The sequence below is a fragment of the Vulpes vulpes genome, chromosome 12 (genome assembly GCF_048418805.1).
Source record: "Vulpes vulpes isolate BD-2025 chromosome 12, VulVul3, whole genome shotgun sequence".
NCBI classification, from domain to species: Eukaryota; Metazoa; Chordata; class Mammalia; order Carnivora; family Canidae; genus Vulpes; species Vulpes vulpes.
Window position 1 is genome coordinate 295,763 of NC_132791.1, and position 144,179 is coordinate 439,941.

A 144,179-nucleotide genomic window follows, 5' to 3' on the forward strand; every position below is an offset into this window, starting at 1 on the left:
CAACAGCTCTTTGGTGAAAGTTGGTCTCTAGTCTTTTACAAGCAGCGCTGCACTCGCTATTTCGTCTATACGTCTCTTTTCACATAAGCAGCAGCCTTAAAAAAAAAATTAACTAGGGGATTCCTGGGTGGCTCAGCGGTTTATTGCCGCCTACAGCCCAGAGCATGACCCCAGGGTCCTGGGATCGAGTCCCGCGTCAGGCTCCCTGCAGGGATCCTGCTTCTCCATCTGCCTGTGTCTCTGCCTCTCTCTGTGTCTCTCATGAATAAATAAATAAAATCGTAAAAAAAAATTAACTAGAAACCCTGATGGGCATTCAATGTACAGTTCTAATTATGTTGCAACTGGTCACACACAATTCCTCCTTTGAAAATTCTGTGACTTATTACAAGCATCCACCATTTCTACAGTCCTCAACACTTGCTGAGCGTGGACTCGGCACACTGCATTCACGGCAACGCTTGTCGATGCTGCATCCGGTGCAGTGTCTTCGCATAGGCTGAAGCGACAATCAGGGATCGACGCCTAAGCTGCTACAAGAGGAAATAAGGGATGAAGAATACAACGGTGCTTCGGGGATGGGGGCTCTGGAGTCACATGTGCCTGAATTCCCAGCACTGCCAAGTTTTATGTATTTTACAAAGTCTTTGACTTACAGGACACCCAGTTTTCTCATTCTTAAAAAGAGGTGAATATAGTACTGACTGTGCGGGGATGTTGTAGAGATTAAATAAGAAAATATACATGATTCTTAGGTCAGTTCCTCTTTCACACTGAGTGTGCAAGGAGCATTAGCTAGTCACGAAGGTCTTCAGCTCAAGGGGACAATTGGATATAGTGAAATGTTCTGGCCAGACCTAAGCTCACAGCCGGACAAGTGATGCCAAATGGTTCACAGCTTCCTTCTTTCCTTGGCAAATTTCTTGATTTGAGAGATGTTGAATCATGAGCACAAAGTATGCTTATTGGAATTAAAGAATACAGGAAGGGCAGCTCTGGTGGCGCAGCGGTTTAGCGCCGCCTTCAGCCCAGGGCGTGATCCTGGAGACCTGGGATCGAGTCCCACGTTGGGCTCCCTGTGTGGAGCCTACTTCTCCCTCTGCCTGTGTCTCTCTCTGTGTCTCTCATGAATAAATAAATAAAATCTTTAAAAAAAATAAAAATAAAGAATACAGGAATAGAAGCATAGACCTCCAAGGCCAGAAAGGATTTCAACATAACCTTATATCGGATTATCACGTAATAGCCATTCCCACGTATTAAAAACGCGTTTGTCGGGATCCCTGGGTGGCGCAGCGGTTGGGCGCCTGCCTTTGGCCCAGGGCGCGATCCTGGAGACCCGGGATCGAATCCCGCGTCGGGCTCCCGGTGCATGGAGCCTGCTTCTCCCTCTGCCTGTGTCTCTGCCTCTCTCTCTCTCTGTGTGACTATCATAAATAAATAAAAAATAAATAAAAACGCGTATGTCAAGCGCTTTGTGTATATCACCTCATTTAATGCTCACAAGGACCCACGGGCGATAGGTATCATCATCCTCATTTTGCAGAAACGACTGCGGATCTGGGAAATCAAGGGCGTGCCCAGCCGTGGGTCATCAGTAAGTGGAAGATCGGGGATTCGCACCCGGGTCTTTCTGAAAATGAGACGTGTGAACTGCCATGCGGTCTTCCAAGGAAGTGTCACGTACGGGCAAAGCCAGCTTCTGGAAGCTCCTCCCGCCGAGAGCGCGCCTGAGCTTCCTTTGGGTAAACTGAGGCAGGGCCGGCTTACCTGAGCCACCGGAAGCACCGAGCCTGGGGCCCACGATGCCTTGGTGGGGACCCGCAGAAATGTCTTCGGTGCTTTGGAAGTCAGGAAGGAAAGACGAATTTCCAGGTCAAGGAAAGCGTCGTGCGCTGTGACATCAAAACGTCCGTCTCCGCGCCGCTTCAGCTGTAAGACGAGAACAACGTGAACACAGACACAGGGACGGGCGATCCACGCAGCCGGCTCCGCAGGCACAGGCGGGCCTTGGGGTCCCCGAGGGCCTTCCGGGAAGGGGGCCGGAGGCGCCGGGGTGCTGCGGTGCTCGGAGCCCCCTCCAGGGGCCCCTCAGAGCGCAGAGGCGACCCACGACGGGAAGCGCCACGGTCCGGCTGCTGGATCCTGGGCCCCCGGCTCGATCGACGCGAGCCTCAGTTTCGCCGTCGGTACAATGGGGCCAAGTGCCCCCTGCGGCTGCGGGACGCGGACGTCGCGCCCTCGGGCCCCGCTGCGGGCGGGCGCAGCAGACTGTGGCCGGCGTGGGGCGCGCGGCGCGGGCGTGTCCGGCAGGCGGGGGCCGGGGCGCCGGGAGCCGCGGGGTCCACGGAGCGCCGAGCCCGGCCCTCCCCGGCCCGCCCCCGGCAGGTGCCGCGCGCGCCTGCGCAGGAGCGCCCCTGGGAAGCGGGCGCCGGCCGCTGCGCCTGCGCACAAGCGCACCCTCCGCCCCTCCAGGCGCCGCCGCCCGCGGGGCGGGTCTCGGCGGCCGCGCGGCGAGTCCCGAGGGCCGCGGCGGGGAGGGGGCGTGGCCAGCAGGCCGGGCCGGCCGCCGTCTTCCGGGCCCCGCCGGCTGCGCGCGCAGCCTCCTCCCCCCGCTTCTTTTGTGGTCCGGCCCATTGCGAGGGTGACAGGAAACCCTGTGCAGGGAGCGCCGCCATCTTGGACCTGCCCGAGGAGATCCTGAGGGAGCCGCGGAGCCGTCGCCGCCGCCGCCGCCGCCGCCGCCGCCGCCGCCCCCGCCGCTGCCGCCGGCGCGCCTGCACCTCGTCGGCCCGCCCGCCGCCTCCGGGGCCCCGGCCGCCCGCCCGCCCGCCCGCTTCCTCGTCCTGACGCCCCCCGCCCGCCCGGAAAGCTGCCCAGCCACCAGCAACCCCCCAGGTGAGCCGGGCCTTCCGCAGCGGCCGTCGGGCCGCGGCTGCCGGGCGCGGGGGCGGGGGCGGGGGCGGGGGCGCCGCGGGCAGGCAGGCGGGGGGCGGCGGGGGCGAGGGCGAGGGCGTGTGCGGCCGGCCGCCGCCGCCCCCGCGAGCCCGGACGTGGAGCCCCGGCCCGGCGCCGGCCCGCGTGGGCCCCGGGCACAAAGGCGGCGGCTGGCGGCCTCGCCGGCGCGGCGGGGCTCGGTGTCCTTGTCGGCGGGGCCGCGGCGGAGGGCCCTGAGGGCCGGGAAGGCTGAGGGCCGGGAAGGCTGAGGGCCGCGGCTGCTGAGGGCCGGGAAGGCTGAGGGCCGGGAAGGCTGAGGGCCGGGGCGGTGAGGGCCGCGGCTGCTGAGGGCCCTGAGGGCCGGGGCGGTGAGGGCCGCGGCTGCTGAGGGCCCTGAGGGCCGGGGCGGCCCGGACGGCGCCGAGCTCGGGTGGCGTCGGCCCGTCGTGAAGGCGACAAAAAGTTGTGGGTTTTGAGCGTTTCTGGGACTGGAGGGGGGACGGCGGAGCAGGGAGCCCGTCGCCGGTGCCCTGGCTGCCGACTGCGCCGACTCCGCTTGGCCCGGTCGGGCCCGGGCTGGGGGCTGCGACGTCCGCGTCCCCGTCCCCGTCCCCGTCCGCCCGGGACGGCCGCGGCGGCGCCTCGGTGGTCCTGGCCGTGCGGGCCTCCCCCGCCCCGGCGCCCCCCGCCGCGAGGCCCGCGGCCTCCCGCGTCGCCGCCTCACCCGGGGCGGGTGTCAGGTCAGACGGTGCCTGCAGAGGAGGGAAGGCGGTCGCGGGCGGCCGCGGAGGCTCCTTCAAGGCCGAGCGGCCCCGCATTCCTTGAGGTTCCAGCTACGTCCTTAAAGTCCCTGCATTGACGACCCGGCTCGGAGCCCGTCCCCCGCGAGCGCCCTTACGTCACCGCAGTGGGAGAGGGGTCCGCGGAGCGGGCTCGGCCCAGGCAGGACGCCGGAGCCCGGGACGCCTCGGCGCGGCCGACACACGCCTGCGCGCACGGGCCGCGCCTCGGAACTTCAGGGCGTAGCTTCCAGCGGGTGCGGGTGGGTCCCGGGGCTGTCGGGCCGCCCCCCGCCCCGCTGTTTTGGGACCGTCGCCTTCAGACATCACGTTTCATCAGTGAAACTTTTGCCGTTTCCGGTCCTTTTGGTGCTTGTAGTAAAGCGGGTGCGGGCCCGGTGCTGCGTTCTTGCCCCGAAGCTCAGCGGCGGCGCTCGGGCACTTTCTTCCCGGGCTGCGGCCATGACGGCAGAACTGGCCTGTTCCTGGCACCGTAGAAATGCGGCTCTGTTTCTTGCATTGGTTTATGCAAAGATGTGACATTGACCGTCCTGCCAAGAGAGTTTTTTAAAGCGGAGGCCACAGTGGGTGGGCTCTGCTGAGGCCGCGCCCTCGGATTCCCGGCCGACACCTGTCCACACCGTCCCGCCACAGCCTGTTAGCGAGTCTCCGGGAGACGACGTCTCCGCGACGCTCCTGTCGGTGGCTCCTGCCTTGTCAGAGCCTCTCGCAGGTCTGTGCCTCGGAGGTGCTCACAAGGGTTTCCGCGTTGGGACCACAGGGCTTGTGGGCGCTCAGCCCAGTCCTGTTCCGTAACGGGATGTCTTAGGTGCAACAAACCCCAAACCAAGCTTAGTGATGTTAGTAATGAGGATCGGAATGTAAATCACCTGGAATCTGTGGGTTGTTTTTGTCCTGTGTTGTCTGGAAGTTATGTAAAAATCACATCGTAGCATCGTTCGTCCTAAGAAGTAGGATAAAATAGCTGTACAGTGGTTGTGAGGGGAGTAGTCGCAGTAGTGCCTGAGTGAACACAGTAAAAGCCGAGGTATTAAAAAAAGAAAAGATGCTGTCAGTGTCCGGAGTGTGTTTTTTGAGGCCGATCATATGATTGACTTTCCCCATATTATTATGAATTTCTCCTTATTATTGTAAATGTGTAAGTAATGTTGGAAGTATTATGAATGGGAGTTGTTTTATTTTTAGAAAATATTTATCCTAGAGAGATTGAAGGCATGTGAGTAGGGGTGGGGCTGGGGCTGGGGCTGGGGCAGAGGGAGAGAGAATCTTCAAGCCGACTCCTGAGATGATGACCTGGGCCAAAGTCCAGAGTTGACCACTTAACTGAATGGGCCACCCTGGCGCCGCTTGTTTTTGTTGATTCTTGTTTGTTTTGTATTAGAATAGTTGTTTATCTACTTTGAATACTTTAGAATATCACCAGTGAATATAGCACATGCTTACACTGTTAATAGAGTTATATAAAGTTAGTAATTTCTCCCTATCCTTTTTTTTGCTCAGTCCACATACTCATTTTTCACAATTTGGTGTGTATCCTTCCATATTCTCTGTATACAGGATTGAGGAAGAGTGTGTATATGTGTATGTGTTTAAAAATGGGATATGCCACTGCATAAAATTTCTATCAACTTTTTTTTTTCACTTAAAAATCATGGATATATTTTTAAGTTTATTATCCATCTCTGAATGGTTTTTAAACTAGAAGCATGTTATTTCATGATTCTTTAGTCATTTCTTTGTTGATAGAAGTACAGATTGTTTCCAGTTTTTTTGGTTTTGGGTTTTGTTTTGTTTGCTGTATAAATACTGCATTAGATGCAGTTGGACCTATAACCTTATGGATTGAAGATCTTGTATCTGTAGGCTACTTCTTGGTCACAGTTGATTGGGATTATCTTTAAGATTTTAAAATTTATTGTTTACTTCCCCAAAAATGTGGCAATTCAGACTCTTGTAAGCAGAGTGTATGAAAGGTCCTTAACCTTCTTGTCTACATGCACATTTCAAATCCAGTCATTTATATATCTGTTTAATTTCATTTGGAGATGTATCTAACTATATGGAGACCATGCGACTTTGTTTTGGGGGCAACAATGATTTGTCTTTAATGTGTATTTTAGTAACCATGTAGATCTCTGTGTATTGGCCTGGAAATGGATCCATGATTTTGTTAAGTGAAAAACATGCAGTTTGATGCAGTAGCATACCCCATTTTTTTTTTTAATTTTTTTTTATTATTATTTATTTATGATAGTCATACAGAGAGAGAGAGGCAGAGATACAGGCAGAGGGAGAAGCAGACTCCATGCACCGGGAGCCGGACGTGGGACTCGATCCCGGGTCCCCAGGATCGCGCCCTGGGCCAAAGGCAGGCGCCAAACCACTGCGCCACCCAGGGATCCCAGCATACCCCATTTTAAAATATATTCCTTACCTTAAGGGTGATGTGTTTCTTGTGTTGAAGATTTAATGTTAATCTCAAAAAATCCATTGTTAAAGGAGTATTAGGCATAGTTAATTTTTAAAGGGACTACACCACAATCATCAGTGTTTGGTATGCATGTAGTAATCATTAGTCTTGACAAGAAGTTTAGTGCTAAGTTTTACATGCAGTGATAGTAAGGCCTGACCCTAAATATTTCGTGTAATTATCCTCCATTTTTCTTTGATTTTTTTTTTTTTTAAGTTTTATTTGTTCATGAGACACACTGAAAGAGGCAGAGACACAGGCAGAGGGACAAGCAGGCTCTCAGTGGGGAGCCCGATATGGGACTCGATCCCAGGACCCCGGGATCGTGTCCTGAGCGGAAGGCAGACGCTCAACTGCTGAGCCACCCAGGCGCCCTGTTTTGGTTTTATCAGTTTACATATGTATGTGTATCAGTCCACATACATACATGCTTTTAATAACCTGCCTTAGAGAAAATCATGTTCTTTGGAGTCAGGCCTGGGTTCAGATTCCAGCTCTGCCATTTACTATTTTTGTAACACAGGCCAAATTAATGAATTTCTCTAAACTTCAATTTCTTCAGTTTTTGCATGGACATAATGACTGCAGAGTTGTGAGAATTAGGTAAGAATTATATGAAGGGAAAAGTACTGATGATCATCACACGGTTTACTCTAAGCAAATGTTGTTACCTTCAGAAACTTTAAGTGGATATAACTTGAATTAGTGTTACCATTCATATCTACAAATCCTGATTATATCCTCTAAATATAATTTTTTAAGACTGAAGTATTATATTAGTACCAAGTGAGAAAGATCTGTGTCCCAGAGTACCACTAAAGGGTTTCATGGTGCATCCCTTAACTATGAAGGAGGCCAGATGGTGTAGTGAGTAAGAGGGGGTTCTCTGCAGTTAAAAACAGTCTTAGGTACAGTATAAGCTTGACCACTTAGCTGTGTGACCTGGGCATGTTACTTACCTGTTGAGTCTTCATCTGTAAAATGAGGATTATAGTCACTGTTTTATAAGGCCGTAGTAAGGATTAATTGAGATTGCATGGAAAATGTTTAGCACATTGCCCTGGTGTATATTAAGTACTCAATAAATGGTAACTAACAATTGTTTACTAGTTTGCAGGTTGTTCATCTGTATTTAATGGTGCTTATTGTCTGAAAGGAGTACTTTTTACTTAAGGAAACCAGAGGCATTGAAGATCTTATCTGCATTATGAATTTTATTTTCATACTTTTCTAACACATGGAAAACACATTTTAATTTCACCAGTAACTGTGCACAAGTTATGAAATATTATCAAGGTTTTTTAATTAGTGGAGATTGTAGTGTTGAATGAACTCATGTTTTCAGAGATTTGAACTAGACCGACAGTTTTTACCCCCTTTCTCCCTTTTTTTTTTTGACTTTTGAGTAAAGCAAAAAGCATCCTTAGATAATAGAAAACTTTTTTCCTCTTTCAATCCTGGTTAAAAAGTACATTCCTCACCTTAGCAGTGGTATGTTTCATTCATGTTCAAGAAATGATGTTGAGAAATCCTTTTTTAGGACAATACTAATTAAGCATTGGTTAATATTTAAAAGGGGCCACTCCAATATAGTTATAATGTAAATACATAATTTTGAGTGAATGTTACCAATAAGCTATGGGGGTATATTTAAACCTAGCTAGTTTAATAAGAGAGGGAGGACCTGTTGTGTCAGTGGCTACAGTGCTAGATATTTTCTGCCTTTCATTGTCTACTGAAATTATTAAACTTGAGTAGCTTTCCCTTTTAACTTTGCCTTTAGGGTTCATTTTTAAGAAACTTGAACCAGAAAGTTGTGTGTTTAGGTGAAGACAGGGTACTAGTATTTACTCCGAAAAAGTGATCATTGTCTTTTATTTGGGAATAGTTTATGCTAATTAATGCTTGGCAGTTTTAAAATTAGTCATCTTATAGATATTTAATAAATGCTTCTGTGGTAATTAGCAAGTACACAAATTAATACAACTAGAATTGGCTTATAATTTTATGATTAGCCTTTAGAGCATTTCAAGGAGAAATTAGAATTGTTAGAGGCTTTGGTTTTAACATAATAAAATGGAAGGAAGCAAAAAGTGTGTATGGCTACAGCTTTGGGTAAGAAGAGAGAAAGGAAATGGGAAAATCAGAAGAGGAAGAAGAGCATAAAAGAAACTAATTTTAAGGTGACTAATTCCTTTTCCTCAAGTTTGAATGGGAAAAGAGGAGCTTAAAAAAGAAGTTAAAAATTAATTATAGGGTTCTGGGAAGAATGCAGGTGAAGAACATAATAATCTTTAAATAACATTTTATTGTGAAAGATTTTTTTTTTTTCCTTGTGTTTGGGATCTGGTTTGGATATCTGGTGAATAATCCACACCAATTTTAGCCTCAGGACCAAGTTCATTCTTAAAAGTTTTGCATACCTAGTGTCTGGGAAAAGAGAAAAAAATTTATGATGGTGTTCAGAATCAGTTAATCTAACTAGAGAAACTCCCTTCCTGAACGAACTGGTTAAGGGAGTTTTCAGTGATGTTGAAGACTGATTATGAAAGTGCTACATGTCAAGCAGGAATGGGTAGCAGGGCATCCGCTTTTGTTAAATGTAATCCTTATAGTTAAGTGAGAAGATTATATTGTGTGAAGTGATTGTCTAATACTTAACTGTAATTAACAACTTTCTCTTTCCTGTTAACAATAATTCACTTGTTTTAAATAATACTTTTTTATAGGTTAAATTTTATTACATAGTAATTTTGTTAGCCTTAATAAATGAATTTCTGCAATCATATCAAATGTTTGGCTTGTATAGTGTGACAACTGGCCATAATAGAAAAAATCAGATTAAAATATTGGAAATCAAATTTTTAAAAATGGGGTCAAATCTTTATATATGTGTGAGCATGTGAGTAATTTTTATCTTAAGCTGAGAACTGGTTTGAGAATAAACGTTACTGGAAGTTATTACCAGTATTAGAATTTACCTCTTGTTTTTCTAGCACTTAGCACAGTGTCTGACACATTTAAGGCATTCATTTGGATAAATTGGAGAGTTTTTTTTTTAAGTCATTAAAAGTAGAAATTGGAATTATTTAGGTTAAGTCTATCTGAGGGCAAAGATAGGCTATGATCTTTCTAAATATCTTCTAATACATAAACCTGAAAATTTTACAATCCTTAATTAAATTTTAGGCCATTATTTTAGCTTCTAGAGTAGTATATAGTAGGCACTTGATACATTGTTAATCTTCATATCCTTTATTGGGTTGAGCCGTATGAAAGGGCAAATTACTGACTTTTTAAAAATGTATAAAAACAGTAATTTCATGTGGTTTTATCTAATTCTGGCAGTAATTTGGTTTGGAAATAGTTGGTCTTTTTGGATGCTATGCTGTGATTTAAAGTAGTAAAAAAAGTTATTTTGTGTTTTTAAGTTAGTGGTTACTTTTTATAACACACTGTTGTAAAATCAAAGAGTTCTGAACAAGTTGGCCATCAGTAATTCACTTCATCAGTTGACAAGGGTGGGGACTCCAAAGGGAAGAGCTGTTTATAATGATGTTTAATTCAAAGTTACAAAGATTTCCTTGTTTGAAATTTTCCAGAGTAACTTTTTTTTACTGGATATTCCCTAAAGTGAAATTATGGAATTGTTCTGATATGATGGTTTCTTAGTATTTCTGTGGATAACACATGAGAATATTAATGTGCATCCACGAGAATTTTTGCATTTTATCAATTTGGAAAGTGTAATTCTGATATAACTATAAACAACATTTTGTTTATAATCAGTATGCTGTGTTTTATGTCTTTAAAGTCTAATAGTGATCAGCTGGAAAACATGCATATATCCTTCTGAAGTAACACAGTTTTCTTTGTTTTTAGTGCCACCATGGCAACTGCACCATACAACTACTCTTACATCTTTAAATATATTATTATTGGTAAGTCTATTTAACTTATGCTCTTGTTCTACAAAGTTACTACACGAAATACTTACATACTAATAGTTAACATAGCATTCCAGAAGTGAGTGTTGTTTGTTTTTTTTTTAACTGCAAAATTTAAGTTCCTTTAATAAGATTTATTTTTGCGGTAACGATGTACTTGCATTGTGGCCCTGGATACTTCTGTAGTACAATGGTGGGGACTTTTTGAAGTGATACAGATTGTTCTTGAGGGCTATCTGAAAGCTCTGTTAATCCTGGAAATGGGGCTAATTTCCTAGGAGCACGGATAACATTCCAAAAAATATTGTGAAAGCCATCAGAGCCCTGTGGATTCCAAAAATTGATAGAGTTAACATTGACTCAGAGTAGTTGTGTAATATACACAAAATATAATATCGGTGGTTTTCTACGTTTCAAGATACTGCTCATATTAAAAGACTGTTGTTTACCCAGGTCTGGTTGTAAGAGTTCAGTTGAAAGTACACGTAATCTTTTTAGTTAATTCTTCATATTTAGAATGGTGTGGTGTAATGGTGAGTTCATGTGACTATATGATAATACTTCCTTCACCAGGGGTTAAATTGCTGTAGTATAGTCAGAGAGGACATCTGTTCTCTTGTGGTTTTCATATAGTGCACATGCTTTTCTTTTGTGGAATCGTATAAGAAATATAAGGAATATGAGAAGAGATGGGATCTAGTCAAATTTCCCAAACTTAACTGTTTTTTTGCTTGTTATATGCTGCCCTGTGTGTGTTATTCCCAGAATTCTTTTGCTTTTATGCATGGATTAAGGGAAAAAACAATACAAAATTTTTCAACAGCTCATAGTAAGGAGTGCTCCTCTTAAAAGTTTCTTTGTTAAAAAGCACTTCCTAGCTGATATGTTATTTACTAACATAATTTATAACTTAATTGTCCCTGCTAGGTTGGCAATAGTCCATTTGTACATCACCCTGAAAAGTGACCTATAGCATCGTTCAGACTCATTATATATATATAAGGGAAATAAAACTTTTCAAGTGTCCCAGAAATTTGTGATGTGATATGGTAGGGGGTATAGCAATCTTTGCATATAATTATGAGTATAAAATTGAGAAATGTAATTGCTGCTTGAAACTTTTTCTTTTTTTAACAGGGGACATGGGAGTAGGAAAATCTTGCTTACTTCATCAATTTACAGAAAAAAAATGTAAGTTTAATATATAGGTAAAATAATATATAAATTAAACTTACATTCACTTTCCTACTTTTTATTTTTTTTCTAGTATACAGACTTTCCTACCTTTTAAAAAGTAACATTTTCAGTATAAACAAATGGGTGTATTGGTAGAATGAAATATTTAAATATAAGTTTTGTTTTTAGTGAGTGAAATTTTTTTAAATAGGTGCATATAAAATGAAATACACTTGTATGTATAGAGTATTAATTTATATACCGTATATAATTTGAGTTGTTTAGGTTTTTTTTTTTATAGTGGTAGAAAATTTTTAGAAATGTATATTGTAATGTTAAATTTAAATAATCTTTTAAGTCTCCATTATAGAAATTATTAATTTGTTGCATGTATCATTTATTTATTAACTAAATAATAATAGATTAGAAAATATTTAAATGAAATTCTTTCTGTATCCAGTACTGGTTGATTAATGTTTGAAGTACAACTTTGTTTTAGATGGTAAGGGAAGAGACCATCTCATCTTATTTTTTGTAACTGATAGGCTAAATATAGTTGAAATTGTTTCCATATAGTTGAAGTTATTTTTATGGCTTTTTTTTTTTCTTCTTAATGTAAATTTTATGAAGTCTCTAGCAGTCTTTGCATACTTGTACCAGAGAATAGTGGGTTTAAGGTTTTCAGTGGCTGAATTATAAGGAAAGGACCAATAAACTTGTCCTATTGGATTGGACATACGTAACTTTTTTTTTGGACATATGTAACTATTGAATGGTTTGTTATATGTAATAATTGTCAGAAGTCTAAATAGCATAATGTTGGTGTTAGGAAGAGCTTACCAAAATATTTTTAATTAGCAGATTATTTTAGGCCAGGGGTCAGCAAACAATAGCACGTGGGTCAAATCCAGTTACTGCCTGTTTTTGAAAATACAGTTTTATTAGAACACAACCATGTTTATTTTACTTATTGTCTTTGGCTGCTTTTGTGCTTCAGTAGCACTGTTGAGTAGTTGGGCAGACCTCTGGCCTACAAAACTTAAATATTTATTATTTGGTCCCTTACAGAAGGTTGCTGACCCCTGTTCTAATCCAGTCAAATTTCTTGGATTTCTGAGTTTTTGCTAACTTTTTTCAGTGCTAGTTTTAGTTTATGTATAGCCTACAAGCATTAATAAGTCATTTAATTATCCAGTGGATCTTATTTCTTTTTTCTCTAACAGTTATGGCTGATTGTCCTCACACGATTGGTGTTGAATTTGGTACAAGAATAATTGAAGTTAGTGGCCAAAAAATCAAACTGCAGATTTGGGATACAGCAGGACAGGAGAGGTTTAGGGCTGTTACACGAAGCTACTACAGAGGAGCTGCAGGAGCGCTTATGGTGTATGATATCACTAGGTAAGAGATTAATAGTTTTTCAAACTTCATACTTGAGAAAAGAAATCTACTTTAGGCAGTGTGGGGTTTTTTGTGTTTTTTTTTTTTTTTTTTTAATTAGGCATTCTTTAGTTTGTGATCATGTGATTATAAATGAGCTTATTTGGGGTTTATGGTTTCTTCTCTGCATTGTTGTGTAAGACTCAATGTAACATGTTGATTTCCTTTTCTGAAAGTGGATATGGCTGAAGAAAAACTTTAGGAGGTGCTGGTGGAGCTAATAGAAGAATACTATTCTGAAAAGCAGCATCAGTTCAATTATTTGAGGTGAAATAATATTTTATACCAAACTTTGCTCTTTTCACGTCAGTAGAAAGCACGCAAGCCTTGAGGAGTCACTCTATTCAGGCTCTGGTGTTAAAGTTGACGTCTTTTCAAAATAAGGTCAGGGAAGGAATTAAGTAGTTTTGCTAATCCAGCGATGGTAGATTATAAAAAGTTCTTATGTGTGCATCCAAAGGTGTTTAAGGTATTCATTTACTTAAATTCTTTTTCTAAAATGGATTGATATGGTTTATATACTTCATGTAGTAAGATTAAATTTATTTCAGCTTGGCTATTTCTGGAAACTAAAAGCACTTGATACAAAGTAACAAAACTGGACCATAAATATTTGGCTTCAGAACACAGGGAAAATGGTGCCACTTCATTAAATGGTGCTAAGCTAGAAAATGAACTGGATCACCTTTCGTGCTAATGCAGAGTGCCAGTTTATAGTGGTGTGACTCTTGTCTTTTGTTTGTTTTTTTTTTTTTTTCCTAAAGATTTTATTTATGTATTCATGAGAGACACACAGAGAGAGGAGAGGCAGAGACACAGGCAGAGGGAGAAGCAGGGTCCATGCAGGGAGCCCGATGCGGGACTCGATCCCAGGACTCCAGGATCACGCCCTGAGCCGAAGGCAGATACTCAACCGCTGAGCCACCCAGGAGTCCCTCTTGTCTTACTTTTTGGGGGGAGGTAGGAATAGGTGAGTGGGACCAAATGATAATTAGACTTTCAAGCGTATTACCTTTTGGGAAATGCTTTATACTGTTTCCTCTTCAGGAGTCACGATACAGTGTACTCATTAACATATTAGTTCTGAGTAGTTCTTCCTGAGATGTTCTGCAGTAGAAATTTTCTTTTTTTAATATTTTAATTTATTTATCCATGAGAGAGACAGGGAGAGAAAGAGAGAGAGGCAGAGACACAGGCAGAGGGGAGAAGCAGGCTCCATGCCGGGAGCACGACGTGGGACTCCATCCCAGGTATCTCCAGGATCAGGCCCTGGGCTGAAAGGTGGCGCTAAACCACAGAGCCACTCAGGCTGCCCAGTAGAAAAATTCTTTAACTTAGTTTAGTTTGGTGTTTCCTAAGCTTATTTTATTGGAGAACACCTTGGGAAATGTGGACTTAGAATAACAATAGTGGCTGATTGTAATTATACTGCTTTTGAAGTTCATTGAGTTCCAGAATTGGGCGATCTCAGGGCAAAACAGACTGAAATAGCCTTAATCCTCTTCTCTCTAGCCTGGCAACTGGTAACATGATAAGTAAATAGTTTGTGGGAAGAATATTAAAGAACCTGGCCGTCTCTATAGGACATACTAATGAGGGATGCATTCCCGAAGACTTCGCATAATTAAAAACCCTGTTATTATTAAATATAAATGTGGTGGTATGTACTTAAGAATGTATCAAAATGTACTTTGTATTGCCAAGTGTGCTTGTGTTCTTCCCCACCCCTATCTTTACTAATAATATAATTGGTATGTAACAGTGTGGAACTTTAAGGTCTACAGTGTGAGGATTTGATATATGTATATAGTTTGCTTTTAAACATAGCTTTTAAGCATAGTAAATACTTTTGGTAAAATTTGTGTCTGTTTGGGTCATCGGAAGTACTTCTGGTGGAAACAACACAAATGTCTATCAACTAAGGAATAAACAAATGGGTGTATTGGTAGAATGAAATATAATTTGACCGTTAAAAGGAAAGAAACCGATAAATGCTATAAAGTGGATGAATCTTGAAAACATTTTGCTAAGTGAAAGAAGCCAGATATAAAAGGCCACATGTTGTATGATTCCATTCACATGGAGTATCCAGAATAGGCCAATTCATGGAGACAAAAAGTGGATTGCCAGGGGGTGAAGAGTGAGTGCTAATGGGTACAGAGTTTCTTTTGGGGTTGATAAAAATGTTCTAGAATTAGAAACTGGTGATCATTGCACAGCTTTAGGATATATACCAAAAATAGCTACATTGTATACTTTAAAAGGATGAGCTTTTATTGTATGTTTATTATATCCCAGTAAAAATATTACTGAAAAAAAAAGTACTTCAGGCTTTAGACATGCTTTATTGATATATTTCATAGTGACATTGATGTTGCATCCATGACACGGATTTTTTGCTTTTTTCTCTATTCCTTGACATTTTGCAAAGTTGAAAGTTCTGCTTTAATAATACTTTTTATTTTTAACATTACACATAATTGTTACAGGATACTTCCTAAATTGACAGCATAGTTTATCATGGCAGTTTGGCAATAGCAGTTGTTTGGTGTGTCATTTAACATCCTTGGAAAGTCAGGGATGTTTTTGCACCTTTTTTTTTTTTTTTTTTAGCACTATTACCACTAATTAATGAATATTGGGATGCCACTGTATTTATAGATTTGACATAATGGTGAATTTTAGGTTAATAGCAGAACAATTACTAGAAGTATTAGCAGAGGTTATGGACACGTGTAAATAATATAGTTTATGTGATCTTGATACTTAAAAGGATGTGTAGATTTTTGTTTACCAAAGTGGTGACAGTTTGTAAATCACTCTTGATGCCAGCTTTGACATTTTAAAACGTATCAAAATCAGTATATTTTTGGATTTGTGCTATTTAAGTTTTTGTGCACAGAGTAGGGTAAATATATTATGTAAAAGCAAGGTAGGCCAGTACTACAAATATTGAACAGTAAAGTGATACGGCTTGTGCTTTTTAAAAATATTTGACCATTAGATTTTACTTAGAAAATTTTAAAACATTGGGGAAATGTTACTTTTATTTATTTGACCTTTTTTTTTTTTTTTTTTACAGTTAGGTGGTGATTTGTGTGTAACATAGTTTAGCACAGTAAAAAGAGAATCTTACAACTTCTTTTCGGTTCCCCTTGGGAAAGGATTGTTTGGAATATCCAGCTTTATATGGGTACTGGCAGCTGGAGTTCATGGAGTATATTCACAAGGCTAAATTTGAAACACTTTGAGGACACTATGTGCGTAAAGGGTTCAGGGCCTGGCTCTGAAATTATTCAAGTCTTTGTGGGCTTCTGTTTCCTCACCTGTTAAGTGAGTAAGATGGATTAGTGTTCTGTGATTGTATATAAATCAGACATTTTTAACTTTCAAAAATTTTATTTGACCCCTTTGGTGAAGTCTTACAAATATTAATATTCTGCTATATATAAGATTGTAAAATACTTGGATTTGCTTGCTCTCTTTGGGCCTATTTGCTGCAAATGAGCCTGTGAGTTTCTAAACTCTTGCTTGGAGAAAGTGGAGAAATACGGTAGTCTGAATCCCAGAATGATTTAGTTGCTGGTAAATAAGAGTACAAAGTTAGAATAAACTCACTCTAATATCTGGGGGCTTGAATTTCCAGTCAGATAAAGTGCCTTTTTCAAGCCAGTTTTTGTTGTCATAGTTAACTTTCTCTTGGAAGAAAGGTCTGTAGTCAGGTGATCGTCTTAGTTTCTAGGATAGAAACTTGAAGAAACTTGAAGAAAACAGATGCAAACATGTTTGCCATTGAACATATCATTTGTTAGACATTTTGGTGTTTTTTCTCCCATTTTGTGATTGAAAATATAAATGATTTACACATAATCTTAGTTTTTACTTCAGATGGGAAATTCTGAGTTCAGAATTGTTTCTGTTAATTTTTTGTTGTTGTTCCTCGCCTCCTTATTGGTCTGTTCAGGAACGTGCTTTTAAATGTAAACAGTTTACTTCTGATACGTGATTAGCAAAGCTGTTGGATGTTGATTTATTTATTTAAAACAAATAATAGATTTGGCTAGATTTTTAGAAAGTTATGTATTTTTACATTCCACAGGTTTTGATGAAAAGTGACTATTACATATATTTATTTGAAGTTTCTTTTTTAAAAAATTGAAATGGTAGTTGTATGTAGTAGTCACAAATGTAAACTTTAATTTTTGCAGAAGAAGTACGTATAACCACTTAAGCAGTTGGTTGACAGACGCAAGAAATCTCACCAATCCAAATACGGTAAGTTGAATAAAATCTATTTATACAGAACATTTTAAGATCTATGCTAATCCCAAACGGAGTCAATTGCTAGTAGGATTTTTGTATATGAGTACTGAGAATGGGAGAATATTTAATTTTTAAAGTAATTGAAGAGAAGTTAACTTTTTTTTTCAATATAATTACCCCAGGTTTTGAATCTTATCTTCGGTTTTTGTCCGTGTTTGTGGTTTAAAAAAAAAAAAAATGTTTTGAATGAGGTGGTGATTTTATGTCAGGTGGAGACCATGAAATCTGAAATAATCAGTTTAAAATGGATCTGCATTTGTTTCATAAAAAATTAACCATTAGAAGAAAAACTGGGCAAAGTATAGAGATCTCTATTTCATGACAGCTGCTTGTGAATCTACAATTATCTCAATAAAATTTCAGTGAAAAATAGAGTTCTGCCTGCTTAAAAAAATTAGTTTTTTAATTAACATTTTTTTCTTTTTAACAAAAAAAATCTCAACTATACTTCAGTAAATAATTAAAAATAGATTTGGAAAGTAATCATTGTGCTATATTTTCAAATTGCAAATTTTAAAAGTTTTTTTTTAATGAAAAGAAAAATTAGCTTCTTAGCCAGACTGAGAAGATACTGAGGTTTTAAAAGCCAGCTACCATGGTGGAGTCTCAGTGTCCAAAGATAATGTGGGTCCTTGGCCCACAGCATGTTAATGGCCTAGTAAGGAGGTAGCTGTGTGTATACAAATAACTGTGCTGAGAAGCAGAGTGAAATAGGAGTTAGAAATAGAGCAACCGGTGTGTGTGCGGCTGGAAGTGCCCAGGATAAGCAGCGCCGTCTGGAGAAACCAGCTTTGCAGGAAAAGTGGTGTTTGAGCTGGGACTGTGGAGGTGAGCACGATTTTAGTAGATGCTAAAGGGGGCATTCCGGGAATAAGTGAGGAAAGTCACTGAGCTGTGACTGACCAAGGCCTGTGGCTCACTTAGCTTTTGTACTTCACCATCTAGCAGAGGTCAGATTGAATAAATAGGTAACCAGTGGCAAGATTGGCTTTTATCAGGGAACAGCAATAAATTGTACTAAAAGTTAACATGATTTGCCCCCCCCCCTTTTTTTTTTAAAGATTTTATTTATTCATGAGAGACACACACACACACAGAGCGGCAGAGACACAGGCAGAGGGAGAAGCAGGCTCCATGCAAGGAGCCCGATGTGGGACTTGATCCCGGGACTCCAGGATCACGCTCTGGGCTGAAGGTGGCGCTAAACCACTGAGCCACCCAGGCTGCCCTGATTTGCCCTTTTTTGGCGGGTAAAGGTTTATTTTAAAGAGCTTGTGAGTGGGAGAGAGGGAGAGGGAGAGAGGATCCTTAAGCAGGCTCCCTGCTGAGTGTGGAGTTGACTCCGACTCAGTCCCATGACCCCTAAGATCATGACCTGAGTCAAAATCCAGAATCGAAAAACAAAAACAAAAACAAAAACAAAACAAAACAAAAAAGACAAAATCCAGAATCGGCCACTTAACCGACCCAGACACCCAGGTGTGCCCCAACATGATTTATAAAGCCAGGGACTGTGCCTGCAACCTATCCTGGCTTCATACCCATTATCCCCTTAAACCCACTGTAGGTGTACGTTCAACTATAGATAAATGTTCATAGCAGCTTTATTTACAATAGCCAAAAATTGGAAACAACCTAGATGGTCAGCAGTAGGTGAATGATTAAACAGTCTGATACATTCATAATATAAAACACTCCTCAGCTTTATAAAGAAATGAAATGATACATACGGCAATTTAGATGGGTCTCAGGGGCATTGTGCTGAGTGAAAAAGTTATACTTACGAGATGACTTACTGTAGGATTCCATTTATAAAACATTCTCAAAAAGACAAAACTGTAGAGGAGTTAGCATTGTTGCCAGGGGTTAGCAAGTGGGGGTGAAGGGTATGAGTGGTGTACCCTGAGCACAGCACAGAGCATTCTTTCTAGTGATGGAACAGTTCTGTATCCTGATTGTGGGGACCCAAACTTGTACCTGAAATAAAATTGCATAGAACTGTACACACACACACACGGGTGTACAGCTGGTGAGATCTGAGTAAGGACATAGATTGCACCCCTCAGTTTGCAGGGTTTGAGCCTGTGATACGCTATCAGGAGGCTCGGTAACGGGTGTACAGAAGCTGTCCTCTTGTCTGTGATTCTGTAGTTATCTCAAGAAATCTGTTAAACAAAACTCACTGTAGAGGGTGCTCAGAGGAATATGACAACAAATCATCCGTATCCTTCCTGCCTCACTTATGCCTCTTTGAATTTTACCAGATCTTCAGAAGAAACTGTTAGGGCGGGAGAACCTTGCCCTTCAGGATTCTTCTGGCTTGTCTAAGAAATAAATTGACAGTTGATACAAGTTTCTGGAGATGGGAGTCCACCCCCTCTTCTGGTACTGAGAGGGAAACGCCCTTACAGTTGGGGATTTTTCTTGTAAATGTAGATGTCTCTTGAAGCATAACTTTTGGGTTTCCAGAGCTTCACTTGTGTCTGCTGCTGCTTAAAAACAAGCCAGCTTAAAATAATCAGTAATTCCAAAGAGGTATATCTGGGGATGGCAAAATTTGCTCCCCTACAGAAGAAAATCTCTTCAAGTCTGGCTCAAGTATTATATTTCCTGTAACATAGCCTACAGTTTCTGTGTAGAAGTTACGTACTTCCCCATGTTGGTGGTGGTATATTTTGTACCTCCGTCTGGTTAGCGCACGCACCACTTTTATGTCTGCTTTCAGAATGATGGGAAGCACCACTTGGAAATTCTTAAGGAATTTGGAGAGGAGGCAGTGTTTCCATTCAGCAGATTTTTAAACTTCTTTTAAAAAAAAATGCCTTTTACGAACAGCTTTGTTGAGATCTGATTAACATAATTTGCTCATTTAAAGTGTGCAGTTCAGGGGTGCTTGGGTGGCTCAGTCAGTTAAGCGTCGGCCTTCGGGCTCAGGATCCTGGGATGAGGCCCCACATCTGGGGGGTCTGCTTCTCCCTCACACTCTCTCTGTGCTCTCCCTCTCTCTCAAAGCTTTAAAAAAATGTGCAGTTCAATGTTATTTTTTTAAAATTTATTATGAAGTATAGTTGACATACAAAACATTTCTTGTTTTGAGTACTTGTCTTATGGTGGCCCTGTACTAGGCCGTTGTGACTTTTTCAGTGTTGATTTAAGAAACAAACTGATTTCCTTTTTAAAGTTTTTTTTGTTTTGTTTTGTTTTTTTTTTTTTACCTTCTTCTTTAAAAGACTAGCAGACTCCATGTAAAAGCCTCTTCCCCTCCACAGTGGGCCCTTGTCCACATTGAGGAATGCTCACGTTCGTTACACTGCGTAGGTGTTCTTGCTCAGGGTTTTTACATTCAGATACAATGGACATTGGACATCATTTTTGGAAACAGGTGGGCTCAGGGGCTGTAGTTTCAACATGAGAAAAATTAATGGTGGAAATCACTTTTGGTTGAAACCATCTTGGATTACCACATCTGTTTGGAAGGGAAAGGAGTCAAATAAGTTTATATATAGACAGAGACAGTTTATCCCTAAATCGCTCCCCCGCTCCGGCCCCTGAAATCACCATAAAGATCAAAAAGCTGTTTCTTCAAGGCTGTGAACTTTTTTCTTCGAACTTTGCAGAGCTGCCTTTAACTTTGGCCTAACTTCACTTACATAAATGATTCCCAAGTGAGTGTCGTTGTGTGTGATATTTTGCTTTGGATCTGAACCCCCTGCATATGTGCCCCCCTACCCCGTCCTCCCACCACCACTTCCCCACGGAACAGACGCTTGTTTTCAGTTGCTACAAGCTTAGTGCTGCGAGGGCTAGTGGAGAGGAGGACAGAATTTGAAGGTCACAGTTGGGGGTTTCTGCCTGGGTTCTGATGTCCTCCTACCACCCGCTCACTGACCTTCGACAAGGCCCTTTGTCTTATTTGAGCACTACTTGCCTTACCTGGAGGAGCTGAACTGGTAGTTTGACTTTTTGAGGGTCCTAGAGACTGGGGAAAACCATGGGCCTCCTGTTCTTGGTTACAGCATCCTCTGCTTAATTTCATGGATCCTCCGATCCCCTGGAGCTAGTCCACGGACCCTCTGTGATCTTACTCAAATCAGAACCTTTGGCCTGGACCAGGGGTTCCTTATGGGCTGTATTGTTTTTGGATGGCTTGCGAACTAAGAATGGATTTTACATTTTTAAAAAGTCATTTAAAAAAAAAAGTATATGCAGAGACCCCATTTGGGCCCACAGACCTGAAATACACACTTTTGGCCTTTTACAGAGTTTGTCAAACCCATGGCCTACATAATTGCTGACCTCTCTCCTAATAGGACGGACTTCATGATTCTCATCTCTCTCTGCTGGGTGATTGCTGATACTTGGTTTCCTTTTAGGCCCATGGGGCTGGGTTTTTTTTTTGTTTGTTTGTTTGTCAAAAATTTTGGGGTTTCAGAATTTTCATGGTTGATTTTAAATGGTTGCTTTTATTTTAAGATGTCTTTCTTTTGGTCACAAATTAGGTAATAATTCTCATAGGAAATAAAGCAGATTTGGAGGCACAGAGAGATGTCACATATGAAGAAGCCAAACAGTTTGCTGAAGAAAATGGTGGGTTTAAGACTTTTAATGGCTTTTTTGGGGTCACACCTAGAATGTCTAAGGAAAGGTGGGATTTTGGTACTGTAGATTATTTGACACTTTTAATGCCAACTACTTTAATCTCAAGAATGAGGAAACAAAATGTGTGTCTATTTGACGTTCCTTCGTGTTGGGGGGTAGCGCACGTATTTAATGACCAACATAAGGGCCCCTCCTTGCCTCCCACCCTCCTCTCAAACTAACGTAATGTTCTGTAAAATACTGTGATAGGAGTACTGATAGGTGATGGGAAATTCTTACTCAAATGTCATTGAAGAAAATGCCCTTGTGAATTAATGTGAAATGTCTTAATCATAGTCTGAATTTTAATTTTTAGGCTTATTGTTCCTTGAAGCAAGTGCGAAAACGTAAGTATGGCTAAAATTAATCATTTTCGGTTACATTCAAACTTCTCAAAGTAGAACCAGACATGTGGAAAATGAATAATAATGTGTACATGTGTAATGTGTATGGTGGGAAAAACAGTAAGCAGGCATCCCTTTGCTTCCTGTTTAAAAGTAGTATTTTTTGCTACTTCACCTAAAAGATTGTACCCTGATTGTGCGCGCGCCCCCCCACCCCTCCACCCCGTAAATGAAATTGTGTTAGCATTTCAAAAGTGTTTGACTTTCACAACTGTGGTTGAGTTTGGCATCCTGGACTCCAGCTTGGTCAATCTGTTTATTTAATACTTCTGATTAAAAAGTGTGGCTTAAGGAAACAATGTCTAAGAAAAATCAGAAGCATAATTAATGTTTTCTAATCGTTATTCCATGTCCATTGTTGAACCCAGGACTCCCATCAGAGTTCACTTATTAAGCCAAGAATTCCTTGCCATGGTGAGAAGCTAGCCCCTTTCTGTTTAGCTTCATCCCTGTTGTTAGTACTCAGAGACCCGAAGTGGGAACGTGGCCGAGCACGACTGTATCGGCATCACGTGATAAGAACAGCATAGTCGATGCCTGGCTCGTCAAACCATACGAATCTGGAACCTCGCTCCTGTTTGGAGTCCCTTCCTGTTATTAGTTAATGTAAAACATTGTAATGATTAGAACACATCCAGTTATCCAAATGGGGTTTGTAGAAACGGCTCTTAGCACCGCGTTTATGTGCTCTCCACAGAAAATATTTCCCTGCGTTGTTCTCTTAGCTCGGCCTTGGTAATCTCTTATTAGATGACAGTGGCTAAGTTGAAGACATCATGGCAGTTGGCGAAAGGTTAGCAAAAGGCCAGTGTACAATGTCTTACCGTTTGTGCGAAGCTGTGATCCTCGAATAAAGTTGTCCATTGCCTCGTAGGGGGGAGAATGTAGAAGATGCCTTCCTGGAGGCTGCCAAGAAAATCTATCAGAACATTCAGGACGGAAGCCTGGATCTGAATGCCGCCGAGTCTGGCGTACAACACAAACCTTCAGCCCCCCAGGGAGGCCGGCTAACCAGCGAACCCCAACCCCAGAGAGAAGGCTGTGGCTGCTAGTGACCTCTTTGCCGTCGCTCCCATTTGACCTTTCACCTCTGTCTGTTGGAAGCAGTTCTTTTTACTGCCTCATTGTCTTCTGTACATCTTACTGGGTTTAATTAAAAAAGAAAAAAAGAAAAAAACAACTCTGTTGTAAAAACAGTTTAACACAATACTAAACTGCTAAACAACTAGATGTAATCAGGTTATCAAAGGCAAGTAGAGTAATAAATCTCTCCTGCATGGTAAATCTAGACTTTTTCTCCCCTTGATTGTCCTCGTGATAGGTATGTCACCAGTACATGATTCACACTGAGCACTGATGCTGGACTTCAATGATTTTTATCCTTCCCTCTTTTTGGCAAGGCTTCGTCTTACCGTATGGTTTAAGTTGAGGGTATCTTGAGCCTTTCTCCCCATCTTTACTGTTCGAGTATGTCTGTTGTAACCGATACGTTTATTGCTGTGAAACGACTCCCGATAGAGAATGGTTCTATTACTGCTTTCGTTGTTTCCGTTGGATACGTTCTCCTGTTGTGTGGGTGGCATTTTTCTCGTGGAGGTTTGCTTCTGTCTCAGCCTTGCGCAGGGAAAATATCCACTTCTCTTTTCTCTTGTGCTTAATTAATAGCTTTATCCCTTTTTTTTTTACACCGTTTTATCCTTTTCTCTTTAGCAGAAAGTAAATATGTATAAAATTTGAAGGAACCGAACTAACAATACATTCTGTGTATATTATTTTAATGAAGAAAATAAATTGATTACTGGCATTGGAACAGTATAAAATACCAGTTTGTACAGTATGACCTGTATGTGACCATGTTACTCCCTCCGTTTCACACAAGGAAATAGACGCGACTGCAGTTCGCAAGTCCTCCCGGCCCCGCGCCTGGGGACGGGTGCTGGGGAGAGCTCCTAGCGCGAGAGGATTGACACTAGCAGATTCTGTTCCACCCTTGCACTGTGGCTTACCTGCTGATTTTCTTAACTGTTCTTGTGCAATCGACAATGTGCTAACCTGCTTTTCTCTTTGTAAACATTTTGCATTACAGGCTGCATTTCTTGCCTTACTGTATAGAAAAAGAAAAAAGGCTGGGTTTCTTATTGCACATTTTAAGCTAATTTTATACCTTTATCTTCTTGGAATGGTGAGATTGTGTACTGGACAGTCAGAACCGCAGGTCTGCTGTTAAGGGATTTTAAATTGTGCATTTTTAACACTACAGTGAAATGACTGGGGACCTCCCTTGCGTTGTTCGTATGAGGGGCTGTTTTGTGTCCTGTTGGCATAAATCGTTTTGTAAAAGGGAAAGTGCTTCTGCCGGTGTTTCGGTGCACACGGCGGAAAGGATCCTGTATCTCAAGGGAAACGGGACAGCCGACCTGTTTACTAAGTTTTTTGCATCTTTGGGTTGATTCCTGATCGAGCTTACGGTTCAGGTGGAGAACTGAGCTTGTCTGAAGTAGGAGGTAAACCCCGGTACGTTCTACGGACTCACTCAGCTCCGCTGCTGTGTTTAAAATACACATTTTAAATCCCTATTTACAGACACTAAAGTAAAATAAAAAATACGGCTTTCTGGGTTGTAAACATGTGGTAGTACTGGAGTGTTGTATAGTCCATGTTAAATAAAAGCCAAAACTGGAATGTGCAGAAAATAGGATCTGGTTAATTTGTGGACTCATCTTTATTTTTGTCTTTGTTTAACTTTTTTAAAAACGAGATTCCTGGAGTAGGTCGGTATATTCTGTTAAAGAGTCACAGTGACCCATTTTGCTTCTTACCCTGTTGCTTCACAAGGGACTTGCCCGGGGACCACGACCTGCTGCTGTGTTCACGGCCGCCGCCCCACCGGGACGCCAGGTAGCAATCACAGCCCAGGACGGCGCTCGTTGAGGTGCAATACCCGACTCCCAAAGTTAGTCACGGTGGGTCTTCGTTGTTCTTGTGACAGGATCTATCCAGACTGCTGTACTCTTCATTTGATGTAACAAGATGCTATTAATCTAAATATTTGTAAATAAAGTACCTGTATCTAGATTAAGGTAAAACGGTTTGTGTGATTTCCTGAACGCCCGGGCGCTCCTCCCGCTTCAGGCCCACGGTGTGGCAGGAGCGCCCGGTCCGGGTCTTGTCCTATGCGGAGGGGTCTGCGCACCGGGCCGTGGCCGCGGCCTCCGCGAGGAGTGTCGTCCCCGCCCCCATGTTCGCTCGCGCCGGCGACCGCGGCGGTGCCCGAGGCTGACCTCCCCGACTGCCTGGGCCGGTTCTGCTACTCGCGCGTGGAACCCCCGGAACCCCCGGCGGGGAGGGGCGGTCTCCTGCCCTGTGCCCCGGGGCGCCGCGGCTGCCTGTTCACCCCGTTGGCGCGTCTCAGCGTGGGCGGTAACGCGCCCTGGGGGCCTTCCCTGGGGCTGGTGATGCTCCCGTTGCACTGGCGGGAGGTGGGTCACGGCCCCTCATCCAGGCCGGCCCCGTGGCACGAGAGGGTCCTGCACGCTCGCTCCGCACCGGGCCGGCGGCTGCGAAGTGTGCGGAGCGCAAGACCCCGGGGCGGGTTTTATTTCCGAAACAGACGCCTCCCAGGACCTCCTGTGTGCGCGTGGGTCCCGTTCACCCCGGATCTGACGGCCCAGGCCTGGGGAGCCCGGCGGGAGCAGGAGCCCCCCCGGGGGGGGTAGTAGGAAGGGGGGAGAAGACGAGAATGGGGGAGGGGGCCGCGCGGACCGCCCGTGGCAGCCACGGCCGGGGAGGACCCCAAAGCTCGGTGTCGGCCGCGGACCGGGAGCGGCTCTTCCCCGACAGCTGCTATTCTTGTTTTTAGGGAAATTGCGTATTTGCAGAGCCTGGTGCTGAGCCATTAATGACAGTGGCTCAAAAATTTAAAAGTCCAACGGTTTGAACTTCCACCAGGTCAGACTCTGCTGATTTCCCACCAAGGAGTGTTTCTGGTTGAGGACAAGCCCCGATCCCGGCCTGACAGCGGCGCCCTCCAGCGCGGGGTCCGAGGCCTTTGTGCACATCCAAGAAACGTAACTGCACGTGACAGGCGCTTTTATCTTTTATTTTCCTATGAAAATAGATTTCCAAAAATAAAACGTGACGGTCTCCGTGAGAAAAGTCCTGAGTACACTGGCCCCGCAGCCGCCGAGTTTACCAGTTCGGGGCTTCACGTCCGCAGCCGCGGGCGCTGCTTTTACGGCAACACGTTTTCCAGGCCCAGAGACCAGCCCGGGCATCCGGGTTCCGCTCGCGGCTCTTCCCGCATGGACGCGGCTCTTCCCGCATGGACGCGCCTTCCCGTGAGCCTGGTGTCCGCGGACGCGGAGGAAGCGTCCCTGCCACAGCAAGAGCCACCGTGTTGGCGGGGCTGAGGGTGCCGGGGGTCGCGGGGGGGGGGGGGGGGGGGGGGAGGGGGGGGAGGGGCGTCCCGGCGCCTCGTCATCCAGGAGAAGCTTAGGTGACGGCAGGACGCGCTCAGCGGGGCTCCGGGAGGCAGCACGTACCGCGGGGACGCCGGGCCTCGGGGTCCTCAGGGTCCTCAGGGTCGGTGCGCGTCCAGCCGCGGCGACGGGCCTCGGGGGAGCCGCCGGGAGCTCTGCAGGGCGGGAGACAAGGCTCGGGAGGCCTCCCCTCGCTGCGCCCCGCCCCGCCCCCTCCCGTCGGGGCCTCCGCTTCTCTGTGGTTCCGGTGGTGTCGGTGTCGGGAAAGGCCCTTCCTGCCTCCGCTGCGGCCCCCGCCCCCCGCCCCGTCCGGCCCCCGCCCCCCGCCCCGTCCTCCACCTCGGCCGCTGCCGCCCGACCCCCGGCACGTGCAGCTCCCACACGCCGCCCGCAGGCGCCGCACACACCAAGCCCTGGAGCCCCGGGCGAGGGCCCCGCCGCCACCCACACACCCGCCCCCGGGGACCCGCAGGGCGACGGGGAGCTCGCGCTCACCTGGCTGGGCCGCGGCGGGCCGTCCTCGGCGAGGGAGCCCTCCGTGCGCGACAGGCTGCGGGTGGACGCCGAGTCCCCCGAGGTGCTGGTGACCAGCTCGCCCAGGGCGTCCACCTGCCGCCGCAGGCTGTGCAGGGAGCCCTCCGTGCGCCGCCGGCCCTCGCTCAGCACCTCGGCCTGCTTGGACATGCAGCGGCGGAGCTGGGCCTGGAGGCGGGACGGCGTGAGGCGGGCGGTTCCGCTCCCCTCCGGGCTCCCCGGGGCTGTGCGTCACCTGCGCCTCCAAGGGACACCCAGGGGCGGCCCCAGAGCCACCTCCCAGGCCCCCGGAGCCAACCCCATGACCAACTCCCATCTGAGGAGCCCTCGGCCTCACGCCGAACACGTCGCTGCCCCCCCCCCCGCCCCCCCCCCACCGCATGTCACCTACAGCCTTAACCCCAGATCTTGGGGCACCACTGAGGCTGCACCCTACACCCCAAAGGCTGCCCACAGGGGAGCGGCCCCGTGGGCCTCACGGGCTCCCGGGCGCCACGTGTTCCGGCCCAGCGGCCTCCCGGAGACGCCCAAGCCGCCCTCTAGGTCCGCAGCCTCTCGACCACCGGGCCCTCTGATACCACCGCGGCGCTTTGCTTTCCTGTCCCAAGGCCTCAGGTGTGAGCGAGGCAAAGCAGCGTCGCCCCGCTTCGAACGGACCCCTGGGACCCCTGCCACTCACCGGGCGGTGCCCAGCTCTGAGCCCAAGCCCCCCCCCCCAGCACCTCCTACTGTTCTAGGGCAACCTTGAGCCGGTCCTCGCGGTGGCGCAGCCTCTCCCGGAGTGCCTCTCCCCGCCACTGTTCATCCTTTTCCAGGGGGGAGGGACACATCAGAGTCCCCGCAGGCCCCCCCCACCCCCCCACCCCCCAAGCCCAGGGGGCCGCGGGCGCAGCCTTACCGCCACGTGAGCCTGACCAAAATTCAGTTTCTCTTCGCAAGATGATGGTCTGTCGCTCACGGTAAACGGGAAATTCTCTTTCAAGCTCTCCAAGCCTCCGCCAAGGTTCTCATTCCTTTCCAGAAGGGCCTCCAGGTCCGCTGGCAGTTCTGGAAGAAACTGGTTGAGATTCTTCAGGCTGGCTCGGATTTCATCTTTCACCTCAGATTTAAGTGTCTGCATCGCATCACTGATTTCCATCTGTCTTCTTTCCAAATCCTTTTGGTTTGTCATCTGAGGAGTAAGTCAAATACCATCAGGTGAAGTCGGGGACCCCTGGGAAGTGAACGGTCTCCTGTGTCACGTGCTTGTGGAACTTTCCACCCAGGACCAGACTCCCCCAGTCTAAGCGTCACCTGCCCTCAGCCTGGCTCCATGACGGGAACGGGGCTTTCTCCCGGGGTCAGCTCTTCCTTCCTGGGGACTTGGGCCACAATGACTTGTTTCTGGCATAAAATCTAACATTTCAACACAGTTCTCTTGGACGTGGTAAAATTTCATGAAGAACTGCCGTTTTTCTTCTGAAAACTAACATACGGAGGGAACTTGCTGAACTTAGGGGGATTTTAAAAGTACAAATGCTGTTTCCTTGTGGAGGTGCATTTCTAAATTTCAAGTCTACAAACACATTTCACTTAAAGGACATTGTCATCCTCGGCTTTGACAATCTCCATGAAGAAATATTCCTGTGAAAAGAACTATCCAAGAAGGGCAACCTGTCCGACGGAGCCCAGCGGGGAGGACACCGGGGGAGGGGGGAGGGGGGAGCGTGGCCCCGGGCGCACCTGTTTCCTGAGCTCCACGTACTCGCGCTGCATCTGGTTGAGCTCCCTCATCAGGCGCCGGGCCCGCTCGTGGTTGTCCTGGGCCACCTGTTCGATGGTTGCCATCTCCCTCTGCATGCAGCTGTTCTCCTGCTTTTGCTCCTAGCGAAGGGGGAGGGGGAGGGCAACGATGGACAAAAAGGTCTCTGGAGCCTTCTCTCCCAACCGCACGCCCCGCCCCCCCCCCAGCCCGGGGCGGGGGAGGTGCTCTCGCCTTTGTGCCCACGTGGCCTGCTCACGTGGCCCCCGCTCCTGCCAGCTGGGCTGCCCCAAACGCGGGCAAACCTACCACCAGCTCCAAGACGGAGTTGTGCACGCAAATACACCAGAACCGACCTTTGCGTAGGGACTGGGTGGACAGGTGATTTGTTTTCTCGACGCTCAGAAGCAGCGAGCTTTAGTTTAAAAATCTAAATGCATTATTTCCTCGGAGGCTGCAGGGCAGCAGGCACTCACCAGAAGGTTCTTCTCCAGCTGGCTCCGCTGGATCTTAAGGGCTTCCTTCAGGCTGGCCACCTGCTTCTCGGCTTTCTTTCTTTCCGTCAGGAACTGGTTCCGCAAGAGGCTGAAGTCCGCCCTCATGGAGTCCGTCTCCTTCTGCAGGGCCAGCAGCTCGTCTGACTTGGCCAGTAACTGCTGCTCCCGTTCTGAAAGCTGCCGCTCTGAAATGAGCATTTTCAGTTTAGCCAGAGGCCCTGGGTGGGCTGCGGGCGGGCTGCGTCATGGCGTGCCACCCACGCCGGCTCCCCGGGTCTTCTACGTGCCCCGCCCCACATCACCCCAGAAAGAGGCCCACAGGAAGGGGCCTCCTGGCACAGCTGGGTCCTGCAGGGCCGGTTCCGGAGCGACACACAGCTCCTGCCTTCCCTCTGAGCGTGAGACCAGGGAGAACGATCCCAGGGGCAGGGCACATGCGCACACGACTGAAAGGCTTTCTGTGCGCCTGACCGCTAACCCAGGGAGGTGCGCCGACACCCCTCCTTCACGGGAGGCAGCTCGGTGGAAAGATCACGGGCACGAGCCCGGTCTTCTACAGGAGGCGCCTACTTCCCAGTGTTCAATGGGAATCTTGTAGGCAAACGTGTAGGAAGCACACGGTGAGGACTCGGTAAGTTGTGCTTAAAAAGAACCGTGACGTAAAATCCATGTTTCTAATCACGCTCTTTGGAGCAACAACCCCGTGCAGACTTCACTTCCACATGTCTGCTGTGGACAGACTCAGCACATCTGGCGAGTTTCACTTTCACCACGAAATGGTTGGGTCTGAATGGACCAAGAGTTGCGGGGGAAAAATTAGGAGTCCTAACCCTTTCACTGAGGCCACCGCAGGGAAAAGAACATTTTCTGAGCATTATTAAACCCCGAAGTAAGAAAGAGAAAAGATCATTTACTGACGTGGGAACAATCATTTACCCTGGATTCCCACGTCAGTGTCACGGATACACGGCTCAAGAGGGAGCCAACCGACACGACAGCAAGTACCTAGTATTTTGGTACCATTCACGACGTCCAATTGGGACCCAGACAGAATTGGTAATATTGTTTTCTGATTGGCTGAGATGAAATGGATCATTGTTTCCTAATCTCAAAACAGTGTGCTTCAGCGAAAGCCTTCAAAGTGCCTTCTGGAATTCCTTTGCCTTAACGTCTCTCCCTGTGGCAACATTCTCGAAGGTGGCAATATGGTGAAGTCAAAGACCTCACAGTCTCAGAATCAGATCCCATTTCCACAAAAGACAAATGCCCTGTGCCTCTGCGCCTGTTGTCACCTCTCACGGGCTAGCAGGATCCACCAACTGGGCATCTCCTCCCGGCGCACCTCTGGGCCATGGCCAGGCTCTGGGTCTCCTCGATACACCTGACAAGACAACCAGCGTGCCCCACCGCCCCGCAGCGCCATGTTCGGGAACACGTACTGGTCTGGGAGAGCGTCTTCTCCAGGGTCTCGCTCCACCTTCCCTCCTCCTGCAAGGTCCTGACACGCTCCTCAGCCGCCAAGAGCTTAGCGAGCACCTGGTCCAGCTTGCCTTTCTGCTCCATCAATTCCTTTTCCAGCTGTTGCTGCTGCTCCTTCAGAGTCACTTTACTAGCTTCTAACTTTTTTTCTTCACATTCTCGCTCTTTCTGGAGTCTCTGAAACATCTTAATAGAGAACCACCTTAGTCATAAAAGAACAAACACAGCATGTCCCAATGAGGGAACCGTCATGGACACTAGCCAGGTTCCAGCTCAAGAGAAAGCAGGAGAGGCGCACCGGGACAGACCGGGAGTTCCCTTTACCGAGGCAACTGTGCCGACAGCTCCCCGCCGGCTCGAGATGGGGTTCGTGCAGCGGGTGGCCTGGCGCCATCCAGATTCTCTACGGGACCGGCGTTCTGTGGTCTTAATGGTCCACAGACACTACTCCCCAGAGAGTCAGAGCGCGGGGTAAGATCCCTCCCGGCTAAGCGGGTAGCCCAGGGAGCTAGCCCCACGGGGGGATCCTCTGCACAGCCTCTGCCCGGGAAAAGCTCACCCGAGTGACACTGGGATCCTTGCTGTAAAGTCATAAACGTGTAGTACCATTTCTTGTTGGGCGAGCTTCGCCTCGTTTCCTTCAATCTCCTTCTGAAGCCCTTGAAGCTGTTGCTGCTTTGTCTCCCCTTCTTTCTGGCAGTCTTCAAACTTCTTCGTCCATTCACCCACGTCCTTCTCGAGCCTGGTCTGTTCGCTGAGCAGTGCGTCCTTGCGCTTGGTGGTGCGGAGCACCTCCTGTATGTGAAAGAACAAATGGAAACTACCCACAAAGCCTTCTGTTCTGGGGCTGCCAGTGCCCCTCCTGGTATCAGCCAAGTCTGACACAACAGGCACCAAAGTCCCACATCCTTTATCATCCCAACAAACTTATTTTAAGGCACCCAGACTACAATTTAATCATCAGCTTTTCCTCTTTTTAGTATCTGAAAAGTAAGATGACAGAAGATGTCACAACCTAAGAGGCCCAGTTCTTCTGAACTTTAGTTGCTTCGTCACTGAGGTGGGAATAAACAACACCCACCTCCAAGAGTGCTAGGAAGATTACGGAGAGCTGTGAATAAGGCTTAATTCTAATGGAAAATGAACCTAAAAGTCATGGTGTTGTTACTATTTGGGACATTTTTGTGGGCTGAAAAAATGACAAAATAAATTCTTTTTTCTGCAAGGAACCCAAATTAAACATTTTTGAAAACATTACTGTATTTCTAACAACACAGAAAATATTCATTAGAGCTCATGTAAGAAGCTTTTAAAGATGGAATACTTTGTTCTAGACATCTCAGAAACACTGAGTCCTAAAGGCAGCTGGAAGGATTCAGAGGTCTAATCCAACCTCTAATTTACATGGTGTGGAAACCGAGGCCCAGAACTTGCTTGAGGTCCTTTGAAACTCAAATTATATAGCACTATTCTCACTGGACAACACTCGGTTATCTTCAAGGAGACTATAAGAAGTGGAAGGGTCGAGAATCAGCTCCACCGAACATCTGACAAGATGCAGGCCGGTTACTCTGAAGTTGGCCGTTCCTCTGCTGCTCAATAAGCGACCAAGTCTAAGCCCGGCCTCTGGAGGCCTGGTCTGTGCCACGGATAAGACATGGTCCGTCTGGTGCCTGGAGCCCCCACAGGGGGCTGGCCGAGGTTTTAGGCTCTGGTCTAGCCACCATCTTCCTTATTACCTTTGAGTAGAACTTTGAATCAAGAGTTCTGGGGCTAAAATAAATGAGAACATCACTGCTCTGCACCCAAAGTTTTGTGGACAGATGACTGTGTTACATCAACGGCCCTATGACACCTGCAGGTATGAAAAGGAACCAACCTACCTGATTTGTTATTTTAACCAATTGTCTGCAGGCCTTCAAGATACAACCAGAAGATTACATTTATTAAGTTTACCTGTTCTGCTAGGTCCAAATGCTCCTGGACATCAGCTAGTTCCTTCTGTAATGAGTTTACTGCTTCTTGTTTTTCTACAGAAATAACATTTACATTACATAAATACTTGTATGCATTTTCTAAATTCCCATCAGCCCTCAAAAAAAGTAGGAACTGAATGTAAACTTCTGTTAAAGGTATGGCTACGCTGTACCATCTTATTAAAAGATCAAAAGAAAGAGTTAACATGTATAACCTGGGCTTGGAGCTCAGGTTTTTAGATTTACATGTTCAAAACCTTCATAATAAAAAAAAATTATAGATAATACCCAGGGTTGATGATGTGCATGGTTTAAAAATGAAAACCTTCTACACTGCTGCTAGAAATATAAAGGGAGACAATCTGGGAAAAGATCTTATGTGCATGCTGGCTTTGTCACTAACCAGCTCTAGGTCCTTGAGGAAGTCATTTCTCACTTAATTCACAAGGAAACTAAGCTTAAGTTTCCTCATCTGTAAATGGGTGAAACAGTTTCTATCTCATAAAAATATGGCAAGGATTAATAAAAAAATGCATATAAAATCCTTGCATCTTGTCTAAGACACAGAAAGTGTTCAAAAGAACATTGTTAGAATTATTTAGTTAACTTCTAATCATGAATAATTACCAAGATTTGGTAATAAAGGTATTATCTGCATCTTTGTTTTTTGTTTTAGAACTATACACACACACACACCCTGAAGGAAAACTCTGGAAGGATAATCACCACACTGTCAACAGGAATTAGCTCTGAGGGGTGAGGTCAATAGTAACTTTTATTTCTTCTTTTTGCTTATGTTTTTAAATTGTTCTTTAAGGAACATGAACTAATTTTTTAAACAGCATTACTGAGATATAATTCACATACGATGCATTTCACCCATTTTAAAGTATGCAATTCACTGGCTTTAAGTATATTCACAGAGCTGTGCAAACATCACTACAATCTAATTTTAGAACATTTCTGTCACTTCTAAAATAAATCCCATACCCATTAGCATGAATTATTTGGATAATAAGAAAAGCCAACAATTAAAAGAACCCAGGAGGCAGGGACCAAGGGGCAAAGACGGTTTCCATCGGAATGGACAGCAGTCCCCGTGGGGATGATCTTTGATTAACATTTCTTCTGGGAACAGCTGAGTTCTGGTTTTGTTTTTCAAGACTCTGCCTCAGCAAGACGTGAAAAAGAGAAGAGGCTGCAGAAACTCCTGATTCCAGGTATGATGATGGAGGAGGGCCACTGGGAAACCCTCCCTGAACAAGGGCCTGTGTCCTTCCCCAACAGCTGGTGGATGAGGAAGGTAAACGTCTGCTCCAAAAAGCAGGTAAGTGGACAGGCATCCGTCCTGAGTGTGCACGCCTAGGCACGGCCCCTGTGCACTCGCATACAAATGCGGTTGTGCCTGGAGCCCCCTCCCCAGGGATCTGGCATGACTGTCCTGCAGTTCTACAAATGCGCACGTCTGTCTCACTAACTTTCTGTATAGTTTATGAAAGTGTTAATATAGTTTTGATAAGGGAATATTTTTAGCCTATAAAATCTGACTTCTCATCCTTGTATAATAGACTCCAAATATGGAAAAAAACAAAAGGCTGTATACTCAGTAAAAAATAACGGGACGGGAAGGGGAAGGGGAAGCAAAGGACAGAAGGAAAGAGCCCCCCACCCCCACCCCCACACCTTGTAGCTGCTGCTGCACCACTGTCAGGTCTTGATGCAGGGAGAGCTTCTCCCTGTTTCGTTGGTCCAACTCCTGCTGCAGCTTCCTGGCGTCCAGTTCCAACTTTTCTAAGCGTGCCCGCTCCATCTCGCTGTCCTCTTCCGCAGCTGCTAGAACCCTACCAGGCCAGAAGAGTAAGTCACACCACCAAACACGAAATGTTCAAGCACACACAAGACACACGTGTGACACTTTCACAGTGTAGTTACGGACCACGAGTGATTATGAATCTTGACAAAATTTAAGGTTCTTCAACTCATTTTCAAAAGATATCTTACTTTCAGCTTTCTCAACAGGAGAGTTTTTTGAAAAACGACTCACTAAAGTTTTATAAAAATCAGGGATAAAAATGTGGAGAGTGGCGTGCCTGGGTGGCTCAGTCGGTTAAGTGCTGCCTTCAGCTCAGGTCATGATCCTGAGGTCTTGGGATCGAGCCCCACATCAGGCTCCCTGCTCAGTGTGGAGTCTGCTTCTCCCTCTGCTCCTGCTCCTGTGCTCTCTCTTACTCACTCTGTCTCTTGAATAAATAAAACCCTTAATATAGATAGCACGCAGAATTCTAAAAATCTGGTGATTAAAATAAATCGCTACCTTCTGATTAGTGAAAAGCAGGAAATACAATTGTCCAAAAAACAGGCGTGCGTGAGCTGTCTCTTACATGATCGGAGTCATACAGTATGGGCTTGTTTTTGTGTGGCTTTTTTCGAGCACAGTCACTTTGAGATTGGTCCATGGTGTTGTACCAATACTGCACTCCCTTTTTATTGCTGAATAGTACTCTACGCTAAGGATATACTATAATTTGTCTACTCCTTCACGAGCTGATGGACATTTAGGTTGCGTCCAGGTTAAAGCTGCTATGAACATTAAAGTACATCATTCCCTGTATGAACATATGCTTTCAATTCTCATGAAAAAATAACTAGGAGTGGAATGGCTAGCTCTTCTGGTAAATGTATGTAAGAGTTTCTAAATAACTGACAGATTATTGTCCAAAGTGGTCTAACATTTTACCCTCCCAATTGTGTCTGAAAGTTCCAAGCCAGCATCTGGCCGTTCTAATAGGTGTGTAATGATATCCCATCATGGTTTATATTTGCATTTTCCTAACAGTTAATGATGCTGAGCATCTTTTTGTGTGTTTATCTGCCATCCATTCATCTTAAGTGAAATGTCTGTTCAAATCTTTTGCCCATTTGAAAAACTGGATTGTTTGGTTTCTCATAATTGACTTAAGAGAATTCTTTGTATATATATTCTCTGGGCACAAGCTCGTTATTGAAAATTTGTGGTTGCAAAGATTCTTCTCCCAATCTGTGACAGTCTTTTCATTATCTTAACAGTGTCTTTTGAGGAGAAGTTTTAAATTTTGATGAAGTTCAATTTTACTAATTTTTTCTTTTGGACCATGCTTTGGGTGTTTAACCCGAGGTCACAAAGGGTTTTTTTTCCCATTTTTTCCTAGAAGTTTTATTATATTTAAGGCTTTGCATTCATGTAAATGGCCCATTTTAAGGTAATTTTAAAGAACGGTATGGGTGTGGGCTGAAGTTCATTTTGGGGATTTTGGATATGCAACTGTTTCAGCAATATTTTTTGAAAATACCACCTTTTCTCTACAGAAAAAGAGACCTTTGCATCTCTGTCAAAATTGGTTGCCCACACGTTTGTGCACTTTGGACCTTCGATTCTCTGTTCACTGATTGCTTTTTCTATCTTTACGCCAGTACCGGTGTTTTGATTACCACAGCTGTATACTGAGTTTTGAAATCAGGTACTGTTAGACCTAAACTTTAGTTCTGTTTCAAGGTTGTTTTGGTGCCACAGCTATAAAATTTTAGATTCTATCCTATGTCCATCCTTTGCATTTCCACATGAATTTCAGAACCTGTCAATTTCTATTTTAAAAGTTTGTTGGGATTTTGACTGTGATTGTTCTGAATCTATGTATCAACTTGAGGAGAACTGGATCTTAACAGTACTGCCTTTCTACCCACAAACAGGGATCCCCCTCCAATTTTCTAAGTTGTATCTTCCAGCATTTATTTCACCTAAAAAAAAAAAAAAAAAAAAAAAAAAAAGAAATCTACAACACGTTATTTTATAAAGTGCTTTGGGGGGGGGGGGGAGCCTAAAAGTAAATACACCCAGAAATGCTACTGGTGAGCTGTACTGTGATACTGAATTCACGGTGTATTTATTCTTCTCCTTTTCTCCATTTTCCACTCTTTTTTACGGCGTGCATTATCATGCTTTAGCCTTCAGGAAGGGATCTTACAAGCCTATTGGTTTTTGCTCTCACCGTTTGGTCTGTGCCAACTTCTTTTCCCAGCTGTCCTGTTTTTCTTCGAGATCTTGCTTTTCTTTGCACAAAGACTCAACACACGACTGTAATGCTTGGGTCTCAGCAGTCATCCGCTCTACTTCCTGTGTGTTCCTCTGGAGGAGCTGCTTCTGCCACTCTATCTCCCCTCTTTGTCGCAGGGCTGCCTGCTGCAGACTCTCTAACTCCAGTTTCTCCTAAATCAGATAAAAGGGAACTCACACATGCCCAGAGAAAGACTGCAGTTGGCTAAGGGTATAACGGCTTTATTACCTCCAGCACTTCAACCCGAGTCTTCTCTAATTCAGACATCTTTTGGTCGTGTTGGAGCTTCAAACCTTGCAGCTCATTGTTTTCAAGTTGCAACATGTCCAGAATATTCTTTAGTTCTAAGAGGAACAGAGCATGGTCCATGCTATTATATGAAGTTGGAAACATTTACAAAATGCAACAGAATATAATGCTGTTGAAAAAGAAATAACAGGCCATCAAAACATATATATTGTGTTGAATTAAAGGACCTAACTGTACTTTTTTTTAAAGATTTTATTTACTTGAGAGAGAGAGAGAGAGAGCGCTCAAGAGTGGGGAGAGCAGAGGCAGAAACAGACTACCCACTGAGCAGGGAGCCCAAAGTGGGGCTTGATCCCAGGACTCTAAGATCATGATCTGAGCCCAAGGCAGACACTTAACCCACTGAGCCAACCAGGCGCCCTGGAGCTAACTGTATTTTAATGAAGAAAAAAAAAATCCTTTAAAATACTGCTAAACATTAACTTATTAATGTTAAACTTATTAATTTGTTAAAAAATTTTAATATAAGATTACAAAGATCTAGCTCTAAGAGCAATTACTCTATCTAAATGAATTTTAATAAAAAATAACTAGGAGAGGGACACCTGAGTGCCTCAGCTAGTTAAACATCTGCCTTCAGCTCAGGTCCTGATGCTGGGGTCCTGGGATCAAGCCCCACTTTGGGCTCCTGGCTCAGGCTCAGGCGGGAGCCTGCCTCTCCCTCTCCTTCTGTCCCTCCCCAATGCTTGTGCTCTGTCTCCCTCTCTCTCAAATAAATAAAAATCTTTAAAAAAAAATAAATAGGAAAAATGTTAAAATACATAAGCTGAACTCAGATAACAACTTTTTATCTTTTAAAATAATAGGTTTTTAAGTATTGATTATACAAATATTTGCTCACTATAGAATATTTCAAGAAAAAAGTAAAAAGAAAAAAATGAAAAATGAAAACCCACTATTATCCCACCATCCAAAGATGATCACTACTGGAATTTTGATGTATTTCCTTCTAGGAGGGCGCGTGCACATTCAAGTGTGCAGGTGAGGTGCACACGTGCACATGCGCACACACAGGCACACACATTTTCAAAACAAACTGGGACTATGTTCTATATTCAGTTTTACATCTATTTCTTCAGTCTTCCCATCAGCATTTTTGTATGCCATTAAATGTTTAAAGTATGGCTTTAAAATTGGCCAAGTTTCCAAATTTTATTGATATAAATTTTGCAGCAAGTATCCAATTCAGCCAGCTTAACTTGTGAGACAAGGAAATACTTACTTACTAAATAAATAAATACAATATTGCTGCAATGTATATGAATGCCTGCCCTCTCTCCGTAACCAGAAATGGGCTAAATGGTTCAATAGGTGTGACTTTTCAGAATGGAAACACTGGGGGATTGGTCCAATTTATTTTTCTATTAAACAGCCTGTTAAGTGGTCTTCCTTCTCCACACCATGGTTGGAATGATTATGACTATTTTGCTCTTAAATAAATTTCATCAATTTGAATGGCAGAAAATATCACATTCCTCTTATGATGCTGCTTTTCCTTATTCATTGTAACAAAGTCGAACTTTAAAAGAAGTTTATTTCACCATTTGTATTTTTTCTGTGATCTGGAATAGAGACATTTCCAAACTCAAACTAAATTTATAGGATTGTTCTCCTTTAAACTTACCAGTTTTATGTTTAGACATCTGCCCTAAAACTACCTGAAGATTGTCTTCCTCTTTTTCAATTTCCTGCTTTATGAGTGCAAGTTGAGTTTTTTTTTCACTGATCTGGACATTCAGTTCTCCTTTCTGAAAACTGAGTTCTTCCAGAAGAGATTTTACTTCCTACGCAAAAAAAAAAAAAAAAAAAAAAAAGAAAAGTCAACTCTGTTCCACAAAATTATGACTCAAAATTACACTGAAATCAATTTTTTTTATTAACTATCTCACAAAAATTTCACAATTCTGATCCGGAAACCAGTTCAATTTTGCCTTTTATGTCAAGAACCACACAGTATTTTATTTTAAACTAACATATTTCTGTATAACAGAAATAAGGAAGGCACACATTGCCTTCATTTAAAATGCATACGCAGTATTCACTAAGTGCAGGGCAATGCGTTAGAGAAAAGGCTGACTCTGATACATCTCCTACCCTCAAGAGTCTGAGCACCTTGGGAGAAATTAGGCAAGGATCATAAACACGATCCTGAAAGACTAAGATGCCCTAGGAAATGTGCAGAGTGCCCCCAGACTCAGGAGAGAGAGACTCCTTCCAAGTCAGGAAGTCTTCTTAGTGGCATGAAGCTGAACGATGAAGAAAGGGTAGGAGCTGGACATTCCCCAAAAGAAATTCCTGGAGAAGAAATGGTACGAGAGAGGCACAGAGACAGAGAACCTCTGTGGGAGAGCTACCGCCGCAGCTACCACCCGGATGCGTACCACCACATCAAACTGATAGTACAGAGGGGTCGAGATTCTGGAATCTGTATTTGCATTTGGAGGGGGAACCAGTTAAAATATCTCAAAATAAATCTACGTCATCCTAGGACTCTTAAGAAAACCCAGTGAAAAACACACCCTAATGTGATTGCACTTCTCAGTTACTTCGCTTTCTCCTAGTCTCAGCGCTTCCTGGAGGTCAGCTTTGGCCTGGACCATGCTTTCCTGGAGGAGATGCAGCTCTTCCTTCTTGTGTCCTAACTCCCTGTCCAAGACGGCCATCTCCTGCTGCTGTCCTGACACCTGGATTCAAGAACAGGGAAGAACGCAAAGCTTGACAAAGGCCATGCAACCTTCAGTGCTTGCTGTGATGGAGACTACTGGGTCCAGCTAAGGGTAGTGGGGGCAGTTAGGAGAGAGCCTAACTGTACTGATCCCAGCCGCAGGAGTGAGGAGGGCCAGGCCGGGGGTGCATGCATAAAATATCTAACAAAGATCTTGAGTTCACATACATAAAAGCACTCAAATCATAGGAAAAACAATATGATAATAAGAATTATCCCTCAAGTTATGGTTTTCAAAATACTTCCATATCTATACCCTATTCCATTCAACAACTGCCTTGGCAATGGAAGTCAGGCAGGGATTTATGCATTCTGTAAATTTAAAAATGACTTACAATTTTAAGGATAGCACACACTTTTTTATGTAAAAAAACAGAAAATACAGACATGCAAAAGGGAGAAAACAAAATATTCATAATGCCCCCTTATCAGATGACTGCTTTTGTGCTTTGATATAGACTAAAAATACAAGTGTTCATAAACACATTTAGCATAAGTGATCTCAGGATGTATCCTGTTTTGAGACTCACTTCTTTCACTTAACAATCTATTGAGTTGGGATTCAAATTTGGGTTGGATTCTACTCTTAATCACTAGGAGATACAGCTTCATTTATGCTTTATATCTTATCTTGTATTTTCCAGTCTTTTCTACCATCAGACATACATTACTTTTTTATAACTATATAGGATGATTATAAATGATATAGGTTTCAAAGCAGCACGAACTGGTTCTTCAAGGCACCTGTTGCCATACCTGACTTTTCAGATTTTCCAGCTCCGCTTTCTTGGCCTGCAGGAGGGTCTCCGACTCTTTAAGGACCTGCAGGTGCTGATCCTCATTGTGCCGTGCAGTCTCAATGTCCTTCTGGAGTTTCTGCAGCCTACAAACACCAGCAGTACTAGACCAGATCTGAAGTGAGGCTGAACCCCTAGAGCTGTCTTCCACCATGAGCCCCTTAAGCCCGACACAGGCTGTACTTACTCTCCTGTCAGTACTTCCTTCTTCTTGTTTAGGCTCTGGAAGTCTGAGTCTTTTGCTGCAACAACTTTGTTTATTTCTTTCAAGATTTCCTCTTGCTCCATTTTGTGCTGCTCCAAATCCTTCGTGTCAGCCTGGAGCAATCTGAAACACACTGCTTTATTCTCCAAGGCCCCTTAGACTTAACCTGCATTATTCATCATTAGGCAATTATTATCCTTTTAGAACCAAACTTCTCACGAATCTCATGGAATAGCTGAGGGACTCCACCTACCTCAGCTGCTGGTCGGCTTTGACGAGGTTAATGGCAGTTTCCTGGGCTCTCCTTTCTAACTCCTCAGCATCTTTCTCAGTTTGCAATAAATTTCTCTTGGCATCAGTGAACTTCTCAACAGCATGTTTTGTCTAAAAAAAGGCACTCTCGTTAAAAGGAATTCAGTTACCATATTCCCTCACAGCCATTGGCGGGGGGTGTAGGTTGGTACAACTCTTTTGGAAAACAACAAGGCAATCCAAAAAGACTGATTAAAATGTTCATTCACTTTGACTCTCCAATTCTCAGAAAAGAACTCAGAGGAGTAAAAAAAACTACTGCACAAAAATGTTCATTGTATATTGATATACAACTTGACAAATAATAGATTAAATGATAATGCATCAGCACAATGGAATACTGTGTAGCCTTTAAAATGGAAGAATGTTAGTGATATTACGTTGGCTGAAAAAAAATAAATTTAAAATGGCAGAAGCACTCTAAGAGGGAGGCTATGAATCTTTTTACTTAAAAATAATCTATAAATTGTTACGCTATTTTTTTAATTAAAAATATTTCCAGGAACAACAAACCGATTTTACCAATATTTCCTCCTCAAAGAGATAACTGCTGTGCTGTATTATCATGCTACATAAAACTTTATTAAAGATGATTCATTTATGGATGAGAAACACAAATACTAAATATTTTTGTTGATTTAAAAATCTTCCCATACAGGATATGGCCAAAACAGATTTTTTTTTTTTCCTTTTCAAAAACACATGATTAGTTTTCTTTTTTATCAACTTGGTTTCCTTTTTCTCTCTAAAATAAGAGGCTTAAAACGATGTCATCAAAGGTCCAGAAATAGTGTCTGGTTTGCACTTCGTTGAGCAGTGACTCACCTTCAGGCAAAACACTCGGGTTCTGCGCTTGCACTAAAGTCACAGGCTTCTGTTAAACTAGTCTACTAAATACCTCGTGTGGATGCAAAAGGGTCGGCAAGCTCCTAAACAGCTATTTTTTAAGTTAATTAACGTATAGTGTATTCTCAGTTTCAGAGGTAGAGGTCAGAGATTCCTCAGTTGCACACAGCACCCAGTGCTCGTTCCATCATGTGCCCTCAGTCATGCCCATCACCCAGTGACCCCATCCACCCACCCCCCTCCCCTCCAGCGACCCTCAGTTTGTTTCCTAGAGCTCAGCATCTCTTACGGTTTATCTCCCCCTCTGTTTTTGTCTTATTTTATTCTTCCCTCCCTTCTCCTACGGTCATCGGCTTTGTTTCTTAAATTCCACACGTGAGTGAAATCCTACGGTAATTGTCCTTCTCTGACTCACTTATTTCGCTTAGCAGAATACTCTCCAGTTCCATCCACATCATCGCAAATGGTTAAGGTTTCATCTTGTGACGGCAGACTGGTATCCGCCTCGAATATAAACCACGTCTCCTTTATCCATTTGTAGCAGCCGGTGCTTCACCGGACTTCCTCCCATGTCAGCATGCTGGGCTCGGTCAGCTTCGACAACAAAGCACTGGACAAAATGCACCGTGTGCTCTGCAAAGTCCCATCTCTAAGTCTTCGGTCTCTTTCTACGTTAGGTTATAAACCACCACTCTCTTCCATCCTCCTCCCTTGCAGCAAGCTGCCTCCCTGAGTTGTTTTGGGAGGAGGAAGGAGGAAGAACTTACTAGCTGCAGTTCACTTACGATCTCTGCCTACTACCGGATCATTAATTTTCTTTTCTATCCCGGTGATAAATTCCTCTCTAGTCCTGCTCACAATCATCTAACATGTAGAAAGAGGAACAGATCATCTGAAGAGACACTAGGATGTTTTTCCATTCTTATTAAAGCCATCACTCAGACTTTCTCTAATACATCCTTCGTTTCGGTTCCTGGGTAATAGATTTCTGTTCATTTAGATCCATCCATGTTGAGATAACAACATAAAAATAGTAGTTCCTGAGATGCTCCACGTGGGTCTGGGACTTCTTTACGCTGGAATTCTCCTCAAACTAAGCAAGCTCTCTTGGCGAGGCAGAACTTGAGCTGTGCGACCCTGGGCTAGGCGACCTGGGATAGCCACTGCCCTCCAGGGCTGCCAGGAACGTGTAATGAAGCACTATTTATAAAACATAGTAGAGTAGAGGCCCAATGAAAGGTAGCTCCTTTTCCCTCTTGATTTCCTTCTGTTGAAGTCTCAAGAACACTACCTCAGACCAAAAAATATTTTATTTTATATCAAGTTGGAGAACAAAGTAATAGAAGGAAAAAGTCTTCTGAGATCCATTGCTGTTTTAGAAGAATAGAAGACTGACCTATTTAATACAGAGATCCAAAAGCCAAATAATTTAAAAAAGAAACACACAGGGTAAGGAAGTGAGGTGCGTTAGTGACTTCAGCAGCTTTCAATATGCTACTTCATTTAGAGCCACCCAGGTGGCTCAGTCAGTTAAGCATCTGCCTTCAGCTCAGGTCACGATCCCACTGGTCCTGGGATCGAGTCCCACATTCGGCTCCCTGGCTCAGTGAGGAGTCTGCTTCTCCCTCTGCCCCTCCCCCCAACTCTTGTGTGCATGCTCTCTCTCAAATAAATAAATAAAATCTTTATTTAAAAAAAAAAAAATATATATATATATATGCTACTTCATTTAACCCTTAGTGAGCAGCCTTGGTATTCTTGGCCTGAAATGATAGATTAGGAGAGCAAAGATGGGGACTTAGGTGGCTTGCCCAAATTCTCACAACTCCTTAACTAGCAGACTGCAGCCCAGAACCCAACTGTCTGCCTTGGACGACTGCGTTCTCATCATGTTTTCTTTCTCGTCCTTCAGACTGCCGACAGTAAGCTGCCTCACCCCAAACCACAACAGAACATACTTTCTCTTTCGTGCATGAAAGTTCACTTTCAGCCTCCGTCAGCAGCCGGTCGGCTTCCCTGAGCTCTGCACGGCGCTTCAGAAGGGTCCTCTCAATACATTCAATTTCATCGACAATATCTTCATGGTGTTTGAGTGACTTCTCTATTTCTAGATCACTCACAAGACTCTCAACGTTTCCATCAATGAAATCTCTAAAAAACACACACATTAAGACACTTAAAATGTAGACGATACAGACACTTGCAGCCTGATAAAAAGATGTATGATGATTTTCTCGTTTCATATGAGAAGTGGTGGGAGAGAGAGACAGCTACATTGGATCATGTTCAGGCCTACGTTTACCCTTTTATTCAACATGGTGACTGGTGGGAGCACGTCAACAGCCCAGTTAAGCATCCAATTCTTGGTTTTAGCTCAGGTCTGATCTCAGGGTCTTAGGATCAAGCCCTGCATCAGGCTCTGCACTCAGTAGGGAGTCTGAGATTCTCTCTCACCCTCGGCCTCTGCCTCTCCCCCCGCCCCCGGCATGCATGCACATGCTCACGCTCTCTCTAATAATTACATAAATCTTTTTAAAAAACATGGTATACTGCTGACACTAAGTGCACAGTACGTATAAAGTATGATGTAGTTGTTTTCTTTCTTTTTTTGGAGAGTAAGCATTTGTCAAGACGATGTTGATATTTCTATTCTTCTGTGGTATAAAAATAAACTACTACCATGATAATCACCCATTCCCTTGAAACTATCTTTCAAGTCGTAGCTCACCAGCTGCCTCAAAGACTACCTAATTTTGTGATTTCCTGTTTTGCTGGAATAAAATTATAGTGACAGTATTTGACAAATCAGAAAGCAAGACACAGGATTGACTAACTCAAGGCTAACATGTCAAAATTACTTGAAAATGAAACTATGACAGAAAAACATGAAAATAAATTTACCAACGTATTAACAGATTCTTTCTCTTTACATGAAAGCACACAGACGATCTTTACTTTCTTCTTTGGACATGTTATGTTATCCAAATCTCTTACAATGATCATTTACTATACTTTTATGCCTAGAAAAAGAAGTGGTGATTCCACTGCTTTACTATCCTCCCTCCAAAAACCTCACAATAAAAACCCTCTCCCCCATCACATACCTACAAAAGTAACAGCATGATCATCTATTGAAACCCTCAAACATCTAGTCCCCATCTTCTCTTGGTCTGACCCTTGCTTTTCCCTGCCAGGTCTACCAGCCAGTCACATGTGAGCTCCAAGAAGGCTGAGACTAGAGCTCACTCACCTCTGTGACCGCCACAGATCTTCCCCCAACCTTGGTGCCTGGACCAGTCTGGCTTACACAACAAAACACTGGGGAACCATCCTAACTCATGGGCTATTGCAGAAAATGGGCTTCTATCCATCTGACGCACTCAGCAGATACTGCATTTGTTAATGGACCCTGTGCCCGATGCTGGTGCACAAAGAGAGAGGCTCAGCTACCGACCCTGGGCTCCTTACGTCGTGGTGTGAACAGTGCGATGCCCAAGGTTGCCAACCCCAAACTGCGGGAGCCACAGATGAGAAAGGCTTTATGTGAGAGGGGATCCCTGACCTTCACCTGTAAAGACAGATGGGAGAGGGGCAGGCTCAGATCCGTAGCTATGTGAAGGACAGAATGGAGAGGGGGCTGGATGTGGGAGGCCAACGGGGAAGCTATTATCACGACTGAGGTTGACACATGATTAAAGACCAGGGCAGCAGTGATAAAGGAGACCAGCTTGACAGCTATGTGTGCCTATTTGTAGGACCTGGACACCAGCTGGAGGTTTGGGGAAGCAGGGAAAGAGGAGCAGAGGACAGCTCGCATGTTTTTAGCCAGGGTCACTGGGGAGGGCAGATGGCAATGCCCTTCTCCACGAAGGCCTCCAAGAAGAGCTGATGTGGATTCCTGGCCAAGAGAACGAGACTTGTGCTGTGCAGCCTGGGGGTCACCCCACAGCTGTTATTTTAATGTAAATTCCACTCTGTTCCTTACTTCCACTAGCCACATTTCAAGCGCTCGACAGGTACATGTGCTAGTGACCACTGTTCTAGATGGCAAAGGGCTACAGCATTTCCAGGATCACAGGGAGTTCTGCTGGACAACACTGATTTGGGTCACCTTAATGAGCCAATACCGTATTCATCAGAATTATTAAGATAAAACGGCTAATAATAGTTACTTTCGCTGTTGATGTTTTTGGATGGTTCTATGTAATTCTTCTACTTCATGCTCTAAGTCTTTCTTCTCTTGCAAAAGACCATCAATGTTATGCTGCAGCTCTGCGAGTTCTTTCTCCGACTGCTGCTTGGGTGCTTTCATGCACTGTTCCCGTTTCCCAGATTTTAAATGCTGCATTATGTCTTCTAATCTAGAAACTTCATTCTCCTGAACAAAGAAAAAAATGCAGTACTGTGAACATGACCAGATGGTCCTCTTCCTTCTTGCAAAAAGCTGTAATTAACTGTGCTCGTAGGGCTACCAACCACATGAAAATGGCGGTAGCTAGCTTCTAAGACTTGAGAATGAAAAGAAAAATTAAACCAAGCCAATTTTTCACATCCCACAGATGAAACTGATGAACTAACAGAGCTTTTAACTTTCCCATCAGCCCCGCTAAGGTCGGTACACATTCACCAAGCACCTCTTATGTATAATCTCTACCTCCAGGGGTCAGCAAGAGCAGAAGGGACAGAACAGAGGTCTCTCTCTCCTCCGGGCACAGGGGAGGGGAGTGGTCTGGAAGGATGCCCAGAGGGAGAGGGGTCGTGCCTGGGCTCTGAGGAATAGATGACATGGGGAAGATCAAAGCCGAAGAAACAACAGGCACAAATGCACAGAGGTCTAGGAGGCATGCGAGAAAAGGACAGAAGAGCGGGGAACCACTGGCAGGTAACAGAAGCTGCTTAAGGGGGGACCACATGCCGAGCGGATGGCACCGCGGTGAACACACGTGCCGATGCATGGCAGGGCCACGCGAGTGACTACCCTGTCAACTCCGGGAGCACGTACAGGCAGGCCCTCGGCAACTAGTCTGACCGACTGTCCTAGTCCTTGTCTTCCTCTCACTCTGCTGGGAGGAAACGGAAAAGCTAAAGAGCTCTAGGTCTCTATAGAGTTTGAAGGAGGAGTTCGTAGTGCATTTCGTAGTTCTTTAGAACCAGAGGTCTAAAGCAAGCTAGTGACTAGGAAGTAATCATTTTCTGAAATCTAGCCTTAGGGTAAGCATATGAAATATACTAAGAATTCACACAGTTAACGATACTTCCTACAAAGAAGAAACGTTACGCGATCGTTAAAATACGGCTTTTAAAAACATTTGTAAAACCGTGGGGAAATGCCTGATGTGAAACGTGAAAAACAAAGTATGAAATCTGTGTATAATAACAATTATGAAAATAAAAAAATAATCATGAATCTCACCACCCAGAGGTAATCCCCACCACAGCCTTGCTGTATGCTCCTATGTGTGGATACACAAGCACACACGTGTATGTATCCATGTGTGTGCAAATGCAGCCATTACTACATGAATAGACCTACACGTACATATCAATACTTTTCAACAGAAAAACATACAACAAAGTCTCCAAAAATGGTTAATTTCTGGACTGAAAGCATTTTGTTATGAGATGGTTGGACATGTTTGCAGACTGGCCTGGTACCCTCACCTTTGACCAGAGTATTTTAATCAATGCTTGCTCCATTCTAAACATTCAACCTTACAAACACACTTGGGACATAATCCATTCGTAGAGAGTTCATGTCATTACACACATAACCATATTCAGTCTCCCATGGGAGCAGTGTGGGAGCAGGTCTTACGTCTTTCCACTTACCAAGTTATGGTGTTCTGGGACATTGCAGTGCAGCACACCCACGGGGATGAGGGGTACGGAGAAGTTGGGAGGTGGAGGCCCATACACGATGGGAGCCCCAACAGGAGGTGGGCCATAAATAACAGTGCCAAGGTCAAGAGGCTGGCTATTGTTGGGGAAGGGAGGAGGGGGTGCATACAGGGCCATGCCCTGGGGTACAGGAGAACCATCAGGAAACACGGTGTACATCATGTATCCAGGAGGAGGAACAAATGGGTGGTCTTCTTGGTCATCTAGCTCGCTCTCTTCCTGGCTATCTCCTCCACTGCCTGCGTCTTAAAAAAAGAAAACAGAAGAGTGTTTTGCTCCTGTGGCTTATTAGGTAAACAAATTTAGTAAAGACGAGCAGCATTTAAATTAAGGTCCAAATCCTTGAGACCTAAGAATGAAACTTTGCAAAAAAAGGTCAAAAGCACTTTTGAAAAGCAGACCAAAACAAGGATTCATTCATGTTATTTTCAGTGGCTGATACTTGAGTTTTTCCCACGCCTATCTCTTGATTCGCTTTTTTTTCTGTCTTCATTTGTTCATTTTATTCAGCAACCATTTGGGTGCCTGCTTCAGGCTACAGCAGAGACCAAAAGAGATGCAGAGAGATGAGCGGTAAGAACCTCAGCTCTCAGCACTTCCACGACCATGATGCATGGCTCTCTCTTAAGCTGCTGGCTCTCCTGCTTGTCTCCCTGACAAGCGGGATCTACATTTATCACTGATGACAACAGCCTAGCACACAGCAGGCAGGCACTCAATAAGCAGCTCCTGAATAAACAAATTCTCCGAAGGTGATACTCCTATTTTACACTCAACACTTTCAGAGGAACGACATAATTTGCCTAGGATCACACAGCAACATAGTGAAAGAGCTAGGATTCACTTCAAGGGTCACTCTTCCTCCTGGACCTATGACACTTCATTCTAGTCAAGCTAATCAATGCCACGATACAAGGATGTAAGCAACTGCCTTGCTCCAGGAGTGCAGGTGAAGAAGCCACTCAGGTGGCCTGGGTCAAGCGGGGCGGAAGGTGGCTCCGTAGAGGAGTGCTGTTTGAGGCCCTGAGTCTTGTTGAAGGTTGAGCAGGAATAGGTTTGGGAGAGGAAGTTAGAAGCACATTCCAAACACAAGGTTTAAAACCTAGAGGTGTACCTTCTGGAGGTAAGAGGAACATGGCATGCTATGGGTATCTTAGGATGCTAGACGGCTGACCTGCAGGACAGTAATGGGAGGGGAGACAAGAGGGCACTGGCCAAGGCCACAGCAAGGAGGGCCTAGCAGAGTCAGCTAAGGAGCCTGGACTATATCTTATGGGTTTCAGGCAACCAATAAATGAGAAGCGAAACTTCCCTCCCGTGATTTAACTTACCTCTATTTGAGAACGATTTATGTAACCCACTCCTGATAGGAGAATACACCCAGTATCCTGAGGCAGGTGGAGGCCCACTGTTCTCCTTTCCATCCTGCCGTCCACGATGTGGTTTTCTAACCGGAGTGGAGGCTGTGTACTTTAGGCCAACACCAGAGTCCTTGGTGGCCTGGGAACTGTGGCTGGAAACCTAAAATAAATGAGAGAAGAGCCCCTTACTTATTTGAAATGAATAGGCTGAGCTGGAGAAATGCCAAAGTCTAGAACAAAGTTGAGATGTAGCAAAGTTGAGAAAGAATTCGTTTCCTGTCATAGATCAGAATTCTCATTTTTCAGACAGAAGCAAGACACGATTACAGTCTCAGGTAAACCACCTAAGTGTCAGCCTCTCTTCGCCAGTTCTCGTCTTTCCTGGTGGTTTCCCTCTCTTGCCTGGACCCTGATGGTCAACCCATGAAATGAATTTCCAAGGCCCTCTGGGGTATTATCAGGCTCTTGTCCTGGGAGCCTGGTGTGGCTGCAAAGCTCTACTCTGCTCCCCTCCTTCCTTCCCAGTCATAAATAGGTCTATTTTCCAGACCCTTGCCAGCTCAGCCTTACAATGTTACAACATCTAGCCTCCACAGCTTCTCCCTCCAGCCCTGGTTGTCAAGGATGTGTGGATTCTGGTTAAGTCTACACAGCCCTGGGATCCTAGTGCGTCAGAGTCACTTCTCCCCGGCTGCTGCCTGCCAGCTGATTCTAGCAGCATGTCACCCAGCCCCTCTGTTCTGGATGCGGGCCATTTACCGTCCTCTCCTCACTTACCACCTTCAAGCCCCAAGCCCCTGACTTTTTGTCTCCCGCACATCCAGCTCTGGGTGCTGTCCCTCACGGAATGAGTTCATACAGCTCCACGTCCCCACCCCCACCACCCCGAGTTCACCTGCTGCAAGTCAGGCCCCCACACTCAGCCCAATCATCCTTCCTACACTCTGGCTCTGATCACATTACACACAGCCTTGGTTCCCAAGGCTTCCTCAGGTCACTGCAAGAGATTGTGAGGCCCTTTTCAAAAGCATGAGCTCAATCTACTTTTCCAGAGTCACCTTTCATCATTCCCATTCAACCATCCAGCCCCACATGGCGACTCACCACGGCTAAACCAACTCTCCCCTTCCACACATTTCCTCCCTTCTAAAAGCCCATGCCTTGAGCACTAAGTGCTGACTTCATGACGGTGTGTGAAGTCTTCTTTCCCCACCTTCCCCATGGGAGGAATCCCTAACACTTCTCTATAAGCAAAGCACATAGATCAAGACTGTCATCATGTGCATGCCACTGTTGTAATGACAACAGTGTTGTAATGTCTTTGAGAGCAAGGGCTAAACCATTTATCATGGCACCCCATGTAGCACCTGACTTAGATTTCAGTGAACACAAGATGAAAGATTGGCTAAAATCAAATGAAATCTAGGGGCCCCGTTTTCTGTTAGCCTCTGCACAATTTTATACCCATTTACAACAGGCCCTCTGCGCCCATCACCTTATCCCTTTGCAGGATCTTCTATCAGGGACCCATGACATACCATCTGAGCAAGAGTGGGCAATGGCAATATTCCTGAGAAGGCCCTACTTTCATCTCAAATATTAGAAACACTTAAGAAACTCAATGCATGGCTTAGTCTAGACATATTGCTCTTGACACCTTCTTCACAAATTGGGAGAATATTGTCACATTTCCTTCAAGAAAATTCAGAATACACTCCCAGCATCACAGACTTCCTACTTTTGATGATGATGGCGGTGGCATAAAGTACCAATAGCCTCGTCTTTTGAAAGGATCTGTCATGCTGCTGATGTAATCATTCTGATGAGAAACTTCATGTCGAAGTTCAGCAATTTCTTCCAAAACATTTTCAAAGTTTCCTTTGTTATCTGCAAAGGGAAGCCATTCTGTGAAACTGGGCATGAAATCATCTACTTCCCTCCTCTCCCAAATTACACAAGTGATTCCGTGACAGCCAACGACTTCAATCAGCTCCTCAAAGGCGTCTTTTCAGCTCATCCCATGGTAATGTTTTTGCTAACACTTAAAGAGGATAAACATAACCCTCTGTTATTCATCTATAAAGTGAGCCAGAGAAAACTGGTTTGTAAACATTATTCCTTTTGAAAATTCAAAGATCTCTTGTCTCACTGTAATCAAGTTCCTTAATATTTCACTTACATAAAATGTTTTTTAAATTATTTGCTTTTATTCATTAAGCTAATTATGACAACTCTGTAAATCAAGCATGGAACTGATCACAGTTAAATAAATTTGCTAAGGTGAAAAACAAACAGAATGATTTTTTTTTAACACAATCTGAACTGTTATTTATTTTACTTATTTATTATTATTATTTTTTATTTGACAGAGAACACAAATAGGAGGAGAGGGAGAAGCAGACTCCCGCGGAGTAGGGAGCCCAACATGGGACTTGATCTCAGGACCCTGGGATCATGGCCTGAGATGAAGGAAGATGCTTAACTGACTGACCCACTCAGGCGCCCCAGAACAACTGTTTTTAAAACCAACACCCAAATCAAAGCCTAATACTTTACCAGCCCCGGTGAGGTCTAGTAAATTCCTCAGCCTAGCAATCTCTGTTCTTTGCCTCTCCATTGTCTCATTTAGTTTCTCCATCTCCAGCATCTGTGACTTCGCTCCTCCAGAGCTGACATCTACTTTCTCAATCTCATTTCGAAACTATTAAAAAATCACATACACAAAGTTGCCCATGAACATTCTTTCCCAGACATCCTTATCCTTCCAACTTGTTTTAGTACTTCTAGAACTTTTACCTACACTTTAGGGAGGTAAGGATGCCACATCACCCCTTGCCCAGCACGCAGGAGAGGACTGATTACACTTCCAAATTCTCTTGAGTGGTCACGTCCACTACTTTTGTCTTTTAGGAACTGATACAGGCCCAAAAAGGAGATCGCAGAGTACCAGCACTGACCTGCTCCTCTTTATCTCTGAGAAGCTTCTGCAGGAGTTCAATCTCCGCTTCTGCTCGGATCAGATCCCTGGCTGCTTGTGCTGCCTTTCTGCTGAACCTCTCCGTCTCCTGCAGCTCCTACTGGGACAGAGGTAGGAGAAAGGCAGCACTGCCATCATTCACTGTCTTCTTCATTTCTCTCTTCCTCTCAGACGGACGCCTCTGTTCTCGTCCCATCGCCAGCCTGACTACCCCACGTGTGTGGCACCGGGTCCCACCTTGTCCTGTGCTGTTCCCATCACTGGCAGATTACTCCACCCCTCAAGGGGCCCAGGTGGGCAGGGGGCTCCATCAGTTAGAGCAAGAGCTGACTTTTTCTTCACTATTCCAGGGTCTTTCACGACTGATGTCTCTCTGGACTCTCATTAGATTTTCTCTATTATCTATTGTCTTAATCTCATGAGCATCTGCCCCTTTCAAACTGTTACAGAAGGCATTTAAGTCAGAAGGCAGGAGAGCCCTAGGGGTCACAGAGTATCTGACTGCACAAGGTGAAAAGTCTGGGGTTCAGAAACCTTTAAAACCTTGGTTCAGGTGTGGATCGACAGCTATCTCCCTAGGCAGAATTCTACATTTCGAGGTGGGGATAGTAGGTTTCATTTGGTGGTTCCTTTTGGGGCTCAGAAGAAGGCAAGACCCACAGCAGGGCTGTGATGGGAGAAATACAATCCTTAGGTCTGAAGGGAAACACACAACTTTACAGTGGTTTCTAAAATAACCAAAGTTTATAACAAAATGCAGTAATACAAGTGGCTATGTTTTGGGGCTACAGTGCTGGTGGAAACTTGTTCTGCACACGTGGACTCACCTCTGCTCGCTCCTGGTTAATTTTCATCACAGTTCCATGAAGGGACTTGAGCTGGTCTTTGGCAATGGTGAGCTCAGCTGTGGCCAGCTTATCAGAGGCAGCCACGGCTTTCTTTAGCTTCTTCAATTCTCTATCTAATCCAAGAAACTGCTCCTGAGACTTGGCATCCTCAAGTTTCTTCTAAAACAAAAGAAATGTTAACTGAGCAGATGAATCACTTGGCGGCAATGAATTAAGACATAAGCTCCATGAGGGCAGGGACTCTGTTCACTGCTCCCTGGCTCGTGCCCAGAATGTAATACCTGGTATAAAGTAGGTTCTCCATAAATATTCAGAGTGAAAGAATAAAATCAACTCAAAATTGTATGGTAAACTTAGAACGAAATCAGTCTTCTTAGCCAAGAACCTTAGTGATCATAGGTTCATTCAATCACTGGAAAACCATTTCCTGGCACCATCACCAAGAGATGGTCCAGCCTCTTATGACCATGGAGGCAGGCACTGGGCATATGGTGGCAAATAAAACAGACTGGGCTACTATAAAGGGTTCATGAGAGACAGATATTAAACACTCAAATATATAACCAAAATGGTGGTTGTTAGCTATCAAGGAACAGAACAGGGTACTATCTGAAAGAACAGCAGGAGAGACGTAGACTGGTGGGGAGGGGGCAGTCAGAGAGAAGGGTAGAGAAACATGGTCCAGGAGAGGGAATGGTCTGTGGGAAGGCCAGAAGAACTTGGCATTTTTGAGGTACTGGAAGAAGGAGCATGGTGAGAATAAGAGGGAGTTAGAGGCAAATTATGCTGGGCCTCATAGGCTTAAGAATTTGGGTCTTTTTCATAAAAACAACAGAAGTTACCGGAGAGGGGGGAAACGACGGGGGTGGGGGGTGCTAACATGTTTTTGAAAGGGCATGTTAGTGGCTCTGTGGAGCAGAGCAGGAGTGGGAGATCTGTCAGGTGGCTGTACCAGTTGTCCAGAAGAAAGATGACGGCTGGATGGGGGTGGTGGCATCAGAAAAGAAAAAAGGACCAGTGTTCCAGATATATTTTTGGGGGTGGACACAACAGGACTTGGAAACTGAAAGGTTCTCACTCAAGTATGAAGCAAGTCATTTACTGAGGCTAGGAGAAGGCAGGTGTGGGGGGGGAGACAAGGCATGAAACAGTGGAGCGTGGGAGAGTGAACCGATCACGGTTCACTAAAAAGAGAGAAGAGTAATACTGCCCATTTGAGGTTGACGACCAAGAGATTACAGTGATACCACTATGCCTGCAGGAATCCTTAGCATGGGTACCCGTCCAAAGAAAGCATATAGCTGTAGTTTTGTCAGGCAAGTGAGACAGGAAAAAAGGAGAAGGGATTCTCCTGCAAAATGCTCATAGTGGGGGACCATGGAATTTAGGTTGGGCGATGATGAGGAGGGTGCACAGGAAAGCCTAACAGAAAAGGTGGGGCTCATACCCTGGAAATAACAATGAGGCTGAAAAATTGTCAGATGGGGTGCAGTGGATGATCAGCAAGGGATGCTTCAGCTTGGGATTTCAGAGGTGGTGGGAGTAATTTTTGAGCTGGACAGGGTTGAGGATGTGACCATGGGAGGAGATGGATGAGGTAGGATGGAGAAGCAAAAAGAGAGGTCAGCATGTTAGAAAGGAAGACGATGAGTTAAAAAGTAATTTCCTGTGGATGTGTCCAATTAGGCAGGGGGTTTCTGAGGACGCCGACTCATGTCATTAGCACTGAAATGCCTAAAGTCGCTCCGCACATGCCAGCTGTCGTTTTCATTTACTATGGTTCAGGCTCCTGATTTGACCACCTGTGTTCGGATTCCCCTGCGCCCAGTTCACGTCTGGGCCAGTGACGCTGCCAGAGGGGACCATGGTCAGGCCCCCCATAGCGAGTCGGCCCGCTCAGGGCAGGGTCCAGGCCCGGAGACACGGCTGTCGTGCTTTCTGAGCCTTCCTCACCTTTTTCTCTAACTCCCGGAGTTGGGCCAGAATTCTCTCCTTCTCTTCATCAGCTTCCTGAAGTTGGAGGTCTGTGAGACCTTGGATTTCCTCCATACTTTTTAGATTTTCTTGCAAATAGTGAATTTCATTCTCCAACTGCTGGATTCTTGCTTCGTGCTGCCTCTTATCAAAACTAATCTGTGAGGATATCAAGTTTTGAAGATGATTTTTAAGCAAAATAAACACTTTTTAGAGAATTTCATTTTACTAACGAGTGTTAATGAAATCTTGTACTAATGAGTTACAGGGCATGGTTTTATCTCGAATATTCTCTAGGATCCATTCTATTGTTTACATCATCATTGAAATAATTACATCCAAAAAATCAGATTCTGGCACGCTGCTACACTCTAGCAATGCAGCACTGTTTACCTGCATGCTCGGAAACATTTCTCACTTGATTCCAAACCAAGGAAAACACAGCCACAAAGACGGACAGACATCAGTAACCGTATTCAGGGCTGAATTTCAGTCACAGGCAGTCTGACTCGTTAAGAATGAAAATAACAGTAAATATACTGTATTTACAAGGGAAAGGAAGCATTGCAATTTGTTGAAAACACGAGTATCACACCAAACGCTTCCCTCCAGCTGCCTCTCGCCCTCTCCTTACTCGGGCTTCCAGGGCCCTCTCGCAGGCATGCCTGAACTCTTCTTGTCCGCTCGCCAGTTTCTCTTGTTGCAGAGCCATTTCCTCCTGGAGTTTTCTCTCTCTCACTTGTGCTTCCTGTCTTTCCCACTGGGAGCGTGCCAGGATCTCACTGAATTGCTTCTGCAAGTCAGCAAGACTTTTCCCTAAGACATCTGAAGGAGTATGGATTCTGGTAAGGGGGGGAGAAAAGATGGTTATAAATGTGACCTTTTGTTTCTCATGCCAGATGCTGGGTGCAAACACCCTGGAAGCAGTGCAGGAGTAAAAAGAGCTGCACAGAATGGGACTGGTGTCAGGACATAGCATCTCGGCACCTCCTGAGTGCAAATCACTGTTTTATCCAATGACTGTTGTCACTATGAAAACACAGGCTAACAATGTTTGCTCAAAGGATAATGGTCCATTTCATATATTTAAATTAGCCTTGGTTTTGATATTTATTTTCTGTTTAAAATGCATAACATGGCTCTACTTCCTGACCATGTACAATGACCCTTCGAGAAAGTTACTCTTAAAACTTCTGCTTTTAAAATTAAATAATACCAAAAAGTATGAAAGATTTAAAATGTAAAAAAAAAAATAATAATAATCAGTGATGGGTAGATTGAATAAAGCAATTTTGTGTCTCAATCATGGAAATATGACTCAGGAACGCTTACAAAAGAAATCAGCTGTTAACAGAACTTGGGAAGGTGAGCCTCCGTGAACCTCATAACTCAGCAATCTCAATTCCTGGAGGTCCTGATTTTTCATTACCTCATTTCCCCAGCTCCTGACTTCAGTTTTTTCCTTAGCTCATCCACACAAGCTGCCACTTCTTCTGGACGAATCAAACCATCAACCACATGGTTAAGGTGACTCTGGAAATCTTTAAGTTGCTGTTTTAATAGGTCATTGTCATCCTATGGATGGTGGTGAAATGAGATAAAAGTTACCAAGACAAAATTTAAAATACATACCCATGCACAGCCTGTAGTATTTGTCATATGATAGTTCTATTCAACTTCTTTTACCAATTCTTTAAGAATGCTTTCCATTGAGGCTGACAACATCTGAATCTACTGATCTAAAGTCACAAAAGACAGAACCAGGCATTACAATGTTTCCTGATAGGATACAAAAACAAGTACCTATGAACACTACTCACGAATGTCTTCTTGCTGAGAACTAACTTGAATCTAAATAAGCTTTCATATGTGACATAAGAACATTTATTAATACCAAAAAAGATGCAACCAGCAAAATCTAGAATACAGGAAATTCTACAGGACAAAGACCTGGTTTTCTTTAAAACATAACGAAGTGGGAAAGGAGGAGGAAACCTTCAGACTGTAGACTACAAGAGACTTAAGAGTCAAGTCAAATACAACGCGTGCACTTTATTTGGATCCCGATTCCAACCAACACTTGTAAAAACTAAGAAATAAGGTGTGTGGGATTGGGCTCCATTTGGACTCCACGTTGAGTGTGGAGCCTGGTTAAGATTCTCTCTCTCCCTCTCCCTTACCAACCTACTTTTGCATTCTTTTTCTCTCTCTGAAACAACACAAAACCATGTGAGATAATTGAAAATTTGCCTATGATAATAAGGCATTTGATATTAGGTAATTACTATAATTTTAAGATATAAAGTGGCACCTGTTCATTTTTTTTTAAAGCCGTTTTACAGTATTTACAGATAAATAAGATTTTCAGATTTTTAAAAATGATTTTATTTATTTGAGAGAGAGTGCATGAGTTGCAGGGTAGGGGCAGAGGAAGAGGGAGCAGCAGACTCCCCATGGGCAGGGAGTGGGGCTAATGTGGGGCTCCATTCCAGGACCCTGGTATCATAACCTGAGCCAAAGGCAGACACTTAACCAAATGAGCCACCGAGGCGCCCCAAGATTTTCAGATTTATTTCCAAATAATTCAGTGTATGGCAGGCATTATAGATGAAGATCGGCCATGTGCTGATAACTGTTGAAGACAGGTAATATGTACATGAGGATTTGTTTTCGTATTCTACTTTTGTATGTGTTTGAAATGTCCAGAATTCAAAGTTAAAAAAAACAAAAACAAAAACAAAAAAAAAAAACACTTACTTTGCCATGATACTCTGCCAAGCAACTAAAAATGGACCTCTAATACTGGAACTTCTCTAATAGCTGAGAATTCTCTGTGGGAGTATTTGTTATATGCCAGCATATTTTCACTATTAACAAACACAAATATCTAGATCCAAGAATTAAATTCACACAATGCCTCTTTCAAGTAAAAAGAACCCACTAAAACCACCCTAAGTTATAAAGAAAAATACTTCTACATCCTAAGGTACTGATTGTATTCCCCTGAATACCTATATTCCACGTGAGTGATTTACTTCAAAATCCATGAATGAAACACTCTTAGCTAAAAATGGAGATTCAGAATTACAACGAACATGTTTAACTGCCTGACCCATCTGGGGCCTGTCATCTGTAAAATGTCCTGCCCACCGCCCTGAGATGCCCATATTTGTACCACTATCTAATCTCGGCCACAGGTGATCTGACCCGGGGCCAATCTGCTGACTTGCCAGAAAACAAGTTCTCACTCTCTCTAAAACCTGGACCAAGATCCAGTATGTCAGGTCTGTAAGAGCAGCCCTTATAAAGATACGTCAGCTCAGGGCTGGAGTCCATGCGGCAAATACAACGCCCCAGACACAGAGGAGAAGAAATCAGAGAGCTGTGCAGCTCCTGAATGGCTGACAGAGCAGCTCCGTCTCCCTTCTTGAGCTGGTATTAGTTAGTAGGCTTGGTCCATTGCAGCTAAATGATTTTCTGACAAGAGACAAATGCTGAGTGAGTTTAACCTGAACTCTGTCATCAGGAGGTTAGTAGGCCAAGGACCTAGTTCCAAGTAAGGCAGTCTCACAGCATGGGCTAATGTTCTGGAAAGCGGACTTCAGTTTCTAACTTAGAAGAGAAGGCCACTGAAGACGACGTTTCAGTCCTTTTCTTTAAGAGATGTATACTGAAGTATAAAGATGTATGAGATTTTCTTTTTAAGTATTCCAGCAAAAAAACCACATGGACTGACGGAACCAAGAATGGAACAATGCTGATGTGTTGTTTAAGCAGTGTAAACAAAAGGGCGTAAGACTAGTCTGTTTTTGTGATTACTTGAAAATTTCCATAGTAAAAATAAAAAATAGTAATCTATTGAACACCTGACACATAAGTCAAACAAGAATGGAAAATCTCTACACCCTTTATGATACTTGCTTCAGAAATTAAGCTGGTAGCAGTAAAAATTAAATTCTAGGTTATTACATTTCCTTAAACTTTGAGGAAAAAAATATTGAGAGAAGTTCGGTGAGTTTATTAGTCTTATTTGTTACAACCTCCCTGCATTTAAGGCTTCCCTAAAACCACAGGACGCTGCCCCTTTATTGCTGGTGAAGTATAACACATGCCACCTCAGTCAGCCAAGTGGCCTTTGGCCTCACAGATTTGGAGACCTGAGTGTTGATCCAGGTACTTGTTTGTTCAGACATCTGTGCTCTCTGAGAGTTTAATTATCTGGAAAATCCTATCCACCTGCTTCTCTGGCAGCTTGTTAGGCAGATTATTGTGACAGTGGCAGTAAAAATACTCCACCAAAGCAAACCCCCACAGATGTAAAATGATTGCATTTTAATTTTTTTTTTTAAAGACTTATTTGAGGGATCCCTGGGTGGCACAGCGGTTTGGCGCCTGCCTTTGGCCCAGGGCACGATCCTGGAGATCCGGGATTGAATCCCACGTCGGGCTTCCGGTGCATGGAGCCTGCTTCTCCCTCTGCCTGTGTCTCTGCCTCTCTCTCTCTCTCTGTGTGACTATCATAAATAAATAAAAATTAAAAAAAAAAAAAATTTAAAGACTTATTTGAGAAAAAGAGAGAGAGGAGATAGAGAACAACACACGAGTTGGGGAGCAGGCCAAAAGGAGAGGGGAAGCAGACTCCCCACTAAGTGGGGAGCCCGATGCGACACGAGGCTTGATATCATGATCCTGAGATCATGACCTTAGCTAAAACCAAGAGTTGGACACTCATTCGACTGAGCCATCCAGGGGCCCCATGACTGTATTTTTAATAGCATCCTTTCTGAGAAGGGGTTTGTGAAAAACGTTTACAGTTAAGAAGTTCTGCAACCCACTCTAGTTAAATTCCTGGATAATTACAAAGATATTTCAGTGGAAGAAGAATGCATCAATCTGATCCTTTAGCCCAGCAGGGTGATAAATCTGCTTCTTGGTGAACTGTCAGGTACTGCTTTTACCTGTGAACTCCCACAGTCCTGGTGGTATACTCCCGACACTGGCTTCACCACTTCACACCACCAAACACCACACAGGGTATGTGTGTGTTAATCCTACAGCGATGGGCTCACAAGAGAACAGAGGCTATGGTAACATCCCACCCATAATCTTTCGTTTCTAATAAATTCTAGTTGCCTACTACAGGTTGGAGTAGGTTGTTAAGTGTCTGACTAAAGAGAGCAGTACGTTAGGGTGTCAGGAGTGGTACGTGAGGATATATCCTGAACAGACATGTCTCTACCTGCAGCTGTTGGAGTTGTGTGCGGAGCTCACTATTTTCTTGGTCCTTTCCTTCTGAGAGCTGGGCTTTTTTGACAGCAGTCTTCAGGGCTTGCTTTTCCTTCTCAAGCTCTGCTTGAAGGGCCGATTGTTCTAACTATTGCCGTGGGAAGCAACAACATGAAAACATAAAGAGCAACACTTTTTTTTTTAATCTAAAAAGGCATAAGAAAATTTATATACACACACAATCCCTTGGTGGCTATGGTTTTATAACATGGTTTTATGCTTGTATGCTCAGATTTCAAAGCCTAAGTTAATCTTTTTTACATGCCTCCTTCAACCATTAATATTTAAGAAAGAATAGCCATTAGAATCAGTTCAGATCAGATATACCAAATTAGAACCTCAGGGGTGGGCCCAAATACCTACCTTTAAAAGTTCTGTGAGTGACCTAACAGTTACTGCTCTTCCTTCCCTTAGACCAGTAGTACTCCAACTATGGTCCTCAAAGACCTGCATCAAAATCACTCAGTGTGCTTGTTAATAATGCAGATGCTCAGATTACATCTTAGACTCAGTGGGCCAGAAGCTTTGAGGGAAGGGTGGGGGGCAAATATCTGCATTTAATAAGCTTCACAAATCATTTCATATAGCTGAAGTATACACCAATTAGAGACCTGGAGATCACATAGATCTGTTACGCTGCATACTCTCATTATATGGCTTGAAGGCCAATTCTCGTAGTGCTTTTCCCAAGAAGGGGGAGAGTCCTTAATATCAAGTCAATCTGTGAAAAGGCTAGATTGTTATAATACTTTTGTCCAGACTTATAGGAAAAAGAAGGACAATGGAAATACAAAGGACAATAGATTTCAAGCTAGCAAAGGCTGGCTTGAAAACTTTAAAAAAAAGACTATTCATTTGGAATGAGATGCCATCTAGAAATTTTGTTTACTATTATTTAGAAATCTGTACTTACTGTCATTTTGTTTTCCCTCAACTTCCTTTCTTTTTGCACTCTGATCTTATCAACTGTAGTTTTGTAAAACTTTATACTCTTGAGAAACATAATCCTGACAATTGTCAGGTAGTCATTTGATATCTGATAAGGGATACAAATTAACACAATTGCTATAATAAGCATGACCTTTTGTTTCCTTTTCTAATCACATGAATGCTATTTTACATACATTCCTGGGACTCAAACTATATCATTTTATTTCACTTTCATCCGATAAGTGTATACTGACCCCTTCCATGTGCCAGGCACTGAAAGAACAGAAGCAAGCATATACAATCTGGGTATTCGCTGTGCTGAGAGATGGAAAATCTAAGCTGATGCTTATCATACACACGATAAAATGCTTTGACGGAGCATAGGTTACAGGAAAACTGAAGTAGGATCCTGAAACCAGACTGCCAGCAGGCACAAGAGGAAGATCACAATAGTCTTCCTGGAGAAAGATGCAGCCCATGTGACTAATAAAATAAACAAAATTACATTTTTAATCTGATAAAGAGTATGCTGTAACTGGCCCCTGTCTGCCTCCCTGTCTTTCTCTCTCTCCCTCTTCCCTGCTCTTCGTCTTGCTCCTGGCATCCAAGAGGCATACTTTCAGCACTTCAAATGCACTATGCTCCTTCTCTTTGTGTCTGCTTAGAACCCTCACCCCTGCTTAGAACCCTACCCCTACCCTTATCAGCCTCTGCTCCTTCTACACAGCAAAATCTAACTCATCCTCTGAGTCTCGGCAGAGACATTTCTTTATGGCAATCTTCCCTAACCACCCCTCCCAGCTATAGAACACTATTCTTCTCTTTCTCCTCCACCTGTCTCACCTACTGGAGTGCCAGCTCCACAAGGACAGTGACCATGTCTATGCTGTAACTGCAGCATCTATAGCATCTGGCTCTCCATGGCCTGTCAGTGGCTATTGAATGAATAATTATTTTTCTAATTTGCAAGTACAATCTACACTAGTGGATACTTTACCCAACCAAAATTGAAAGTACTAAAATAAAATATAACACTAACTTAAAAGGTCTCTTAATCCTGTCTTAAGAAAGAAAAACTGGAATTTATTGAATACCAACTGCAAGGTGCTTTCATGCCCAGTATTTCCCTTATCCTCACTATAACCCATTTTAAAGAAGGAGGTACTTCAGAGGCTCAGGAGCTATGAAGTGATTTGCATGCTCAGCGGCTCAGACAGGGGTAGTATTTGAACTCAGAACAGCTGACTCCAAAAATGTACTCTTCCCATCATTCTACATACATTATATTAGAAAATGTTTCATCTTACATTACATTAAAGAAAGGCTGATATGTTTAAGGCCATAGGCCTTGGATTCTAGATGGCTTTATACTCCAACTTACCTGGCTCAACCTTCTAAGTTTTTCCAACTCCTCCTTGAACTGGTTGGCTTCAGCATCCCGTATTTTCAGCTGAGCCTCTAGCTCAGCCTCATAGGCACTGAGATCTCCCTGGGTCTGCTGCAGGGATATATTCACCTCATGCTGCTCCTGGAGGGCATTCTCTAGTTCTGCGAGCTCCTGGAAGGATTCAGTACGTTTTTATGGAACCCTCCCCTGTTGTGCATAAGCATCTGTAAGTTTTTATAAGTAACCTGAGCACTGTGAACCAAATGGCCAGCCAATGCTGGTCTGGCACAGAAAGTTTTCATTTCATTTAGCAATACAATGAAGCTGAAGGCTGTGCATATCCAGGTTGGAAAACAAAAATCCTGACTAAATGTAATCAGAAAAATCAGTAAGCTACCAACATGTTTTCCAAAGTAACCAGCTGTGTGACACTTTGAATGTGTCTGAATATGTAAGAAGAAAAGGGGGGGGGGTGATAAAATGTAAGGCCTATTTCCATCAGAATAAATGTGAAAACATTTATTCATTCATTGTATCTTCACAGCAACTGTGTAAGGCACGGTATTATCCCTGTTTTACAAAAGAGGAACTGGAGAATAAACATCTAATAAATTGCACAGGGCTGTGTAGCTTAAAAGATAGGACATGAGCCCAGATCTCTGACTCCAAAGTCCATACTCTTTCTATTAAACCACAGCAAGTTCACTTATTAGAAGAACAAAATGCGATTAGCACTAATTAAAGTTGATACAGTAACTGGCATGAGTGCTGACAAGAACAGAAGTACATATTGATTAATATACCAAAGTTCTAATTCATTTTAGCCCATCTGTGTTTTATGATTAAATATTACAGCTTTTATCTATTTATTTGGGATCTTGTAGAATTAGATCAAACTATTCTAAAGAGGAGGATTTTGTGATGAGAACTTCCACAGAAGAGTTTCTCAGGGGGTGGTCCAAAGACTACTTGGGATCTCAATTATTTGGGTTATTGTGCAAAATGCAAATTCTACTTATAAACAACAAAGGTCCAGAATACATCAAGAATGCCCACAAATCATTAAGAAAAAAAACCAGACAATCCAATAGAAAAATGGACACAGGGATCCCTGGGTGGCGCAGCGGTATAGCGCCTGCCTTTGGCCCAGGGCGCGATCCTGGAGACCCGGGATCGAATCCCACGTCAGGCTCCCGGTGCATGAAGCCTGCTTCTCCCTCTGCCTATGTCTCTGCCTCTGTCTCTCTCTCTCTTGCTCTCTGTGTGTGTGACTATCATAAATAAATAAATAAATAAATAAATAAATAAATAAATAAATAAACAAACAAACAAACAAACAAACAAACAAACAAACAGACACAAAATATGAATAGGGAATTCACTGAAGAGGAAGCCTGGATAGCAAAGGGAAGGTGCCCAATCTCTTCAGTGATGAAGGGAAAAATGCAGTTGTAACAAGATATGAGTTTACATGGAGCACAGAGGAACAAGCTACACAGATCATGAGAAAACAACAGACAAATTCAGAATGTGGGATACTCTATAGGACTACTAGCCTGGTCTCTATACACACAGCTATGAAAGACATTCTTTGCACAACTGAGAAAACTTGAATACGGTTCAGATATTAGATAACATTAGAGAATTATTATTAATTTTTCTAGGTATAATAATGACATTGCAATGATATAGGAAAACGTCTTGATTTTTAAGAGACGGAATACTTAAAGGATGATGTGTTGATGTTTGTAACTTTCAAATAACTCGAGAAAAAAAATACAGCAAAATATTTTTTGAATCTTAGCCCACATTCACTGAACTATTCTTTTAACTTTCCTTATAAATGTAAATTTTCACAATAAAAAGATACCATTTCAAATTCAGCAGACTGGCAAACGCTAAGACTGACAAAATGCTAAATTTCCAGAATGTGCTAATTATTCTGTGTTAGATACTCCATGTTAGAAAATGTTCCTGTTCCTAGGAAACACATGATGAAATATACAGGACCTAAGGAGGGTGATGTCTACAACTAAATCTCAAATGGTCAGAAAAAAAATTTATATAACAAGTGTAGGAAAATATTAACTGATGACTCTAAAGGTTTATTACAGTGTTATTTGTATTATTCTTGCAACTCTCCAGTAAATTTAAAATTATTTCAAAATAGAAGCTTAAAAATAAAATAAAAGTTGGATAACACTAGCATTGCTGGCTGGAGTAGAAACTGACTGAGTCACTATGGCTGGTAATCTGATAATGTCCAGTGAAGCTGAGGGGGACACATACCCTCTGACTCACAGTTCCAATCTTGAACATAGTCCCCATGCTCAAGATATGTGCAAAGATGTTACACTCAACACCATAATAGCCAAGGACCAGAAACCACCCTAAATGTCCTCCAAGAGGAGAATGAAAAAGCTGTAAGTACCTATAATGGAATGCTATATACACTGATAAAAATAAGCAAACTAGAGCTATATGTATCAATGTACATAATTCCCCAAAACATAAATAGGAAGGAAGAAAAACAAGTGGGCCAAAGAATATGGACACTATGATATCTTTTATATAAATCTTAAAATTATGCAAAGCAATGCTACATATTGCTTATCGATGGCTGCATATTTAAGAAAAGAGATGCAGAAAAATGACTATATTCAAGATTCTATTGCCTCTGTATGGAGGTATTCAGAGGGTTTCATATATATCTGCAATGTTTTATTTCTTAAGCTGAGTACAGAGTACATGGCATTGAATAGAATTTTTGATATCTTTGTCTGAAAATTTTCATAATATTAAATGTATGAATTCAAACTTCTAGAGCAAATCCTACTAGGGATTAAATTTGGGAATCTGGGTTCTCATGTCTGATAAAGTTTGTCAAACAACTGAAACAGATCAAGTGAAATCTCTAAAAGAATGGCAACAAGCCAGGTATGGAAGGGTGTATATAATTTAGAACACTATGTCTTGTTTTATAAAATAAAGTTAAAATTGTGAATAACAAGAATGAGAAAATTATGCTGTGTTTAATTTTGCTGCACAAATAACAAAGTATGAACACTTAATACGGCAACGGTAATAGCTACACAGTGTCATTTTTTTAGAGTTCTTTGATAACAATAGCTTTCAGGGACAGAAACTCAAAATAATCTTCCTTTTTAGAGTGAAGGCAAAAAAAAAAAAAAAAAAGATTCCAAGTGTTTCACAATAAAAGAGAAAAACCCCATAAAATAGCCATTAATACTCTCTTTGTCGCTTCAAATTACACAGTTGCTAACTTCCTTAACTAAGTTAATTTGGACATCACCTACATCTGAGGCTGCGGAAACAGGCAAGAAGAAATAAATCATACCTTCCTCATATTTTCTGCATCTATGGCCACTATTTCCAGTTGGTCCCTCTCCTGCTCGACCTCACTCAATCTCTGCAGCAATGTCTCCTTCTCATCCTGTAGCTTTCTGCACTCATTCTGGGCCTGACGGGCCTGACCTTTGACAGTCTCCAGGTATTCTTGCAACCCACTGATGACACTTTCTAAATCCTTCTTCAGGGCTTCGTTTGCGGCTATTTGTCCTAATCAAAATGAAAAAAGGCAAAGTGATAATGTTTATAAGAAAATGCTTTCAAGATATTTAATGACCGCATTAGTCTCCTAGTTATTTGTTACTGGCTAAGAAAGAAATTCTAAGCTTTCAATTACTCTGTACCATCTGGTTTTTCTTTTTCAAGATATGATAGTCTTTCTCTGTATTATCTATAGTACAGTAGTATTAACTAGCTATCCCATAAAAACAGTATATTCAGCAGGCATTACCTATAAAATGCTAAATTCAGGCTACAAGAAGTTTAAAATAATGAAACTTGTCCAAATAAACTGCCAAATAATGAAAAATGTTCAACAAAACTGTGAATCCTTGTTACTAGATACATAAAACCACTCAATATACGAGATGAATCCAAGACTGGCGGCATAAACATGTAACTTGAAAAACCAACCAACCATATATTGGGTACCTACTATGTGCCAGGCACTTCATGACCACCACCTCATTTAATCTTCCCAACAAAGGGGGCACACCTGAGTGGCTCAGCTGGGTAAGCGTCTGCCTTCAGCTTGGGTCATGATCCCAAGGTTCTGGAACTGAGCCCCATCCCATGTCAGGTTCCGTGCTCAGTGGGAGTCTGCTTCTCCCTCTGCTCCTCTCCTGCTCATGTTCTCTCTCAAATACACAAAATCTTTTTTTTTTTTTTTTTTTTTAAAAGATCTTCCCAACAACTAATGATGGAGATAGAAATATCTTGTCCCAGGTCACACAGCTGATAATAGCAAAACAGGAATTGGGCTCTTTTTACCCTGTCTTAGGCTTCACCACCACAACCTATATTATCTTCCTCTTCCACTAGTAAACAACGTCACAATCTAAATCTGCATTGCAAATGTAGATCCTAAAATTCTTTCTACACTCTTAGAACTAGGCACTGAACACCCTGGTGTCAATGGGCTCTTTGTTCCTGAAAGGATTATGTGTTTTGGAAGAAGACAATGACATGCCAGAGCTTATCATGATCATGTACTGGCTTCTTGTCTACTGAATGCAATGACCTGACTTATTGGGAAATGGATGCAACAATACCAAAATTGAAAAAATGTTTTACTTTTGGTCAAGTTTTGGGTATTCTGCAAATATTTCCCTATCAAACATTAGTACAAACAGCTGAAGCATATTCAGCTAATATCTGGATTAATGCCTGCCTAGGTGTCATTTGTCTTTTGTTAATACTGAAGCATCTTAAATCTTTAAATACTGATTTACCTTAAATTATACCTAAATTCTCACCTTCAGTAAGCTGTTCTTCAAGGTCCTTAATCTCTTCAGTTTCTTTGGCAATTCTAGAAAGTATCTCATCCAAGCGGCTTTCAAGCTGTTTGTACTGCTTGTTCATAATGTCAAGTTGTTGTTCTTTACCTCTTTTCTGAGCCTTCATATGGCACTGAATTAAAAAAAAAATACAAAAAAAAAATCAACAAAATCCTGAGCCCCTGAAACTTTTTTTAAAAGAAAATAATAATGCTAATGCTTAACATTTCTAAAGGAATAATGGAAAATAAAATGTAACAATTTAGGTCTATCTGTGTCGGGCCCTGTGTTGTTTTCACACAAGTAGTTTTCATTTAAACCTCATGATAACTTGATCTGGAAATCCTCTCCATTTCAGATACGCAAACAGAAAATCAAGGAGGTTAAATGACTTTTCCAAGGGCATGCCTACTAGGTAAAGTAGCCAACTTCAGTGTTCTTTGCACTGAGTTAAAATGTGTCTTTTAGGGGCTCCCGGGTTGAGCTTGGTGGCTCAGCATTTGAGGCATTGCCTTTGGCTCAGGGCGAGACCCTGAGGTCCTGGGATCCAGTCCCACATTGGTCTCCCCGCAGGGAGCCTGCTTCTCCCTCTGCCTGTGTCCCTGCCTCTCTCTATCTCATTTATAAGAAATAAAATATTTTTTTAAAAAGTATCTTTTAACAAGCTTTCAAAAGTTAATTTTATATATATGCATACACACACACACACACACATATCCATAAAAAATGACTATATTCCAAAATGCTAACATGAATTATATCTGGGTGGAAGGATTATAAGAAATTTTTCATAAGTATTTTTAATATTAAAAATATCTACAATAGTTCTACCTTTTTAATCAAAAAAGCACATTGAATGTACTTTAAAAAAAAGGTTTTTTTTTTTTTAATAAGGTTTCTTAGGGAAAAATAGTGATGTCAAAAAAATACTTGGAATCGAGGTTTATTTTCAATTCCTTATACAAAGAAGCATTTTACTTTCTGGTTTGATAAACTGGGGCTGAGAAGACCTCCAAGGCTGCTCAGCGCAGCGATTCTCAAGGCGCAGGCCCGGGGCGGCACTGGAGCTTCCCGCGCTCACACCCCCCCACTCACACCGTGACGGCCCCGCACTCCAGAGCTACTGTAAACTGAAAAGATCAGATGGTATTTTCAAGGGTGCTCAGGGGGAAACACCCTCCCTTTCACACGAGAAAACGGCATCTCAGACCCACCAATGACCTGCCCAGGCGTCCCCCCCCCCCCGCCCCCCGCAGGGTCAGCGGACCCAACAGCAGCAGGAAGCCGTCAGGAGAGACCGCTCTATCAGGGTCAGGACCCGCTCCAGGCTCTCAAGTCTAATACCTGTTTGGTTAAAAAAGGACATTCGGGATGCTCCTCTGCCTTCAAAGACAATAAAGAAAAGTCCCTTCATTTTGAAGGAACAAGTGACTGGCAGCCGGCTCGGGACATTCTTGTTTGACTACCGTAAGCCTCGATGGGATTTTCAGGACTCTTCCCTCCCCGCCGTCCGCAGACACCCGACTGACACCTTTCCGTGACGGCAGCTGCAGAGATCAGCTTAAATTCTACCTAAGTTTAGGAGTCTTATGGCTCGCAAAAGAATAAAAAAAAAAAAAAATCCTGCATTGATGTCTCTACCCACAAGCCTTTCAGATCACGGCCAGAAAGTCCACCGAGACCCCTCCACACGCAGGGCGCCGGAGCCAAGGCGCCCCGTGCGGTCTTCACGAGCCTCGAGCAGGAACGCCCATCGCGGCTCCTCCTCCTCTCGCCCATCTTGCACGAGAAAAGCGAAAAGCGTCCTACCTGAACTCACGACGCGTCCCGTTAAAGCCAGCCCGGGCCGGGGCCCCGGGAGGCCGAGGGCGGAGCGCCGCAGGTCGTCCTCCAGCCCACGTGCGCTTCCCTCCAGGCCGCGGGGCCCCCGGCGCCCCCACCCTGCCCCCGGCCCTGCCCCCGGCGCCCGCCCCCCGCGCAGCGAGCCCCGCGCCCAATCACCGCAGCCTCCGGCCCAGGCCCCGCCCCCAGCTTTAAATCACAACAGGGCGGCCCCAGGGCCAATCACGCTGCACCTTCGCCGCGGAGGCCACCGGCGATCCCCCGGGAACCGCACCCCGCTACCCCTGCGGGCGCGGGCGCGGGCGCGGGCACGGCCGGTGGGGAGGGGCCCCACACATCTTCCCTTACTAAGGGCGCTGCTGTGGTGTCTGTGCCTCTAGCTAGGTACAGTTTTTACAGCTAAAATGGGATTTGATTTTCAAATGGTACTTTTTCCTTTTGAAACCTAGTTAAATGCTTCTGTTTGCTGAAACCTTGACTAGGTTTATTTAGCTCTAAGCTAATTTTAAAAATAATTAGTCTCTATAGACCTTTAGCTCCCTTGGGGGGGAAAGGTCATTGCAGTAGCACAGCAAGGGCTCAGCCTCTTCCTAAAAGGGTGAATTTAGGAAATCACTTAAGCCTTTAAAATCACATTTTCATCTTCTGCAAATTAGAAAAAAAAAGTCACCAATCATATGAACGCTGTGATGAAGTTCCTCACCAGTATACACAAAAACCCCAGCATCACGCAAGAAGACCTCCTCGTCGCAGTGTGTTTGCTCTCTATCCTATCTCAGAGGCACATACTGTTTCCTAATCTCTCAAGCTTTTCTTTTAAATTCTATTTGCTATTCAGAAAGGTATTTTATCTGATTACATAATAAAAGTTAACTGAATAAAAGTCTGTCTCCATCTATAGAAAAAATAGGCAGGGACTCCACTCTTCTTTCCCTTTTGCTAAAATATTCACATTTTCAGAACGTGGTACCAAACAGGAGCCTAACACCAGTCAAGAAGGTGACTTTGTGCAAGCTAGAAAAAGATGCTCCCTCTGGGGGAACAAATTAAAGAGACACCCTCTAGTACTCTGACTAGAGCTATAACCTTAAAAACTAACCATTAGTCATTTTAACAATACCAAAAAGGAATCTTAAACCAGGTTTGTATATCTCATCCCCACTAAGAGAGATTGATTTTGACTACCTTCAAAATGTGTATGTCAAAAAAAAAAAAAATGTGTATGCCATTTCTGCTTCTCATTTAACTCCTTTCTATATGTACTTTTTTACAGAAATTCAGTAAGGATTGGACTCCCCGTCTCCCAAGAAAAAAAAAAGTCATTTGTAAAAGCAAACATACAATCTAGGTTCTAATTAGATCACAGAACTGAAGAGAGCAGCAGAGGAGCCATGGGTAGTGCCCGTCATCTGGTTCCTGCCTACCTGCCTGGATGCAAACACTCACAAACATAGGGTTGGGCCCTGGGAATACAGGTGACAGTAGGATACAGTTCCTGTCCTTAGGAGCCTTACGTGGGGTGGCAGACTTCTAACAATTTAATGCAATAAGGCAAGATATTATTGGCCACATTACACATTACTTAAAATCTAATTTCTTATGTAATGAAAATGCTTTAAAATAATCAAGTCCTCTCTTAATTTCAATTTTAATACTCAGCCTTAAGCTTTTGTTAGAGAAGACTTTACTTCTATGAATGATAAGATTACCTTTTGTAAAAATTAGCTGGCTTGCAAAAAAAATCTACCTGGTATTTTATTGAAGTGTTTAAAGGGATAATCAAATAACTTGACAAGTATTTAAAGTAATTATAGTGCACTGTCCTTACCATGTTAAATTCTATGACTTCTCTTAGATCAGAGGTTTTAAAGTTCTATTAAAAAATAACATTTTTCAAAGTATAGCAGTGAAATATGCAGAAAATACTTTTACTTCTATATTTACAAATATTGGGTAAAACGTAAGCCATTAGTAAGACTTCTCAGAGAAGACAAGAACCTAACTCCATCATATAGCCACCTGACCACCTCTGGCCACATTTTAGGAAGACACAGTCCAGAGAAATGTTTCCTTTTTAAGGACAAAACAAAACAAAAAATAGCTTTAGTGTAATGTTTGCAATAAAGGATTAAAAAAGAGGTGGAAAAAGGACTCTGAACCCCTCTCAGCTCTCCCATCTCACCGCCTTGCTCTTAAAAAAAAAAAAAAAAAAAAACAAAGCAAGAAAAGGGAAAGGGTAAGAGATTTGGACAGCACCTTGGGACAAGTTTCTTTTGCTTTGAAATATGATAGTCACTTAAAAAAATACATGTACCATGCATCTATCATTCTACCGAAAGTTATCTCCTTCAAGCCTTAGGTTTTGTTTTCAACACAGCGATATGTATACTTCTATATATAAGTATATATGAACATATGTTATGCACACAGACATATGGATATATAATACGCACAGATATATATTGACACACACACGCATACATAAACATATGTATCATTCAAATTTGTGCCATCAAACTAAAAGACTTTCAGAAAGAACTCTGTGGCTAAAAATGAGGAGACATAATTTCTAGATGGAATGATATTCTAGTCCCTATAGAACAAGTCAAAGTCTCTTCATTTACTTACATGTTTTGGGTCTCTGGAATCCAGGCTATCTGTGACTATTTCCAGGTCCTTGATCTCATTCTGCTTTTCACCAATTTCTTGCCTTTGCTTTTCCATCTGTGTTTCTAGATCCACAGCTTCTTGGCGTAATTTATTGAGAAGCTGTATCCTACCACTCAACTGCTTGAAAAGAAGGTCTTTCTCCGCTTCTGAAATCTAATCCCCCCACACACACCCCAACACACAATTAACAGAGGATAGCAACAGTAATTTACAAATTTAAAGAAAACTTCTAAAATTTAAAAAGATATTCTGTGCTCTACCAGTTTTTTAAAATAAAAGTAAAATGTAAAAATCATTAGGCATTCCATTCATAACTTATACTTTTATGCTTATTACTTGTAGAAAAATCTTACTTTGATTTTCTGATAATAACAGCAGGTAAAAATGAAGTTGCCATTCTAGTATAAGCAACTTAGACATTATTAATAATAACCATAATATTAATGGTAGTTGACTTTATATAGCACTTACCCTTGTGATGAGCATATCAAGCAAATTAATAGTGTAATAAAAAATTTAGCTTAAATGTACTCATCTTAAATAATTATTTTTTGAAAAATTTAGCTTAAATGTACTCATTTTAAATAATTATTTTTTCAAGCACATTTTTGTAAGCATTCATTTATTTAAAAATTATGTATATTATTTACATTTATCGATCTATGTAAGGACAAAGCTGTCCAACATTATTATAAAATATTCTTTTTTTAATTATTAAAATCATTTTTGATGACTCCCTCTGCCTCGTCCCACTTTCAATCCGTTTTTTAAAAGTTTTTGTTTATTTAAGTAACCTCTACACCCCATGTGGGGCTCGAACTCACGACCCCAAGATCAAGATTCAAATGTTCTTCTCTGACTGAACCAGCCAGGTGCCCCTCAATCCATTTTTAAGTCTGATAAGTTCACCTGCCAAATTTTGCTGACAAGAAGTTTGCTTCCCTCCATATCCACCACCGCCCCCCTAGTCCAGGCCATTACCATCTCCTGTCTCTACTGGTAACAGTCCCCTAGGAGATGTACCCATCTCCATTCTTTCCATCTCTCTCACCCCATTTCACTCTCAGGCAGTAGCCAGAGTGACCTTATAAAAATACAAAGAGGATCAGACATTCGACTACTAGTGTCCTTCAAAAGCTTCCCATTACCTTCAGACTAAAATTCAAACGCCTTATGAGAGCCTATGAATCCTGGCACAATCTTGGACTTCATCTTCCACCACATTCTCCCTCGCTCTGCAGAGGAACACTTAGCGTGAAGGTCTCTGCACCCACTGTCACCTCTGCCTGGAATACAGGATCCCCTATGGCTGTCTTGCTGGCTCCTTCACATCCTTTGGGTTTCAGCCCAAATATCACCTCCTCAGAGAGGCCTTTGTGGCCCCACAATCTAAATGATATCCTTTTCATTGGCTCTCCTATTTTTTTCCTACAACATACATGTTGTGTAACCGTATTTCATTTTTATTTTTTATTTTTTTTAAACTTGTTCATTGCCTCTTTCCTGTCCATGTGGGAGGGAAACACACCTGTTTTATTCATTACTCAGGGCCCAAGCCCAGTCAGGGACTAGCATATAGTAAGCTTCCAATAAACGTGAATCAATCAATTTCTAGTTACTGTTTAATTTTAAAATCACCGTATAGTGTATCTTTTGAAAGAATCTACAATCTAGACTTCACATTCTTGTTTTATCTACTATAGTATGAAAACATTCACCAATATAATTTTGAAATACTGATTTTTAAAAGTTGCAAATAATTAAAAACTTTTACAGACTTAACTGTCAAGATATTTCCATTTTTAAATTCTCCCATTGCAATTATGTCATGGGTTTGAGCTGCTCACTGCTCCATGACATACTCTGGTAATTTCTGAGAGGGAAACACTTCCATCTTTTTGTTCATCATAGTTTTTATCATTTACATTTTTGCTGCTTGTGTTTGATAATGTTCATGTACAGTAAAGATGTCTTCTGACTCTTAATCTAGGCCCCAGGATCTTAAAGGTGGGTGGTGCTTAATTAAATTAGAACAGGAAGCATCAACCTCCCTGGGTAGACACTTTCAAAATAGAGTACACTGAACATCTCTTTTTACATAAATGATAAGTAATTTATTTCTCTATGCTTTATAAAATGTTAATAGGATGTCATCATGAATGGCAGGGAATTGTAATTGGAAAATGCTAGAACCACAGCTGATGCTGAAAACTGCTACTCCATAATTAATTAGGCAGCACAGATTAAAATTTGTTTAACATGGTTATGAAGGGAGAAAACACGTTTCTTATCTTGCATTTCCTCCTGCATTGCTACTTTGCTTTTACATACTTTTTTAAGTTGTATAGCTTCTTCCAGTTGTTTAAATTCTTCAGTAGCTCTTAAAATTTGTTGTTCTGCCTTTTCTATTTCATCATGTAGTTCTGATAGTCGAGTTTGTGCTGCAAATTTAAAAACCATGAACAAAGACATACACAAATTCTCAAATTTCTTTTTTTTTAAATTCTCAAATTTCTATCAGATTTTTTTCTTTACAAGAACCCTCCTCCCATTAAATTCTGTCATTATAGATCCTGAAATAGAAAGTAATTTACGAAAGTTTTCCTGTCAGTTAATCTCTAGAATAGTTTTACCATATGCTGTAGAACGATAATTGATCATTTTATTTGTAAAATTCTTAAAAGGGGCTTTACTCATTATGTCTAACACTAAAGAACTCTTCTGAGAGAATAAGGATTTTACTGGTAAATATGCATTTACATGTCACTAGGTTGTAATTAGGTTCAAGCTATTAGAAAACTCTGTGTTAGTGGTAATTACTTTATGACAGGACTTGGTATCAAGAAATTCACCAATGAACAGTATCTTCCAGCTGGGGGTGATCTCAAATCAATTACTTTATACCTCAAATTTCCAATTTCTCTCCCTCCTCCCTCCCTGCCTCCACATACTTCTGGATATACTTCTGCTTTCCTATTGCAGAGTAAAGTGTGTAGGATGATTATCTCAGTCTCTTTTGTTCCCTCTCCAAGTCAACCTCTCTACGGCCTTCCATGTTTTCCACTTAGCTACCAACTAAGAGAAGATGAGCTGCTTCACTGGATTAGGGAGAGCCCCACAATGGGCCACAATAGATCTGCTTTCTCCTTCCATATCCATGCAGCTCACTGGGTAAGTGGATTCAGAGTATGCCATTGACAGGGTCTCTAAGTACCCTAGTACCCTCTTGGATTGACTTCTTCCTCCTTATGACTTGCCAGGAAGTGGTCAGATCCTCTCAATTAGATGTTTTGGTGGAGGTTGGGATAAGGTGGGCACACTGATCCAGCTTATCCAAAGCACTGCTTTAGATTTTGCATACTAATCAGTAAAGTGGTCCTTGCCACAATTATGACCAATTATGTCTTTGAATTTGCAACTTCAAAAGTGAGAAGGACCTGCTGGGGACTGAAAGACTTAGGCATTCCTGGGCCCCCTGGACATGCTGTCACCATTATTACTGTCAAGAACCCCATTCTCGGGCAGCCCGGGTAGCTCAATGAATGGGTCTCTCATGAATAAATTAATAAAATCTTAAAAAAAAAAAAAAGAAAGAAAGAAAACCCATTCTCAACTCTAACAGGAATCATTAAAAAATGATTTGCTCAAAGTATCACTACTCTTGTTTTAGGCTTTTCGTGTAAACAATAATATAAGTACCTTCAACATGTTTAGTTAAAAGAATTATAAAACAAAGTTTGCCTATATATTTAATCTTTTTGTTTTCAAAAGAACTTATTTTTTTAAAGATTTTATTTATTTATTCATGAGAGAGAGAGAGAGAGAGAGAGAGAGAGAGAGAGAGAGAGAGGCAGAGACACAAGGCAGAGGGAGAAGCAGGCTCCATGCCGGGAGCCCGACGCAGGACTCAATCCCGGGACTCCAGGATCGCGCCCTGGGCCAAAGGCAGGTGCTAAACCGCTGAGCCACCCAGGGATACCCTCAAAAAAATTTAAAATAATTTTTGTTAACCTGCACTTATTTTTTTTTCTTTGTCTTCCAGTTGTATGTCTGGTGGCGATGCTCCCATGTTCACGTGCTCATTTCTGAGTTGTTCCCCTTCATCTAGCTCCATCTTCTTGATCTTTACTGTCTGGGCATTTGCAATAATATAACTCTCTGTAGTGAACATATTTCTCTTGTATCTGGATTTGCCAATGTAAGGGCTTTCATCTGGGGTTTTATCAATTTCGACATACTAAAAGCAAAATAAGTAAATATCTATGGTTTAGTAAGTAACTTCTAAGCAGCTAAGTGACATCATTCATTTTATTAGTGAAGAACATATCACAGAATTGCCTAACATCAATCCTACATACCTAGAAGTTGAAAAATATATGCCACTTTAAATCTCACTCTTAATATACCAAAAAAGAACTAAAACAACAACAACAAAAAAAAAACGGTCTCTCAGAATCCCTCAAGGGATTCTATCCCCAAAAAGTGTTTAGATTGGCTGATTAAAGAACTGCCTACAGTTATGTGATTATTAGCCATGCTTAATCTCTCAAATCACAATTTAGGTGTTTTATTTTGGTTTCTTGGTTGATATGTAAGTAAAATCTCAGTCCAATAAATTTTAGTATGAAATAATATGGTATCAGAATCACACAGATTCTCTTGGGCCTTTTTACCTCTTTTGGATCCTGCTTTAACTTACTGAACCAAAAAAATTAACTGATTCAGCCAAAATATGTTTACTCTGCAGATGCCCTCATAACAAGAAAGTAGAATGATTACTGATAAAGTCCCTTGAACATTTTCACCATCCGCCTTCCCCCACTCCACTCAATGCTGGCTTTAATTTGGATTACTAAAACATTAAGCTTTAAATAAATAAATAAAAGTTAAACTCACCTCTGATGGGTAATAATTTAGTGGCTCAAATTTGGCATCAATTTTATAAAAGGCCAACTCCTGTTCCATCTCATACTGTTTCTGACATGCTCGCATTAGTTCCATGGTCTTCTGTTTTAGCTATTGGCCCAATTTGATATGAAACAAGTAGTATAAGTTAGTATTAAAGGTACAATGGCATGGCAAGTTCTAATCATAACTAATAATTAAAGTGTTTTAAAACTCACAGCAAATAGCAGGGCATTCACAGTATTTTATCCTTATTCTAAAGTATTATGAAATATGCAATATAAAATTATCACTTCATAAGAGATCACATAAAAGACCTTTGAAGTTTATATGCAATTTCAATTTCATACAATAAAGATTTTAAAAATAATTTCAATTTGCTTTATCCAAACATGGAAATAATTGTGTCAATTATTTTTAAATACTCTATTAAGTACTTGCTTCCTGATTTTCCAATAATTAGCATGAATTTATTTGACTTACTCTGCAATGTTACTGATAGTTATAGATGGAAATGATATTTGGGAGTAATTAACAAAGGAATCACAAGGAGCAGTGAGAAGGATGAAAATAAGAGATTGGTTTTAATTGTACTGTTGTTGCTATAGTAGAGCTCAGTGTTCTGAACATTCTTCTTTGTAATTGAGGATAAAGGATGTGAATGAGGTCAATCAGATCCCAATATATAATATTAAATTTTTAATAAAGTAATTCTACTATAATTATAACTTTTTACTTATTCTTAGAAATTTCTAGAGCTAGAAGAGATCATCCAATTTAATTATCTGAATTAAAAATAAAGAAATGAGTCCTAGATTGTTGAATTGACTTGTCAAAAGTTACATATTAGATTAGTGGCAGAAGCTAAATATTTTATTAACATCACTATCAGCCCCCTTCCTACTAAGCCAATCCTGTGAATTCGTTTCAAAGGTCCACTAAGTGATTTTTGCCTTTTTTTTTTTTTTTTTACAGCATCGGAGAGTAGATACCAGACAAAAAACATGCAGAAAAATTTTATTAATATGAAAATGCAAGCTGAGAATAAAACATAAACAAACGTGAACATTTTACAAGGCCTAGGAACTCAAAGTCGTGCATGATTTAGCTTACAGTCATCTCCTGATTATCTGTCCAAATGGAAGTAATGCTAACCTGGATGACAGGTAATATTGATCGAGTACTCACTGTATGCCAGGAGTGTGCTAAGCCTTTCACACATGTGCTATCTCACTGGATCTTTACCATCTTTACCCTATGAGATGACAAAAGCTGCAGCAGGAGGTTAAATACCTTGCCCAATTGCACAGCTTACAGTAAAGAGACAGAGTTCAGTTACAAGTCTCCTGGTTTCAAATCGAACACTCCATCTATTATGTGATGCTGCCTTGATGTCCTGCTGCAGGGTGTCCAGCACAGCTCCCCACACTGATGCCTTCACCAAATCTCAAGAAAGCAACTCACAACTAACAGCACCAACTAATCTCAGGTTTCCCTTCCCAGAGATTATTAGCAGTAAGGCCAAAAAAAGGGCAAATGTGACTGGAAACATGAACAATATATGGACTGGTCTCTGCAGGCAAATAATATATATTCTGTGCAATTCAAAATTACCTTTGTGTCTTTTATAGTGCTAGGCTTAGCATTCAGTAAGCATTCAATAAATGTCTGTGGCATAAATGCATAAACGAGAGCACATTAGGAGTCAAAGGGCCTGGAAAGTAGGCTAGTTACAGTATTAGCTGTGGATAATCAAGAGTTGACTGCAGTTGGCATATTTACCAGTAAGAAAAATGATACAAATTCTTTCCCTCACATTTGAATTTACTGCCTTATGTACACATCCATTAAAAAAATTACACATACACACACAAGCACATTTCTTGAGAAGGCAAGCCAGTTTCAAACCTTACAATATACAAAAGCATAGTAACACAAGTTATCATGCAAACCATGAAAAACGTAGTGTGCAATTCAGCCCTGAAGGAACTACCTTTAAGGAAGAATAAAGAATCGGCAGAAAATGCTCTGCAAGAAACCAAGACAAGGGCTAAAAGAAGAAAAAAAGCAAACAGAGTCCATCACCTGGAGAACTTTTGAGAGTTAAGCTGTAGTAATAGATAGAAGCTGCTCTTTACTGACAACTTACCTGAGGAAGACAATGTTGTTATTATTATTAGCACCTGCACCATTCTCTCATATGGACACACATTTTATCATCATTGACTATATCACAGGTCTACCACCTTCCATCACTTAGCTTAATTCAATTCAAATTATTTTCACATTCATTACCTTACTTAGTCCTCACAACTCTATGAGGCTGGCAGGACAGGTAAGTGATCCTCATATTAAAAATGAGGAAACTGAAGAACAGGAGTTAAATAACTTGTGAAAAGACAAAGAGCAATATTAACATTAAAGTTCATTAAATTAGTATCTGTTGGTGGCAGGAGAGAGGGGACTATTATAGTTTAAATGGCACCAGAAGTTTTTATAGAAAATGCAGTTTACCCCATTTCTTTTACAGGTTAATTGACCTCCTATGTGAAGAATTACTTGACAAAACTGGAAAGCATCATATAACTGTAGATGATATTATCACCAGATATATTCTGGAGAAGATAATGGAAAATGTTTTTCAAATGTAGGCTTTTAGAATAAGATCCAGAATTCTTTTTGAGACGTAGGATACTCTTTTGGAATAATGAAAGAACAGGCAAAACAACATGAGGGCTGATGGAGGGGTGGGGGATGGGGGAATGGGGTAACTGGGGGAGGGACATTAAGGAGGGCACAGGATAGAATGAGCACTGGGTGTTACATAAGCCTGATGAATCACTGACCTCTACCTCTAAACCAATAATATACCATATGTTAATTAATTGAATTGAAATTTAAAAATAGCCTGATTAAAAAATTATTTTAAAAAATTTAAAGAATATAAAATATCTAACAAATACATATGCAACAATCAGCTGTCCAACTAAAAAAAAGTAAAATTAAAGCAATGAGATTTCACTTTTTTCCTAACTTATTTACAAGTTCAAAATAATTTCAAGTGGGAAATTGGGCTCTTTCACTCACTGCTATAGAAGTATAAAGGAGCTATATGCTTAATGTTTACCAAAATTAAAAATGCAAGTATCATAGTAATTCCATTTGTAGTGATTTTCTTTAAAATTATTTTTTTTTGGTAACCTCTACCAACGTGGGGCTTGAACTCACAACCCTGAGACTGAGAGTCACATGCCCTACTGACTGAGCCAGCCAGGTGCCCCAACTTGTAGTGATTTATACCAAGGAATTACTACTATGAATGCAGAAATACATATTTACAAAAATTTTTTCTGTAGTATCATTTCTAATAAAGTGGAAGCAACCTAATATTCATCAATAAGAGTAGGTTAAATAAATGGAACACAATATAGACAGAAAAAATTTAAAAAGATTTATACGTACGTATAATGTGTGCATGCACGCATATGTGGGTATTTTTTTTTACTTAGAGAGCCATGATATATATGCCATTTTGTAAAAAATAAGATGCAGAATTCATATGTCAATATGCTTTTAAATGGTTAATGATAAAAGTAACAGTGACATAAAGAGCAATGTCTTCCAACCAAAAATAGTTACTGAAAATAAACCCAGCAAAAACTGTTGACAATTTACAAAACATTTATTCCCAGCACAAATATATCAACATTATAAGTAGAAAAAAGAGAAAATTAGCAACTATAATAATCCATAATTTGGGGATAGCACAAAGTCAAAAGATGTCTAACATTTTGCCCAGGTTTTCAATGAATTAACTAACATGTACCAGGGAGGCTGCATATAGAAATTACAATGTTCTCTTATCTTCACAATAAAAGATGGATTTTATATTATAAAAAAAAAGATTAGTAAACTCAGGAAAATTTATTAAATGTTCACAAGTATCAAGTGATACCATAGTAAGTACTGTTTTTATATTTGTATTTTATTTTTAAGTTTTATTTATTATTTAAGTAGGTGTCACACACCCAACATGGGGCATGAACTCAAGATCAAGAGTTGTACACTCTACCAACTTAGCCAGCCAGGTGCCCCATATTTGTATTTTACATACAAATGTTACGTGGTGGCCCAAAGAGGGCACTGCTAAAATCAAACTGTCATATAAGTTTCTAATGATTTAATTAATCATCAGTCATGGAATAGAGAGCAACAGAAGTATGTGCTATATATAATTATCGACAATTATCAGATTATTAACATCTTATACAATATGCCTTCAGAATATGGCTGACATATTTGAAAACCACCTTCAAATAAGAGGTGTATGAAGCAACCTGCAAATGCTCTGAGTAGCTCACTGATAGGGCTGGGGAAGCTGCCCTGGCTTTCATCATGACCCCTGGTATAAATCATCTTTTTCCTCAGGCAAAGAAGAGCTCGAGAAAAAGATAGTCACTAAGTATTCAGATTTCAAGTAACAATTTCCAATGCTACATAGAGGAGGAGACACTTTTTTCTAGTTAAAAAACATAAGTACTTAAAGCACAATTCTTGGGATCCCTGGGTGGCGCAGCGGTTTGGCGCCTGCCTTTGGCCCAGGGCGCGATCCTGGAGACCTGGGATCGAATCCCACGTCAGGCTCCCGGTGCATGGAGCCTGCTTCTCCCTCTGCCTGTGTCTCTGCCTCTCTCTCTCTCTCTTTCTCTCTCTCTATCATGAATAAATAAATAAAATCTTTAAAAAAAAAAAAAAAAGCACAATTCTTATCAACAGATCAAGTCAATCAAGCCAGAATACCCATCTTGAGGGGAGAGGGGTGCAAAAAGAAAGAGAACCATCTAGGATTTCATTAGTTATATGAGAAATTAAATTCTCTAAGTTATGCACAGATCAGAAAAAGAATTGTCAAAAGAAAAAAAAAAGAGAGAGAAGAGCAATAGCTATTTTTTCCTTCAAAGAAAGTAACCCAACAATTTTACAGAATCCGATTCTCTGGGTTGAAAAGGCATTTTAAGTCATTTAGTCCATCTCCCTAGCTAACGTTTTTTTTTTTTATCTTTTCTCTAATCTCTGAGCTTATTATGCCTGTTTCAGTGACAGCAATTCCATTCCAGAGTTATTACAATTTGTCTCAGGACAGTTATTAGAAATTTCTTTTTAGAGGGAAAAACAAAACAAGACAAAAATCAAAGAGGGAGACAAACCATAAGAAACTCTTAATCATAGGAAACAAACTGAGGGTTGCTGGGGAGGTGAGTGGGGGGATGGGGTAACTGGGGGATGGGCATGGAGGAGGGCATGTGATGTAATGGACACTGGGTGTTACATAAGCCTGATGAATCAATGACCTCTACCTCTGAAACTAATAATACATGATATGTTAATTAACTGAATTGAAATAAAAATAACAACAAAAAAGAATGCATGCTCTAGGACTGAGGCAGCCAAGTGTCCCTACATATCCATCTTCAAAAATAATACTTATCGAAAGTTCTTAAATGACCTAGTTAAATGTTTATGAAAAGCTGAATACAAAATTACAGAGAGAATATGATCTCAGGTTCAGAAATATACAAAAATAAGAACCAAGTTAAAAAAAAAATTTCTTTTTTTTTTTTTTTTTTAAATAGACAGCAGGGGGAGGGGGGCATGCGCAGAGCAGAGACACAATCCTAAGCAGTGAGCATGGAGCTCCATCTCAGGACCCTGAGATCATGACCTGAGCAGAAATCTAGAGTCGGATGCTCAACTGACAGAACCACTCAGGTACCCCTAGAAATTTCTTTATTACTAAGTAAAACATTGTTTTGTTGTATTTCTATTTGCCATTTCTTTTTCTAGAGAGTGTGTGTGTGTGTGTGTGTGTGTGTATATTTAAAAAATACCAAGCCATGACCCGGGGTCCCAGGATTGAGTACTGCATCAGGCTCCCCACAGGGAGCCTGCTTCTCCCTCTGCCTTTCTCTGTGTGTCTCAGGAATAAATAAATAAAATCTTTAAAAAAAAAAAAATCAAAGTGCTTTATAATCCGCTCCCCAGAAATAACTACTGTCAAGAGTTTGGTACCTATCTACTGTTTTTCCTCGCATACTATTATCCATGCCACATATGTCGCATCGTCCTTGATACCCTGTTTCCCAGCTTGCTTTCTTCACAGAGCAATAGAGATCAGACGTACGTCCTATCAGGACATACGGCTCCACCTTATTTTAACAACACCATTATTCTACCAGATGGATATCCACGAGGCCCGTTTGAGCTATTTTCAGTACTTTACTAATATAAACAAGATTGTGGTGAATGTCCATGTATATGTGTATATATGTACACACATAATATACATTCTTGCTACCATTTCTACAGAGTATCGTATATAATTATATATTAAATTAGCATAGTATATATTTCCAATATGTAGAACATAGGGTTACATCCCTTTAAATTTGGATAATTTTGCCGATTTGCCTTCTAAAAGTTTTTGCCAATGTATAACCTTACCAACAATGCTGTTGTTATAAATAAAATACAAAAATCTAGGGACAGTCTGAGCAGCTCCTCAGTGTGAGGCTTCACTGTCCTCCTTTATTTTGGACACCATGCCTCACATAACGTAGCCCAAGACAGTACCCATCCCTGGGGGCCCATGCCCCACAGTGTGCAGCCAACAATAATTTGTAGAAACTTCTGCACACATTTCTGTTAAACCACGCCTGCCCCATTCTACAGTCCAGAAGTTTTGTTTTTAGACCCAAGGACAAAGAATTCTCTATTTCCAAAGAATACAGTCAAAGCAATGTGAAACCCAGGCTTACCAATTCATTTTTGGTGTTTAGGTTACTCTCCAGCTCCTCATAGCTCTGTTTTTGTAGTCTGGCCTCCTCTTTCAGTGATTTGTTCAATTTATCTTGACTTTTAATTTCCTCAAGGAACCTTGTCTGCTCACTCCTAAGCTCTTCAGTTTCCATTGTCTTCTTCTCCAGGTCTCTTTCCAGTCTTTCTACCTCATCTGCCAACGCAAATTTAAGAGTTTATTGATCATAACACTTTCCACTTGAAGAAAGGTGAGGCTATTTCTCAAATAATAGCAAAAGAAGTCTTGGAATAGTATAAGTACAATTTTACTTTGAAAACTATTCACAGGGACACCTGGATGGCTCCGTGGCTGAATGTCTACCTTCAGCCCAGGGCAAGATTCCAGGGTCCAGGATCAAGTCCCAAATCGGGCTCCCCACAGGGAGTCTGCTTCTCCCTCTGCCTATGTCTCTGCCTCTCTCTGTGTGTCTCATGAATAAATAAAATCTTTAGAAAAAAAGAAAACTATTCACTGTGGTTTTGGGGGGAAAAGACTATCTTGAGCTAGAAAGTGATTTATATCAAAAAGTAAGAAGGCAATATCATTCAGAAAACGATATTAAAAGATAACACTTTATGGGGTGCCTGAGTGGCTCAGTTGGTTAAGTGCCCCACTCTTGGTTTTGGCTCAGGTCGTGATCTCAGGGTCATGAGATCAAGCCCGGTGTCGGGCTCCATATTCAGTGGGGAGTCAGCTTGAAGATTCTCTCCCTCTGCCCTCACCCCTGCCCCTGGCCCTCTAGCCTACATGTTCTCTCTCTCTCTCAAATAAATAAATAAATCTAAAAAAAAAAAAAGTAACACTACTTCTAAGTATTTCATTTCATTCAAATAGCATGTTGATAAATGAGGTTTTTCCAGGTCTCCTGTTAAAAAACTTGTAATATTTTATCTGATATTAGTAATTACACTTTAAAGGATACTGTAAGCAAGTCTGCAAAATACTTTGTTATCTTAAAAATCTTTCAAAGGCTTCCTGCTACTATGTTTAGGATAGGATCCAAAACTTATATGAAGAACTCACAAAAAAACCTTCATGATTTGGTCCCAAATTCCCTCTCCAGCTGCAGATTTTCTTTCTTTCTTTTTTTAAAAGATTTTATTTTAGTGGGGGGGGTATGGGAGGGGCAGAGGGTAAGGGAGAGGGATGAGCAGACTCCCTGCTGAGCACAGAGCCCAGTGACCCCAGGGCTCATCTCAGGACCCCAAGATCATGACCTGAGCCAAAACCAAGAGTCGGACGCTTAACCAACTGAGCCACTCAGGTGCCCCATCCTGCAGGCTTTTATTCACACCTTCTGTCTGGAACTTTCTTCCTCTATCTCCTATTGGCCTATTTTATACCCTCCAGGTCTTTGTTTTGAAAAAATATTTTGAGAATCCTGCCCTGAATCTATCCTCTCCCCAGGTGAGATGCTTCCCAGGGATGCATTCAAGTCACCCTGTACCTCTGCTGGGCCCTTCGTCATACAATGAGTTACAAAATGTGATCAAGTGGCTAGGCATCTGCCTTTCCCACTAAAGCTTTGAAAAGCAGAAACTGCATCTGACTGGGGGCACCTGAGTGGCTCAGCGGTTGAGCATCTGTCTTCAGCTCAGGTCGTGACGGCGGAGGGGGGGGGGGGTCCAGGATCAAGTCCCACATCGGGTTTCTCCCTCTGCCTGGGTCTCTGCCTCTCTTTGTCTCTCATGAATAAATAAATAACATCTTTAAAAAAAAAAAAAAAAGAAAAGAAACTGCATCTGTCTGGCTCACCAATGGATCCCAAGAGCCTTAAAGGCTCCTAATTAATACTCAGATTCATAAGTAATCATAAGTAATTTAAACATTTCCCCAAAAGTATATTTATATGATGACTTTTCTTTGCATTATTTATATTTTTAAAGATTCTAAAACATTCACTTCAGGGTAACAAATATTGAGTTACGGGATCCAAACTAATAAAAATTTACCATATTTCTCAAGGATTGGATCAAACTATATGAAACTACTGTTTCAGTAAGCCAAAACAGACGAACATCAATTTCAAATGGTTGAACATACAGATTCATTTCCTAACACTCTAAAATAGCTATTTCAGACCTTCATCTTTGTCTTCAAATTCCCATACTCCTTCCATTTTTTTCTCAGCTGATGACCTCATATTTCACTGAGAAAAGTCCTCACTCATGGGGACTTTCTCATTTTCCCACCACCAAAGCAAAACTCCCACACCTGCACAAATCTTTGCTCCCTTCTAATAAAGTATCCCTCTTATCAAGAGACAGTCTTTTGTTTTTCTCTGACCTCATCTTGTCTTTTCAAGGACGATAAGAAATGAGCCATGATGGTCTCTCCACTCCACTCTCAAATACTCTTTATTAGCTTTCAGGTTTACTGCGTTTGCTTCTGCCCATTTCCTGGTCTGGAAGCTATTGATTTTTTTTTTTTAACTTAAATTCTTTTTAAAATTTCACTTATTAGGAACTAGGAGAGAGAAATCATGGGAGGAAACTTCAAACCTTCACCCAAATGCGTCCCCTCGATTCACTCTTGGATCTACAATCTAGCATTTTTTCCTAACCACTCCTTAACTGTGCTGGTCAAGACCATCATGTACTGCCAATCTAAAGCACTTCTCTGTGCTCATCTTACTTTTTCTTTATGTCTCAGCAACACTCAACACAGCTGACCACTTCCTCTCGTGAAATTTTCTCAGGGCTTTTGCAACCCACTATTTCCTGGGTTTCCCCTTACTTGGCCTCTCTTTCTCAGTCTGCTTAGGTGGCTCACCTTGCTCTTCCCAACCCCAGCCTGAGTGAACCAATCAATTCCAATGGGATTAAATATCATTGTTATGCTGACAAGCTCCGCATTTATATCTCCAGTACAGATCTCTCTCAACTCCAGACTCATATTTCCAACCCTCTTCTTGGTTGTCTCACAGACATTCAAACCTAGAATTCTGAAGTCTCCCTTTTGTATACACAATATCACCAATTCAACCATTTACTCAGGCCTGAAGCCTGGGAATTACCCACTTCATTAGAAACTGTTGCCATCTAAATACAGGCCACCAACACTTCTAGCCTAGATTACCACAATAGCCTTCAGACATGTCCCTTTTTTCTCCAATTGCCCTCCTTCAAATCATTCTTCATCCTGCATAAAAAATAATCTTTAAAAAAATATTTTAACTCCAGTATACTTAACATAGTGTTATATTAGTTTCAGCTGTACAATATTGTGATTCAATTCTATGCAATACTCAGTGCTTATCATGATGAGTACTCTAAAAATAATCTTAATAAAATAGATTGTGCCTTATTGCGGCTTAAAAATCCTCATTTGCGGGCAGCCCCAGCGGCTCAGCGGTTCAGCGCTGCCTTGAGCCTGGGGCATGTTCCTGGGGACCCGGGATCAAGTCCCACGTCAGGCTCCCCACATGGAGCCTGCTTGTGTCTCTGCCTCTCTCTCTCTGTGTATATTTATTTTTTTTTAAGATTTTATTTATTTATTAGAGACACAGAAAGAGAGAGACAGGCAGAGACACAGGCAGAGGGAGAAGCCGGCTCCATGCAGGGAGCCTGACATGGGACTTCATCCCAGGTCTCCAGGATCATGGACTGGGCTGAAGGCGGCGCTAAACCGCTGAGATACCCGGGCTGCCCTCTCTCTGTGTATAAATAAATAAAATCTTTACGAAAAAAAAATCATTTGCTTCCCATTGTACCTGAAATAAAATCCAAACCCCAAGGCCCTGTGTCATCTTGCCCCTCCCCCAGCCTTCCCAACTTTTTCTTGAGCTATTCTCCAGTCATACTGATGTTTTATTTTTTTTTTTAAAGATTTTATTTATTGGAATCCCTGGGTGGCGCAGCGGTTTAGCGCCTGCCTTTGGCCCAGGGCGCGATCCTGGAGACCCGGGATCAAATCCCACGTCGGGCTCCCGGTGCATGGAGCCTGCTTCTCCCTCTGCCTGTGTCTCTGCCTCTCTCTCTCTCTCTCTCTCTCTCTCTCTCTCTCTGTGACTATCATAAATAAATAAAAATTTAAAAAAAAAAAGATTTTATTTATTTATTTATTTGAGAGAGAGAGAAAGAGAAAGAGAGAACGAGCAGGGAGGAGGGCTGAGGGAGAGGCAGGCTCCCCTCTCATTGAGGAGCCCAACCTGAGACTCAATCCTCGGACCCTGAGATAATGACCTGAGCCGAAGGCAGATTCTTAACTGACTAAGCCACCCAGGACCCCCATACTGATTTTTCAGTTCCTTAATTTCTTAGCGGCTTTCCAGCCTGAAAGTGCTAGCTGCCCTTTTCCCTGAATATCCCTCTTCACATGGCTAATCCCTTCCCTGCCTATGCCTTCAGCTTATATGTCATTTCCCAGAGAGCCATTCCTTTGCCAAAAGGGGGTTTTCCTGTTATTTTATCTCAGTTTGGTTGCTTTTGATCTTTCTTTTCCACTAAAATACAGGCTGCATGAAGGCCACTACCATATGCCTTGTTCACCATTGTACATCAGTGCCAGATAACAGTGCCTGGCTCACAGTATGTGCTCAATAAATATTTACTGATTCTTAACGATGTTAATGGATAATTACTGTATAATGACATTGATGTTAATTGATTTATGTTGTCATTTTCCAAAAAAAAATTAATAGCATTATAAAGTTCATACTTCAATATATTTTTCTGGATAACTTTTGAAAATAAATTCCTCCCCCACCCAAATTTAGTTTTTTTTAAATGTCACTTACCTAAACTGAATCTCGCAAAAGCTTCTTGTCTGTCCTGACTAGTTACTGGCTGACCTTCCAAACATTCCAATGAGCGAAGGTGAAAAATGGTAAACTGGATATAATGAGGAAGGGTCACAATTGGATTTTCAAGTAGGATCAGAGAAGTCAAATCTTGAAGTGGTTTCAACTTGCTTACATCTTGGAGCTGAAATGATATATAACACTAGTATTAGTATAATTTAATTTTAAAATAATAAAAACACACCTAAAGGAAATAATAAATTAAGAAAATTGATAGCAATATGGCAAGGAACCAATTCAAGGAACCCATTACCCAAAACTAGTGCTCTGAGAAGAGAAACAGAATGGGAGTACGTGAATATCTATAATGTATCAGGGCAGTATTAGGCATTTTCCATATATTGTTTCTTTTATGACTCCTCACAACAACCTGTGATATAAACACCATTTTAATTTTGTAGATGAAAAAAACTGAGGCTCGAAGAAGTTAAATAACCTGCCCAAAGCTCAGAGATTACAAATGAACAAAACAGGATCTGAATTCAAGTCTGTGTTAACTTTCAACCTATTATTCTTTCACTGTACTGATTGAATACATCAAAAATATGACTACTGAAAAGATTGTGGCAAATCTTCATATAATAGTTATAATTGATACTTAAAAGAAATAAGTAAGGATACAGGGAGATACTGAAGATTTTTGAAGATTTGAAGATTTTTGAAGATTTTTATGTTTATCCCAAGACAGATTTTAAAAGGTTGAGAAATGCTACTCCTAATACCTAGTGCAAATACATCTCCACTCACAAGTGAATGTGTATCAATCTCTTACTGATGCTAACGTCAAATATAAACTGAGATAAGAAAGTCATGAAAAATTTAAAGTGGTAATAAATATTTATTGAATGATTTTCCTGTTAACATCAGTTGACACTGAGTACTAACAATCGACTACTTAGAGGAATATTTATAGCAAATTTTAGATTCATGGCTACCTCTTTCCATCACAGCATAAGCCCCAAGAGCTCTAAGGTGATGCTGTGCAACATGGGTTTGGGCTCTGAGGCTCTTGGGCTGTTGTAGTGAAATGGTACAGGGTCACCTCACCAGACTTATAAAGATGAAATAAGAAACCACAGATATTGCAAACTGCACAGCAATTAAACAAATGTTGTTTATTATTAATGACTTCTCCTGATGACGGTTTAAGGAGTTAGCGTCGTAGTCTTTAAAACATTTTCACATCTATCATTTTATCTGAGCTCCAGAACACCCCTGTAAAAAAGGCAGGGAAGGGTTTGTTTTCTCCAATTTACACAATGAGTTTTAGAGAGAGAATGGAATTCTCCAAGGTCACAGAAGGCAGGTCTAGACCCATATTAGGAAGTACATCTTTTATTGTCTATTTTATGACTGATGTTCCTAAAATTAAGCATGATTTTTTCAATTTCAATATAGATGTAAGTAAATTGTTTTTACTTAATACTTATTGATCATCTAACTGTATAAATGTCAGAAAATAATAAATTATACTTCAAAGAAAAGAATACACAATTATTAGATTATGTGAGCCATGATGACAATATTGCTCTACAATAAAAGAGCTAGTAATTAACCTCCTATAACACCTGACACTATAATCAAGCTTAATTCGTAAGTCTGAAAAAAACAAAAAAAGAACTTGGTTCCAGGCATTCAGGACCTGAATTCAGGCACCAGTTGTGTGACTTTGGGTCACACAACTTAACCTGGAAAAAGACGATTCTACCTGATAGTATTCAAAAAATAATCTTTTATTGATTCCATAAAATAAGTTTTCTGAGGCTCAAATGAAATGCTGCAAAATCCTAAGAGGTCAACTCTCAGTTACATGGAATCATGCAAAACCAGAAATGCCTATATTTAATTACCTTAGAAAGTCCCTAGAGGTTATGTCTGAATTTGATGTGTGGTCAAAGGACCAAGAATCTTAAAAGAAGAAATCTCATTTTTTAAAGACTTAGATTTTTATCTTTTTTTCAACAAGTCTAAAAATTTGAAGAAAAAAAAATCCTTGCTACTTTGAATAACTTACCGATGATATCTTGTTGCCTTTCAGATTCAGGATTTGCAAAGATTTTAACTTCTTCCCTAACCATACTGGGATATGTTCGATTTCATTTCCTGCAAGGTTCAGCTTTTGCAGATTATATAAATTTTCTATGCCTTCAATTTTGCTGGAAACCAAAGGGTAAAATCAAATTTAGTAAGTATAATGACAGAGTCCCTCCACTGTATGTTTAGAATAAATAGGCTTGGTTTTATGTGGAATTACTTTTCATAATTATAATTTGCTAACCCTTTTTATAAACAAGAACCAAACAAAAGTGGCTAAAAAAAATTTGACCAGAACAGCTAAACTGCCAATTCTTCATTACTGGGTCCAGGAATCCTATCTTACCATCAGACTTTAGGATCCTATAACACCAAAAAGAAGAGTCTATCCATGGCACTCTCACTACCCACTGTGAAGAGTCCTGGGGGATAGCCAGGGGAGAGCTGAAAAACTCTACAGCACATACTCCTATGTTACAGCCCTACACAAGAGAGATCTTATTAAGTCATGACCAAAAGATTAGCTATGACAGTAGGATTTGGCTGCCATTTTGAACTGAAGGACTCACTAGGACACTATATTTATAAACATATATATTTTAATCAGAATATTTAAATCAATAAAACATTTATCATTCATATTGATGAATTTTCATTGATGAAATATTTTCCCAATTTAATTGTCTGTTTAATTCCTTGGTAAATTTTCCATATGGACAAATATTTCCAAGCTTCTTCTCATTTTTATTTTATTGAAATTATTTTTATCAGGATCAATTATTTTTTATACAAACTTTGTATTAAGGATTGATTCTTTTCCCTCTTTCATTTTTTGCCCTATTATAGCTTCTGCCAGTATTTGTGGTTTTGTTTTTTGGCCAATACGTATACTGAGTCTAAGGTGGAGGGAAAGTATACAGATGTAAAGATTTTCAAGATTTAATAATTGCATCATGTTAAAAAAAAAAAAGAAATGAAAAGAAAACTTGTTATAAAGATTTCATTTATCCGAAAGACAGAAAGCACAAGCTGGGTTGGGGCAGGGCACCGAGGGAGAGGGAGAAGAGACTCCTCACCGAGCAGGGAGCCCATGCCGGGCTCGGTCCCAGGACCGAGATCATGACCTGAGCCCAAGGCAGACACTTTTAACTGACTGAGCCACCCACGCGCCCTTATATAACAAGTTTTCTATGTGCGGTTTTTTTGCCACTGTCAGCTTATGTTTTATTTCTCACAGTAATATGTATTATGAAGTGGAAACATGACTGAGTGTATTTCTTATAGCAAAGAAGAACATCAGGATAAGCAAATAAGTTCAAAATACACTGAAATATGTTTAGGATCAAAATGATTAAAACACTGCTTCATGTCAACTTTCTTAATGTAATAAGGCAGTGGATCAAAGACTGAAAAATTCCTGTCAAAAATGGAATTAGGATAAAATTTGGTATTCGTGTTATTTCCTTTGATGATGCTGGAAAGATACTGGGACACATGGGTGGCTCAGTGACTGAGCATCTGCCTTTGGCTCAGGTCGTGATCCCGGGGCCCTGGGATCGAGTCCTGCATCAGGCTCCCCTTGAGGTGCCTGCTTCTCCCTCTGCCTGTGTCTCTGCCTCTGTGTCTCTCGTGAATAAACAAATAAAATCTTTATTAAAAATGCTAGAAAGATATTATTCTTTTCTTTAGTAATGCCAAAACACGAAAGCAGTTACCATTTGTGAAGGGCTTGACTAGCAATCAAGGATCCAAGTGCCTGTTGTTTCTTTCATAGGACTTTCAATTCAGTAACGTGGGCAGCATTAATCTACTTCTTTAACAATGACAATCTTGCAGTGCTACCTGAAAAAGTATTTACTTACCGGATTTTGTTATACGATAAGTTGAGTTCACGTAATTTTAACAGTTTGTCCACTTTCTCAATCTTCCCTATTAGATTATAGCTGAGATTCAGTACTTCAAGTTTAAGACATTTTTCCAAGTTTTCGATATACTAATTGGAAACAAATGGATAAATACTTTATATGACAGATGCCTTGATATAAAGTACAACATGTATGTGCATCAGGGGCTGTTTTGATCAGTCACCAGAAAATAACCCTTCCTGCTCTCCTGGACAGTCCCTTGGTAGGGTTTCCCTTGACCAGGAATAGTAGCTCTCCTCACCCCTCAGTGGATAACATTTCCTGTGTATCAAGAAAATCAGATTATCCAACAAGAATTCCACCTCAACTTTTCCTCCACTTCAACTTTTCTATGCCTCCCCCTCCTCTCCTTCCTTCTTCAAAGTTCAGCTGGCACTTATGCTCTTGTATGACCTCATCTACCTCCTCTCGCCAGGCTCTTGAATCTTTAATCTCTTTCTCTCCTGGATCTTCCCCTCAAGTTTAAAAAGTCATTACTCAATAGATACCCATTAAGCACTTACTACATACCAGATGCAGCACTAGGCAATAGATAGCAGTGAACTAGACAACCCCCCTGCTATAGGAGCCTTTGTTCAACAGGCTCAGTCTCCTCAGTCTCCTCTGTATACAACAAATCACCAAGCACTGAATCTGTTTTCCTACCAAATTCTCATTTTAGCTCCTTTATTTGTGGCCACGTTCTCATAAAAGTTGTATACATTTGCTCATTCTGCCTTCCATTTATTCTATTGGGAAGGCAAAATATCTTCTGCTTTTACTATGTATTCAAATTGTTCTCTCCAAGATTGCCATTCATCCATCCATCCCACAAATATTTATCAAACACAGATTATGTGCCAAGAGCTGTTCCAGGTACTAGAAATATATTGGTGAATGAGGAAACCAAGGTTCTTGTTTTCATTCACAGAGAAAGCCAGTAAATCAACATTTTCAGACGCTGAAGTGTACCAACAAGAAAATAAAGATAACATGATGTGACTGCATGCAAGGCACCCAGAGGGCAGATTTGTCTGCTGTGTCCACTGTGTAAGCACATATGCCTGGCATATGGCAGGCACTGAATAAATATTTATTAATGGAAAGACTGAGAGTCACTGAGAAGGTAGCCAATTGCAACTGGGTGGTAAGAGAAGACCTCCCAGAGGAAGTACACTGAGCTGAGACCTAAATAACAAGCCAGCTGTGTGAACACCTAGAGGCAGGGAATAACAGGCAGAGAAGAAAAATACAAAGGCCCTAGAAGATTGAATTTGGTTTGTGAAATAGAAAGGCTTTTTTAACTGCCAAATCCAAACAACTTCTAAATTTTCATCCTACTTAGTGGTTCTGTGACATTTTATATCATCCATTTCTGCTTGAAATTCTCCCTCCTTTGGCCTCCATTCATCATACTCTTAGATCTTCTGTTTTAATAACCCCTTCAGATTTTTTCATTGTATATGCCTCTCCTGTGTGTGCTTTCACTCCCTCTCTAATTCCCCCTCACTATTTATCCTCTTAATCCCAGGAATTCCTCTAGGAAGCTCTACGTTCCCAGAGATCAGAAACTAAGCTTATTTACCTGTATATATTCCTACAGCTTAACATAACGCCTGGCGTATATAACCTGGCGTATATAACCACAGTAAAATATTTACTACTTTGATTTCATTTTTGCAACTTGTAAACTCTAGAATGTCTACTTTTTCCTTTTTTAATTACACAAGACATAAATACATTCTAACAGAAATTTCAAACAAAACATAAGAAGCTCTTTTCATCAGGTCTCCAAACCCCGGTAAAAAAAAAAAATACCACTGATCAAAGGTAACCAATGTTAAGAGGCTGACATATAAGCATCTGTATCTTGTTTATATCCACATACATGTATAGAAAAACAGAATTTTTAGACCTTACTATACAAAATGTTTTAGAACTTTTATCGTTAAATATACCGTGGACATTGTCCCACATTTATACATAGAGCTCTACTTATTTTTTTTAAGAAACTTAATAGTATTTCATGGTCTACAGCATCATAATTTATTTAACTGATCCCCTATTGACAGACATTTGGTTACTTCCAATTTTTCTATTTTAAATAATGCATAATAAATATAACTATACAGACACTTCTAGGTACATGTAATATCATTAGAACAGACATCAAGGAGTAGAACATCTAGGCTGGTAAGTATAAATTCAGTAAGTATAAACTCAATTGCTGGATCAAATAAGTACACTTGAAATTTGGATAAATGCTACCAAACTGTCTTTCTAAAATGCAGGAGCAATATATATGTCCCACTAAGACAATATGATAATACTTCCCACAACTTTCTGAACACTGAAATAATCCTTTTAATTCTTCTCCATTAGACGTACAAGAATGAAAATTATATCAAACTATTGGTTTATTTCATATTTTTTATATTAATGAGGTTGAACATACTTTCATGTTATCATTAGCCATTTACAACACTTTTGTGAACAACCCTGTTCATATCCTTTGCACATTTTCCATTGAGCTGTCTGAACTGTCAAGGCTCTTTATATTATATGGGTATTGTTATTATATGTAAAACACTCCCTGCCAGTTTGTTGTTTTTCTTTTTACATTTTAAAAGATATCTTTCATTAAACACTTTTTAATCTTTATGTACACTAGTCTGTCAATATTTTTCTTTGTGGTATTAGAGTTGGTGCTTGCTTAAAGGGCCCTCCCAACTCTAAGATTCTAAAATATATTCTCCTATATTCTTTCCTAATGCTTCTATCATATTTTTGTGGGCTTTGTTTTGGTTTCATTAAATCTTCAACCTTCTGGACAGCCCAGGTGGCTCAGGGGTGTAGCGCTGCCTTTGGCAGTTTGCCAACTCCATCTCTAAAAGAATCCAACAATGTATAGAATAGGCGCTTATGAATGTGAAGATGGCATACTTCTGATAATAGAACTTTCTCTGGAAACAATACAAGCTCTGCTACAAATTAGGTGACATTAGGATGAGATGCTACTGTAAATCTAATACAATCTTTTAATTTTAAGTTTCAAACACAGAAAAATTAAAGACAATGCTTGTAACCTACCCTGAACTTCTTGCCACCACCTTTAGCAAGTGAAAGGTTCAGAGATTTTACCAAGGCCAAATTGTCCTGTTTAGTAAGTTTTCTAACAAGGGCCTCTGTAATATATCGGACTCCTGCATGTGAATCAGCTTCTGAAATTACAGAAACAGATCATCATCAGTAGAAAAGGACATCTCTGAGAAATGCATTATTTTATGTTACATAACAAAAAACAATGGGAAGCCCCTATGGCGCAGCGGTTTGGCGCCGCCTGCAGCCCAGGGTGTGATCCTGGAGACCCGGGATCGAGTCCCACGTCGGGCTCCCTGCATAGAGCCTGCTTCTCCCTCTGCCTGTGTCTCTGCCTCTCTCTCTGTGTCTCTCATGAATAAATAAATAAAATCTTAAAAAAAAATTTCTTTTAAGCCATGCAAATATAAAAACAGCTGGTTAGTTCTGAGATGTTTTAGTAATATCCTACTTTAAACAGCATTATATCATAGTAATAACTACAAACATATATAATAAGGTCAATAAGTTATACTTCATAATTATTTATTATTATAAAATATTTTATATTTATAAAATTTAATTTGTATGACAAACCTTTTAAATAGAAATTACTATTCCCATTTATTTAAAAAAATTATAATAGTTTGCCCAAGATCTCGTGGCTAATGATATGCAAATCAAGGACTTGAACCCTGGCAGATGAATCCAAAACTCATACTTATTTTTTTTTTTTTTTGGTAAAACTCATACTTTTAATTATGAGTCAGAAAACAATTAATGCTGGGTTCAGTTCCAGGCTGTACAGCAAAGATTCCCAATGATTATTTATAATAAGTTAATATTACATTTATTTTGGTTCAAAATAAAATGATTTTTTTCCTTTAATTTGAGCAATTCTAGGAAAGAAAATTACTAATATTCTAAAATATTAATGAAATTAGAGTCAGCAACGTACCAAAGGGCAGCAAAAGTATAGTCTAAACTCAACTCTTGATGAGTAAAAACTGATCAGACAGGTAGCTGTGATTTTATGACTGCACAAAGAAATCACATAGTTTTCATTCACAGTCATGTTAAATAGTCTCTTAGAAAAAAATAATACATTTCTGAAAACAGATTCCCACACTAACAGACTGCTTTTAAGAAAAAAATAAAAACAAAACCTTGGTAGAACATAGACATGTCCCTTACGGGGACATGATAAACAATTTGCTGATAAGCAGACTGGAATAGCCCAGGGGTGGATAACATTTTTGTACTGAATTAAGTAAGGTACTCCACTCTGAAGTGAATAGATATGCTTTTCCTCTAACCAAGGATGATGGTAAATTTGGCATATGGGCTTTAAGGCACTCTTAAAGGCACCACAGGAAATAAAGCTTCCTCTTTCTGGAAACCCTTCTCCTAACCCTTTCAGACAGCTTCATCCTCACCAGAAGCCTTCAAACTCCACAGTCTTGATACACTTTCTGTTGGTATAAACAATAAGTCATGTTAGTATGAAGATATGTATTTCACTTGGACCAGAAATATAAGTTTGGTAATTTTCCATCTCTACTTAAGAGTATGTGTTCAAACTCTTAGATTAAAAAGCATTACCTTGGGGACCCCTGGGGGGCCCAGCGGTTTAGCGCCTGCCTTCGGCCCAGGGCATGATCCTGGAGTCCCGGATCAAGTCCTGCATCGGGCTCCCCGCACGGACCCTGCTTCTCCCTCTGCCTGTGTCTCTGCCTCTCTCTGTCTCTCGTGAATAAATAAATAAAATCTTTTTAAAAATAAATAAATAAAAGTAAAAAGCATTACCTTTATGGTCTTGGTAGTCTAAAACCACTGTGCTTTCATCTGTAATCTCAACTTGCTCGTGCCACGGTCCTCCAAAATGAAAAGGCAGAGTCTCAGATCCACTTAGAGGCGAAAGTGACCTAGATCTCATATTGGACGTAAGGGATGGTGGACTAGGAGAGTGAGATGATGGTGGCATCTTTGCTTTCGAAAACTTTTGCTGAGAACCTTTCTTCATGGCAAGAATACGACCAGATGTCCATCAAAACCTGTAAAAGTTTTCAGCATATTTAACAAGGTTAATTTTTTAGAGCTCTCGAAACTATTAATCTACTTCTAGAATTTTTTTAAAGTTCTGTGCCCAAAGTGGGGCTTGAACTCATGACCCTGAGATGAAGAGACGCATGCGCTAACAAATGAACCAGCCAAAGGGTCCGATTTCCAGAGTTTTGAAGATGACAAAGTTATAAACTCAGAGGTTATACATGCTAGAAAGCATACTATTCCAAGCTGATGGGAGCAGATACTGCTTCAAACACTGATCACTTTTCAGTGGGAAAAGAGACTTCCAGAGGGTCCTGGTTTGTTTGATACCTGCTCCAGCCAGAAGTCTGACCTGTCATTTCTCTTCTCTATTGGACCAAACTAATCACAACACTTCCCATACCCACAAAGGGTCTTGGAATGTAGGAAGCTGGAAATGTTTGGCGACCAGCAATGTTTAATAATGACGAGTACTCCCTCCTTGATGAAGTTTCTTTTTTGCTCTGGGACACCACATTCTCCTGGTATCCTCCTGCCTCCGTGGCCACTCTTTGGCTTCCTTTGCTGGCTCACAGTCCTCTATTCAATCTTTATTTTATTTATTTATTTTTTTATTTTATTTATGATAGTCACACAGAGAGAGAGAGAGAGGCAGAGACATAGGCAGAGGGAGAAGCAGGCGCCATGCACCAGGAGCCCGACGTGGGATTCGATCTCAGGTCTCCAGGATCGCGCCCTGGGCCAAAGGCAGGCGCCAAACCGCTGCGCCACCCAGGAATCCCCCTCTATTCAATCTTTAAATGTCAGAGCTCCTCATATCTCTCCCATTTTCTCTCCAAACTCATTTTAGACAATCTAATACACACCCATGGTTCCAAATGTCACCTCTATACTGATGTTTATATCTTCAATCCAACCTCTGAGGTCCAGATACCTGTTTCCAATTGTCTACTTGATATCTCATTGCCATCCTAAATTCAACATGCCCAAACAGAATTTATCACTTCCCCCATTCCCCACTCATTTTCCTCCCATAAAGAACAATGCATGAATCATAAGTGTACAGCTCTATTTTTATACAGTGAATACAACCAGATCAAGAAACAGAATTATTACCAGAACCCCAGAAACCACTTTGTGCCCCTTGCATTCATTAACCCATATACATGAGTAATTACTACCCTGATTTCCAATACCAGAGATTTTTTTAAACTATTTAGGATATTTAAGTATTTCTACATGCAACATGGGGCTCAAACTCAACTCTGAGATCGAGCTGCATGCTCTTCCAACTGAGCCCGTCAGGCACCCCATAAACTATTTTTGAACTATACGTAAATGAAATCATAGAATATCTTTTGTATCTGCCTTCTTTGTTAAACATTATGCTTCTGATATTCATTCACGTTTGTCTCATGCTATTTGAGAAAAATCTGATTGCTCCAAACTCGCATGCCTACTATTGCTAGTCCACAAAATCAATTTTGTTGAAGTTTAGGTCTTTCAGAAGAAATGAAAGCATTTATTGGTGAAAGGAATCTTAGTTAAATCCCTTATTTGTCAGAAAAGAAAATTAAAGCCCAGAACGGTAAATGACTTGGTCAGACACAATGCTAGCTGCAGTAACAATGAGAATCAAGATTCCTCTCAAACTAATTTGTAAGTGAAATCACATAAACTAATCTAATAGAATGTAGGTTCCATGAAAGTAGGGATATTGTTCACTGATTTATTCCAGGCCTGGGACAGAGCTTAGCAAAGAGCAGATAATGAATATTTATCTAATGAATTATTCATGAAGATGTGGAACAATTCATTTTCATGAATTACTCATGAAAAACTGATAAATGAATTTATTTAGTACCTTGACAAAAGGCATCTTCTTGTGCAATATTAGTCCTCCACACTAAGAGTCCTAATGTATAAGGTTAGGTTTACACAAAAAAGATCTTCATGATATAGAATTACTTTTATAAGCACAATCAATCTAAAAACATTGCAAAAAATTTAAGTTTGACAAACTTTTAGACAAAAAATATCTTATAAAATGGATAGGTATTGAGCAAGGCTGTTTAACAATGATCCTATTTTTGCTCAATATTCATAATCTCCCCTACTCTCTTCCTAAAATGTGAAGACAAAACACAAACCAATTTTTAGAAAAATTATCAATTCAAAAATTTTGGGCAGCTCCGATATGAATGCTATATAAATTGGTATTAAAGAGATATTATGGGACGCCTGAGAGGCTCAGTGGTTAAGGGTCTGCCTTCGGCTGAGGGCGTGACCCTGGGATCTGGGATCAAGCCCCACATTGGGCTACCCACAGGGAGCCTGCTTCTCTCTCTGCCTGTGTCTCTGCCTCTCTCTCTGTGTCTCTCATGAATAAATAAATAAAATTTTTATAAATAAATAAATAAGTAAGTTAAGGTTTGATAGTAAACACCTTCACAGGTATATGAGTATTATTATACAGGCTGGAATTATAAGTAAACTAAATTGTTAAGATGGTTGGAACATATATATGGTATAGAGAGGGGCCATTAATGTAGTCAACTAACCAACAATTAGCAGATGTAATACCTTTGAATGATGATATAGTCATTCTCAGAATGCTGATCTTACCCAAAACATATCTAGAATTCCTCTTTGGGTCCTGCTTTCAGAATTAATTCATACATCTCACCAGAAAATCTGACCCATCATTTCAGCTACACTTTAACTTTCCCAATTTGATCATTAACTTTACAATCTGTCAAATATTATAATAAGCTATTACATCACATCAAAAGGATTAAATATAACAATTCCACAAAATAGGTGCTATTATCTCCCCCTTTAAAGACTATAAGGTTAAGTAATGTGTTCAAAGTCCCATAACCAATTGGTTAATCCAAGGGTTGGATTTCAAAGCCCGTGTCTTCATTACTGTGTCATACTGCTGACTGAGTTTTCTGGAGTACAGATCATGTGTGATTTGCTCTCTAGAGCCTAGCATGGTGCCTCACACAAAATAGACCAGGATAAATGACACTAAGTGTGACCTTGATCAATAGATACTGTAAGACAATTCCTGAAGGAAAAACAGAAAATTTAATATATAACATCACAGAACTCATGATCTAGCTTCTTAAGATGACTAGTTTGAAGAGAATAAAAACCTGTGGTATCTGTTTTTAAAAAGTGATTACTATTTCACAGTTATACATCACAATATGGTGCAACTGCCCTATGCCAATAGTCTAGTTCACTTTAAACTACAAACTTCTATGTGTCTTTACTTTCTCTTTCATTTTTTCACGTTAAATTATCAATATAGGTCAGAAAAGCCTGCTCCAAGTCACATAACTGATATTAATGCCAGTGACAACACTGTTGGTCCTAACTTACCAAGTGTGGCAAAAACTTCTATTGCTACTATCACATCACTCTGCCACGGAAAAAAAATCTCTTAGTATTAGTAATACTGATTCTGTACCGGCTTGTAATGGTGTCTCTTTCTAAATAAGAATAATATACTTGAGGACAGCTAAGAGGTATATGCTTTAAAAATAAAATTGTAAAAATAAGTAAACAAATAAGATAAAAGAGAGTTATATGGATTCTTGAATTACATGTAGTTTTCATAAGGGCAGGAGATTAAAAAATAAAAAAGGGGAGTGACGGGGACCAACTCTCACTTCTGTATACCTTTCTCTACCCTGTAACAAGATAGAAAATTATATTATTAGAATAATAGATGTTGCCCTATGCTACAGAGATATGCTTCATACTTTTTTGAGTTTCTTGGCAAAAAAAAAAAAAAAAAAAAAGCACATCTTTTTATGCAACATAATTATTCTGTATCCCACATCTTAATCTTCTCTCTAAATCTTATCAATTCTTATAATACTGAACCACCCTGAATTCTCCTCATAACATCCTAATGACTAAGACCTTTCAGGCCTTACTAGACTATTATGAGGTCCTCTGTTACCTCTCTTGATCACAAAAACTCTGCTTTACTCATTTGTAGATTTTAAGAAAATGTATTAGAATGGATTTCTGTAATCCAGATCAATTCCTTTCTTTTATGAATTGTAACATGAAAGAGTAAGTGATAGTTCCAAAGTCACAGTGCATTCCCAGATCCCCTTCCCAGGTTGCCAGAGCTCCTGTAAGGCCTGGACACTGAAACAACAGATATGTATTATTATCTCATAAAATAGCTAACTCAGTAACAGTGCACTGGGCTGTGTTTGAGAATGGCTAGCATTAGTTCAGAGACGAGCACCTAGACCATAAATTATCAACTACAATTTTAAGGGAGAGATGGGGATGTTGTGTGAGAGATGAAGATGTAGTTTGCAATCACACAGAGACCCAGCAATAAAAAAGAGAAGACAGCGGACAGGTAGGGCTAGAGTGTGTGAAGGAGTAGGACAAAGAGAAAACAAAATAAGCAGGAAAGTGCAGAGCTGGAGACATATTTTGAAGGCCCAGAAGGGGGTCTGCAGTACAAGAGAAAGTTACTGGAATGATGTGATCATCAGAGTCACATGACCAGGTCAGGAAGCACTGTCCACCGTATCACGCCCTTGCCCTGACACACAGCTTACTAGAGATCATACCGTGCCCTCTATTCAGCTTTTCCTCACACTTCTAATTTTCCATCTTCTTTGATCTTCTTCAAATAAGACAGACCTCCATTATCCCCAAACCCTCTCTTCCCAGTCCATCCCAATATGCAAATAACCACCCCCATTTCTTGACCTCCATATCCTGCTCCATCCTGTAGACTTTTAATCATATCTCAGTACTTTCCCTACAGTTCTACTTCATCCCATTCCTTCTGACCCATTTAACTTTTAACCTTCTCTAGACCTTTCAAATATGCTGGTTCCCACCCCTCTCCAAAGGTAACCCTCCCATCTTGTGCTTGTCAACCTCTGCCTTCTATCCTTCATCCCATTCTCATGGCCAAGTTTTCCCCACAAATTCTGCCCCAATTCCCTAACCTTGGTCTCCATTTATCTGTGGTTCTTTGGAGTATCCTACCTCCGCACCTCCATATCTGTCCTGATTCTCCACAGTACTCATCTCAGCAAATATCCTGACATCCTGATCCATTCCAATACCAACTTCAAATTATTCTCCTCCTCCAACAAAACAGCCAAACCAACCTCTACACATTGCTCTTCATCGCAGTGTGACTGCTTCGCTGCAAGCCTTTTGCTCCTAACGCTCTGACTTATGTGCCCTTCTTCATCCTATTACTGTCCTGGGTTCTCCTCTCAAATCTCTCTCCGTTACTCTGGTAACCTAAAACCCAGGCTGCCCATCTCCTCCTATTAATTTATTTATTCAGTATGTCAGTTGTATTGAGTAACTTCTATGCACTAAGAACTATGTCAGGGGATCCCTGGGTGGCGCAGCGGTTTGGCGCCTGCCTTTGGCCCAGGGCGCGATCCTGGAGACCCGGGATCGAATCCCACATCGGGCTCCCGGTGCATGGAGCCTGCTTCTCCCTCTGCCTGTGTCTCTGCCTCTCTCTCTCTGTGTGTGACTATCATAAATAAATAAATTAAAAAAAAAAAAAAAAGAACCATGTCAGGCTTCAAAAACAGAACTGGGGAAGCAGGGTTTCTACACTCAAGACGCACAAAAGTCTTCCATCTCCCTATTATGCGCGGTCTTGGCCCCAAGGAGTCTCCTTTATAGCATCTTACAGTGTGAACAACCTGATTCTTGTTTCTAAGCTATAGGAGAGCAGAGATCCAACTGTCTGATGTACAACGAGTATTTGAGTGAACGAAAAGACGACTGTGCTAAGCACTCTAAAGCCATCATTAGCAAGTTGGAATTCCCACCGAGGACGTGTAAGGGCAGAACTGCCACCGTCATCCACACGTGGCAGTCTTTGAGAAGAGCCTGGATTCCGGAAATAAGCAGCCTGAGTTCAAATCCTGCTTCTCCGCTTCCTGTGGGACATTAGGGAAACGGACCTCGGTGATCCTCAGCTGCATCGCTTTTAGACTCAAGATGGTTCCCTCATGCAGCTGTTCGCAATTCTGAGTTAGTAAGGACTTGGGGCGGAATTCGGCCCCGGGTGTGCCCTCCAAGGTCAGCAGCACGTACTTTTACAAGAGTAAAATGGCACATTTTAAAACAGTAAAATTGCTCAGGAAGATTAAGGAGGGCGTCCCCAGTCACGTTTACACGGGGGCGGAGTCGAGGCCTGAACCCACCTTCGGACGAGAAAACCACCCGCCACACCACAGTCCTTGCTCTTCCCTTTAGCACTTGTCCCCAGTGTCCTGCCCTCGCCCCGCCCCAAGCTGCATCCAGGCCGCACCGAGGCACCGGGGGACCTGAGGCACCTGAGGCACCTGAGGCACCTGAGGCACCGGTGCGCACGACGCCCCCCCCCCCCCCCCCGCGTCCCGCACACGACCCCTCCCCTCCTCTCTCTCCTGTCCTCCCCCCTCCTCCTTCCCCCTTTCTCCCTCCTCTCCCCTACCCTCTCTCTCCCCCTCCCTCCTCCTTCCCGCCTCTTGCTCCCCCTTCTCCCTCTCTCCCCTCCCCCTCTCTGCATCCCCTCCCTCCTCCTTCCCCCTCTCTCGCTCCCTCTCCCCTCCCTCCCCCTCCCCCCTCCCTCCTCCTTCCCCCTCTCTCGCTCCCTCTCCCCTCCCTCCCCCTCCCCCCTCCCTCCTCCTTCCCCCTCTCTCGCTCCCCCTCTCCCCTCCATCCCCCCTCCCTCCACCTCCCTCCTCCTTCCCCCTTTCTCCCTCCCCTCCCCCCTCTCTCCCCTCCCCCTCCCTCCTCCTTCCCCCCTCGCTCGCTCCCCTCCCCTTCCTCCTCTCTCCCCCTCCTGCCCCCTCTGCATCCCCATCCCCCCTCCCTCGTCATCCCCCCTCCTCCCCCCTCCCCTCCCCGCCCCGCCCGCCCGTTCCGGGCCCTCCCCTCCTCCTCGTCCAATCCCAATTCCCAGGAACACGCCCCCGCGCCACACCGTCCCCGCCGGCCCACCCCGCGCCCTCCCGCCGCCGCCGCCGCAGGCCCCCACGGCCCCGCCCGGTGCCCGAGAGCAGCCGCGCCCGGGCCCAGCACCCACCGCCGAGGAGCCGAGCGGAGCAGGCCGCGGGACGAGCGGTCGGAGACGCGCAGCCCGTCCCCTCAGGCGTCCGGCGACGCGCCGGCCATCTTGTTGTGTGGCGCCGGTTGCCCGGGGCCGCGCGCCGTGTGGGCGGGGCCAGCCGAGGCCACGCCCCGCGCCGTTGAGGGGGCGGGGCTCGCCTCCCGCCGCTCCTGCCGCCGGGCCGGGGCGCGGTTCCCGCCGGGTCCCCCTGCAGCCCCGCTGCGGCTGCGCGGCGCCGAGGCCGGGACACGGGCTGCGGGGGCGCCGGCGCGAGCCCGACCTGCCCGACCCGGGGCTCGCACGCGGGCGCCAGCTCCTGGGCGGCGGGGGCCGCGGCCAGCTCGCCCTCGGAGCCCCCCGGCCGGACGCGGAGGCCCCGCGCTGGGACTCCGCTGCCGCCCGACGTGGAGCGAGGCCGGGAGCCCCCGCGGCCGAGGGCCCTCGCGGAGCGTCCGAGCGGGCTGCAGCGGGCTTGCCGGGACCTGTGCGTCTCAGCGCGCCCACCGCGAAGGTGGGTCCGCGGGCTGCGAATCAAAGATAAAATCGTCGTCGGCGGGCGGGGGGCTGCGGGGTCCACCCGGCCCCAGGTCGGGCCTCGGGGTGCGGGATCCGGCCCCAGGTGAGGCTCCACGCTCACGGGGGAGTCTGCTTGGGATCTCTCTCCCTCGTCATCTCTCTCCCCAGTTTCTCTCTACATATATAAAATCGTTAAAAAAGTAAAAAAAGCAGAAAACAAAACACTGTGGTCAAGGACACCTTCTTGCACCCCAGCCTCGCATTCCCCAGCTTGTACCTTGCACCGTGTCACCAGGAGGCTGCACACTCTCCAGAAATCTCCAATGCTGTCAGTACCTCTCTTTTACCATAATCTTCGAATTTTAACGACTCAGACTCATTTGCTTGAAAGACCCCCACCAGCACAGTGCTTCATTATGACCCTCAGTGCCTCCTTCTTGGGTTGCTCACGGTCTGTTTCTTCTTTCATGAGACAGTTCATGGTTCATCTTTGTAACACTGAGAAATTCCTCAGATCTGTGCCTCGGTTTCCTCATCCATGCAATGGGATAATCATACCTACTTCTTAGGCTTTCCTGATAATTATAAAAGCTAATGCCTGTGAAAGAAAAGTGCCTGTCCCATAGTAAGTTCTCACCATGTTTTAGACATTTTGTTATTTGACAAAGCATTTTCCGGAAGAAGTGGTATTTCATCCTAGGCCTAAAAGAGGAAGAGAATTTAGTCCAGGTGCTGGAGAGTGGGGGAAGAGTTCAGTTGGCAAGGGAAAAATTTGTGCAAATTCCAGGGGAAGGAGAAGAAAGACCTTGACAATCAACTGGATGTTAAGTACATCATTGTAGTTGGTGCAAAAATCTGGAATGGAGAAGCTAGAAAGAACGTGAAAGAAGGGCCGAATTCTAAGCCACATTGGGCACTTGGAGCTTTTCCTCAGGTCAGAAGTGGAGTCACCTCAAAAGGAAGTTTGGGTGACCTCCAACAGGGGGCAGTATTCACATTTACATGAGTAGGGCCGCCACCTGCCTCCCGCTGTTTAGGCAACAGAGAACTGGAGTTGTAGAAAAGCTGAAATTCTTGAAAAGCTCCAGATTTTATTTTTAATTTTTATTTATTTATGGTAGTCACAGGGAGAGAGAGAGGCAGAGACACAGGCAGAGGGAGAAGCAGGCTCCATGCACCGGGAGCCCGATGTGGGATTCGATCCTGGGTCTCCAGGATCATGCCCTGTGCCAAAGGCAGGCGCCAAACCGCTGTGCCACCCAGGGATCCCTGAAAATTCCAGATTTTAAATTTAAAAGGAGGTTGTATCCATTTTTCCTCTAAGTTAGATGATATTTGTTAGTTTGCAGTGTGCACATTGCTGAATTACAGTTATATCATTTTTTGTTTGTTTTGACATTCATTTCTCTTTCTCTTTCCACCAGAAAATTGGATTTATTGGGTAACCTCACTGCCATGCTTTGCAGTCTGTAATGAGAGTTAGGTGGGTTCCATCATCTAATCGTGGTGTGCTGCTGTAGTTCATTATCAGTGTTATTACTTATTTTTTTTTCTATAAGATCCCATCCTTTCACTCATGAGAGACCCAGAAAGAGAGGTAGAGGCACAGGCAGAGGGAGAAGCAGGCTCCCTGCAGGGAGGAGTCTAACGCAGACCGGATCCCACTTCCCCGGGGTCATGACCCAAGCCAAAGGCAGATGCTCAACCACGGAGCCCCTTAGGTGCCCCATTATCAATGTTATTAATACCCATCAAAAATATACACAACATCCAGAGGATGGTGTGAAACACTTTTCCTGTGGGTAGTCTCTCAGTCCATATCCAGTTAACCTTAAGAGGTTATAGTCCCTCATTTCCAAATTTTCCTCCTTCCTCCAGATCCAGTACCCTCTAGGACAGTCTAGCATGAGGGTGTTGGATAGGCCTCAGGCCTTAGAGATGTCAGAAGCGAAACCTTCCTCTGGGTAATTTGAATATTAACTGCCTCTCTTAGCATTGAACCTCCTTCCCCAGAGCAAGGGTGAAAACTGGAGAGGAGTGAGGGTACCTCATTCATTCTACACTGATTTGTATTTAACTCATAATATGAAGAAATTGTTTCTCTTCTGTTGCATCTACAGTACAAATATTAGCCATGTAGAGTGGCTTAGCTGTCCTTCGTTTCTTTCACAATGAAAGCAAAGTTATTGTTTGTTTGCACTTGCCTCCTGTTTTGAAACCTCGTTTAATGATTTTGCAAATTTCATTTCAGAGAAGAATCAGACGAGCTGGTCAAGCAGCAATGACAACTTCGCTCACTGCCATTCCTTTCTGTGACTTTAAATGTTAAATTACAGATGTATTTTAAAATAAATGCATGTTAATAAATAAATAAATGCTTGTTTTTTAATGCTACAGAAAGAGGTATACTTTGCAATATAAAATCATGTACTATGTCTAGATGAAATTTTGCATTAGACGCTTATGAATATTGATGTGTAAAAATAACCTAACCCTAAACAATAATACAGGATGGCCCGTCTGCAAAATACTAAATTCCTTGGGCGCGGTTTGCAAAGCCATTGATGATCTCTTCTCAATGTACTGGGTTCATTTATTGTTTTTACCGTTGTTCATCTCTCCTGCTGCCCTCTATTTGTGTTGTCTATATATATTAAGACCCTATTATGTGCCAGATTTGTGGGAATGCAGTGGTGCATGAGATAGACACAGTTTTTATCCTGAAAGAGATTGCAAATACAGAAAAATAAGACCCTCCGATGATGGCGTAGAATTACAGGCGTGGTCGTGTTCCATGTGAATCCATGCATGGGTTGGGTCCAGAATGAGAAGGACCTACAACATCCAGATTTTATAACAACCCTATCCAGGAGAACCTTGAGCTGTTTCTAGTGCCAGTGTTTGTAATGACACTGAGACTGCTCTGTGAGTTCAGATCTGAAGGCCACAACAGGCCTTTTGTGCTCAGGCAATACTTGAACCCCTCTGTCTCTGAACCATACTACCTGAATCTAGACTGCTATCTATCCATCTTCAGGGTCAGAGTGGCTCTGTCATGTGACCAGAGAATATTTAAGGCCAGAACAGCCTCCAAATGCTATTGGCCTTGTATCTAGCTTTGAAATGTTTTAAGCTCTAAATTCCTGTAACTTCCTAATTTTAAAGGTTTTATAAGTTAGCATTTTGAATCTCTGCAAAAGGGAAACCCTCTCTTTCAGAAGCATTCCAGCTAATAAATACAAGTGAAATGCCCAAGTTAGGAAATTGCCATTTTGCAACCCTCCACATATTTGATTCAGACACACGTCATTAGTAAATATTAAAACCGTCATATGAGGGACGCCTGGGTGGCTCAGTTGGTTGAGCATCTGCCTTTGGCTAAGGTCATGATCCCAAGTTCTGGGATGGAGCCCATGTTGGGTTCCCTGCCCCTCAGGGAGCATGCTTCTCTCTCTCTCCCTCTGCCTGCCAGTCCCCCTGCTTGTGCTGGCTCTCAATTTCTCTATGTCAAATAAATAAATAAAATTTTTTTAAAAACAATACATGAAACATAGTTGGGGAATAAAATATTCCCTTGGTCTCAAAATATCACCCTACAGATAACATCAAAATGGAATAAATTCAGAATTATCTTCCCATCTCCATGTAGCTTGACTCAGGAGCTTGAACTCCTCTGAATTCCCTCTTGTAATGATTTCTGGGGACCTCCTTAGTAATTATGCCTTGGGTGGCCTTCACCTAGGGTAATACTTAGGTTCCATCTGGCACTCTAAAAAGGTAAAAGAAAAGAGACCAAACTAAATCTTAAGAGATGGTCCCATAGAAGAGAATCTGCCTGTAGTACAGTGGTTCTTAGCCTTGGCCGCATATTTAATTATCTGAGGAGCTTAAACATACTCATGCCTGCCCACACCACTCAGAGACCTTAATTTAATCAGTCCAAGAAACAGCCGAGGACTCAGGATTTTTAAAAGCTCCCCAGATGATTCTAATGTGCAGACAAGACTCAGAATCACTTCCCTAGTTGGTGGTAGAAGCTAAAGAAAGAAGCATCATTTGACAAAATCAGCATGTGATTTCTTCAATTTGTTCAGTTCCTTTGTTCAATACATATTGCAAAAATGACTCATCCCTGCCCGCCAGACATGACTACATTTCATTAAGGGAATCCAGGCAAGTAGAATATAAAAAGAGATTGGTGCAATTATATAGGAAGTGTTGAAACTCAGGAAGAATAGGGTCTTCAAGGCACACCCAGAAAGAGGCATTTGTCCTCTTCAAAGTAGATCAAGGAAGATATCTTAGAAAATAGGGTTTGTGAGCTGAGACCTGAGGACAACCAGTGGGAGTAAGTCCCACGAAGAACTTGGGAAGAGCATCTAAGGCAAAGGGAATAGGTAGCGTTTCAAAGACCAAAGATACTTGAGAAAGCAATGGCAGGAAGCTAGAAGTTCATGGGCAGGGTTGGAGCACAGTTGGAACAATAAAACCGTAAATTAGGGGCCACAGCCAAAGCAGCTAGATGAGCCATAGTAGGTGTTAAGTCTGTAGGTCAGTTAGGGGCATACTGCAATCTTAACAACGTTAAGCCTTCCGACTCAAACATGGGATGGCTTTTTTTAAATTTGGGTTTCCTTTAATTTCTTTCCACATGTTTTGTAGTTTTCAAAATATAACTTTTATACTTCTTTGAGTTTTCCCCCGAGTATCTTATTTTCTTTGATGCTATTGTAAATGGAAGTGATTTCTTAATTTCATTTCAATTTAATCATTGCTACTATATAGAAATACAATTGACTTTTATATAGTGATCCAATATCCTCAACCTGGTTAACTTATTTCTTAATTTTAATGGTTTTGGTTTTTTTTTTTTTTTTTTTAGTGGATTCCTTAGGATTTTCTATGTACAAGATCATGTCATTTGCAAATAGAGATAGCTTTACTTCTTCATTTCCAATATTGATGCCTTTCATCTATTTTTCTCACCAAACTGTCCTGGTTAGAACTTCCAGTATAATGTTGAATGGAAGCAGGGCGAGTAGGCATCCTTGTTTTTTCCTGATCTTAGGAGGAAAGCATTTAAGTATGATGTTAACTATGGATCTTCCTTAGATGCTATTATCAGGTTGAAGAAGTTCTCTTCTATTTCTAGCTTGTCAAGTGTTCCTTGTTTTGTTTGAAATCATGAAAGAGTACTGAATTTTGTAAAATGCTTTTCCCGCATCTATTGAGATGACCATGTGGGTTTTGTTCTTCATTCTGTTGTTACGGTCTTTTACATTAATTAATTTTGGGATCTTAAACCAGCCTTACATTTCTGGCATAAATCCCACTTACTCATGGTGTATGATTTTTTTATATGCTGCTGGATTTGGTTTGCCAATATATTGTTGAGGATTTTTGCATCTATATTCGTAAGTGATACTGTCTCTAATTTTCTTATGATGTCCTTGGTTTGGGTATCAGAGTAATACTGGTCTGATAGAATAAATTGGGAAGTGTTCTCTCCTCTTCTATTTTTTTGTAAGAGTTTGAGAAGAATTGGCATTAATTCTTCTTTGTATATTTGATAGAAATTCACCAGTGAAGCCATTGGACTTGGGCTTTTCTTTGTAGGTAGTTTTTAAATTGCTATTTGAATCTCTTTATTTATTATAGGTCTTTTCTGATCGTCTACCTCTTCTTCAGTCAATTTTAGTAGTTTATGTATTTCTAGGAACTTCTTCATTTCATCCATTTTTTTAATTTCATCTGTTGGCATACAGTTGTTCATTGCGTTCCCTTATAATTCTTTCCATTTCTGGAATAATGGGAATCATGTTTCCTCTTTCACTCATTATTTTAGTAATTTGAATCCTTCTTTCTTGGAGAGCTTAGCTAAAGATTTGCTAATTTGTTTGATCTTTTTAAAGAACCAACTTTTGGTTAGGTTGATTTTTCTCTATTGGTTTTCTATTCTCTAACTCCCTCTCTAATCCTTATCATTTCCTTTCTTCTACTTGCTCTGTATTTAGTTCCCTCTTTTCCCACTGTCTTAGGATGGAGGTTAGGTTGTTGATTTGAGATCTTTCTTCTTTTTTAATGTAGGTGTTTATAGCTACAGAATTTCCTCTAAGCACTGCTTTCATTGCATCTCATATATTTTTGTATGTTGTATCTTCATTTTCATTCATCTCAAAGTATTTTCCAATTTCCTTTTTGATTTTTTTCTTTGACCCATTGGTTATGTAGAAATGTATTATCTCATTTCCACACATTTGTGAATTCCTAAATTTTAAAAATCATTAATGTCTATTTTCACTCCATTGTGATAAGAGAATATATTCTGTATAATTTGAATTCTTTTAAATTCATTGAGGCTTGTTTTACAGCCTCCCGTATATATGGTCTATCCTGGAGAACGTTTCATGTATGCATATGTACTGGTCTGATATAGTATAGTCACTCCAGTTGTCTTATGGTTGCTGTTATATGATACATCTTTCTTGTCCTTTTACTTTTAACCTGTTTGTATCTTTGAATTAAAAGTGTGTCCTGTAGACAGTATAGAGTTGGGTCTTGCTTTTTTATTTCCCCCCAACCTAACCGCTTTTACCTTTTGATTGTGTAATTTAATCAATTAATATTTAATGTTTTTATTGATATACCTGGATTTATATCTGCCATTTTACTTTTTGTTTTGTGTTCTTTTGAAAAAAAAGATTTTATTTATTTATTCATGAGAGACACAGAGAGAGAGGCAGAGACACAGGCAGAGGGAGAGGCAGGTTCCTCACAGGGAGCCCAATGCGGGACTCAATCCCAGGACCTAGGGATCACGACCTGAGCTGAAGGCAGACACTCCACCACGGAGCCACCCAGGCATCCCTACTTTTTGTTTTCTGTATGTCTTATGTATTTTTTGTTTCTATATTCCTCCTTTACAGCTTCCTTTTTAAAAAACATTAAAGAATATTTGTAGTGTTAGAGTGAAATAAATCATTAGAGGAATTAAAACTATTTTTAGAAGTTATTTTCCTAATGATTGCTCTATGGTTTACCATATACATCTTAATTTATTTGATGTACTAACCTAATTATAGTGAGGCATAAAAATGTTATTCTCATATTATAGCTTTCCTATTTCCCCTTTTCATTGCTATTATTATTATTACTATTATTATTATACTTAATACCTGAATACGTGTTACAATATATGTTTCATCAGAACATAATTGCCACACACCAGTGCTTTAATATAATTATTACCTTATGTAATTTGAGATTATCAAAGAAGCTGAGAACAAAACGCGAGCAGGTATATATTTGTAGAGTATGCTATATTTACTTTCCATTTAAATTTGATGTACCAAAAGTCCCATCACTCTCAAAATGCTATTTAATTTTTTTACAGAGTATTTATTTATTACTTTATTTGTCATATACATAAGAAAGATAGTAAAATATATAAGTATAACTTAAAGAATAATAACATATTGAATACTTACATATCAAACACCCGGGTTAAGAAATAAAAGCCCTCTGTGTGCCCTCTACCCATTCCTTATGTGATATTCCACCCTCTTCTCCAAAAAAGGATGGCTTTTATGTTATATTATTGTGTATTAGTAATTCCCTTGTTTTTAATTTATAGTTTTACCATGTATATGTTTATCCTTAATTGGTATAATATTAACTCTTGAATAACTGAATAGAAAGCCAAATTTAGTTACTAATGAAAGGCCAAAATTGCCATTATTAGATAAAGGATCCCTAGAGTAGGTAGACAAATAGTTTCTGGGTTGCAATCTGGTTTTATCTCCTGAGAATTTACAAGAGCTACTTTGGGGAATATCAGTGTACATAGTAAATGTAGTAAGCTATGATAAGCACGGAAATCAATGCAGTTGGGCAGCTGGTGGGGGTTGGGTGGACCAGGAATGGAGAGCAGGTATTTCATCAGAACGTAATTGCAATAGCTACTCTGCAGAACAGTTTGGAGTTTCCTCAAAAAGTTAAAAATAGAGCTACCCTAAGATCCAGAAATTACAGTACTAGGTATTTATTTGCCCAAAGGATACAAAAATACAGATTTAAAGGGATACATACACCCCAATGTTTATAGCAGCAGCAGCAGCAACAACAATAGCCAAACAGTGGAAAGAGCCCAGATGCCCATTGACTGATGAATGGTTAAAGATGTGGTGTGTGTGTAGAATGGATTATGACTCAGCCATCAGAAAGGATGAAATCTTGCCATTTGCAATGACATGAATGAAGTGAGAGTGTATTATGCTAAGTTCAGTAAGTCAGCCAGAGAAAGACAAATACCACATGATCTCTCCCATATGTGGAATTTAAGAGAGAGAAAACAAATTAACATAGCAGAAGGGAAGGAAAAATAAGATAAAAACAGAGAGAGAGGCAAAACAGAGACTCTTGACAATATGGAACAAACAGGTTGCTGGGCAGGGGGATGGAGTAATTGAGTGATGGGCACTAAGGAGGGCACTTGATGTAATGACCACTGGGTGTTACATGCAACTAATGAATCACTAAACTCTACCCTCGAAACTACTAATACACTGAATGCTAACTAAATTGAATTTAAGTAAAAATTAGAAAAGAAAAAAGAACATAATTCCAGCAAGTCAAATACAAATAAGAATCTGAGTCAGGCTCACCTGGGCATTCAGACCTCAAGCGAAGAAGATGATATAAGAGCATCATGATCTGGATGATGAAAGTCCTCAACATATCTGTCCCTTCAATCTCAAGTGTTACAAGTATTTGTGTTCCCTGTACATTTTGTACATAGCTGGCATTCTGGACTTGCCCTTCACTATCCTGTTGAGAAATCTTTTGCCTGTCTCCTGCCTTATCTTGGTTTATTCTTTTATTTTGATACAGCACATTATCTGGTAGCTCACTGAAATCAGATATATAAGAGGCTTTTTTTTTTTAATAATTTTTTAATTTTTATTTATTTATGATAGTCACACAGAGAGAGAGAGAGAGAGAGAGAGGCAGAGACAGAAGCAGGCTCCATGCACTGGGAGCCTGACGTGGGATTCGATCCTGGGTCTCCCGGATCGCGCCCTGGGCCAAAGGCGGGCGCCAAACCGCTGCGCCACCCAGGGATCCCGAGGCTTTTTTTTTTTTTTAAAGTCTTGCATTTCTGAAAATATCTTTATTCTATCCTCACACTTGCAGGATGACTTGGTTGAATGTAGAGTTCTACATTAGAAATGATTTTCCTTTAGAAATTGGAAAATAATACTCCAGTGTCTTCTTGCTTCCCACGTCGCTGCTGAAATCCCAGACCATTCTCCATTCTAACTCCTAACCCTAACCCTAACTCCTAATCCTTATATGTCATCTCTCTCTCTCTCTCTCTCTCCCTCCCTCCCTCTCCCTCTCTCTCTGTCCATCTGTCTCTCTCTTGCTGGAAGCCACTAGGACCTATTTTTTGTGTTTAGTGTTTCCAAAGTTTCAAATGATGTGCCTTGGTATCAATATACTTTCATCTTTTTATTTGGCCTTTGGATGGTTCTTCCAATCTGACAGCTCCCATCCTTCTGTTCTGGACATTTTTCTTAATTATTTCACCGATGATAAGCTCCTCCCTATCTTTTCTGTTCTCTTTCTGGAGCTCTCATTATCCAACTGCTGGATCTCCTGGCCTAGTCTTCTTTTTTTTTTTAAACTTTTTTTTTTTTTTTATGATAGTCACAGAGGAGAGAGAGAGAGAGAGAGAGAGAGAGAGAGAGGCAGAGACATAGGCAGAGGGAGAAGCAGGCTCCATGCACCGGGAGCCCGACGTGGGATTCGATCCTGGATCTCCAGGATCGCGCCCTGGACCAAAGGCAGGCACCAAACCGCTGCCTGGCCTAGTCTTCTAATCATCTTTTTTTTTTCTCCTATTTACCTTTTTGAAGATTTACTCAACTTGATCTTCCAAAGTTTTTTTTATGTGTTTTTAATATCCAAAAGACCATTTTGTTCTCTGGATGTTCCTTTTCTATGGTATCCTATTCTTCCTTCATAGATGCAACATTTTTCTTTATTTTTATGAGTATATTAAGGAGGGATTTTTGGGGGGGGGTGGAGGAGGTGAATATTCTTCTTCACTTTGCCTAATCTGTATATACTCCAAGGTTTGTTTTTATTTCCCCTGGAATGTTTTGATTCTTATCATTTATGTTAGAAATGTTCCTCGATATCTAATAATTCTTTGATATTTGCTCTGTTGTGGAGCAAGATCTTTAGAAGTTGTTGTGGATGTATTAAGTTTAAGATGCCAATCAGATATCCAAGTGGAGATATGAGTAAGGCAGTCAAATATACAACTCTAGGGCTTAGAAGAGCAGTCCAGAGAATGAAATTTAGGTGTGCTGATGTATACAGACAGTATTCAAATTCATATGATTAGGGATGCCTGGGTGGCTCAGTGGTTTAGCGCTTGCCTTCTGCCCGGGGTGTGATCCTGGGGTCCTGGGATCGAGTCCCGCATTGGACTCCTGCAGGGAGCCTGCTTCTCCCTCTGCCTGTGTCTCTGCCTCTTTCTATCTCTCATGAATAAATGAATAAAATCTTAAAAAACAAAAACAAACAAACAAAAAGACAAATTCATATGATTAGATGAGATGGCTTAGTGAATGAATGTACATTTAAAAATAGGGAAAAAAATAAAAATAGGAAAAAAAAAAGCCTGAACCCTGGGAAATCCAACATTCAGCTGTCGATCAGAGATATAAATTTGGAAGTCATCAGTAGAGAGATGGTCTTTGAAATCATGGCTTTCTTGTTTGTAAAGGAAGCTAAGGGAATTACAGTTTGCCATGGTAACATAAAGTAGCCAAATAGCTCAAGTGAAGAGCCTGCTGAATTCTGTATCTCTGATAGGGACACAAGTAGGCGCTTTCCTCATGCTCCCTTTACATGCGAAAGCATACAGCAGTCCAGTGATTCTCAACCAGGGACCATTTTGCCCTGCTCCCCCTAGGTACATTTGGTAACACTGGGGACATTTTGTTGTCGTGGCCGGAAACGTTCCACTGGCATCTAATGAGTGGAGCCCAGCCATGCTCCTGAACAGCCTACAAGGAACAGGGCAGCTGCCCATTACAGTTATTCTGCCCAAAATGTCAATAGTGCTATGGCTGAGAAACCTTGAGATACCTCCACTTGTATAATTTTTCTTCCCATTTGTCACAAGGTTGAGGGAGAAAACTCTTAGAAGTTTCGATATTAGGGAATATCAAATGCTTGTGGCCTGTTTAAGAAGAGCTAATACAGTGCAGAATTTGAGCAGACACGTTTTTGGCTCCAATCTTTGTCACTGTGTTTGTTTCCTCTTGGTGATAATGTGAGTCCATGCGTGCAACTGAGCACAAAACAAGTAAAACAAATTGCTCTTTTGTGGCCCAAATTTTGAAGCCTATGTGAGAAGAAGACATATGTTAAATATGCCCTTGAAATAAAGTGGTTTTTTTCTTTTGGATGGCTTCCTTTACTGAGATGGTTGGCCAAAAATTAAAACAGAGTCATCTGTTTTAAAATCATTCTCATCTGGGATGAGAGTGTTTCTGACACTGTTGGTCTGAAAATGTTCTGGACTGGATCTATGTGGCTGCAATTGGTTTTTTGTTGGTTTTTTAAAAGATTTTATTCATTTATTCATCAGAGACACAGAGAGAGGCAGAGACACAGGCAGAGGGCGAAGCAGGCTCCCTGCAGGGAGCCTGATGTGGGACTCGATCCCAGGACCCGGGATCAGGACCTGAGCCAAAGGCAGGCGCTCAACTACTGGGCCACCAGGCGTCCCATGGCTGCAATCTTAAGGTCCTTTTACATTAAATCATCTTTTCGGTACACTGTTGCTTACTAATTTTCCTATCATTGCCCCTGCTTGACGTGGTTCAGAATTTGGTCAGTGGTTGAAATATTAACTTCTGGTTCCTGTTCAGAAGAATGTGTTGCAACAGCACATATGTCAACAACGTTACTTCCATGAGAATGTTCATTAACTACTCACACAAGCCCATTAGTCGTAACAAAATTATATATAACGTTGAGCCTTGCAGTTGTAAAGCTCCTGTTTAACACACTACCAAAATCTAAAACTTGTAAGGTAGATCAATTTTTAAAGTTGCTACTGTGAATAAATGTTTGACATGTCAGGGTCTCATCAATTTCTGCTTATATTTTACCTTAGAGAACAATTTCACTAATACTTTACATAAAATGTACTACCTATCTATTCTTTTCAAGGAACAAAGAATATTAGTAGGTCATAAGGAGATGGCCAACATCCCCAGGGGCAGAGCAGCAAGGTCAAAATGTCCTTGTTTGTTTGCCAGTGCGTACATAATGAAGTGCAGACTCACTAACATGGCATTCAGGGCCATACACAACATTATCCCTTAACCTGCCTTTCAACATTCTCTTCCTTGGCCCACTTGAACATTAAGTCATTCATTTGGCACAACTTGTTGAGTGTCTACGTGTCCATTAGACGCTGAAATAAGTTGTGGGGTATATCCCCACTGTGTATGTTAGACTCAGCGCCTGTCCTCACAGAACTTCTAGCCTAGACAGAAAAACAGTCAAGTGAGAGGCAATTACAAAACCCAATAGCCTACCCCCAGCCATCCCAACTGTTCCAAGAGACTTGCAGTTTAGGATCTGACCATCGTGCTATTGAATGCAGACTTCAGGAAACCTAAGACAGCAATGGCTTCATAGCTCCCTTGCCCATGTCCTGATCATTGACATTGGTTGGTCATTTCTAGTCCTAGAGTTCCTGGGAACATCTCAGCATTTGGGAAGCTGCCTTGGGATTTCAGACCTGTTCTAAAGTGGATCAATGCAGGCCTCATGGCCCCTGATTCAAACCAGACCCATTCCAGGGAAGCCTCAGAACCACCTCCCTATCCAAAACACTCGACACAAGGTCCAGGATGATAGTCCCTTCCCATGCTCTGTAAATTTAGAATGGAGAGTCTGAGACCAGGAGGCAGCCTCGTGCAACTGGGTTTATAGCAAGACTTCTCTCAAGAGAAACCTGCAAGCAGTGAGGGAAGCTGCACAGGGCAGGGCTGGAGCTAAGCCAAGATGTGGTGTCAACTGCCGTCAGCTTTAGCCCGATCCCACGGCGGCGGGGGTGTGATCGCATGGAGGGTACCATGAGGTTGTCCCAGCTTGAAGCAAGAGAGCTAGGCTGTTGTGCCCCCGGAATCAGTCAGTTACTGACTGTGGACCAATCCCAGAGAGAGGACATAACATCCCAGGCACTCTGGGCAAACTCTCTTCCATGGCTGAGGCAAATTACCTGAAGAAGGGGAAACTCTAGCAGCCAACACTCCCTGTATCTGTGGGATGGGTGCACTAAGCCCAGTAAAGGGGATGTGGTCACAGCATCGACTGCATCTGCTGCACCCAGAAAATGTGCAAGACCAGAGCACCCTCCAAGTATTCTGGGTCTGTGTCCAGTTTTGAAACATTTTTTTTCTAGACACTCCCATTTGGGTGTCTTTTCTGCTTTACTCAAGATCTGCTTTACACTCAAATCCCAAAATTACCTATGGACATTAAAAGGTTGTAATTTAAATCCTTAAGTTTCTTTCTCAGTGATCCCTCTGTCTAAGGGATAGATAATTAGATAGATCCCTCTGTCTATCTAATTAACCTAAAGACTAATTTAACCAAATTCTTCAAACAGAGTTTGCAAAAAGCAAGACAGTTTCAAGAAAGGTTTGGTCAACAGTTTAATGCTCCTCTAGCCATGAACATTTTCAGTGTAGTCTATTTTTTTCTACTTGGGAAAAAGTTGGGCACAAGAGGAAACGTAATTGAAAGATCCCATTTTCATTTGTAATGTATTTTGGTTATAATTTTATAGAAAACAGAACTCAACTGCCACATAAAATTAATTTTCTACTTCTGAAAACTGCAAGTGAATGTTTTCTTCTCTATTGTACGATGCTGTTAATCTCTTTTCTATATGAGTACTTTGTGCGCAGTGCATGACTTGTATTCCAAAACTGTATTTTTCACAAGCTGTTACCTTTGCCCCAGGAAAGAGCAACTTAGTGATTGATATTTTGGATAGAAATGGCTTTTTCGAGGGGCACCTGGGTAGCTCAGTGGTTGAGCATCTGCCTTCAGCTGAGGGCATGATCCTGGGTCCTGGGATCAAGTCCCACATCAGGCTCCCTGCATGGAGCCTACTTCTCCTCTGCCTGTGTTTCTGCCTCTCTTTCTGTGTCTCTTATCAATCAATCAATCTTAAAAAAAAAGAAAAGTGAATTCTTCAAAAGACAGAAGTATAATCCCTGTTTGCATTTCTCATAGAAGACTCTATTAAACACCCCCCTGGCTGCAACTGATCAAAAACCCTTCCATCTACCTCCTTGAAACGTCCCCCTTCGGATGCTTTCAGGAAGCTATCCGGGCTTTATGATAGATAATAAGATTTTGAGAAATAAAAAATATGTTGTCAAGTATTAGAAACATTGCTAATTTCAATTGATTCTCCTAAGTGAAAAATGTTAAAAATATTATGTTTTATTAACAGATTGACTATAATTTTACTGTTTCAACATGTATGTTGTCTCAGCACCCAATGTATTCTATGTTGGAGCCTCTGAGAATGTAATAATTAAAGCTTATGGGTATACAGACCCATTTGCTGTAACCATTGGTATTGAAAGTTATCCTGAAAATAGTTTAACAGATTAACTTTTTTGGCCAAGTTAATTTATCTCCAGAAAATAAATTTCAAAGTTCTGTAAACATAACTGTATGTATTCTTTTTTTAAAAATTTTATTTATTTATTTATTCATGAGAGACACACATAGAGAGGCAGAGACACAGGCGGAGGGAGAAGCAGGCTCCATGCAGGGAGCCCGACATGGGACTCGATCCCGGGTCTCCGGGGTCATGCCCTGGGCTGAAGGCGTCGCTAAACTGCTGAGCCACCCGGGCTGCCCAACTATATGTAACCTTATCATAGTTTCTATTATATGCCAAATGTTCCTTTGTAAAACACACATTGACCTTTTTTACATATGTGGGTATGAAAATGTGTTCCATCAGACTATCAAGTGCATTTACTAGTGGAAAAGGGGTAAGTGCCCTATGTTTACGCAGGTAAGTAAGTGGGAAATGTTAAATAGAGAATCCGCTTCTGATTTGGCAAGAATGTAAAGAATTGTAAAAGTTTGAACGAAGCAGATAAAGGTGATTAAGGTGAAAAGATTTGATGACAGGAGTTGAAAACAAAGTCAACCAACACACACACCTGTTTAAAAATTGCAAGATGAATACAGTAGTCCCCTCTTATCAGCTGTTTCACTCTCCATGGTTTTAGTTAATTCAGCCGACTGTGGTCCGAAGCAGATGGTCCGCCTCCTGGTGTGTCATCAGGTCAGTCGTAGCCTCACACTATGTCACAGTGCCTGCGTCACTCACCTCACTTGATCTCATCTCGTGGGCATTTATCATCTCAGTTCACAAGAGCAGTGAGTACAGTAAAGTAAGATATTTTGAGAGAGAAAAATAGACCACAAACACATAGTTTTTATTACAGCAAATTATTATAATTGTTCTATTATTAATAATTGTTCATCTCTTACTGTACCTAATTTATAAGTTAAACTTTATCATGGGCATTAGATATAGAAAAAACAACATTTATATATAGGGATTGGCACTATCCACAGTTTCAGGCCCCCATGGCGGTGGGGGCTTAGAATATATCCCCCATGGATGAAGGGAAACTACTATGCTAGAAAGAGATAATTTATATACTTAAATTGTATATATTCAGAGGAAAAAATAGAGGAAGAGAAAGACATAAACATAGGTTTGACTCCATCTAAAAAAAATTCAAAGAACACTTTGAACATGTTTTCCCAAATTATGTATGACATTCTAACTTCTTTGTTTTCTACAAAAATTAATTTTTTCCTAAAGTGTGTACTTATCATAGGCCTTTTGTACTTTCTCTTTGGACTTGGATCAAACAAATTTTCTTTCAAACAAATTTTTGAACAATATTCAAGGAAAATTAGAGACGTGTTCACAACCTCATTACAATAAAACATACTGACCATACACAATATATTTGAAGAAGGCTACGTACTAATTATATAATGACCAATAGACGTGCACTTATACTTTGAAACCTTTTTTTTGCTAATATTTAAGTGCATGTGGAACTATACATGTAAGAGATATTTTGTTCATTTATATTTCCATGTGGTAGGGCAGTTAATCCCCCCATTATCCCACTTCTCATTGCTGGGAAGCTTTTGAGCTTTTGATCTTTCTTAATGACTTGGCTACTTTGTCTATTAAAAATTGAAATTTTTTCAGTGATTGTCATTTTTTTAAATGATTTTATTTGAGAAAAAGAATGCACGTCAGTGGGGAGGGGGGCGGTGCAGAGGGAGAGAGAGAAGCAGACTCTCTGTGAGGGGGGCCTGACCCCGGAACCCTGACATCATGACCTGGGCTGAAGGCAGATGCTTAGTCAACGGAGCCACCCAGGCTCCCAACTGTCGTTTTTAATAGACATTAAGTCTGGATCTATTTTTTGAAGTAATTGTTTCAAATTAAATTCGATACCAAACTAGAGGTGTTCCTGGAAAAAAATATATTTATTGTTTTATTTTACAAGATTTTTATATTTGTTGCATTTAAGCAATTATTCAAATCATTGTCATAGCTAAAAGACAAATTCCTTTACTATTTTATTATATAACATTCCTCCATTAACTTTTTGTTTTAACAGGTATAACCAAAAGATTTATCTGGAGAACCAAATGCAGTTTCTTATGTATATTTAGAAGTTGTATCCGGACGCCTGGGGGGCTCAGCGGTTGAGCATCTACTCAGGTCGTGACCCCAGGGTCCCGGGATCGAGTCCCGCATCGTGCTCCCAGCATGGAGCCTGCTTCTCCCTCTGCCTTTGTCTCTGCCTCTCTCTCTGTATCTCTCATGAATAAATAAATAAAATCTTAAAAAAAAGAAGTTGTATCCAATCATTTTTCAAGAGCAACAAAAATTCCACTATGCTATGACAATGGATTTCTCTTCATTCAGACAGAAAAAAATCTGTTTACAATCCGGATGAGTCAGATATAATAAAGAGGGGTTTTTAATTTCTGGGAAAAAAGTGGAATGACTCAATTACTGGTATTGAGACCAGTGGCTTATCTTTGGGGGAAAAAGTGAAGTCAATTCCCAACTTTATACCATACACAGAAATAAAAGAATTGACAAACTAAAGGTAAATTGTACATTATGAAAACAAAGAACCAGCAAAATATGAGCATAATTTGGAGGTAGGAAGAACCTTTCTTAGAATGATGCCAAGTCTCCTTTCAAAATGGCTTTTATTTTTAATTTTTTTTAAAGATTTTATTTATTCATGAGAAACAAACACACACAGAGAGAGATAGAGGCAGAGACACAGGCAGAGGGAGAAGCAGGCTCCACGCAGGGAGCCCGACGTGGGACTCGATCCCAGATCCCAGGATCAGGCCCTGGGCTGAAGGTGGCGCTAAACTGCTGAGCCACCTGGACAGCCCTCAAAATAGCTTTAAAAAAAACCTTGAAATAGCGTATTATAAAACTTAAAGTTAATACAAGAGGCTGCATTTTAACTTGAAAAAAATCTCATGTTTATTCTCAATATCATCTTTTACAAAAAAATATTTCAGTTTCATATTAACATAAAAAAATTGTGAACCAGATTGCAAAATCCACCTAACAATGTTTGTCTCCCAAGTTTCTGTTGGAAACGGTTTCAGTCTTCTTCCAGTAAATTTCCTCCTGCAAATTATCTCCAGGGAGGGAGGGCAGGTCTGGCTGGCGGGTGCCCTGAAGACAGCAGCGCTTTGTGGCCCGCCGCCAACGATGCTGGCAATGCTGATGATGCTAACTCGGTGGCAGACGATGGAGGTCACCTCCATAATTTTAGCGACGGGACAAGCTTCCTGCCAGTGCATGTCAGCCACTCCTTAAACACTCAGAGCCGTTTCTTGGACACTTGATCAGAAAATCACTGCGTGTCTAAGGAGAGATGTCCTGCCTGAGAGCCTCTCGCCCTTCTCTGCACCCGAGTGCTTGATACAGTGACACACGCAGATTCTGGCCTGCAGCTTATCTGATAGAGAATGCTTCCGCGGGGCTGTTGACACAACTCATTGCTTACATTCCTCTTCCTCTACCTTTAATAATTTCAGATACCAGGGAGCTGCAGTCTTTGTTATCTAGCGGTGGTTCAAAAATAAAAAAAAGTTGAGTGAAAATACTTAATGAATTGAGTAATATTTTATGTGCATAAAGAGAAATTAAAAGAACCCATTCAGGAAATTTTTGGTGAAAAGAACATTTTTTTTACTTTGTTGTAAGTTCACATCCAATATTCTAATTCATCTTCTTTTTTTTTTTTTTTTCTTTTTTTAAAGTAGGCTCAAGATCCATCATGGGGCTTGAACTCATGACCACGAGATCAAGAGCCACGTACTCTGTCAACTGAGCCAGGCAGATGCCCCTAATTCATCTCTTCCTTTAAACTTGGATTTTATGTTTGGGCTTTAAAATTTTTATTTTAAATTTTATGAGCCTAATGTTATGGGGTTATTAATAGTATTGTCAGACCATTTACAGTTGGTCAGAGTTTCTAATAATGACAGTTTTTTTCCATTATAGTAAAGGTTAGAATTTATTCATTGGATGAAGACCTAAAACCATCACAAAGAGAAGTTACCATAACTTTTATAGTGAGTATGTCTTTAATTTAGATACAGATTTAATCTTGGCATTTTTAAAAGATTTTATTTACTTATGAGAGAAAGAGAGTGCACAGAGGGAAAGGGAGAAGCAGACTCCCTGTTGAGCAGAGAGCCTGATGCAGGACTCAATCCCAGGACCCTGGGATCATGACCTGAGCCGAAGGCAGATGCTTAACCAACTGGGCCACCCAGGTGCCTCTTGGCATTTTCCTATATGAACAGTTTTCATTACTACAACACAAGTCAAACGTGGCATTAATTTATTCAATATTAAATAGCAGCAGGCATTTATTTAGGGTACAACTGATAATTTTATACTTTTAAAAATCCCAATTGATAATTTTTGTATGTAAATTAAATGTTTGTTGAAATATATTTTATCCGGCTCCATGAAAGAACACCCTTTGGTAATTCCATCTCCAAAGCGGTGTGGTTAGTATCCTCTCGCCGTCTGTAAAGAGCATGGGCAGATGTAGTGAGGATGACAGAGGTATAAATTGCGGCGCCTGTGAGGAGTGCATGGCACGCATCATGTCGGTACCACAGCCCTATACGACCCATATAATTATCATCTCCTTTTTATGGATGAAAAGCCTGAGGGTTAGAGAAGTTAAATAACCACTGAGATTGTACTGATACTAACGAGTTGGATCAGGATTCAAACCCAGGTCTGTCTGTCTCCAGAACCTCAGCACTTAGCTCCTTGATTTGTTCGCGGGCACTAGCGGGTGTGTCCCTCCATGAGCATTTGAGTTCCGCAGGCCTGACACGCACAGGTAATGCAGTGAACGAAGTAAGGGATGATGTAGGACCAAGAGCAGGCCAGCTTGAACAGGAGGCAAAGCCAGAGATGACGACCAGATTATTCTGGGGGGACTTAGGAAAGGGAGGAGGCTGGTCCTGAGCCTGGTTCTAATGGAAACCATGAAAGGGCTTGATAGAAGTTGGAGGATATCTCAGGTGACATGGAACCAGGAAGAAGCAAGACTAGGGGAAGACCATGACAGTGGCTTGGCCGCAGCAGATGTGGCCCAGAAACACTTGAGGGACAGCTTTTAGAGAGGGAACAGTGACAGCTTTGAAGCATTATTTTACGTTTGGGGGATTGTGGGAGGACAGACGGATTCAAGTGGACCTGTTGCAGAATTGCTCCACAAATCCCACCCTTGCCTTGTTAGAGTTCCCCATGGAGGTAAGACATTGAACAGGTGGAGGCTGCTGCTGTGGCACGCCCGGATGTGTTCTGGTTTGATCTTGAGGACAACAGGAGCCAAAGAAGCCTTTTGGGTGTGACGTGACATTATGAAGATGGTGCTTGAAGATGATCCAGAAGTCCTGTTGAGGAAGACATGTGGTGGACAAGAGCTGTCCTGGGAGTTTACCTAATGTATCTTAAGCATTTACTGTACACTTATCCCTGTTTGAACTATGTCATTGTGCCTTAGAAATTAGTCTTTAATTTAACCCTGGGTGGCTCAGCGGTTTAGCGCCTGCCTTTGGCCCAGGGCATGGTCCTGGAGTCCCGGGATCGAGTCCCACATCAGGCTCCTGGCATGGAGCTTGCTTCTCCCTCCTCCTGTGTCTCTGCCCCTCTCTCTCTCTCTATGTCTATCATAAATAAATAAATAAATCTTAAAAATAAAAAAAGAAATTAGTTTTGTTAACAAGCCCAACCGTCATTGCCTCAATGCTAGGCCGACATGGCATGTGCTTGGTTTCCACAAAGTTTCTTAGCACTTAGTGAATATTTCTGTAAGAACTATCAGCCACGTGTCGTGTTTGTGTGTAACTACTGTATTTATAGTTGCTTTAAAAGACAAAACTTGCTTTTCTTTTTACTTTTCTTTTTCTTTTTACTGAAAGGATCCAGAAGGGCCAGAAGTTGCCATAGTAGGGAAAATACATTACGCCAGATTTATCACTTTTCCTGACTTCAAGATTCCATTTAATCCTAAATATTTTATCTTATTTCATTTTATTGTTGGCAGATAAAGGTTTATTTTATTGAATAATTCATCTGTGTAATTGCTGAACACACGACACATAGACAAAAGAGAGGGAGTTTTATTTCTAGGTTTCTTCCTACCTGAAAGTGAAGGGTAACATGGTGAAAAGCAAGAGGATTCTCATGGAATCTTAAGTATTTTAAATTATTTTTGGGTAAAGTTGTTTCTCTCAAAAGCATAGAGGTATGTGGGGTTAGTGAACAGTCTGATGGAGCCATTTACATGTGACCAAAAGATGCTGATGTACACAAAGGTTGGTTCTGGCTGCTTATCAGGCCCTATTGAATGTCCTTCCAACCTGCGGGAAGATGGCGCCTGCTTGGGCGCTTCTGCAGTGAGGCAGGGGCCTGACGTAACGCCGCCACCTGTAAGCACCAAGCTTGTCTGCTCTGTTCCTTTCGGTGAGCATCTTCCACACCAAAGTCCAGGTCGTGGGTACTGTGGGAGACAGACCCTGTCCCCCAAATGCTGACAGCATAACAGAAGAAAGAAACACATGTACAAAAGGAAGATGTCTACTAGCATGTGTTTGGTATTCTGTAGAGGATTTAGTTTATTCCTGACGTTTATTCCCAGAACTTGGAAGGTATTTTGAGATCTGATTTGAGACCTGTATTGCACGTCTTGAAAATGTAATACTTCAAAGCAGTGAGACAACTGCGATGTATGGATCCCCTACTGTGTACCAAGCACTCTGCTAAGTCCTTTATTATTCCCACTTTCCAGATAAGGAGATTAAGGCTCAGATAAATGTTTAGGCTTATTCAAAACCACACAGCTTTACATGGTGGGAAACCGTTCCCTGAAATGGGAGCCCAGATCTCTCTGTTGGCCAGACTTATCGTTATTCTTTCCTTCTACCACACTGTCCCTTTAAAACTAATTTTCCACTGGCCCTGAGTTGTAAAATTTTCAAGATATTGATAAGTTTCACCTGATCAAATGGTCCTGGAAACGTAGGCTTGATTTTCTGGCATGTCATATAGTATCATGTATATATTAATGTGATTAAACTTCAAGCATGGTTCGTCAAGTGAATAATCAATGCCTTTATTGTATTTTATTTTTATAAATAAATTTATTTATTTTAAATAAAAAATTATTTGAAAATGGAGTTTGCCAACATATAGTATGACACCGAGTGCCCATCAATGCCTTTAAATGAAAAATATTTTCTAGCTGAATATATACTAATATACTAGAGAATGAGCCAGTAATATGAAAGTAAATTTCAGTGTATTTACAACACCTCTTCTTAAAATGCATATTTTTGTTTATAATTTTAAAACACCTTTTAGAAATAGTGTATTAATTAGGTGGAGTGTAAATCTGAACCTCCTGTCAGGGTCCTCTAAGCATGAAGTTGTGGTCAACGATTTTGGAGCCAGAATGACCAAGTGTGAACCCCAGTCTCACAACCTACTAGCTGGACGTCCCTGAGCAATTTACTTCACATCCCTGAGCCTCATTTCTCTGATGATAAAATGAGGATAAAATGAGGATAATGATAATATAACCTATCCCATGGTATTTTTGTGGGGATTGAATAAGTTAATACGTGTAAAGCTCTTAAAACAGTGCTTGGCCTGTACTAACTGCTCATTTGAATGTTACCTCGAGTCACTGGATGAATTAGATAGATACTATTTGGTGATGCCTAAATTGTTAAACGTATCTCTTTCACAGATACGGTTTATGCACAAGTAAATACAAAGAGGACGTGAAAACCACAGAAACTACAAACTTTAAGGTTAAAAGCTATGGTCATTTCTCATAAATTACTGACATTTCCAATGTGTATTTTTGAAAGTCATTCTCAATAATTTCATAGACTAAAAGCTCATCAAAAAATAAAGATGGGGGCAGCCCCGGTGGCGCAGCAGTTTAGCGCTGCCTGCAGCCGGGGGCATGATCCTGGAGACCCAGGATCGAGTCCCGTGTTGGGCTCCCTGCATGGAGCCTGCTTCTCCCTCTGCCTGTGTCTCTGCCTCTGTGTGTCTCTCATGAATAAATAAAGAAAATCTTAAAAATAATAATAATAAAGACAGAGGTGCCTGAGTAGCTCAGTCGGGTGAGCGTGTGACTTGCGGTTTCGGCTCAGGTCACGATCTCAGTCCGGGCTGTGAGGTAGAGCTCTGCCCTGGGCTCCCACGGAGTGTGCGCACGCACTGTCTCTCTCTCTCTGTCTCTGTCTCTGAAAGAGAGAAAGAATAAAGACAGAGCAGTGAGGCCCGGGGGACAGAGACGGACCAGGGGACAGAGGGCCGAGGCCCTGGCTCTCAGGCTGGCTCCCCTCCATTGGGTCACTGACCTCTCTGCACCTTGTTTCCTCATCGTCATTCTGCACAGGGAAGGCAGGGCAAGGTAACGTCTTTGCGAGATCTCTGGTTCTGTATCTCTCCTAGGGATCGCCCAGTCTGATCCCGTCACCTCCACACGCGGCCAGGTGAGGAGGCTCAGGCCCGGAGAAACGGGAAGACGGGTCTAGGTTCTCACAACCGCTTTGTCCGGGCTGAGAAGGAGAATGGCACCTCTGACTTCCAGCCAGTGCTCCTTCCCATCAGCCCTAAAAAAATCAATGCTGTGTTGGAAAATTATAATGTTTCAGAAAAAACATGATATAACTTAATTTGTAAATATTAACATTACTTGTACTAATAATTAGCTTAGAGATCACTCCTTTCTGCTTTTCTCATGCGACCTGGATTCTTACTTTGTGTGCTCTTACGTGATTTTCCCAATAAGCTATTTAAACCGTTTCCTCTCTCGACCTCAGGGGTTGAGGAGGAGGCAGGGAGGTATTTATAACTGGGAGAGAAGAGCAAGCACATGTACACATTTGAGACATTAAACACGCTAACGCGCAGCAACAGAATACCCCGTGAAGCCACCAGGCCCGACGGGGGCTGCCCAGGACGCCCTCGGATGCTGCGCACGCCTGCAGGCCCCTGCTCTCTCCGCTTCCCTGCGACGGGTCAGGGCGAAGCAGCCTGAGCAGCGAGGCAGCCGCTCGGCCCCCTGCGGCCAGGCCCCGCCACCTGCAGCTTCTCCCGTCGGGTTAGCGTCAGCAGGCGGGGCACGAGCAGGAGTGTACAACCCAGCCTCACTCCCTGAACGGCCAGAAGGACGGACAGTCCAGAGGCAGTCAAAACGTATTGTTTGTGAATGATAACCTCAAGGAGATGGGTGGTCTAAAGCTGCCCTTTGTTCTTATTCTTGTCTTCTAAAGCCAGTAACGGGAAAATGAGAGCTTTGTCCTGAGAGTTTAAATTCATGCTCACTTTTTGGACACTGAGTGGAAGAGAATAGCTAAACACAAGATGCTGAAGAAGCAAGGAATTTCCAATTCGATGAACATTTATCAAACACGTAAAAGGCACTGGGAGGGGGAAAGTTTATACCCAGAGACAAGATCAGGCCTTGTGTTCACGGAGCTCATCCTTTAGCAGTAACACCTCAGCTTTAATGAGGGCATCACTGCTGGAGCAGGAAGATGAGCTTGATCTCTGATTGGACGATAAAGAAGCTTCCGGGATGCTGATGACTGTCGTGGGGGGAGGATATCTATAATATTCATCTGCCCCCTTTACCGAAAGGTTTCCTGCTTGAAACGTAGTTTAAACTGTATGATTTCTTATGTTTAGGTTTGTATTTGCTGAAGTCACACTTCTTTATCTTAGCAGAACCAACCAGAAAATTACTTCATTAGCCATGAAAACTTTGAGGACTTCAAGGTTACTATAAAGGAGAGGCAAGAAAATTACTATTTTCAGATGGATCTACCCCCTGGCAAACAGGTTTCATTTCAAGAGTCAAACCTGACTCATTGGTAGTACTTGCCTGGAGTCTTGTGTTGCAAAAACGTTTGTGGTTCAGTGAAAAAAATTACTGTGATTAATAATATTTAACAGTTGTGGGCAATGGATTCAAGGAGACTTGCCTGAAGTGTATTGGCTGAGTCCAGGCTCTCAGTTGTTCTACAGTCTGCGAATCCTAAAGATCGAAATCATGGGGACTATTCAGGCAACTCTGTTCAGCCGTTAAAAATATGATATGAAAACATTCATTTCTTTTTATTTGTGACCTTGTTATTAATTGATTGTACAATTTAAGTATCAAAAGCAATTATAGAACTGATTGAACAGGCTCAGAAATCACCGTTGGCAGATCAGCTAATGGGAACACTGAATTTCCTGACTTACATTTAAAAAGGGAAAATTCATGTTTTTCTTTGCCTCAAAAGACAAATATGGGGCTAAACTGAAAATGACAGGATGGTTGTGATGTTTCCCCTTTTGCTAAAAGGAGCATTGGGGAGCGGGTCCCTTTGCTGCCACACCATATGCTACAGTCGTGGAAGAAGCGTGACTCTTTCGAGACCTGGATCCTAAGCTCAGTTCTCCACTATCTCGCTATGAACTTAAAGCTGAGAAGTTGAGCAAGTTAGTTTTATCCCTCTAGGACTCAATTTCCTGGTTTGTCAACAGGAATAAAAATACCTACTTCACGTCTGCACCCGCAGAGCGTAAGGAGGAAATGCGGTGCTGGACGTGGACCCTGTTTCAAGAGTCCAGAGCAAGCTTCACGTGGTTATGTTTTATCTGTAGGTGTCACTACTATTACGGCTTTATTTGAAGGCAGTTAATTGTATTCTGTTTTGACAGATATTCTTACAATAATAATGTAACAGAGATTAACATCTCTTTTTTGGGACAAGAGAAGATTTAGATGATAGTGGAAAGGAAATGATGCAGGAAGCAACACAGAAGACAGAGGTGAAAAGAGATCACGCTGCCTTCTCGTCGGGTGCAGTTCACCAGCATGTGGAGAGTAAACGTGAGCTTCACCCCCAAGAGTCCACAGAATTAAACAGAACAAAACAAAACCAACAGAGCTTCGGGCTTTGGGCAGTTTCACTGCCAAAAGCAGCTAAGTTACAGGGATATTTGTCTTCAATCTGGATAAGATTGCTTCAGTTAGACGGTGGTACAACGGTCTTAAGTTTTTCCATTTATATTAAACCCAACCTACTCCAGAGATAAGCATTACTTGAACATGAGTTTTTTAAATTTCAATACACTGCTACAGTCTATTAGGATTTTTGCATCTATATTTTAAAAAGATATTAACCTAGTTTTGATACTGAATTAATGTAAGCCTTATAGAATATGTTGGGCAAGTTTCCATTTTATTTCTGAAATTGTTTAAATCAGGTAGGAATTTCTTTTTTCTTTTTAAAAGAGAGCTTTTAAATTTTTTATTTATTTTACTTTTTTAAGATTTTTTTAAATTTATTTATGATAGACACAGAAAGAGAGGGAGGCAGAGACACAGGCAGAGGGAGAAGCAGGCTCCATGCCGAGAGCCTGATGTGGGACTCGATCCTGGGTCTCCAGGATCACGCCCTGGGCCGAAGGCAGCGCTAAAACGCTGGGCCACTGGGGCTGCCCAATCAGGCAGGAATTTCTATTAATTCACTATTTTTTGAGACTCACCTATGAAAACTGTATTGCGTCTGTTCCTGATGCCTTTTGGAAGTGGATTTTGTCTGCTTTTAAAATCTCTTCTTTGTGACTGGCTTTTTTTTTTTAACTTTTAAACTTCATCCTATATCAATTTTTATAATTCATATTCTCATAGAAATCTTTTTTCATTTCCTTTAGCTTTTTCAAATATGTGAGCATAATATGACATACAGAATTATTGAATAAGTTGATGGTTTTCTTTTTCTAAAAAAGAAAAAAAATTATTGCCACATTCTCCCCCCATTTTCCCTCTCCCCAAATTCCTAGTTCCTGCCAAACCTGTGGCAGAAGGAAATGAATCAAGAAGTTGGCATGTTGGGGATCCCTGGGTGGCTCAGCGGTTTAGCGCCTGCCTTCGGTCCAAGGCGTGATCCTGGAGTCCCGGGATCGAGTCCCACATCAGGCTTCTGCATGGAGCCTGCTTCTCCCTCTGCCTGTGTCTCTGCCTCGCTCTCTCTCTGTGTGTCTCTCATGAATAAATAAATAAAATCTTTAAAAAAAAAAAAAAAGAAGTTGGCATGTTATTTAAGAAAGAAAGCCGACCAGAGAGCCTGCTTCTCCCTTTGCCTGTATCTCTGCCTCTTTCTCGCTGTCTCTCATGAGTAAATAAAATCAAGAAAGAAAGAGAGAAAGAGAGAAAGAAAGAGAGAAAGAAAGAAAGAAAGAAAGAAAGAAAGAAGAAAGAAAGAAAGAAAGAAAGAAAGAAGTCAACCTTAGACCTAGGATCTTTTCTTCTTTGACTTCACTGGACTCTTCTAGATTTTCATAGTTAACTTGGTAGTTTTTTAAATAAACAGCCTTTCCGTAGTCACTTGATCCTATGGCTTGCCACGAAGTTAAGGGAGTAGAATACTAATTTGCCTTCTCAAAGATGGCATGAAGCTTGAGAGATGTCTGAGGTATGTGGACACAGTCACACACGTCAAGCACTGAAGGCCGGACCTGGCACTAAGTGGGTGCGAGAAAAGTGCTAACAGTTTCGAGCGTCACCACCATCACCATCATTGAGGCAGAGTTAAGCATCAGTGTTTACATGTTTCTGACGCTCTATTTTTTAGGTCAGAACTGAGGACCCAGGCCTTCCAGGAGAGCTATTAGGCTACAGTGGCCATCGAGCGGCGCCGGCTCGGCACAGCCAGGGTTTCCTTTCCCTCAGCTGCACACGCGGATTTTAAGAGTTTGCTTGTGCGAGAACATCTGAGCATAACGTTACTCCTAACAGCCCCTAAATTGCTAAAATCACACACTAGGATTACTTGGTAAACTACCTAACGTCTTCCTTGCACCTAGGCCCTTGCTCCCAGCGTTTTCTTTACTTACGCAAATAATCCTCTAAATGATTCCGACTCCTCTTTGAGCCCGCGGGCAATGGAACAGTTGGAGAGGCCAAATGACCTGCCGTGTTCACAAGCAGCTGGCGGCAGGTTTAGGATTTCGTTTAAGGTCTTAGGAGTCTTCGACTGATACTCTGTCCTCAGGATGATGCCAAGGGTTTGCTCAGAGGCTTCATTCAGTCCCCGACTCGTGACCCCAGCCACATTTCTCGGCCAATCCGAGCACGGCCGTGTGTCCGACCCTAGGCCTTGCTACGGTCCGCAAGAACACGTCTTGTTTACAAAGGGAAGAATTTAAGTCGTGAGCTCAAGAATAGACGCAGTGATTCCAGGCATTATTCGTTGCTGTTTAAAATAGAGGCCAGCAAGGACGGCAGCCTGATATATTGGAAAAGATACGGGCTTTGAGTCAGGACGATCAGGGTTCCCTTCCTGGATAAATCCACGTGCAAAACAAACGCTTGGATGCGAGCAATTCCAAACTCTCTTCCTTTCAGTGACTGTTAACATCATCTTGTTTCCTAAGCCATTTGTTGGAGTAAGCAATGACTTTATCGATTCTGACAGAGGAACCTTTTAAGCTAATGAGACAGTTTACACCCGTGAACTTCAGTTTCTATAACTACTAAATGGGCTTAATAAAACCGTAATATACAGTTTTTAAAAATATTTTATGTATTTATTCATGAGAGACAGAGAGAGAGGCAGAGACCCAGGCAGAGGGAGAAGCAGGCTCCCTGCGGGGAGCCCAATGCGAGACTCAATCCTGGGACCCGGGGTCACACCCTGGGCCAAAGGCAGACGCTCGACCACTGAGCCCACCAGGGACCCCCCCACAATATACTATTGTGAGATTTGAATATGCTCATCTGTATATGCCTGATGTGTAGTAGATGCCCAAGGGGTGTAATTCTCTTTCTGTATCGCCACCTAATTCCCCCACTCCCAGGCTGGCCGTGGAGAACTGACCTCTGCCCCGTGTGAGTTGCTGTGGCTGCCGTAACCCAGTAGGACGGACCGGTAGGTTCGACGACAGAAACTGTTTCCCCACAGGTTTTGGAGACTTGAAGTCCAAGATCAAGCTGTCAGTAGGGCTGGTTTCCGCGAAGGCCTCTCTCCTTGGCTCACAGATGCCCGCCTTCCCCCTGCGTCTTCACAGTCTTCCTCTCTATACACCTGTGTCTACTCTCTTCTCAGAAGAACACCGGGCACATTGGATCGGGCCCACTCAGCGACCCAATGTAACATAACGACCTCTTTGAAAGCCTTATCTTCCAAGTCTTTAGAGGTACTAGAGGTTAGGACCTCACGTCCGAATCCGTGGAGGAACACTGCACTCACTGTTCCTTTGTGCTCAGTCTGACATCGTGACATCATAGAATAAACCCCCGTTTCATATCTTTACATATTTGTGATATCCCTTGGGGACAGGCACTGGATTTCGCTGATCTTTGGCTCCCTGACGGGGGGACAGAAGGCACTCCCTAAATATGATGTAAGAGATGAACAAACACCTTAAAAATGTGTGTATTTGATGGTTTTTTTGGTCTTATATCTGAGTTTCTTGAGGTAATACTTTAGCAAAGAACAAATAATAATACTGCTACCAAAAATATGCTTATTCTACTCACGGACATCCCTGCATTAAGGGCATAGAGATCAGAATAGTTGTGGGAAATAGAGCAGGTCTCTGATAAAAATATACTCAGCCCCTTCTACCAATTGATAATTTAGATAATCTGATGGAAGCATTTATTGTGAGGGATGTTCTCTCTCTCTCTGTTTTTCAACAGGTGGATCATTCAAGAAGATTCCTGGATCAAGAAGAGAATGGAAAGAGAAAATAGGAAGTCCAGGTGCTCCAGAGTTTCCTGTTGTTTTCAGAAGTTGTGATGAAGTGACCCAGAAGCTGCCACATGCTCTCATTCTAACTGGTTGATGTGGACCAGGTGAGAAGCTCTGTGGGCTCTTCCAACTTCCACTCGGTGTAGGGGTGAAGCAAACAGGGTACGTTGTCCCACGTGTATTTAGCAGAGTCCTATAACCTAAAGGAAATAGGTCACATGGTAGCCCTTCTCTGTAGTTATAATGGAGATGGTTCCTAATTGTCTCCCAGACCTTACTCTGTCTCAGGGCAGCTGGTGCCTCCCGCACATGTGTGGCTTCCTCTACATTCTCACAAAAACTAGGTCTGATGAACTTCAGGATGAAATAAAAAGAGCTGACACTAAGTGAGCACTTACTACCTGCCAGGCACCGTGGATGCCTCATAATCAGATTCCCTCCTTGCACACTCACACCAATCACATGCAGTAGGAACCCTCATTACCCCCGTTTTCCAGGTGACGTCATCAAGGGCCAGGGGGTGTAATAATAATTAGCACGTCCAACATCATGGGATCGTGAGTGACACAGGCAGAGTGTAAACGCGGCTCAGACTGATAGCAGGGCCCCCCACGCTAGTGACTGCGTGCTCGTCGGGCACGGTTTCTGTCCTTCGGCGTTCAGGACCCGTCCAGATGATTTGGGAGACGGGTCTCAAAGAACCGATTTTTAGTTAGCACTTAAATTTCAGTGACACTCTCAGGACTGTCAAGGAGCTACAGACACTGCGCTTGAATGAAAATGACGATGACAGACCTACACGCACCCCGGCCGCTCCAGCAGGCGTTTGCCGAAACGGCCTATTTAGAAGGCGTCACGTAAAAAAACAAGCTTTTGGAATCAGCTGCCAGGTTTGGGTCTGGGCTTCCTGTTTACGGCGATGGGACCTTAGCCCGGTGAGGCGGGGACAAGTGGTCTGTGCTCTGCGCGCAGAGCTGGATGCGATCACGGTCGAGGTGCAGCTGGGGAGGGCCCTGCTGGAGACGGTGACGTTTGAGGCTTTATCCTTTTTAAAGCTCTTTTTCAGCAAAGCCACACTCCGACCTGGGCGACACAGAAACTGTAAATCCTCTCCTGATGGCAAATGAGCTTTTGAAAGCTGAAGTCTCTTCGGCGTCCCGGTGGCGGGACAGGTGGGGCCACCGCGGGTGTCGGAGCTCCTGGTCTGTGGTCCCGCAGCCTTTTCACTTCGCGATGCTGCGTCTCGGTTCCTGGCTCTGCCGCTTAGCAGCTGTGCCCATGGGTGCCCCCCCCCGCCCCCGTCCTGCCACTTCCTCGTTTCTAAATGACAGAGACGGCCGCGACCGTTCCAGCCGCGGGGCAGCCTGTGCGAACGTCTCGCCGTCCTGCTCACCTGCTCACCTGCTTACCTGCTCACCTGCTCAGGCTCCGGCCCACCGGCGGGACAGGTGAGGTCCAGCGGAGGCCGAGTTTTCAAGCCAGTCATCTGCCGCGGAAACGTGGCCTAAGAAGCCCCAGGGGTGCTGCCAGAGAAAGGGCGACATGTAAGGGGTCAAGGGGTCACGAGGGCTCCAGCTATTCAGGGAACTGGTGGCCTGGGACTGTGGCAGGGGGGAAGGCAGCGAGTGTGCGTGAGGGCGGGAGCGCTGGGGCAGGGGCCCGGGAGCCGGGGTGTCACGGGCGCCCCCGGGGCAGAGCTCTCCGGATGGGGCGGGGCGGGAGTGGGGCAGCCCGGGGGGTGGCCCGGGCCTCGGAGCCTGTGCTCGGCCGAGAGCCGTCGTGTCGTCGGGGCAGCACCCGGACCCCCGTGGCCCAGAGCTGCGGCCGGGCCGGAGCCCACAGAAAGGAGGGGAGCTGTGGCCAGGGAGCCGCCAGACTGCCTTTGACCCCAACTGTCCCGGAGCTTTCGGTCCCTCGGGGCAGTCAGCGGGCAGTCGCCTGCAGGTGACCCCAGGAGGACGTGCCCGGGCCCCACGAGGGCGGGAAGGCCTGGTGCGCGAGCCCGCGGAGCGGAGGCTGCCGGAGGGCCTGGGCGGCCTCTGGGGCAAGGACTTCCCAGCCTGGCTCAACGCAGAAAACACGAAGCATAAACCCCTGCACTTTGGCTTGGGCAAACCAAACAAACCAGAGTGGCGGTGGCAGTGATCGTGGTCGGGAGCCACCAGCCCACTCACCGGACCTCTACGACTCCCGGCGCAGCAGATGCAGGTCAGTATTTACCCCCGGGAGCTGGTGGGTGACGAGCGAACACCTGCCCGGGCGATGGGACGCGGGCTCTGCGCACACATCACCCACCACTGACACCCAGAGTCGTGCGTGGAGACAACAGCAAACTGTGAAGAATCAAAATATAATTCTTGATTCTGCCCCAAGGCAGAGCCAACAGGATCACCTAGAGGCAGAAGGGATCCCAGAAATCCCAGGGAGCACCTACAGAGGAGAATCTCCTTCAGTCTGTTCCACGTGGTTTCGTGGGGAACACTGAGGAGCACGACTCGTTAAAGTGTTGTCTGATTTTACTGACCTACTTTTCACCGCATTTTCCTTGGTTTCATCTGAGTTCGAATTAACTATCCTAGTGTGGAGATCGGGCAAGTTAAGGCAGAGAAATAGTTAAGAAAAATATTGCGAGGTTGGTTTAATCTGGTACTTTAAAAAGTCAGTAACTTTTAAATTTCATCGTCAAAAACATCTTTTCCTTTTGGTTTCCCCCTCTCCAGTTTGCTTAAGATGTGTGGGCATATAACGTTGTGCAAGTTTAGGGTGTACAACCTAATAATCTGAATTACATATAACTGTGAAGTGATTGCCACAATTAGTTAACATCCATTAGCTCTCATTGTTACAACTTTTTGTTAAATAACTGGTTTTGAAAAGGGATTTAATAACTTCCTTGTGCCTTCTCATGAACCTACAAAAGCGTATAAACAAGTAAGCTCTGAAAAATATTTTAAAGTATATAAATTAATCTTCAAAATAGCGATACTGTTGGGAAATCTTCCTAAACTTATGAATGCATAGGATGTATGTATTTTCATTATTTTAAAAATATATAAAAATAATATAACCTACAGGCTTAAAAAAGCCAAACAATAAAATCTAGAGGAAAATCAATAAAAAATTTAACAATAACCATTTAAAAACCTCTGTCGGTTTTCTTGTAGCCCCTCTGGCCCCACAGTGTTAACTACTATGAACAGATTTCCTCATAAATAGGCTCATGCTACATAAATGGACATATTTCTACCATGTGCTCTTTAAAAATGTTAGCCAAATATTTTTTTTTATGTTAGCCAAATATAATCTTATTTCCACATCAGTACAGAGAAAGCTGCCTCATTCTTTTCAGTGATCATCCAGTATTTGATAATACCCGTATGCCTTGATTTATTTAACGACTCACACATTAATGAGTATATTAGTTTCTTAGGGCTGCTCGTAACGAATTGCCACAAGCTTGGTGGCCTAAAACAACAAAAATTTATTCTCTTACAGTTCTGGAGGTCAGACGCCCAGAACCAAGCTGTCAACAGGCCGTGATCTTCCAAAGGCTGTAGGGGAGACTACTTCCTTGCCTCTTGGAACGTCTCGTGGCACCTGGTGCTCCTCGGTGGTCCTTAGCTTATAGGTGAATCGCTCCCGCCTCTGCCTCTATCTTCATGTAGCTGTGTCTCCTGTGCTCTTGTGTCTTCTACTCCTCTTTCTCTTATAGGGACACCTTATACTTTACCTGTAATAAGAACACCATATGGGGATTAGGGCTCACCCTAGTCTGAGATGATCTCATTTCTTGATCCTTAATTACATTTGCAAAGACCCTATTCCAAAAATAAGGTCATATCCACAGGTACCAGGAGCTATGATTCGGGCATATCTCTCTGGGGCCACTATTCAACCAATTACAACGAGTATCTAAATTGTTCTTGGATTTTCAGTCTTAGAAACAGCTATGCAAAGAAAACCATCATTTTGCATCTCTCTTTGTACATATGTATATTTTTCTGTAAGATAGATGTCATTGTTACACGTAGGATCGCCGAATCAAAGAACAGGCGTATCTACCATCTGACATCTACTTAAAAATTGCCTTCTGGAAAGATGGTACTGATTTGCACTCCCACGATCTTTAAAGCCTACTGTTCAACCCCTTTGCCAAAATGGGTTATTGTCCATCCATAATTTTTGCCAATCTGATGAATTGAAAGTGGTATCTTATTTTATGGGGCAAATTGATTCCGTGTGAAGTGACAGTTATTACATGTGCTTACATATGTTTATCAGCCAGTGATATTACCCCAATGGATTAGCCTTTTATATCTTTGTCAGCTCTTGCTTGGCTTGTCTGTTGTTTATCATGTTCTAGGCATTTTTGTACGTCACAGAAACCAATCTTTGTTATGTGCAAGTTGCAAAAAATATATAACACCCATATACAAACACACATAAAATATGATAAATATGCTGCAGATATTTTCTCCTAATCCACAGGTCTTGTAATCTTTGTTTATGGCATCAAGAGTATCTAATATTCAGGAGGTCAAAACTGCCTAGAGTTTCTGGGGTTGGTGTCTTGGTTAGAAAAGCTTCCTCGCTCCAAGTTTATAGAAGTATTTCTCTCTCTCTCTCTCTCTCTCTCTATATATATATATATATATATCATTTATTTATATAAAATAAAACATTCATTAATTGCCTATGTCATAAATAGATATGTAAGTATTCCTAATAATAAATGTTATTATTGATATTCTAATTATGGTGCAAAAATTAATTCTCCCAGAATATATGTTGTATAGATTGAGGGCAATATCATTCTTTTTGAAACATTTGAGTACAGTTGACACACAATGTTACATTAGTTTCCAGCGCACAACGTATGGATTTGACAAGTTTGTACATTATCGTTTGTTCACTACAAATGCACCATCTGTCCTGTTAGGTTGCTATTATGATATCACTGACTGTATTCCTTATGCCTTTCATTCCTGTGATTTATTCATTTCATAGCTGGAGGCCTGTACCTCTCTCTCCCCTTCACCCATTTTCCCTACTCCCGACCCCCGTCCCGTCTGGCAACCATCAGTTTGTTCTATTTATAGGTCAGATCTCTTTTTTTGTCTATTCTTTTTCTTTTTTTAGATTCCATTTGAGTGGAATCATACAGTATTTGTGTTTCTCAGACTGACTTATTTTACTTAGCATAATACCTTCCATGTTGTTAATACATGTCCTCTTTTCTTCTCGATCAGACTTGATCAGCTTTCTCTATTAAATAAATCTTTTCAAAGAAACAGCTTTTAGTTGGACTATCTATAATTGTTTTCAGTTTTATTGCTTTCCCCCTACATAGTCCATTAGTCTCTACCTTCAACTTTCTTTGTTTTATTGTTCTAACTTTTAAAGTTAATTACATCTATTTTCAATGTAAATTATTGATTAAGATGTGTCCGTCATTCTTCCAAGGGCTTCTTCGATAATTAAAGATAGCACTGATATTGAACCAGGGTTAGTTTGGTTGGCTGTTGGGTTGGTTTTTATCAGGAGCGGGATTAAGTGTAGCTCTGACCATCTCTGTAGAAGAATGCCATGAGGCTCCCTGCAAATAAAATCTTTAAAAAAAAAAAAAAAAGAAGAAGAATGCCATGTGACTTACCTTGGACTTATGCTGAGCATGTAGTTTGGGGTGATACCCAGGCTTTATGCTTCTAATTATTTCAGTCTTTCTAAACAACTGCTTTGTCACAAACACACCGACAATATATATCATCCACTTAGGTATGTATTCCCAATGCTATTTATCTATATAATAAAAGGAAGCACTATTTTCTCCTGTTGACTTGTTTCACTTAGCATAATATCCTCCGGTTCCAACTACGTCAACATAAGTGGTAGGTGTTCATCAGGGAAGGACAATCATCATATGGTCTCAGTCATACGGGGAATATAAGAAATAGTGAAAGGGACCATAAGGGAAGGAGGGGAGCTGAGTGGGAAAACTCAGAGAGGAAGACAAACCATGAGAGTCTCCTGACTGCGAAACAATCTAAGGGTCGCTGGAGGGGAGGCGGGCGGGGGGACGGGGGGACTGGGTGACAAGCACTGAGGAGGGCACGTGATGGGATGAGTGCTGGGTGTTAAACTATATATTGATACCTTGAATTTAAATAAACTATTAGGGATCCCTGGGTGGTGCAGCGGTTTGGCGCCTGCCTTTGGCCCAGGGCACGATCCTGGAGACCCGGGATCGAATCCCACATCGGGCTCCCGGTGCATGGAGCCTGCTTCTCCCTCTGCCTGTGTCTCTGCCTCTCTCTCTCTGTGTGACTATCATAAATAAATAAAATTAAAAAAAAAACTATTAAAATAAAATTAATTTAAAAAGTAAAAAAAAAAGGAGGCAATATTTTCCTCGTATAATACACACACTGCACATAACTGATCATCCGGAGGTTTGAGAAATGATCAGTTTTTGTTGAGTTATCATGACCTGCCCCACGCCCCACCGCCTTCTTTACCTTCCCTGAGTCCAGCCTTAACCACTTCCCTTCTCTGATTTGCTCTCCAGCTCGCTGCTCATGTGATCACGCTACTTCGCCACCTAAAACCTCTTCTCCGTGACCTATCGGGCAAAACCTGTGTGGATCAAGACACTCTCATCCCCTGCTCTTGCCAACGGCTCCGGCTCCTCTTGCCACTACCCTTTATTGTGCCCTCTCCGTTCCAGCAGTAACCGCCCTTTGCAGTTTTCTTGCCTTTTCCTGGAAATGCTTTTTTTAAACAAATTTTTAAAAATTTAAATTCAATTTAATTGACATATACTGCATTATTAGTTTCAGAGCTATAGTTCAGTGATTCATCAGCTGCGTACAACGCCTAGGGCTCATCACATCGAGTGCCCTCCTTCATGCCCGTCACCCCTTCTTAACCCCCCTCCTGACAAATGGCATTTCACAGCCCAACTCAGAGACTGAGTTCTCCAAAAAGTATCCCCCAAAGAATTAAATGCTTACTTCTTCATATGCTTTTTTTTTCTTTTAAAGATTTAATTTACTTATTCATGAAAGATGCAGAGAGAGAAAGGCAGAGACAGGCAGAGGGAGAAGCAGGCTCCAGGCAGGGAGCCCGATGCGGGACTCGATCCTGAGGCCGCGGATCACGCCCCGAGCCTGGGGCAGGTGCTCAACCGCTGAGCCACCCACGTGTCCCCTTCATATTCTTACTGTGGTTCATTCGTGCTTTTACTGAAGCACTTCTCACCTTCTGTGATCATGTATTTGTTTACATATTTCTCTCCTCTTCCAGAATGAATTCTTTGAAGACCGTTTGTTATTTATCCCCGTATTTATCCTTAGGACTGTGCCTTGCATGTGACAGACACTTAGGAAATACCCCGTTTGGACTAATGGGCTTTGATCCTTATGTTTCACTGGTTTTTGGTGACTTTTCTTAGTAGAGTTCACTAAGTATAACGTAATTTTTATTTGACAGCTTATCGCGGCCTTTCAATTTGTAGAACTAGAACGATGAGAACAAACCAGACTGAGGCAGTGGCAGATTTAGTGTTTGCTGAGAGCCCACGTTTGGGGTCACAGACCGTGCTCTTGAACCGTGACCTCTCACGGCAGAAGGGGTAAGGGAATCCCCCAGGACCTGCTTCCACTCGCGAGGGCTCCATCCTCAGGACCTAAGCACCTCCTGGAGATCTCACCTCTAAAAGCCATCACACTGGGGTCACCCTTCAACATGTGAATTGTGGGAAGAACACAAACATTCAATCTATGGCAAACCGTACGTATGTGCCTGTGTCCTAACACCTCTACCTACACAAACAGGCATTTCATATCAGTCAACCTAATGGGGGTGCAGCCAACTGTTTGGAGAATGTAGAAGTCCCTTGTTGGCCTTTGCTCTTCTCTTAGCCTTCCCCCCACCCACGGCCAACTGATTCAACTTTGTTTCCTTGCAATTTGCTTCAAGACCCCATATGGGAAAACCATAGACATTTCTGATTAATAGATCATGTTAAATTTGTCCGGGTTAATTAGGGCTCACGTGTGTGTGGTAGCTATGAAATATTTTATTCTCCAGGCATCAGCTGGAGTTGGTGCTAACTGATCCTCTAACGACCTGGGAAATTCAAGGTGTTCACATTTCAAATAAAGGTAAACAGCCAGTATGATATACTGAATAGAGAACAGGTCTGTTCACTGTAATATGTTTATCATTTTATTGACATCTTTACCCAGAACTTTGGCAACAGCGTATTTTAGACTCTCATTGTAATCTAGTATGAAAAAGAAGCATCTATGTCTTTGCACATATTTTGTTCACTTCATGTTCTTATAAGCCATCATTCTGTGAGCGACAATTTCAAGTTCCTATTTTCCTAAAACCTTTCTGATTTGCTGGGAGGTTGGGGTGAAAGATCAAAATAGAACTCATTTCTGAGTTCTCCCTCAAATTATGGGTAGCAGTGCAAATCAGTACCATTTGAAAATATTTTTAAGAATATTGACTTGGGGGCACCTGGGTGGCTCAGTCTGTTAAGTATCTGCCTTTGGCTCAGGTCATAATCCCAGGGTCCTGGGATGGAGTCCTGCCTCGGGCTCCCTGCTCAGAGGGGAGCCTGCTTCTCCCCCTCCCCCTGCCTGCTGCTCCTTCTCTCTCTCTCTTTCAAATAAATAAAATATTTTTAAGAAGAATATTTGATTTTTTACGCTTCAGTATTTCATCCATCAAGTGGTTTCCGTAACTGAGCCATGACCTTTCTGCTAGCCTGAAAAATAGGATGGAGACAGATTGGTAAAAAAAATCTGTAACCAGAGCATTGACAACGGCAACACTGCAGAGAGATGAAATTCCAACAAGAAGCCACGGTGGTGCCCATGGTACTTCCCCTCCGGGAAGCCGGGAGCTCGGGGCCTGGGCCGGGCGCTGGCGGCCGTGAATGGTGCATCACCCGGGGAAGCCGGAGGCCGCCCGGAGCCACGGGGAGGCGTGCGGGGTGAGCGGGCACCACGTCCTACTGCTCCGGTTCTCATTTGCCGGCTGCGTCCCGCTGACTCGTGCACCTCGTGTTCGGCTCCTATCACCTGGTGGCGAAAAGTGTTCAAGTGCCACAGGAAAGAAGCTGCATCATTGTCGTGGCCTGGCTTAGTCGGACGCGCTAAGCCCCGGGCAGGCCTCACCTGCAGCAGGACACACGGCGGCTGAGAAACGAGCGTGTGGGCGCCGAGTATTTTATCTGGAGCCTCGATGGG

General features: G+C 42.1%; 2 protein-coding genes across 7 annotated transcripts; one reads left to right on the top strand and one right to left on the bottom strand.

Moving 5' to 3' along the window:
- Positions 1–2,760: 2,760 nt before the first annotated feature.
- Positions 2,761–25,221, top strand: RAB14 (RAB14, member RAS oncogene family). Of its 2 annotated transcripts, none has more exons than XM_072727492.1 (8): positions 2,761–2,898; positions 10,090–10,148; positions 11,292–11,345; positions 12,554–12,731; positions 16,979–17,045; positions 21,593–21,680; positions 22,048–22,078; positions 23,010–25,221. In XM_072727492.1, the coding sequence occupies exons 2-8, from the start codon at positions 10,097–10,099 to the stop codon at positions 23,185–23,187; spliced, it is 648 nt and encodes a 215-aa protein (XP_072583593.1). In that variant the 5' UTR covers positions 2,761–2,898; positions 10,090–10,096; the 3' UTR covers positions 23,188–25,221. The 2 variants fall into 2 exon arrangements, with proteins under 2 accessions (XP_072583593.1, XP_072583592.1); XM_072727491.1 differs by lacking the exon at positions 2,761–2,898 and adding an exon at positions 3,947–4,449.
- Positions 25,222–26,213: 992 nt separating this feature from the next.
- CNTRL (centriolin) lies at positions 26,214–105,042 on the bottom strand. Of its 5 annotated transcripts, XM_072727486.1 has the most exons (45): positions 104,884–105,014; positions 97,548–97,795; positions 95,754–95,884; positions 92,622–92,752; positions 90,740–90,881; positions 88,663–88,849; positions 83,884–84,077; positions 79,062–79,118; positions 77,060–77,179; positions 76,175–76,400; positions 74,495–74,604; positions 72,122–72,316; positions 67,631–67,784; positions 66,145–66,365; positions 62,781–62,957; positions 60,423–60,557; positions 56,613–56,758; positions 55,818–56,025; positions 55,163–55,342; positions 53,189–53,368; positions 52,342–52,458; positions 51,941–52,085; positions 51,123–51,271; positions 49,355–49,544; positions 47,955–48,268; positions 46,298–46,503; positions 44,084–44,276; positions 41,221–41,351; positions 40,950–41,090; positions 40,722–40,848; positions 39,760–39,924; positions 38,865–39,024; positions 37,160–37,275; positions 36,866–37,083; positions 34,524–34,681; positions 32,821–32,894; positions 31,471–31,659; positions 30,825–31,050; positions 29,365–29,570; positions 28,870–29,010; positions 28,046–28,318; positions 27,891–27,953; positions 27,109–27,315; positions 26,677–26,768; positions 26,214–26,508 (listed from the first exon to the last, which is right to left on the bottom strand). In XM_072727486.1, the coding sequence occupies exons 2-44, from the start codon at positions 97,762–97,764 to the stop codon at positions 26,712–26,714; spliced, it is 7,077 nt and encodes a 2,358-aa protein (XP_072583587.1). In that variant the 5' UTR covers positions 97,765–97,795; positions 104,884–105,014; the 3' UTR covers positions 26,214–26,508; positions 26,677–26,711. The 5 variants fall into 5 exon arrangements, with proteins under 5 accessions (XP_072583587.1, XP_072583588.1, XP_072583589.1 ...); XM_072727487.1 differs by lacking the exon at positions 79,062–79,118 and having other exon boundaries at positions 104,884–105,042; XM_072727488.1 differs by lacking the exon at positions 27,891–27,953.
- Between the last annotated feature and the right edge of the window lie 39,137 nt (positions 105,043–144,179).

Coding starts and splice junctions, on each gene's coding strand:
- RAB14 (XM_072727492.1), top strand. CDS start 10,097: ATGGCAACTGCACCATACAACTACTCTTACATCTTTAAATATATTATT. Junction 12,732..16,978: donor ATGGTGTATGATATCACTAG/GTAAGAGATTAA, acceptor TAATTTTTGCAG/AAGAAGTACGTATAACCACT. Junction 22,079..23,009: donor CTTGAAGCAAGTGCGAAAAC/GTAAGTATGGCT, acceptor ATTGCCTCGTAG/GGGGGAGAATGTAGAAGATG.
- CNTRL (XM_072727486.1), bottom strand. CDS start 97,764: ATGAAGAAAGGTTCTCAGCAAAAGTTTTCGAAAGCAAAGATGCCACCA. Junction 40,849..40,949: donor AAGGAAGTACTGACAGGAGA/GTAAGTACAGCC, acceptor TGGTGTTTGTAG/GCTGCAGAAACTCCAGAAGG. Junction 28,319..28,869: donor ACGTGGAGCTCAGGAAACAG/GTGCGCCCGGGG, acceptor CTTACTCCTCAG/ATGACAAACCAAAAGGATTT.